Below are 142,119 nucleotides of genomic sequence, written 5' to 3'. Positions count from 1 at the left end.
TGAAGTGGGACCTGAGAGAGGGGCTGGGGGCCAGCAGAGTACGGGGACCTGAGGGAGGGGCTGGGGACCAGTAGCGGAACAGAGAACTGCAGGAGGCGCTGGGGGCCATCAGAGGTGAACAGGGACCTGAGGGAGGGGCTGGGAGTAAGCAGGGGCACAGGGACCTGAGGGAGGGGCTAGGGTCAGCCAGGAAAGGGGACCTGAGGGAGGGACCGGGGGCCAGCAGGGAACAGGGACCTGAGGGAGGGGCTGGGGCGCAGCAGGGTACTGGTTCCTGAGGGAGTTTCCAGGGGTCAACGGGGATGAACAGGGAACTGAGAGAGAGGATGGGGTCAGCAGGAAGAAGGACCTGAGGGAGGATCCGTGGGCCAGCAGGGGAACAGGGACCTGAGGGAGAAGCTGTAGGCCAGCAGGGGTGAACTCGGACCTGAGGGAGGGGCTCGGAGCCAGCAGGGGTGAACAGGGAACTGAGGGAGGGTCTGGGGGCCAGCAGGGTACGGGGACCAGAGAGAGGTGCTGGGGGATAGCAGGATACGGGGACCTGAGGGAGGGTTTGGGGGCCAGCAGGGGAATGGGGACCTGAAGGAGGGGCTGGGGGCCAGTAGGGGAAGAGTGAACTGAGGAAGGGGCTGGGGCCAGCAGGGGAACAGAGACTTGAGGGAGGGGTTGGGGTCAGAAGTGGTGAACAGGGACCTGAAGAAGGGGCTGGGGGCCAGCATGGGTGAACAGAGTCCTGAGGGATGGGTTGGGGGCCAACAGGGTAAGGTGACCTGAGGGAGGGGTTGGGGGCTAGCAGGGGAACAGGGACCTGAGGGAGGGGCTGGAGGCCAGCAGGTTACGGGGAGCTGAGGAAGGGGCTGGGGCTAGCAGGGTATGGGGACCTGAGTGTGGGGCTGGGGTAGCAGGGTACGAGGACCTGAGGGAGGGGCTGGGGGCCAGCAGGGGTACGGAAACTGAGAGATGGGAGGGGGCCAGCAGGGGAACAGGGACCTGATGGAGGGGATGGGTGCCAACAGGGGAACAGGGACCTGAGGGAGGGGCTACAGGCCAGCACGTGTGAACAGGGACCTGAGAGAGTTGCTTGGGGCCAGTTGGGTACGGGGACCTGAGATAGGTGCTGGTGGGCAGCAGGGGAACAGGGACCAGAGGGAGGGGCTGGAGCCAGCAGTGGTGAACAGGGACCTGAGGGAGGGCCTGGGGGCCAGCAGGTGTGAACAGGCAACTGAGGGAAGAGCTGGGGGCCAGCAGGGGTGAACAGGGACCTGAGAGATGTGCTTGGGCCAGCAGGGTAGGGGGACCTGAAGGAGGGGCTGGGGACCAGCAAGGAAACAGGACCTGAGGGTGGGGCCGGGGGCCAGCCAGGGTGAACAGAGACCTGATGGTGGGGCTGGGGGCCTGCAGGATGCAGTGACCTGACAGAGGGGCTGCGTGCTAGCCTGGGAATAGGGAATTGAGGGAGGTGCCAGGGCCAGCAAAGTACGGGGTCCTGAGGGAGGTCCTGGGGCCCAGCAGGGGTGAACAGGAACTTCAGGGAGGGGCTGGGGGCCATAACGGGTGAATAGGGACCTGAAGAAGGGGCTGGGGGCCAGCAGGGGGACAGGGACCAGATGGAGGGGCAGGGGCCAGCAGGGGTGAACAGGGACCCGAGGGCGGGTCTGGGTGCCAGCAGGAGAACAGTGACCTGAGAGAGGGGCCGGGGGCCAGCAGGGTACAGCGACCTGAGGGAGGGGCCGGGGGCCAGCAGGGGTGAACAGAGACCTGAGGGTGGGGCTCAGAGCCAGCAGGGGTGAACAGGGAACTGAGGGAGTGTCTGGGGGCCAGCAGGGTACGGGGACCAGAGAGAGTTGCTTGGGGTAGCAGGATACGGGACCTGAGGGAGGGTCTGGGGGCCAGCAGGGGAATGGGGACCTGCAGGAGGGGCTGGGGGCCAGTAGGGGAAGAGTGACCTGAGGAAGGGGCTGGGGCCAGCAGGGGAACAGAGACCTGTGGGAGGTGTTGGGGTCAGAAGTGGTGAACAGGGACCTGAAGAAGGGGCTGGGGTCAGAAGTGGTGAACAGGGACCTGAGGGTGGGGCTGGGGGCCAACAGGGTTAGGTGACGTGAGGGAGGGGTGGGGGCTAGCAGGGGAACAGGGACCTGAAGGAGGGGATGGGGGCCAGCAGGTTACGGGGAGCTGAGGAAGGGGCTGGGGCTAGCAGGGTACGGGGACCTGAGTGTGGGGCTGGGGCAGCAGGGTACGGAGACCTGAGAGAGGTGCTGGGGGCAGCAGGGCACGGAGACCTGAGGGAGGTGCTGAGGGCCAGCAAGGTATGGGAAACTTAGGGAGGTGCTGGTGGGCAGTAGGGTAACAGGGACCAGACGGAGGTGCTGGGGCCAGCAGGGCTGAACAGGGACCTGAGAGAGGTGCTGGGGGCCAGCAGGGTACGGGGACCTGAGGGAGGTGCTGAGGGCCAGCAAGGTATGGGCAACTGAGGGAGGTGCTGGTGGGCAGCAGGGGAACAGGGACCAGAGGGAGGTGCTGAGGGCCAGCAAGGTATGGACAACTGAGGGAGGTGCTGGTGGGCAGTAGGGTAACAGGGACCAGAGGGAGGTGCTGGGGCCAGCAGGGCTAAACAGGGACCTGAGAGAGGTGCTGTGGGCCAGCAGGGTACGGGGACCTGAGGGAGGTGCTGAGGGCCAGCAAGGTATGGGCAACTGAGGGAGGTGCTGGTGGGCAGCAGGTGAACAGGGACCTGAGGGAGGGCCTGGGGGCCAGCTGGTGTGAACAGGCACCTGAGGGAAGAGCTGGGGGCCAGCAGGGGTGAACAGGGACCTGAGAGATGTGCTGGGGCCTGCAGCGTATGGGGACCTGAATTAGGGGCTGTGGACCAGCAAGGAAACAGGACCTGAGGGAGGGGCCGGGGGCCAGCAAGGGTGAACAGAGACCTGAGGGCGAGGCTGGGGGCCAGCAGGATGCAGTGACTGGATGGAGGGGCTGGATGCTAGCCTGGGAATAGGGAAATGAGGGAGGAGCCAGAGCCAGCAGAGTATGGGGTCCTGAGGGAGGTGCTGGGGGCCAGCAGGGGTGAACAGGAACTTGAGGGAGGGGCTGGGGGCTAGAAGGGGAGAATAGGGACCTGAGGAAGGGGCTGAGGGCCAGCAGGGTGACAGGAACCTGATGGAGGGGCAGGGGGCCAGCAGGGGGGAACAGGGACTGGAGGGCGTTTCTGGGGGCCAGCAGGCGAACAGTGACCTGAGAGAGGGGCCGGGGGCCAGCATGGTACAGCGTCCTGACGGAGGGGCTGGGGGCCAGTATAGGTGAACAGGGACTTGTGGGGAGGCCATGGGCCAGCAGGGGGAACAGGATTCTGAGGGAGGGGCTGGGTGCTAGCAGGGGAATAGGGACCTGAGGGAGGTGCCGGGGGCCAGCAGGTGTGAACAGTGATGTAAGGGAGGGGCCGTGGGACAGCAGGAGAACAGGGACCTGAGGGAGGGTCCAGGGGCCAGCAGGGGTGAATAGGAACCTGACGGAGAAGCCGGGGGCCAGCAGGGAACAGGGACCTGACTGAGGGGCTGGGGGCTAGCAGGGTACGGGGTCCTGAGGGAGGGGCTGGGGGCCATCAGGTGTGAATAGGGACCTAAAGAAAGGGCTGGGGGCCAGCAGCAACAAGGACCTAAGTTAGGAGCCGTCGGTCAGCAGGGGAACAGGGACCTGAGGAAGGGGCCAGGGGCATCAGGGTACGGGGTCCCGAAGGAGGGTCCAGGGTCCAGGAGGGTTGAACAGGGACCTGAGAGAGGTGCTGGTGACAGCAGGGTACGGGGAACAGAGGGAGGTAGTGGGGCCAGCATGGTACGGGAAACTGAGAAAGGATCTGGGGGCCAGCAGGATACGGGGACCTGATAGATGGGCCGGGGACCACTAGGGTATGGGTATCTGAGGGAGGGGCCAGGGGACAACAGGGATGAACAGGAACCTGAGGGAGGGGCTGCAGGCCATGAGGGTATGGGGACCTGAGAGAGATGCTGTGGGCAGCAAAGTATGGGGACCTGAGGGAGGGGCTGGGGGCCAGCAAGGGAACAGGGAGGTGAGGGAGGGGCTCGGGGCAGCAGGGTCCAGGGTCCAGAGAGGGGCTGGGGCCCAGCAGGGATGAATAGGGGCCTGAGGGAAGGGCTGCGGGCCAGCAGGGTACTGGAATCTGAGAGAACTACTGGGGGACAGCAGGGTATGGGGACCTGAGAGAGGGGCCAGGGGCTAGCAGGGGAACAGTAAACTGAGGGAGGGGCCGGGTGCAGCAGGGAACAGGGACCTGAGGGAGTTGCTGGGGGCCAGAAGGGTACAGGTACCTGTGTGAGGTTCTGGGGGCCAGCAGTTGAACAGGGACCTGAGGGAGGACCCGGGGGCCAGTGTGGGTGAACAGGGACCCGAGAAGTGGTTGGTGGCCATCAGGGTAACAGGGACCTGAGGGAGGGCCTGGAAGCCAGCAGGGGTGAAGTGGGACCTTGGGGAGGGGCTGGGGGCCAGCAGCTACTGGGACCTGAGGGAGGGGCTGGGGACCAGTAGCGGAAGAGAGAACTCAGGGAGGCGCTGGGGGCTATCAGAGGTGAACAGGGACCTGAGGGATGGTCTGGGGGCCAGCAGGTTACGGGGACATGAATAAGGGGCTGGGGCTAGCAGGGTATGGGGACATAAGTGTGGGGCTGGGGCAGCAGGGTACGGGGTCCTGAGGGAGGTGCTGTGGACCAGCAGGGGTAACAGGAACTTCAGGGAGGTGCTGGGGGCCAGAAGGGGAGAATAGGGACCTGAGGAAGGGGCTGAGGGCCAGCAGGGGGATAGGGACCTAATGGAGGGGCAGGGGGCCAGCAGGGGTGAACAGGGACTGGAGGGCGGGTCTGGGGGCCTTCAGGAGAACAGTGAACTGAGAGAAGGGCCGGGGACCAACATGGTACAGCGTCCTGACGGAGGGGCTGGGGGCCAGCATGGGTGAACAGGGACTTGAGGGGAGGCCATGGGCCAGCAGGGGGAACAGGATTCTGAGGGAGGGGCTGGGTGCTAGCAGGGGAAGAGGGACCTGAGGGAGGTGCCGGGGGCCAGCAAGGTTGAACAGGGACCTGAGAGAGGTGCTGGGGGTCAGCACGGTACGGGGACCTGAGAGAGGTGTTGAGGGCCAGCAGGGTATGGGGATCTGAGGGAGAGGCTCAAGGCCAGCAGGGGAACGGGTTCCTGAGGGAGGGGCCGGGGTCCAGCAGGGAACAGTGACCTGAGGGAAGGGCTGGGGGCAGCAGGGGAACAGGGACCTGAGGGAGGGGCTGGGGCCAGCAGGGTGAACAGAGACCTGAGAGAGGGGCCGGGAGCCAGCATGGCACAGGGTCCTGATGGAGGGGTTGGGGGTCAGCATGGGTGAACAGGGACTTGAGGGGAGGCCATTGGCCAGCAGGGGGAACAGGATTCTGAGGGAGGGGCTGGGTGCTAGCAGGGGAAGAGGGACCTGAGGGAGGGTCTGGGGGCCAGCAGGTTATGGGGACCTGAGGAAGGGGCTGGGGCTAGCAGAGTATGGGGACCTGAGTGTGGGGCTGGGACAGCAGGGGTATGGAAACTGAGAGATGGGAGGGGGCCAGCAGGGGAACATGGAACTGAGGAAGGGGATGGGTGCCAGGAGGGGTGAACAGGGACCTGATGGAATGGCTGCAGGCCAGCACGTGTGAACAGGGACCTGAGAGAGGTGCTGGGGGCCAGCATGGCTGAACAGGGACCTGAGAGAGGTGCTGGGGGTCAGCAGGGTACGGGGGCCTTAGAGAGGTGTTGAGGGCCAGCAGGGTATGGGGATCTGAGGGAGAGGCTAAAGGCCAGCAGGGGAACGGGTTCCTGAGGGAGGGCCGGGGTCCAGCAGGGAACAGTGACCTGAGGGAAGGGCTGGGGGCAGCAGGGGAACAGGGACCTGAGGGAGGGGCTGGGGGCCAGCAGGGTATGGGGTCCTGAGGGAGGGGCCAGGGGCCATCAGAGGTGAACAGGGATCTAAAGCATGGGCTGGGGGCCAGTAGGAACAAGGACCTAAGTTACGAGCTGTAAGTCAGCAGGAAAACAGGGACCTGAGGGAAGGGCAGGGGCCAGCAGGATATGGGGACCTGAGAGAGGTGCTGGGGGCCAGCAGGGTACGGGGACCTGAGAGAGAGGCTGTGGGCCAGCAGGGTTGAACAGGGAACTGGTTAGGGGTCGGGGGCCATGAGGGTTAACAGGGACCTTCGGGAAGGGACGGGGACCAGTAGGGGAACATGGACCTGAGGGAGGGGCCTTGGGCAAGCAGGAGAACAGGGACCAGAGGGAGGGTCGGGGAACAGCAGGGTACAGGGACCTGAAGGAGGGGCTGTGCGCCAGCAGGGAAACAGGGACCTGAGGGAGAAGCTGTAGGCCAGCATGGGGGAACACGGAACTGAGGGAGGTGCTCAGAGCCAGCAGGGGTGAATAGGGAACTGAGGGAGGGTCTGGGGGCCAGCAGGGTACGGGGACTAGAGAGAGGACCCCGTACCCTGCTAGCCCACAGCCGCTCAGTCAGGTCTCTGTTCCCTGCTGGCCCCCGGCTCCTCCCAAATGTTGCTATTCACCCCTGCTGGTCCCGGACCCTCCCTCAGGTCCCTGTTCTCCTGCTGGCCCAAGGCCCCTCCCTTACTTCACTGTTCACACCTGCTGCCCCCGGCCCCTCCGTCAGGTCCCCTTTCCCCTGCTGGCCCCCAGCCCCTTCCTCAGGCCCCTGCTGACTTACGACTCCTAACTTAGTTCCTTGTTCCTGCTGGCCCCCAGCCCATTCTTTAGGTCCCAATTCACCTCTGATGCCCCCTGGCCCCTCCCTCAGGACCCCGTACACTGCTGGCCCCCAGCCCTTCCCTCAGGTCCCTGATCCCCTGCTGCCCCCAGCCCTTCCCTCAGGATCGCGTTCCCCTGCTGGCCTTCAGCCTGTCCCTCAGATACCCATACCCTGCTGGCCCTCAAACCCTCTCTCAGGTCCCCGTACCGTGCTGTGTCCAGCACCTCTCAGGTCCCTGTTCAACCTTGCGGGCCCCCGGCACCTCCCTCAGGTCCCTATTCCCCTGCTAGCACCCAGCCCCTCCCTCAGAATCCTGTTCCCCCTACTGACCCATGACCTCCCCTCAAGTCCCTGTTCACCCATGCTGGCCCCCAGCCCCTCCATCAGGACGCTGTACCATGCTGGCCCCCGGCCCCTCTCTTAGGTCACTGTTCACCCCTGCTGGCCCTCAGCCCCTTCCTCAGTTCCCTATTCTCCCCTTCTGGCCCCCAGCCTCTCCTTCAAGTTCCTGTGCACCCCTGCTGGCCCCAAGCACCTCCCTCAGGACCCCATACTCTGCTGGCTCTGGCTCCTCCCTCAATTCCCTATCCCAGGCTAGCATGCAGCCCCTCCGTCAGGTTGCTGCATCCTGCTGGCCCCCAGCCTCGCCCTCAGGTCTCTGTTCACCCTTGCTGGCCCCCAGCTCTTCCCTCAGGTGCCTGTTCACACCTGCTGGCCCCCAGGCACTCCCTCAGGTCCCTGTTCACCCCTGTTAGCCCTAGCCCCTCCCTATGGTCCCTGTTGCCCTGCTGCCCACCAGCACCTCCCTCAGTTGCCCATACCTTGCTGGCCTTCAGCACCTCCCTCAGGTTCTCATATCCTGCTGGCCCCCAGCACCTCTCTCAGGTCCCTGTTCACAAGTGCTGGCCCGAAGCCCCTCCCTCAGGTCCCTGTTCCCCTGCTGGCCCCCTCCCATCTCTCAGTTTCCATACCCTTGCTGAAAGTACGGGGTCCTGAGGGAGGGGCCGGGGGCCATCAGGGGTGAACAGGGACCTAAAGAAAGGGCTGGGGGCCAGCTGGAACAAGGACCTATGTTAGTAGCCGTCGGTCAGCAGGGGAACAGGGACCTGAGGTAGTGGGTGGGAGCCAGCAGGGTATGGGGAACTGAGGGAGGTGCTGGGGTCAGCAGGGTACAGGGAACTGAGAAAGGAGGTGGGGGCTAGCAGGATACGGGGACTTGAGAGATGGCCAGGGACCAGTAGGGTACAGGGTCCTGAGGGAGGGGCCAGGGGCCAACAGGGGTGAGCAGGGACCTGAGGGAGGGGCTGGAGGGCAGCAGTGGTGAAGTGGGACCTGAGAGAGGGGCTGGGGGCCAGCAGAGTACGGGGACCTGAGGGAAGGGCTGGGGACCAGTAGCGGAACAGAGAACTGCAGGAGGCGCTGGGGGCCATCAGAGGTGAACAGGGACCTGAGGGAGGGGCTGGGAGTAAGCAGGGGCACAGGGACCTGAGGGAGGGGCTAGGGTCAGCCAGGAAAGGGGACCTGAGGGAGGGACCGGGGGCCAGCAGGGAACAGGGACCTGAGGGAGGGGCTGGGGCGCAGCAGGGTACTGGTTCTTGAGGGAGTTTCCAGGGGTCAACGGGGATGAACAGGGAACTGAGAGAGAGGATGGGGTCAGCAGGAAGAAGGACCTGAGGGAGGATCCGTGGGCCAGCAGGGGAACAGGGACCTGAGGGAGAAGCTGTAGGCCAGCAGGGGTGAACTCGGACCTGAGGGAGGGGCTCGGAGCCAGCAGGGGTGAACAGGGAACTGAGGGAGGGTCTGGGGGCCAGCAGGGTACGGGGACCAGAGAGAGGTGCTGGGGGATAGCAGGATACGGGGACCTGAGGGAGGGTTTGGGGGCCAGCAGGGGAATGGGGACCTGAAGGAGGGGCTGGGGGCCAGTAGGGGAAGAGTGAACTGAGGAAGGGGCTGGGGCCAGCAGGGGAACAGAGACTTGAGGGAGGGGTTGGGGTCAGAAGTGGTGAACAGGGACCTGAAGAAGGGGCTGGGGGCCAGCATGGGTGAACAGAGTCCTGAGGGATGGGTTGGGGGCCAACAGGGTAAGGTGACCTGAGGGAGGGGTTGGGGGCTAGCAGGGGAACAGGGACCTGAGGGAGGGGCTGGAGGCCAGCAGGTTACGGGGAGCTGAGGAAGGGGCTGGGGCTAGCAGGGTACGGGGACCTGAGTGTGGGGCTGGGGTAGCAGGGTACGAGGACCTGAGGGAGGGGCTGGGGGCCAGCAGGGGTACGGAAACTGAGAGATGGGAGGGGGCCAGCAGGGGAACAGGGACCTGATGGAGGGGATGGGTGCCAACAGGGGAACAGGGACCTGAGGGAGGGGCTACAGGCCAGCACGTGTGAACAGGGACCTGAGAGAGTTGCTTGGGGCCAGTTGGGTACGGGGACCTGAGATAGGTGCTGGTGGGCAGCAGGGGAACAGGGACCAGAGGGAGGGGCTGGAGCCAGCAGTGGTGAACAGGGACCTGAGGGAGGGCCTGGGGGCCAGCAGGTGTGAACAGGCAACTGAGGGAAGAGCTGGGGGCCAGCAGGGGTGAACAGGGACCTGAGAGATGTGCTTGGGCCAGCAGGGTAGGGGGACCTGAAGGAGGGGCTGGGGACCAGCAAGGAAACAGGACCTGAGGGTGGGGCCGGGGGCCAGCCAGGGTGAACAGAGACCTGATGGTGGGGCTGGGGGCCTGCAGGATGCAGTGACCTGACAGAGGGGCTGCGTGCTAGCCTGGGAATAGGGAATTGAGGGAGGTGCCAGGGCCAGCAAAGTACGGGGTCCTGAGGGAGGTCCTGGGGCCCAGCAGGGGTGAACAGGAACTTCAGGGAGGGGCTGGGGGCCATAACGGGTGAATAGGGACCTGAAGAAGGGGCTGGGGGCCAGCAGGGGGACAGGGACCAGATGGAGGGGCAGGGGCCAGCAGGGGTGAACAGGGACCCGAGGGCGGGTCTGGGTGCCAGCAGGAGAACAGTGACCTGAGAGAGGGGCCGGGGGCCAGCAGGGTACAGCGACCTGAGGGAGGGGCCGGGGGCCAGCAGGGGTGAACAGAGACCTGAGGGAGGGGCTCAGAGCCAGCAGGGGTGAACAGGGAACTGAGGGAGTGTCTGGGGGCCAGCAGGGTACGGGGACCAGAGAGAGTTGCTTGGGGTAGCAGGATACGGGACCTGAGGGAGGGTCTGGGGGCCAGCAGGGGAATGGGGACCTGCAGGAGGGGCTGGGGGCCAGTAGGGGAAGAGTGACCTGAGGAAGGGGCTGGGGCCAGCAGGGGAACAGAGACCTGTGGGAGGTGTTGGGGTCAGAAGTGGTGAACAGGGACCTGAAGAAGGGGCTGGGGTCAGAAGTGGTGAACAGGGACCTGAGGGTGGGGCTGGGGGCCAACAGGGTTAGGTGACGTGAGGGAGGGGTGGGGGCTAGCAGGGGAACAGGGACCTGAAGGAGGGGATGGGGGCCAGCAGGTTACGGGGAGCTGAGGAAGGGGCTGGGGCTAGCAGGGTACGGGGACCTGAGTGTGGGGCTGGGGCAGCAGGGTACGGAGACCTGAGAGAGGTGCTGGGGGCAGCAGGGCACGGAGACCTGAGGGAGGTGCTGAGGGCCAGCAAGGTATGGGAAACTTAGGGAGGTGCTGGTGGGCAGTAGGGTAACAGGGACCAGACGGAGGTGCTGGGGCCAGCAGGGCTGAACAGGGACCTGAGAGAGGTGCTGGGGGCCAGCAGGGTACGGGGACCTGAGGGAGGTGCTGAGGGCCAGCAAGGTATGGGCAACTGAGGGAGGTGCTGGTGGGCAGCAGGGGAACAGGGACCAGAGGGAGGTGCTGAGGGCCAGCAAGGTATGGACAACTGAGGGAGGTGCTGGTGGGCAGTAGGGTAACAGGGACCAGAGGGAGGTGCTGGGGCCAGCAGGGCTAAACAGGGACCTGAGAGAGGTGCTGTGGGCCAGCAGGGTATGGGGACCTGAGGGAGGTGCTGAGGGCCAGCAAGGTATGGGCAACTGAGGGAGGTGCTGGTGGGCAGCAGGTGAACAGGGACCTGAGGGAGGGCCTGGGGGCCAGCTGGTGTGAACAGGCACCTGAGGGAAGAGCTGGGGGCCAGCAGGGGTGAACAGGGACCTGAGAGATGTGCTGGGGCCTGCAGCGTATGGGGACCTGAATTAGGGGCTGTGGACCAGCAAGGAAACAGGACCTGAGGGAGGGGCCGGGGGCCAGCAAGGGTGAACAGAGACCTGAGGGCGAGGCTGGGGGCCAGCAGGATGCAGTGACTGGATGGAGGGGCTGGATGCTAGCCTGGGAATAGGGAAATGAGGGAGGAGCCAGAGCCAGCAGAGTATGGGGTCCTGAGGGAGGTGCTGGGGGCCAGCAGGGGTGAACAGGAACTTGAGGGAGGGGCTGGGGGCTAGAAGGGGAGAATAGGGACCTGAGGAAGGGGCTGAGGGCCAGCAGGGTGACAGGAACCTGATGGAGGGGCAGGGGGCCAGCAGGGGGGAACAGGGACTGGAGGGCGTTTCTGGGGGCCAGCAGGCGAACAGTGACCTGAGAGAGGGGCCGGGGGCCAGCATGGTACAGCGTCCTGACGGAGGGGCTGGGGGCCAGTATAGGTGAACAGGGACTTGTGGGGAGGCCATGGGCCAGCAGGGGGAACAGGATTCTGAGGGAGGGGCTGGGTGCTAGCAGGGGAATAGGGACCTGAGGGAGGTGCCGGGGGCCAGCAGGTGTGAACAGTGATGTAAGGGAGGGGCCGTGGGACAGCAGGAGAACAGGGACCTGAGGGAGGGTCCAGGGGCCAGCAGGGGTGAATAGGAACCTGACGGAGAAGCCGGGGGCCAGCAGGGAACAGGGACCTGACTGAGGGGCTGGGGGCTAGCAGGGTACGGGGTCCTGAGGGAGGGGCTGGGGGCCATCAGGTGTGAATAGGGACCTAAAGAAAGGGCTGGGGGCCAGCAGCAACAAGGACCTAAGTTAGGAGCCGTCGGTCAGCAGGGGAACAGGGACCTGAGGAAGGGGCCGGGGGCAGCAGGGTACGGGGTCCCGAAGGAGGGTCCAGGGTCCAGGAGGGTTGAACAGGGACCTGAGAGAGGTGCTGGTGACAGCAGGGTACGGGGAACAGAGGGAGGTAGTGGGGCCAGCATGGTACGGGAAACTGAGAAAGGATCTGGGGGCCAGCAGGATACGGGGACCTGATAGATGGGCCGGGGACCACTAGGGTATGGGTATCTGAGGGAGGGGCCAGGGGACAACAGGGATGAACAGGAACCTGAGGGAGGGGCTGCAGGCCATGAGGGTATGGGGACCTGAGAGAGATGCTGTGGGCAGCAAAGTATGGGGACCTGAGGGAGGGGCTGGGGGCCAGCAAGGGAACAGGGAGGTGAGGGAGGGGCTCGGGGCAGCAGGGTCCAGGGTCCAGAGAGGGGCTGGGGCCCAGCAGGGATGAATAGGGGCCTGAGGGAAGGGCTGCGGGCCAGCAGGGTACTGGAATCTGAGAGAACTACTGGGGGACAGCAGGGTATGGGGACCTGAGAGAGGGGCCAGGGGCTAGCAGGGGAACAGTAAACTGAGGGAGGGGCCGGGTGCAGCAGGGAACAGGGACCTGAGGGAGTTGCTGGGGGCCAGAAGGGTACAGGTACCTGTGTGAGGTTCTGGGGGCCAGCAGTTGAACAGGGACCTGAGGGAGGACCCGGGGGCCAGTGTGGGTGAACAGGGACCCGAGAAGTGGTTGGTGGCCATCAGGGTAACAGGGACCTGAGGGAGGGCCTGGAAGCCAGCAGGGGTGAAGTGGGACCTTGGGGAGGGGCTGGGGGCCAGCAGCTACTGGGACCTGAGGGAGGGGCTGGGGACCAGTAGCGGAAGAGAGAACTCAGGGAGGCGCTGGGGGCTATCAGAGGTGAACAGGGACCTGAGGGATGGTCTGGGGGCCAGCAGGTTACGGGGACATGAATAAGGGGCTGGGGCTAGCAGGGTATGGGGACATAAGTGTGGGGCTGGGGCAGCAGGGTACGGGGTCCTGAGGGAGGTGCTGTGGACCAGCAGGGGTAACAGGAACTTCAGGGAGGTGCTGGGGGCCAGAAGGGGAGAATAGGGACCTGAGGAAGGGGCTGAGGGCCAGCAGGGGGATAGGGACCTAATGGAGGGGCAGGGGGCCAGCAGGGGTGAACAGGGACTGGAGGGCGGGTCTGGGGGCCTTCAGGAGAACAGTGAACTGAGAGAAGGGCCGGGGACCAACATGGTACAGCGTCCTGACGGAGGGGCTGGGGGCCAGCATGGGTGAACAGGGACTTGAGGGGAGGCCATGGGCCAGCAGGGGGAACAGGATTCTGAGGGAGGGGCTGGGTGCTAGCAGGGGAAGAGGGACCTGAGGGAGGTGCCGGGGGCCAGCAAGGTTGAACAGGGACCTGAGAGAGGTGCTGGGGGTCAGCACGGTACGGGGACCTGAGAGAGGTGTTGAGGGCCAGCAGGGTATGGGGATCTGAGGGAGAGGCTCAAGGCCAGCAGGGGAACGGGTTCCTGAGGGAGGGGCCGGGGTCCAGCAGGGAACAGTGACCTGAGGGAAGGGCTGGGGGCAGCAGGGGAACAGGGACCTGAGGGAGGGGCTGGGGCCAGCAGGGTGAACAGAGACCTGAGAGAGGGGCCGGGAGCCAGCATGGCACAGGGTCCTGATGGAGGGGTTGGGGGTCAGCATGGGTGAACAGGGACTTGAGGGGAGGCCATTGGCCAGCAGGGGGAACAGGATTCTGAGGGAGGGGCTGGGTGCTAGCAGGGGAAGAGGGACCTGAGGGAGGGTCTGGGGGCCAGCAGGTTATGGGGACCTGAGGAAGGGGCTGGGGCTAGCAGAGTATGGGGACCTGAGTGTGGGGCTGGGACAGCAGGGGTATGGAAACTGAGAGATGGGAGGGGGCCAGCAGGGGAACATGGAACTGAGGAAGGGGATGGGTGCCAGGAGGGGTGAACAGGGACCTGATGGAATGGCTGCAGGCCAGCACGTGTGAACAGGGACCTGAGAGAGGTGCTGGGGGCCAGCATGGCTGAACAGGGACCTGAGAGAGGTGCTGGGGGTCAGCAGGGTACGGGGGCCTTAGAGAGGTGTTGAGGGCCAGCAGGGTATGGGGATCTGAGGGAGAGGCTAAAGGCCAGCAGGGGAACGGGTTCCTGAGGGAGGGGCCGGTGGCCAGCAGGAAACAGTGACCTGAGGGATGGGCTGGGGGCAGCAGGGGAAGAGGGACCTGAGGGAGGGGCTGGGGGCCAGCAGGGTACGGGGTCCTGAGGGAGGGGCCAGGGGCCATCAGAGGTGAATTGGGACCTAAAGAATGGGCTGGGGGCCAGTAGGAACAAGGACCTAAGTTAGGAGCTGTAAGTCAGCAGGGGAACAGGGACCTGAGGGAAGGGCAGGGGCCAGAAGGATATGGGGACCTGAGAGAGGTGCTGAAGGCCAGCAGGGTACTGGGACCTGAGAGAGAGGCTGTGGGCCAGCAGGGTTGAACAGGGAACTGGTTAGGGGTCGGGGGCCATGAGGGTTAACAGGGACCTTAGGAAAGGGCCGGGGGCAAAATGGAAACCTGGACCTAAGTGAGGGGCCTTGGGCAAGCAGGAGAACAGGGACCTGAGGGAGGGTCGGGGAACAGCAGGGTACAGGGACCTGAGGGAGGGGCTGGGCGCCAGCAGGGGAACATTGACGTGAGGGAGGGTCTGGAGGCCAGCAGGGGAACAGGGACCTGAGAGAGGGTCTGGGGGCCAGTAGAGGAACAGGGACCTGAGAGAGAAGCTGTAGGCCAGCAGGGGTGAACACACAGCTGAGGGAGGGGCTCGGAGCCAGCAAGGGTGAACAGGGAACTGAGGGGTGGTCTGGGGGCCAGCAGGTTACGGAGACCAGAGAGAGGTGCTGGGTTATAGCAGGATACGGGGACCTGAGGGAGGGTCTGGGGGCCAGCAGGGGAATGGGGACCTGAAGGAGGGGCTGCGGCCAATAGGGGAACAGTGACCTGAGGAAGGGGCTGGGGCCAGCAGGGGAACAGAGACCTGAGGGAGGGGCTGGGGTCAGAAGTGGTGAACAGGGACCTGAAGAAGGGGCTGGGGGCAAGCATGGGTGAACAGGGACCTGAGGGAGGGGTTGGGGGCTAGCAGGGGAATAGGGACCTGAGGGAGGGGTTGGGGGCCAGCAGGGTACCGGGACCTGAGGGAGGGTCTGGGGGCCAGCAGTTTACGGGGAGCTGAGGAAGGGGCTGGGGCTAGCAGGGTATGGGGACCTGAGTGTGGGGCTGGAGCAGCAGGGTACAGGGACCTGAGGGAGGGCCTGGGGGACAGCAAGGGTATGGAAACTGAGAGATGGGAGGGTGCCAGCAGGGGTAAAGTCACCTGAGGGAGGGGCTGCAGGCCAGCACGTGTGAACAGGGACCTGAGAGAGGTTCTGGGGGCCAGCAAGGGATGGGGACCTGAGGGAGGTGCTGGTGGGCAGCAGGGGAACAGGGACCAGAGGGAGGGGCTGGGGCCAGCAGGGGTGAACAGGGACCTGAGGGAGGGCCTGGGGGCCAGCAGGTGTGAACAGGCACCTGAGGGAAGAGCTGGGGGCCAGCATGGGTGAACAGGGACCTGAGAGATGTGCTGGGGCCAGTAGGGTAGGGGGACCTGAATTAGAGGCTGGGGACCAGCAAGGAAACAGGACCTCAGTGAGGGGCCGAGGGCCAGCAAGGGTGAACAGAGACCTGAGGGAGGGGCTGGGGGCCAGCAATATGCAGCGACCTGACGGAGGGGCTAGGTGCTAGCCAGGGAATAGGGAATCGAGGGAGGAGCCAGAGCCAGCAGAGTATGGGGTCCTGAGGGAAGTGCTGGGGGCCAGCATGGTACGGGGTCCTGAAGGAGGGGCCAGGGGCCATCAGAGGTGAACAGGGACCTAAAGAATGGGCTGGGGCCAGCAGGAACAAGGACCTAAGTTACGAGCCGTAAGTCAGCAGGGGAACAGTGACCTGAGGGAAGGGCAGGGGCCAGCAGGATATGGGGACCTGAGAGAGGTGCTGGGGGCCAGAAGGGTATGGGGACCTGAGAGAGGCTGTGGGCCACAAGGGTTGAACAGGGAACTGGTTAGGGGTCGGGGGCCATGAGGGTTAACAGGGATCTTAGGGAAGGGCCGGGGGCAAAATGGGAACATGGACCTGAGGGAGGGGCCTTGGGCAAGCAGGAGAACAGGGAACTGAGGGAGGGTCAGGGAACAGCAGGGTACAGGGACCTGAGGGAGAAGCTGTAGGCCAGCAGGGGAACAGGGACCGGAGGGAGGGTCTGGAGGCCAGCAGGGGAACAGGGACCTGAGGGAGGGTCTGGGGGCCAGCAGGGGAATGGGGACCTGAAGGAGGGGCTGGGGGCCAATAGGGGAAGAGTGACCTGAGGAAGGGGCTGGGGCCAGCAGGGAAACAGAGACCTGAGGGAGGGGCTGGGGTCAGATGGTGAACAGGGACATGAAGAAAGGGCTGGGGGCCAGCATGGGTGAACAGGGTCCTGAGGGAGGGTCTGGGGGCCAGCAGGGGAACAGGGACCTGAGGGAGAGTCTGGGGGCCAGCAGGTTACAGGGACCTGAGGAAGGGGCTGGGGCTAGCAGGGTATGGGGACCTGAGTGTGGGGCTGGGGCAGCAGGGTACAGGGACCTGAGGGAGTAGCTGGAGGCCAACAGGGTATGGGGTCCTAAAGGAGGGGTTAGGGACCCAGAGGGGTGAACAGGGACCTGAGAGAGGTGCTGGGGGCCAGCAGGTTATGGGGAACTGAGGGAGGTGCTAGGGTCAGCAGGGTACAGGGAACTGAGAAAGGAGGTGGGGGCTAGCAGGATACGGGGACCTGAGAGATGGGCCAGGGACCAGTAGGGTACAGGGTCCTGAGGGAGGGGCCAGGGGCCAACAGGGGTGAGCAGGGACCTGAGGGAGGGGCTGCAGGACAGCAGGGTACGGGGACCTGAGAGAGATGCTGGGGGCAGGAAAGAATGGGGACCTGAGGGAGGGGCTGGGGGCCAGCAGGGGAACAGAGACCTGAGGGAAGGGCTGCAGGCCAGCAGGGTACGGGGGCCTGAGAGAGTTGCTGGGGGACAGCAGGGTACGTGGACCTGAGAGAGAGGCTGTAGGCCAGCAGGGGTGAAAAGGGATCTGAGTTAGGGGACGGTGGACATCAGGGTTATCAGGGACATTATGGAGGGGCTGGGGGCCAGCTTGGTACGGGGATCTGAGGGAGCGTCTGGGTGTCTTGAGGGGAACAGGGGCCTGAGGAAGGGGCTGGGGGCCAGCAGGGGAATGGGGCCTGATGGAGGGGCCGGGGCCAGCAGGTGTGAACAGTGAGGTAAGGGAGGGGCCGTGGGACAGCAGGGGAACAGGGACCTGAGGGAGGGTCCGGGGGCCAGCAGGGGTGAATAGGAACATGAGGGAGGAGCCGGGGGCCAGCAGGGAACAGGGACCTAACTGAGGGGCTGGGGGCTAGCAGGGTACGGGATACTGAGGGAGGGGCCGGGGGCCATCAGGGGTGAACAGGGACCTAAAGAAAGGGCTGGGGGCCAGCAGCAACAAGGACCTAAGTTAGGAGCCGTCGGTCAGCAGGGGAACAGGGACCTGAGGGAGGGGCTGGGGGCAGCAGGGTACGGGGTCTCGAAGGAGGGTCCAGGGTCCAGGAGGGTTGATCAGGGACCTGAGAGAGGTGCTGGGGACAGCAGGGTACGGGGAACTGAGGGAGGTGCTGGGGGCCAGCAGGGTACAGGGAACTGAGAAAGGATCTGGGGGCCAGCAGTATACGGGGACCTGATAGATGGGCCAGGGACTAGTAGGGTATGGGGATCTGAGGGAGGGGCCAGGGGACAACAGGGATGAACAGGAACCTGAGGGAGGGGCTGCAGGCCAGCCGGTATGGGGACCTGAGAGAGATGCTGGGGGCAGCAAAGTATGGGGACCTGAGGGAGGGGCTGGGGGCCAGCAAGGGAACAGAGAGGTGAGGGAGGGGCTCGGGGCAGCAGGGTACAGCGTCCAGAGAGGGGCTGGGGGCCAGCAGGGATGAATAGGTGCCTGAGGGAAGGGCTGCGGGCCAGCAGGGTACTGGAATCTGAGAGAACTACTGGGGGACAGCAGGGTATGGGGACCTGAGAGAGGGGCCAGGGGCTAGCAGGGGAACAGTAAACTGAGGGAGGGGCTGGGTGCAGCAGGAACAGGGACCTGAGGGAGTTGCTGGGGGCCAGAAGGGTACAGGTACCTGTGTGAGGTTCTGGGGGCCAGCAGTTGAACAGGGACCTGAGGGAGGACCCGGGGGCCAGCGTGGGTGAACAGGGAACCGAGAAGTGGTTGGTGGCCATCAGGGTAACAGGGACCTGAGGGAGTGGCTGAGGGCCAGCAGGGGTGAAGTGGGACCTGAGGGAGGGGCTGGGGGCCAGCAGAGTACGGGGACCTGAGGGAGGGGGTGGGGACCAGTAGCAGAACAGAGAACTGCAGGAGGCGCTGGGGGCCATCAGAGGTGAACAGGGACCTGAGGGAGGGGCTGGGAGTAAGCAGGGGCTCAGGGACCTGAGGGAGGGGCTAGGGTCAGCCAGGAATGGGGACCTGAGGTAGGGACCGGGGGCCAGCAGGGAACAGGGACCTGAGAGAGGGGCTGGGGGGCAGCAGGGTACTGGTTCCTGAGGGAGTTTTCAGGGGTCAACGGGGATGAACAGGGAACTGAGAGAGAGGATGGGGTCAGCAGGAAGAAGGACCTGAGGGAGGATCCGTGGGCCAGCAGGGGAACAGGGACCTGAGGGAGAAGCTGTAGGCCAGCAGGGGTGAACTCGGACCTGAGGGAGGGGCTCGGAGCCAGCAGGGGTGAACAGGGAACTGAGGGAGGGTCTGGGGGCCAGCAGGGTACGGGGACCAGAGAGAGGTGCTGGGGGATAGCATGATACGGGGACCTGAGTGAGGGTCTGGGGGCCAACAGGGGAATGGGGACCTGAAGGAGGGGCTGGGGGCCAATAGGGGAAGAGTGACCTGAGGAAGGGGCTGGGGCCAGCAGGGGAACAGAGACCTGATGGAGGGCCTGGGGTCAGAAGTGGTGAACAGGGACCTGAAGAAGGGGCTGGGGGCCAGCTTGGGTGAACAGGGTCCTGAGGGAGGGGCTGGGGGCCAAAGGGTAAGGTGACGTGAGGGAGGTGTTGGGGGCTAGCAGGGGAACAGGGACCTGAGGGAGGTTCTGGGGGTCAGCAGGTTACGGGGACCTGAGGAAGGGGCTGGGGCTAGCAGGGTATGGGGACCTGAGTGTGGGGCTGGGGCTAGCAGGGTACGGGGACCTGAGGGAGGGGCTGGGGGCCAGCAGGGGTACGTAAACTGAGAGATGGGAGGGGGTCAGCAGGGGAACAGGGACCTGAGGGAGGGGATGGGTGCCAGCAGGGGAACAGAGACCTGAGGGAGGGTCTGCAGGCCAGCACGTGTGAACAGGGACCTGAGAGAGGTGCTGGGGGCCAGCAGGGTATTGGGACCTGAGGGAGGTGCTGGTGGGCAGCAGGGGAACCGGGACCAGAGGGAGTGGCTGGCAGCAGCAGTGGTGAACATGGACCCAAGGGAGGGCCTGGGGGCCAGCAGGTGTGAACAGGCAACTGAGGGAAGGGCTGGGTGCCAGCAGGGGTGAACAGTGACCTGAGAAATGTGCTGGGCCAGCAGGGTAGGGGGACCTGAATTAGGGGCTGGGGACCAGCAAGGAAACAGGACCTGAGGGAGGGGCTGGGGGCCAGCAAGGGTGAACAGAGACCACTAAAATTAACTATGTTATGATTGTATGGCAGAAAGCCTGATAAGTTTCTTGCCTGTGTTGTTAACATCTGTGTTGGCTTGAGCTACAGCTGGTTATGTATAAAATATTGCATCAGACTTCATCACAACTTCATCAGATGAAGTCTGATGCCAGCCGGGCCCTTTTCCAGGCCCCTGAGCTCCCTGGGTTTGCTCCATGATCCTGGTTGCTTCACCTTCCCTTTGTCTGGCCTTACAGTTTTGGTAGGAGAAAGCAGGAGGCCTGGGCTTCCTCTTGGAGGGAGCTGCATGGCTCCCCCCATCACCCGGTGGCCAGAGCTGCTCCCATGCCCTTATCTCTGGGAGGTGTGTGTGTGGAGGGGCATGCAGGTGCGTTGCCTGCAGTGTTACTGTCATACCTGTTCTAGCCCATCCAAAGAGGTTTCCTTAGCAATATTCCTGATCTGATCCACCACCTTGCCAACACAATCTCCCAGGAGAGACACCCCCCACACACACCGCCATGGTTTCAGAGCCAGCATCTCTTGCTGTCATCCATGTCCAGCCATGGGATTTTGGGCTGTGTACTTATCTCTTATTTGATAATGGTTATGTGGAGATCATACTAATGGCACCCATGCTGACGGTGGATATGATGCGTCATTGAGACCACACAGATGAAGCGTGGGGTTGGTTCTGAGTGTCTGTGAGCCAACCCACTCCGGGGAATCAGGGTAAGAGTCAGTTGGCATTGACAGGAAAGCATGGCTGCTGGCCCCGAGCTCCTCCCTCAGGTCCCTGTTCCCTGCTGGCTCCTGGCACCTCCTTCAGGTCCCTGTAATCCTGCTGGCTCCCAACCCCTCACTCAGGTCACTGTTCACCCCTGCTGACCCCAGCCCCTCAGTCAGGTCCCTGTTCCCCTGCTGACACCCTCCCCTCTCTCAGTTTCCGTTCCCCTGCTGGCCCCCAGCCCCTCCCTCAGATCCCTGTTCCCCTGCTGCTCCACAGCCCCTCCCCCAGGTCCCTGTTCCCCTGCTAGCCCCCAAAACCCTCCCTCAGGTCACCTTACCCTGCTGGCCCCCAGCCCTTCCCTAAGGTCACTGTTTACCCATGCTGGCCTCCAGCCCCACCTTCAGTTCCCTGTTCACCCCTGCTGGCCTCGGTCCCTCCCTCAGATCCTTGTTCCTGCTGGCCCCCAGCCCAACCTCAGGTCCCTGTTCACCCCTGTTGGCCACCGGCCCCTCCCTCAGGACCCAGTACCCTGGTGGCACCCAGCCCCTCCCTCAGATGCCAGTTCCCCTGCTGGCCCACGGCTCCTCCCTCAGGTCCTTGTTCCTGCTGGCCCCCAGCCCCTCTCTCAGCTCCCTGTTCACCCCTGTTGACGCCCGGGACTGCCTCAGGACCCCGTACCATGCTGGCCCCCAGCCCCTCCCTCAGGTCCCTGTTCAAACCTGCTGGCCCCCGGCCCCTCCCTCAGAACCCTGTTCCCCTTTGGCCCCCAGAACCCTGTGGCTCCTAGCACCTCCCTCAGGTCCCTGTACCGTGCTAGCCCCCAGCACCTCTCTCAGGTCCCTGTTCACCCCTGCTTGCCCCAGCACCACCCTCATGTCCTTGTTCCTGCTGCCCCCAGCCTCTCTCACAGTTCCCTGTTCACTCCTGTTGGTCCCCGGCCCATCCCTCAGGTTCTTGTTCACCCCTCCTGGCTCTCAGCCCCTCCCTAAGGTCCCTGTTCCCCTGCTGGCCCCAAGCCCCTCCCTCAGGTCCCTGTTCCCACCTGCTGTCTCCTGGCACCTCCCGCAGGTCCCCTTACCTGGCTGACCCCAGCCCCTCCCTCTGGTCCCTATTCCTCTGCTGGCTCCCAGACCTCTCTCAGGTCCCTGTTCCCCTAGTGGCCCCCAGCCCCTTCCTCAGGTCCCTGTTCCCCCCTGCTGATGCCAGCACCTCCCTCAGGACCCCTTACCTGGCTGACCTTAGCCACTCCCTCTGGTCCAGGTTCCTCTGCTGGCTCCCAGCCACTCCCTCAGTTCCCTGTTCACCCCTGCTGGCCCCCAGCCCCTCCCTCAGGTCCCTGTTCACTGCTGGCACCCAGCCCCTCCCTCAGGTTGCTGTACTCTACTGGTCCCGGCTCCTCTCTGAGGTCACTGTTCCCCTAGTGGCCCCCAGCCCCTCCCTCTGGTCCCTGTTCAAACCTGCTGGGCCCCGGCCCATACCTCAGGACCCCATACCCTGCTGGCCCCCAGCATCTCCCTCAGATCCCTGTTCCCCTGCTGGCCCCCATCCCCTCTCTCAGGACCCAGTACCCTGCTGACCCTAGCCCCTTCCTGAGATCCCTGTTTCCCTGCTGGCCCACAACTCCTCCCTCAGGTCCTTGTTCCTGATGTCCCCCAGCCCCTCTCTCAGTTCCCTGTTCACCCCTGCGGGCCCCGGTCCCTCCCTTCACAACCACTACCCTGCTGGCCCTCAGCACCTCCCTCAGGTCCCTGTTCCCCTGCTGGTTCCCGCCCCTCCCTCAGGTCCCTGTTCATTGCTGGCCCCCGGCCCCACCATCAGGTCCCTGTTCACCCCTGATGGCCCATGGCCCCTCACTCAGGACCCAGTACCCTGCTGGCACCCAGCCCTTCCCTCAGTTCCCTGTTCACCCCTGCAGGCCTTGGGCACCTCCTTCAGGTCCCTGGAATCCTGCTGGCTCCCAGCCCCTCCCTCAGGTCACTGTTCACCCCTGCTGAACCCAGCCCCTCCATCAGTTCCCTGTTCCCCTGCTGCCCCCCCACACTCAGTTTCCAAACCCCTGCTAGCCCCCAGCCCCTCCCTCAGGTCCCTGTACCCTGCTGCCACAGCCCCACACTCAGGTCCCCATACCCTGCTAGCCCCAGCCCCTTCCTCAGGTCCCCGTACCCTGCTGGCCCCCAGACCCTCCCTCAGGACCCTGTTCCCCTGCTAGCCCCCAACCCCTCCCTCAGGTCACCTTACCCTGCTGGCCCCCAACCCCTACTTAGGTCCCTGTTCACCCATGCTGGCTCCCAGCTGCTCCCTCAGGACCCTGTACCCTACTAGCCCCCAGCCCATCCCTCAGGTCCCTGTTCCTCTGAGGGCCCCCAGCCCCTCGCACAGGTCCCTGTTAGCCCCTGCAGCGCCCCGGCCCCTCCCTCAGGTCCTTCTTCCCCTGCTGACCCCCCGCCCCTCCTTCAGGTCCCTGTTCACCCCTGCTGGTCCCCAACCCCTCCCTCAGGTCCCAGTACCCCGCTGGCCCCCGGGCCCTCCCTCAGGTCCCTGTTGACCTACTGGCACCCAGAAAAACGCTCAGGTCCCTGTACGCTGCTGTCCCCCAGCACCTCCTTCCAGGCCCCATACTTTGCTGACCCCCAACCTCTCCCTCAGGTCCCTGTACCCTGCTGGCCCCAAGAACCTCCATCAGGTCCCTGTTACCCTGCTGGCCCACAGCCCCTCCCTCAGGTCCCTGTTCACTGCTGGCATTCAGCCCCTCCCTCAGGTCGCTGTACCCTGCTGGCCCCCGGCCACACCCTCAGGTCCCTGTTCACCCCTGAAGGCCACCGGCCCCTCCTCAGGACCCAGTACCCTGCTGGCACCCAGCCCTCTTTCAGATGCCTGTTCCTCTGCTGGCCCACGGATCCTCCCTCAAGTCCTGTTCCTGCTGGACCCCATCTCCTCTCTCAGTTCCCTGTTCACCCCTGTTGACCCCCGGGACTGCCTCAGGACCCCTTACCCTGCTGACCCCAACCCCTCCCTCAGCTCCCTGTTACCCTGCTGGCCCACAGCCCCTCCCTCAGGTCCCTGTTCCTGCTGGACCCCATCTCCTCTCTCAGTTCCCTGTTCACCCCTGTTGACCCCCGGGACTGCCTCAGGACCCCTTACCCTGCTGACCCCAACCCCTCCCTCAGCTCCCTGTTACCCTGCTGGCCCACAGCCCCTCCCTCAGGTCCCTGTTCACCTGCTAGCCCCCAGCCCCTCACTCAGTTCCCTGTTCACTGCTGGCACCCAGCCCCTCCCTCAGGTTGCTGTTCACTGCTGGCTCCCAACCCTCCCTCAGGTCCCTGTTCCCCCCTGCTGTCTCCTGGCACCTCCCTCAGGTCCACATACCCTGCTGACCCCAGCCCCTCCCTCTGGTTCCTGTTCCTCTGCTGGCTCCCAGCACCTCCCTCAGGTCGCTGTTCACTGCTGGCACCCAGCCCCTCCCTCAGGTCCCTGTTCAAACCTGCTGGCCCCCGGCCCCTCCTTCAGAACCCTGTTCCCCTTCTGGCCCCCAGAACCTCCCTCAGTTCCCTGTACCCTGCTAGCCCCCAACACCTCTCTCAGGTCCCTGTTCACCTCTGCTGTCCCCAGCACCACCATCATGTCCTTGTTCCTGCTGCCCCCAGCCCCTCTCACAGTTCCATGTTCACCCCTTTGGTCCACGACCCCTCCCTCAGGTTCTTGTACACCCCTGCTGGCCTCCGGAGCCTCCCTCAGGTCCTGTTCCCCTGCTGGCGCCCAGCCCCTCCCTCAGTTCCCTGTTCACCCCTACTGGCCCGCGGCCCCTCCCCTCAGGTCCCTTTACCCTGCTGGCCAAAGTCCCTCCCTCAGGTCCCTGTTCCCCTGCAGGCCCACGGGGAAGGCAGTGGAGGATGGCCCAAGTGCTTGGGCCCTGCACCCACATGGGAGACCAGGAAAAGCACCTGGCTCCTGGCTTCGGATCAGCACGATGGGCTGGCTGCAGCGGCCATTGAAGGGTGAACCAACGGCAAAAAGGAAGACCTTTCTCTCAGTCTCTCTCTCTCTCACTATCCACTCTGCCTGTCAAAAAAAAATTAAAAAAATAAAAAATAAAAAATAAATTAAAAAAAGAAGATAAAGGTCAAGGTGACCCCATATGCAGACAGGGCACTGGGGGACTACCCGGAGATGAAGAGCACCCAAAAGCTGTGGCACAGCCACCATGAAAGTGCACTGGGCACAGGTAGGACTACCAAGCACCAGGAAGACCAGCAGAGAAAGCATTTCCTAAAGAAGGTGACAGAAGGAAAACGCAGGGCCCAAGGACAACACCTGGGAAACACAGAGGTCAAGGGCTGTGGGAGAATGAGGGTGAGAAGAACCCTACAGGATAAGGACTCAAGAAGGTGATGCGGGGTGGCAGCACTGTGGCAAAGTGGGCAAAGCTGCTACACACAGTGCCAGCATCCCACATGGGCACCAGTTCAAGACCCGGCTTCTCTGCTGCTAATCCAGTTCCCTGCTAATCCACCTGGAAAAGCAGTGGAAGACAGTCTGAGTGCATGGGCCCCTGCACCCATGTGGGAGACCCAGAAGAAATTCCTTGCTCCTGGCTTCAGCTTGGCCCTGCCCATTGCAGCCATTTGGGGAATGATCAAGGTAATAGAAGACTCTCTCTCTCTCTCTCTCTCTCTCTCTCTCTCTCTCTAACTCTGTCTTTTAAATAAATAAGTCTTTAAAAAAGGCAACAGTCAGGGGGTCATTCTCTGGAAAGAAGAGAAATGGGCATGAATGTGACAAAGGTGGCGTGGTCATTTGTGATCTCCAAAGCAAACAGCAGGAGCAGGACTCCATGCAACAAGAAGAGTTGGGTGGGAGCAGGATGAGCAACAGCAAGGCTCCTCAGTCCTGAGTGCTGCTTAATGGGTACCTAGACAGGACCCCATAGGATGAGTATACTACCAGGGGCTTCCCCAGCACTGCCTCACTCAATTACTACAAAATCATGCCCAGCCCCACACAAGGGACCATCCAACTAGGCTCTGAGACACCCAGTCCCTTTCCCAAGGTCACATTGCTCATGAGCAGAGCTGAGGTTCTAACCCAGCCCATCAAGCCCGTTCCAGTCCCAGCACAGAGTGTATCCCCAGGGTGTCACAGCGCCCATTTCACAGACCTGGAAAGGTGACATGGCTTTCACGGGGTTCTTGAGGTTCTTCAGACTCAGGGCCATGAGCTCCGTTTTTCATTTTGTCACACTGCCCACCCATGGTGCCCCAATTTATAAAGTGTGGAAGAAAACACAGGTATTCCGAAACAGCCAATGCACCATGGCCAGTGAGTTCAGCACCTTACATGGGCAAGAAAAATCAACTAGGCTTTCCTGGACTCTGCACATATGTCCTTGTGACGTGATGGTCCCACTACACAAAGTGAGGAAGACGCGTGCCACTTCTGTGAAGACAGGCCACAACACACCTGCACCCTCACGGAACACTGATAAACAGAGATGAACCCTGCCTTCCTCCCTCCTAGCAAAAGCAGCTCCTGTCTGCTTGTCACTTCATTTACATACGACAGGCTGGAGGCCCTGATAAGCAATCATTCAAGTAGATCAAGAGACTAAATATTTTCCTTGTTCCTTTCAAGTGCATAAGCATGTTCTACCAAAGGCAAGGCAATTATGTGAAGTTGTCAGCTTATTATATAATCATCTGTGTGAAGCACTACCTAGAAAAATTTTAAGTATTTCTATGGATCTTAACATAATATCCAGATGGAGAAATTACCTGAGTAACAAATACTTGGGGCTGGCAGTGTGGCACAGCAAATTAAACCACTGCCTGCAATGCCAACATACCGCATGAGCATGGTTGTAGTCCTGGCTGCTCCACTTCTGATCCAGCTCTCTGCTAATGCACCAGAAAAACAGTGAAAGATGGCCCAAGTACTTGGATTCCTGCCACCCACAAGGGAGACCCAGATGGAGGTCCAGGCTCTTGATTTCTGCCTGGCCTGGCTCTGGACATTGCAGCCATTCAGAGAGTGAATAAGCAGATGGAAGAGCTCTTTCTCTCTTTCTTCCTCTCTCTCTAACTCTGCCTTTCAAATAAATAATCTCTTTTTTTAAGGTTTGTTCATTTACTTACTTGAAAATCAGAATTATAGAGAGAGAGAGGGAGAAATAGACAGCTTCCATCTACTGGTTCACTTTCCATATGGCCACAAAAGCCAGAGCTGGGCTAGTATGAAGCTAGGAGGCAGGAGCTTCTTACAGGTCTCCCATGTGGATCTATGGGCCCAAGCACCTCGGGCCATCTTCCCAGGCACATTAGCAGGGAACTGGATTGGAAGTGGAGCAGCTGGGATTCCAATGGGTGTCCATAAGGGATGGTGGCATTGCAGATGTGCCACTGTGCCACAGTGCAGGCCCCAATAAATAAATCTTTAATAAAAATAATTTTAGAATAGTAATAATTAGAATATATTGACTATGAACTAGTTGTTATAAAACTTTTGGCACACAAACATTCCAAACAGATGCAGCGATTAAAAGTGACATTTAGGGGCCAGCACCATAGTGTAGCAGGTTAAGCCTCCACTTACAGTGCTATAATCCCATACAGGTACCAGTTCAAGTCCTGGCTGTTCCACTTCCAATCCAGTTACCTGCTAATGGCCTAGGAAAGCAATAGAGGATAGCCCTAGTGCTTGGGCCCCTGCATCCATGTGGGACATCTGGAGGAAGCTCCTGGCTCCTGGCTTTGGATCAACCTAGCTCCAGCTGTTGCAGCCATTTGGGGAATGAACCAGTGGATGAAAGACCTCTCTCTCTGTCTCTTCCTCTCTAACTCTGCCTCTCAAATAAATAAGCTTTAAAAATGAATAAAAATGACATTTATAAAAATAATATGGAAAAGGCTTATGCTACTTCTAAAATCAGAATACAGATTTATAAAACAAATTCAATTTTTAAAATCAATCCAATTTTTAAAAAGAATAAACAATACTAAACAGACACATAAAATGTTAAGTGTGCCTGTCTATGCACAGTTAGGATGAAAGATGAGGAATTATTTTTTCCTATCCATTTATATTTTTCAAGATTTCTAAAAGGAACATACATAATTTGTAAGCTAAAATTTATCATTAAAACACTTCAAACTGCGGCAGGCAATGTGATGCAGCAGGTTAAGCTGCAGCTTGGGACACCCACATCCCACACTGCAGAGTCTGGTTCAAGTCTTGGTTGCTCCATGCTACAGATCCAGTTTCCTGCTCATGAGCACCATGGGTGGCAGCAGGTGATGGCTCAAGTGCTTGTGTCCCCGCCACCCACATGGGAGACCTGCAAAGAACTCTGGGCTCCTAACTTTGGCCTGGCCCAGCCCTGGCTGTTGCAGGCATTTGGGGAGTGAACCACTGGATGGAAGATTTCTCTCTCTTTTTTTCTGTCACTCGGCCTCTTACATAATAAACAAGCAATTTTTAAAAAATGCTCCAACTTGAATTTTCAAAAAGCCAAAAAGCTTTTACAAAGAAAACTCAGGGTCTGCTACAACCCTCCATCCGGGTACAGAACCCAGCACCATAAAAGGTCAGAGGCGGACAGAAGCTGCAAGGTGCCTTGGTTTGAATGCCGGGCATTCCTAGACCTGAGATGACCGCGGCAGCAGCGACAGGCATCCAGGACAGTGCAAACTCGGGACACACACAGTCACTGCCATCCCTTCTACACAGATTAGGAAGCCAAGGCTCAGAGACTCACCCCACATCGGGGGTCTGCCACTCCTCCCGCACGTGCCCAGATTTCACTCCACTCCCCCCAGCACGTGGACACTGCCTAAGCAGCCATCATCCTGTGAGGAAGACCCTCCCTGACACCGCTCAGCGAGATTCCATCTCTTGAAGAGAAACATCAGTCCTCTAATTCCTGGATCTCACTCTGCCTGGGTTAGTAAACCTTCAGAAAAGACAATGTGAAGTCGTTCAGCTGCACACAGACTGCGCGACTTACAGGGAAGGAAAGACAGCAGGATCCCTGTCCCCAGGAGTGCACAACACAGGGAGAGATCAGCTAGTTAAGGGACAATAGGAGCCTAGCGAAATGCACTCCTGGAGATCTCAGCCAGGAAATCAAAAGGAGAGGAGGAAGAATCCTCTGACTTCTTAACAGCAGGGGAGCTGGGGAAAGAGCAGCCCAGAGCTTCTGCTCCGGCAGGAACAGCACCAACTACATGACCTGCTCCAAGAACCAAAAATGCCCAGTAAGCCAAATACTCACTATGTAGATGAGGAAGACTGGAAGTGGCCCTGGGGCTTCCGACGCCGGATGCAGCAGTGTGCAGATGTGTCCCTGGGCGCATGGCGACGGCCAGTGGGAAGTGCGCCTGCGCCCGGTGCTGTGACCCGGAAGGGCACCCGCACGCCTGGCCCAGACTGCCCCGCGGTGCTCAGGTGAGAGGCAGCGTCGCGTCCTCTCCTGCCGGAGAGCCTGCAAAAGCCGTGAGGAGAGGATCTGTCCTCGACGCTGCTGGCCAAGCCTGAGCCTGAGGGAACCCAGCGGCCCCAGGGTCAGACCAAGATGGGGAGAGGGTGCGGGTCCGAGGCTATCGCGCCATTTCTCAGGCGCGGTTCTCTTCTTAAGCCCCTGCCGGAAGCAACGGCCTTCGCGGACCTCTGTGCCACCAGCAGACCGGCACCCACTTTGGAGGTGAGTGACGTGCGGCTGTTGCGGTTTCCCGCTGGGGTCTTTGCTGCCGGCGTGCCTGTTGCTCTTGGGTCCCAAAGGCGCAGGTGGAGTCGCGGTCGGTCGTGCTGTGTGGACGGTCTGGAAGGGTCCCCAGGGTGCAAGCAGCTGTGTGAGAGCACTGAGTTAAATTCTTTTTCAAATTTTGTGTTAATGGTGTATGTAATGCATATAGTATCAAATTCCAGATAAACTCTAGTAGTTGGCCTTGATGTAGTATTTTCTTTACAATTAGCTAGGTTTTACTTTTTTAATTTTTTACTTTTTAAAAAAGTCTTTTTTATTTATTTGAAATTCAGAGTTACACACAGAGAGGATGAGAGGCAGAGGCAGAGTGGCAGAGTGAGAGTGAGAGAGAGAGAGAGAGAGAGAGAGGTTATCCATCTTCTGGTCCACTCCACAGTTGGCTGCAGTGGCTGGCGCGGTGAGGAGCCAGGAGCCAGGAGCCTCCCTGGGGTCTCCTGCATGGGGACAGGGTCCCCAGGACTTGGGCCATCTTCGACTGCCTTCCCAGACGATAGCTGTGAACTGCATCAGAAGTGGAGCAGCCAGGACTCGAACCGGCATCATATGGGATGCCGGCACTGTGGGTGGTGGCTTGACCCACTACCCCACAGTGCCGGCCCCTCCTGGAAGCCGTTCCCCCTGGGATCCAGCTGTCTGCTAATACGCCTGGGAAAGCAGAGGGAGATGGCCCAAGGACTTAAGCCCCTGAACCCAAAATGGAGCACCAGAAAAAAGTCCCTGGCTTCTGCTTTGGCCCGGCCCAGCCCTGGCCTTTATAGCCACCTGAGGGGTGAACCCCCAGATGGACGATCACTGAGAGAGAGAGAAAGAGTGCTGGCGATGCCCCTGCACTGCTTCTCTCTCCAAATGGCTTTGAGGCCAGCACTGGATCAGGCAGAAGTCAGGAGGCAGGAGCTCCATTCAGGACTCCCACGAGGGAGGAAGGGAGGCAGGGAGCCCAGGTCCAGAGTACCCGGGCCTCAGCGGCTGCCTCCCTGGACCACAACCTGGAGCAGGAGCAGCTGAAGCTGGCCTGGGGCTTCGGGCGCTGGATGCGGCAGCACACAGATGCATCCCGTGGCTCCATGGCAATAGCCAGTGAGGAGTGCGCCTGCACCCGGCGCTTTGACCCGAAAGTGCACCCACAGGTGCGGCTGCTTCTGCCCTCGGTGCATGGGTGGGAGTCAGCGCCGTGTCCGCTCCTGCCCAGGGCTTGAGTGAGCCTTGAGGAGCAGTCTTTGATGCTGGTGGCCGAACCTGAGGAGCCCAGGGCCCCCCAGGCTCAGGCCAGTATCAGGTGAGGCTGCGGCCCGAGGCGGCCGCATCAGTTACCTTCGGCTTCTGGAAACTTATAGGCGCAGACCTCTGCTTCGGCCCCTTCCTGAAGACTACATCTCAGGACTTGGTTCTGGTTCCTGAGGAACAGAAATGCTCTTTGTGTGGGGATTTGGCGCGGTGGACTTCCCTTCGTGGGGTAGGTGTGGTTCGGGGTGCAGAGTGCGGGGAGGGGGTGTGTGTGGGGTGTCACTGGGTAGAAGGTGGAGGAGAGGGAGAACAAAGGGGAGGCGGGAGAAGAGAGGAAGTGGAGAGAATGAAGGTGGGGAGGGGAGGAAGGGAGGGGAAGAAAGGCACGTGGGGGAGAGGAAAGGAGGGAGAGAGTGACAGGAGCCCCAGGGGGTGTGTGAGAGGGGGGTTGGGAGCTGGGTTGGTTTGGGGGATTTTCTGTGCCTGGCCAGATGTGGCCTTGGCGGCCATAGAAGAGGCCTTGACTCACAGCATCTCTGCTCTAGGTTGTTTGGCAGTGTAAGGATGTGTGTGCAGGAACACGGGGGCATGGGGAGCTCGAATTAACTGGAATGTAATCTGGTGAATTTTCACAGACTGCACACATGGAGGAGAAAGCAGAAGCTTAGAGAAACGCCAAGAATCCCTCTGTGCTCTCTTCCAGCCTGCCCCAAGATTCTGACACCTCATATAAGTACTAGATTTTTTTTTCCTATGGGACAATTGGTTTGCAAGGCAGAGTTCTAGATGAGGCAGTGCAGGAGAGATCTTCAGGGTATGGGTTCACACCCCAGGTGGCTCCAATGGCTGGAGCTGGGCCAGCTGGGAGCAGAAGCCAGATACTTTATCTAGTACTGCAGTGCAAGTTCAGGGGGCCCAAGTCCTTGGGGTGCTTCCTCTGCTTTTCTAGGCATTTGAGCAGGCAGCTGGATCTCAAGTGGGAACAGCCTGGGTTGATGGGGACTGGGGGGTGGGTGGGAGCAGCCATGGCTTAGTGGATGAAGCTGCTCCTGCATGTACCAGCATCCCACATAGGCATCAGTTCGAGTCCCAGCAGCTCCACTTCCAATCCAGCTCTCTGCTGTGGCCTGGCAAAGCAATAGAAGAGGGCCCAAGTCCTTGGGCCCCTGCACCTGAGTGGGAGTCCTGGAGGAACTGCTCCTGGCTCCTGGCTTCAAATCCACTCAGCTCCGGCTGTCGCTTCCATCAGAGGAGTAACGCATGGATGGAAGACCTTCTCTATCTCTTTCTCTCTCCCTCTGACTCTATGTAAGTCTGCTTTTCAAATGAATAAATAAAGCTTTTAAAAAAAGCATAACAGGCAGGAATCCAGTTGGCTTCTATATGGAATGACATTGTTCCAGGCAGTGTCGTAACCTACCATGCCACAAGGCAGGTCTCATAAGTACTTTTCTGCCCACTGTTTCTTTTTAGCTGAGCAGAAATGGGGTATGTGAATACAGTAGCTCATATCTAATACATTTTATGATACTTTATAATTATGTGTTACTCTAGTTATTATAAATTATAACTTCCTTAGTAATTATGGAAGCATTCCTGTTTTTCCTTTCTCATTGTATGGATTTTGGCATATTCTGCATTTCAAGGCATTCACACAGTTCATTTATCTTATATAATTTTTGGTCACAGAGTTGTTCATACTATTCCTTTATAGTTATCTTGTCCATGGAGTCATGGTGGCACCGTTTCATTAACCAACTCATTAACTTGCACCGTTTTTATTGGTTGGTGCTGAGAAGAAGTTCACGAATTTTGTGGATGTGTTCAAAGAACCAAATGTTAGTTTTGTCAACGTTTTTCTGTGATTGAGCTTTTTCTGTCCCATCGACTTGTACTTGTATCTCTCCATGATTGATTTGATTTTCCTCACCTTGCTTTAAGTGTTTAAGTTGCTGTTCTTCGTCTGATCTCCTAGGGTGAAAGTGTAGCTCATGGATCTTGGTGGTTCTTTTCTAAAATATGCATCCATTACTATAAATGGGCAGGATAGAGTTTCCATTTCGTTTGAATGATTTTTTAATTTGAGATTTATAAATGTGTCATTTTGAGGTTGGTTGATTGTTCTTCTTGCAAGTATTTGGGATTTTCCAGCCTTTTCTTTTTTTTTTAACAGTCAGAGTGGACAGTGAGAGAGGGAGACAGAGAGAAGGTCTTCTTTTGCCATTGGTTCACCCTCCAATGGCTACTGCAGCTAGCACGCTGTGGCCGGCGCACCGTGCTGATCCAAATGCAGGAGCCAGGTACTTATCCTGATCTCCCATGGGGTGCAGGGCCCAAGCACTTGGGCCATCCTCCACTGCACTCCCGGGTCATAGCAGAGAGCTTGCCTAGAAGAGGGGCAACCAGGACAGAATCTGGCGCCCAGACCGGGATTAGAACCTGATGTGTGGGTGCTGCTAGGTGGAGAATTAGCCTATTGAGTCGTGGTGCCGGGCGGATTTTCCAGCCTTTTCCTACTGACCTCTCAGTAGAGAGGTTGCATTGTGATCTGAGACCTTACATTGTGTGGCGACTCTTCCTTAGGAGTTGAGGTCTGCTGTACAGTGGCGAATGTGGTCAGAGTGGATGTGCCATGTGGGTCTGAGAAGAGTGTCGTGTTGCATTGCTGTGGACGGAGCATCCTCGAAGGATCCGTTCAATGCTTGGTTGATTCTGGTGCTGTTCTGTTCAGCTACATCCTTACTGATGGTCTGACTGCTGATCTGGTAACGAAAGAGATGTCTTGACATCTGTGAGTGTAATAGCGCCTTTGTTTATTTCTCTTTGTAGTTTTAACAATGGTTGCTTATGTGTTTTGGCATGAGGTTTACTTTTGGATTCACTATCCTACTCCATTGAAACATGTTTCTTCTGTTTTTTTTTTTTCTTCAGGAATCCGAAAGCAAGGTCTTGGTTATTGTAGGTTTATTGAAAGTCTGGAAAGACAGTTGTCATTTCACAGAGTTCCTTGTTTTTCATGGTGGAGTTGATAGTTGTCGTGAGTTTTCCTAAATACATTCAGGTTTGTTTTTTTTTTTCCTAAAAAACTTCTTGCTGGAGGTTTTTTTTGGTTATTTTTTTTTATTTAGATTGTGTTAAACCTAGAACCATTTTAGAAGAAATGTTATATTAATAATATTCAGTCTTCCAGTCCTATGCACAGTGTATTTACTTAGATCTTCTTTAGTTTCCTTCATCAGCATTTTAGTCCTCAGCCAACATACTGTGTATTTTATTCATAGGGTTTACGAGTTTTCATTTCAGTAGGCTATTTTAAATTTCAAATCAGTGTCTACCTGTTGATGATGGTAGTATACAATTGATTTTTTTAACTTTTATTTAGTAAATATAAATTTCCAAAGTACAGTTTATGGATTACAATGGCTTTCCCCCTAATAACTTCCCTCCCAACCACAACCTCCCCATCTCCCGCTCCCTCTCCCATTCCATTCACATTAAGATTCATTTTCAATTATCTTTATATACAGAAGATCAATTTAGTATATGTTAAGTAAACATTTCATCAGTTTGCACCCACACATAACATAAACTGTAAAATACTGTTTGAGTACTAGTTATAGCACTAATTCACATTGAACAACACATTAAGGACAGAAATCCTACATGAGGAGTAAGTGCACAGTGACTCCTGTTGTTGACTTAACAAATTGACACTCTTGTTTAAGGCATCAGTAAACTCCCTAGGCTCTAGTCATGAGTTGCCAAGGCTATGGAAGCCTTTTGAGTTCACCAGCTTTGATCTTATTTCAACAAGGTCATAGTCAAAGTGCAAGTTCTCTCCTCTCTTCAGAGAAAGGTACCTCCTTCTTTGATGGCCCATTCTTTCTACTGGGATCTCACTCACAGAGATCTTTCATTTAGTTCCTCTTTTTTTTGCCAGAGTGTCTTGGCTTTCCATGCCTAAAATACTCTCGTGGGCTCTTCAGCCAGATCTGAATGCCTTAAGGGCTAATTCTGAGGCCACAGTGCTGTTTAGGACATCAGCCATTCTATGAGTCTGCTGTGTATCCCGCTTCCCATGTTGGATCATTTTCTACCTTTTTTATTCTGTAGGTTAGTATTTTCAGACACTAGTCTTGTTTATGTGAGTGTGATCCCTTTGGAGTTAGTTCTTCTTTAAGTGTCTGGTAGAATTCAGCAGTGAATCCATCTGGTCCTGGGCTTTTCTTTGTTGGGAGGGCCTTTATTACTATTTCATTTTCTGTCTCAGTTATGGGTCTGTTTAGGTTTTCTGTGTCTTCCTGGTTCAAATTAGGTAGGTTGCATGTGTCCAGGAATCTATCCATTTCTGATAGATTTCCCTGTTTGCTGGCATACAAGTGCTTGTAGTACTTTCTGATGATTTCTTTTTATTTCTGTGGTGTCTGTTGTTATGCTTCCTTTTTCATCTCTGATTTTATTGATTTGAGTCTTTTCTTTTTTTAATTAGTTGTGCCAATGGGGTGTCAGTTTTGTTTATTTTTTCAAAAAACCAGTTCCTCGTTTGGCTGATTTTTTGTAATTTTTTTATTCAATCTTATTGATTTCTTCTCTGATTATAATTATTTCTCTTCTCCTACTAGATTTGGGTCTGGTTTGCTGCAGTTTTTCTAGATCCTTGAGATGCATTGAAAGCTCATTTATTGGTGCCTTTCCAATTTCTTTATGTAGGCACCTATTGCTATAAACTTTCCTCTTAACACTGCTTTTGCTGTATCCCATAAGTTTTGATTTGTTGTGCTGTTATCCTCATTTACTTCCAGAAAGTTTTTGATTTCTCTTTTGATTTCTTCTAAGACACACTGTTCACTCAGGAGCATGTTGTTCAGTCTCCATATGTTTGCATATGCTCTAGGGATTCCTGAGTTGCTAATTTCCATCTTCATTCCACTATGGTCTGAGAAGCTGCATCTTATGATTCAAATTCTTTGAATTTGCTGATACTTGCTTTATGGCCTAGTGAAGTGGTATTGGATTGGAGGGCTTATCATTTTCTTTGTTGGACAATTTATAACTGGATTCAATGTCTTGAGTAGATACAGGTGGATACTTCAGAAAGTCACAGGAAGCTGAAGTGGAAAGTTTACTGTGGAGCAGAAGTGTGTGTCAAGAGGCCAGCAGAAATGTCCTCACCTGGCTTTAATTTTTTATTTCATCTTCTTTCATAAGTGAGAGATTTGCACAGTACTTTATTCTTGGTTAACAGCTCTTTTTTTTAAGACTTGGCATACATCTCACCACTTTCTCCTAGCTTGTATAGGGTGTCTGATGAGAAGTCAGATGTGATTCTAATCGGAGATCCTCTGAAAAGGTCTGGTGTTTCTCTTGTGTGATTTTAGAGTCCTGTCTTCATGTTGGAGTGTGAAGAATTTGACTGTGGTGGGTCACGGTGAAGATCTTTCTGGTCGTGTGTATTAGGACTTCCATGTGCTTCCTGAGCTCCACCATTCCTTTCTTCAAATTAAGCAAGTTGTCTGTAATTACTTCAGTAAAAGGGCCTTCTCATCAACTGCCTTTCTATGCCTTCGCCTACTTGTTCTGATAACATCCCTTAGCTGAAGCCTAACAGTAAAAATATTCTTAGTGGGTGACATGCTAGGGAGAGAATGACGGGGCCTATTCAGAGCAGCTGTCACTCCTGCTGTAGTCCCTCGGCTCCGGCTCCCAAGCACTTGGCCTGGCCAGAGGAGGATAGGGCTGCCCATGCATTGACAGGTGCAGATCAAGTGTCCTCCCTGTTGCCACTACCACCGTGTGTCTGGCCACAGTTGAACCGTGGCCCCAAGGCTGGGAATGGCATCCAGGAGAGGTGTGATGCATACCACATTTCTATTGGCTACAGACCAGTGCAGTCCCTGCATGCTGTTTCACACCAGGAAGAGCAGGGCTCCTGCTGTGGCAGGGTGAGAAGCTCTGGGGTGCGTCCTTGCTTGGCCTAGGAGAGAAGACGACGCATTATGACAGCTGTGTCACCGGCATCTGGTGGCTGTGCCAGGGCGAGGTCTTGAATTGGTTCCCTCTGAGCAGAGGCTCACACTGTCATCACACTGCTAATGCCCCCTGTGGTTCAGACTTGCAGCCCACCTTTGGCAGAATTTGTGGCTTGTGTGGCAGTCTTTATGTCTTCAGCTGCCATGATCACAAGCCCCCCGGGATATGTAGCTACTCTGGTCGGGTTTGAGTGTGGTTTGGTTGAATCTAGGGGGACAGGCTTAACAAAGAGGATCTGCAGCTTGAGCTGTGAAGGGCAGGATTTAGGGAAAGGATGACTCTTCCCTGACTGAGCGTCCACCAGGACAGACAGGCCAGAGTGTTGGTTCATGTCTTTGCTTGGGATTTCTTCCAGCCATGCAGCTTGACCTGTATTAAGGCAGTGGGCAAGGAGAGGGTTTGGAGGGAGATACTGGCCTTGAACACAGGTGGTCCCTTGCTGAGATACTTACCGCGAGGGAACTGCAGCCGTTCTTTCTTTATCCACCACCACAGGGCCACACTGACTCATGGAAGCAAGAAGCCAGAGGCCCTTATTCATTCATTCCCACCATATCCTCCGTGTTCCTCTGTGTGCATTGCACATGTGTTCCCAAAGTGCTCCTACTACAAGGCTCTGCCTGGATGCAGAGGCCCCCCACATGGAGCCAAGAAGTCCTTGTAATTCGTTGTCTGTCAAGGTCACCTGATGGCATTGCTGGTTATACTAAGTGGCACCAGGTGTCCTACAATTTTCCCAGCCTGCCTCACTGGGCTGTTTAATGGTGAGAAGGAGGGAATGCAGAGGGCACAGTCCCACGGGGCAGCTCCCCGCACACTAGGGCCACACAGGTCATGTGCAGTGAGGGTGGCCTGGCCGGACAGGAATCCACATACCTTCATACACTCCTGTGCCCCTCAGTACAGCATGTAAGGGTGCAGCTGAGGTGATGGCCCCTTCCTGATGGGTTCAGGAGGCGCCCAGGATTAACCCTGAGCCTTCTAGTCAAGTGATGGCGACCGTATACTCTACAGTCAGGTGTTTCGGGAGGGCAGTCTTCTGTCCATGTATGTGTATTTGTGTACTCACGTGTGCCTGTATGTAAAAAACTACTTACTTACTTACTCACATCTTTAAGCATCTTTTGCAGGGCTGGATGAGTAGCGACAAATTCTTTCAATTTCTGTTTGCTATGAAAGATCTTTATTTCACCTTCATTCACAAATGAGAGCTTTGCAGGATATAATATTCTGGGCTGGCAGTTTTTCTCTCTAGTACCTGGGATATATCTTGCCATTCTCTCCTAGCTTGTAGGGTTTCTGATGAGAAGTCTGCTTTGAGTCTAATTGGAGATCCTCTGAGAGTAATCTGACCTTTCTCTCTTGCACATTTTAGAATCTTTTCTTTATGTTTCACTGTGGTGAGCTTGATTACAACGTTTTGTGGTGAGGATCTCTTTTGGTCATGTTTATTAGGGGTTCTATGAGCTTCCTGTACTAGGATGTCTCTGTCCTTCTCCAACCCTGGGAAGTTCTCTGCTAGTATCTCACTAAAAAGGCCTTCTAATCCTTTCTCTCTCTCCATGCCTTCTGGAACTCCTAGAACCCGAATGTTGGGTTTTTTAATAGTATCCTGTAGAATCCTGGTATTTTTTTTAGATTTCTAATTTCCTCTTCTTTTCTTTGGTTTGACTGTATATTTTCCTGTGCTCTGTCTTCTAAGTTCGCTATTCTCTCTTCTACTTCACTGATTCTGTTTTTAAGGTTTTCTAATTCATTTGTCATTTGATCTATTGAATTCTTCATTTCATTTTGATTTCTCTTCACTATCACACTTTCCTGTTCTACTAGTTGCTTCATTTAATTTTGATTCCTCCTTAAGATTTCATTTTCATGAGAGAGATTTTCTATCCTGTCCATTAAGGATTACTGTTGCTCAAGAATTTGTTTTTGAGAACTCCTAAATGTTCTTATAAATTTATTTGAAATCCGTATCTTGCATTTCTTCCATCTCATCATCTTCATTATCTTGAATTGGGGTGTCTTGTTCATTTGGGGGCGTCATAATGTCTTCCTTGTTCTTGTTTCCTCAGTTTCTGCATTTGTTGCTTGGCATTGTGTAGATATTCTTTGGTTTCTTCTTTTTTTTTTCCTTTGCTGTGGTGGTTTTTCTCATTATTCTGTGACTCTAGATTAAGTGGACTGTCTGCTTTTGATGGATTCTTAGAGGCTTGTGAGGGGTGTGGCCAGAGAGCTGTGTTCGGTTCTTCAGGGTTAAAGGCGTGCTAAAGGTGACACATCCAGGTTAGGTGTGGTAAATCAATCAATCAATCAATCTCTCTCTTTATTCAGAAGGGAAGTAATTCTGCACACCTGAGCAGAATTGAAGGTAGTCAATGTCTGAGCTCTGGCCCCTGTGGGTATAATATTCGTCTGCTCTGTCCCAAGGACCACACAAAGGATCTGTGTAGTCCTCAGCATAAGCTCAAATTCCCCTGCAGTCTCCCACCGGTTTGCCAAGGTTACCAAGTCTTCGTACTCTCCCGAGAGTACTCACATCTCAGGTACTCGGTGAGTTCTCTCACACAACCTCAGTTTTTTTTCCCCACAGTCTCAGTTCCTTAGCTCCACACATTCACTAGGTCCTAACCTCCTGTTATTTCTTCCCACCAGAGTCAGGTTTTTCTGCTTGGCTGATGGCGGGTGCAGCTTTTACGTATGTCCAAAATGGTGCCTGCTTTTTGTCTTGCTTGCCTTTGTAAGGTGAGTGGAAAGAGAGAATCGTGTCTGTACTGGACCCTTTTATTTATTGATTTATTTTTCTCTCCTCTAGTTAGGCTGGTGAACTTTCTCCCACAGGGCTTCAAGCCTCATTCCCTCTAGGCTCTTCCTGCCACTTTCCCGGCAGTGTCTTGGGCTACTGTGGTTTTGCCTCACCTCCCTTTCCTGTGCTGGTGCATAGACTCAGTGACTGGGGTCCCGAGCCGTGGGTGCCCATGCCCTCCTTGTAGGTCCACCATATCACACTAGTTCCAGAAGAGTTTCCTCTGTAGTTTTTCTGTAACTCTTCCCTGAAACTACAGTATCTCCACTTTTATTAAACTGTCTTTTCCTGGACTATCACTGTTCTCCCTCCCTATTCCACCATCTTGGAGGACTCTTCAGAATACATTTTTAAGAATGTAGTATGTAGCTATTTAATGTACATGATAAAATCCTTAATTTTAGAAATTCCCAACTGTCTAAATGTCCAAAGAATCCCACAATCTGGTATAAACATGAAACATTTTCTTCCATTATAACAAAATTAAAATTAACCCATATTCTAACATTGAGAAATGAGATAAAAAGTACAAACATTATAAAGTGCATGTAGAAAATATCAAGTGACCTGGGGCGGAGCCAACATGGCGGATAGTGAGGACGTGTGCCGTGGTTTGGGAAAATAAAGTTTCATAAAAGTGGAATTACTGTAGCATTAGGAAAAGATTCAAGAAAAAAACTGCAGAGGAAATGCTTCCGGATCTAGTGGATGTGACACAGAGGACCTACAGGGAGCCCACCGCGTGGAAACCCAACCGTGGGAGACCAGCCTCAGAATCTCCCCAGCGCGGGAACCAATGGGAGGTAAGACAAAGGCGTCAGAAACCCGAGACATTGGGGGGGGAAGCAGAGGCCTCTGAGCAAAACAAAGAGAAGGCACCATTTTACATATGTAAAGTGCCACCAAGGAGTTCACAAACTCAGTAACCTTGGAACTTCCGTGAAATTTGAAAACACATTGAGGGCTGCATAAACTCTTTGTGTGGTCCCAGGGGTAGATCAAACGAATACTCACAGAGGCCAGATTTCAACTACACTCAATTCCACTCACTTGTACCGAATAACTTCCCAACTGAGTAAAAAAAAGAGAGAGAGAGAGAGAGAGAGAGAGAGAGAGAGAGAGCGCAATCCAGCAAGGAGCAAGGGAGAGAACAATCTGGGTGAGTCAATTTTTGCACAGCCTTAAACCTGAAGAATCAAGCGGAGCTCTCTGGCCACACCCATCACAGCTTCTAAGGATCCATCAAAGCAGACAGCCCACTTAGAGGCATAGTATAACGAGAAAAAAACACCACAGCCAAAAAAAAAAAACATAAATTATCTCCAACATGCCAAACAACAAACATAGAAACCGAGGTAACAAGAGTAAGGAAGACACTATAATGCCCCCAAATGAAAAAAACACCCCAATCCAAGATTATGAAGATGAAGAGATAGAGGAAATGCAAGAAGCAGATCTCAAAAAATTGATAAGAACATTAAGAAGTTCTCAAAAACAAATTCTTGAACTACAGTAATCCTTAATGGACAAGATAGAAAATCTCTCTTGCGAAAATGAAATATTAAGGAGGAATCAAAATGATATGAAACAACTAGTAGAACATGAAACTGTGATAGTGACAAAAAAAAACACAATGAAATGAAGAACTCAATAGATCAAATGACAAACACATTAGAAAGCCTTAAAAACAGAATGGGTGAAGCAGAAGAGAGAATATCGGAATTAGAAGACAAAGAACAGGAAAGGAAGCAGTCAAATCAAAGAAAAGAAGAAGAAATCAGAAATCTAAAAAATACTGTCAGGAATCTACAGGATACTATTAAAAAACCCAACATTCGGGTTCTAGAAGTTCCTGAAGGCATGGAGAGGGAGAAAGGATTAGAAGGCCTTTTTAGTGAGATACTAGCAGAAAATTTCCCAGGGTTGGAGAAGGACAGAGACATCCTAGTACAGGAAGCTCATAGAACCCCTAATAAACATGATGAAAAGAGATCCTCACCACAAAACGTTGTAATCAAGCTCACCACAGTGAAACACAAAGAAAAGATCCTAAAATGTGCAAGAGAGAAATGTCAGATTACTCTCTGAGGATCTCCAATTAGACTCAAAGCAGACTTCTCATCAGAAACCCTACAAGCTAGGAGAGAATGGCGAGATATATCCCAGGTACTAGAGAGAAAAACTGCCAGCCCAGAATATTATATCCTGCAAAGCTCTCATTTGTGAATGAAGGTGAAATAAAGATCTTTCATAGCAAACAGAAATTGAAAGAATTTGTCGCTACTCATCCAGCCCTGCAAAAGATGCTTAAAGATGTGTTACACTCAGAAACACAGAAACACGGTCACCAATATGAAAGAATATAAAGGAAGGAAACCTCACAGCAAAAAATCACAGGAATCTCAAACCAGATATTAGAAAATATCTTTGGCAAATGGCAGGGCAAAGTTACTCCTTCTCGATAGTCACATTGAATGTTAATGGCTTGAACTGTCCAGTTAAAAGACACCGATTGGCAGATTGGGTTAAGGAACAAAACCCATCTTTTTGCTGCTTACAAGAAACTCATCTTTCCAACAATGATCCATACAGGCTGAAAGTGAAAGGCTGGAAAAATTATACCACGCCAACAGAAATGAAAAAAGAGTGGGCGTAGCCATCTTAATATCGGACAACATAAACTTTACCACAAAAACTGTTAGGAGAGACAAAGAGGGGCACTATTTAATGATTATGGGATCAATTCAACAGGAAGATATAACGATTATCAATGTATATGCACCTAATTACAGGGCACCAGCTTATTTAAAAGACTTGTTAAGGGACTTAAAGGGAGACTTAGACACCAATACAATAGTACTGGGGGACTTCAATACTCCACTCTCAGAGATAGACAGATCAACAGGACAGAAGATCAACAAGGAGACAACAGATTTAAATGACACTATAGCCCAAATGGATCTAACAGATATCTACAGAACATTTCATCCTACATCTAAGGACTTTACATTCTTCTCAGCAGTACATGGAACCTTCTCTAGGATTGACCACATACTAGGCCATAAAGCAAGTCTCAGAAAATTCAAAAGAACTAGAATCATACTATGTAGCTTCTCAGACCACAAAGGAATCAAATTGGAAATTAGCAACTCGGGAATCCCTAGAGCATATGCAAACATATGGAGACTGAACAACATGCTCCTGAATGAACAATGGGTCATAGAAGAAATTAAAAGAGTAATCAAAAATTTTCTGGAAGTAAATGAGGATAAAAACACAACATACGAAAACCTATGGGATACAACAAAATCAGTGTTAAGAGGAACGTTTATATCAATAGGTGCCTTCATCAAGAAATTGGAAAGGCACCAAATAGATGAGCTTTCAAGTCATCTCCAGGATCTGGAAAATCTGCAGCAAACCAAACCCAAACCCAGTAGGAGAAGAGAAATAATTAAAATCAAAGAAGAAATCAACAGGATTGAATCCAAAAAAACATTACAAAAAATCAGCCAAACGAGGAGCTGGTTTTTTGAAAAAGTAAACAAAATTGACACCCCATTGGCCCAACTAACTAAAAAAAGAAGAGAAAAGACCCAAATCAATAGGATCAGAGATCAAAATGGAAATGTAACAACAGACAGCACAGAAATAAAAAGAATCATCAGAAATTACTACAAGGACTTGTATGCCAGCAAACAGGGAAATCTATCAGAAATAGACAGATTCTTGGACACATACAACCTACCTAAATTGAGCCAGGAAGACATAGAAAACCTAAACAGACCCATAACTGACACAGAAATTGAAACAGTAATAAAGGCCCTCCCAACAAAAAAAGCCCAGGACCAGATGGATTCACTGCTGAGTTCTACCAGACATTTAGAGAAGAACTAACTCCAATTCTTCTCAAACTATTCAGAACAATCGAAAAAGAGGGAATCCTCCCAAATTCTTTCTATGAAGCCAGCATCACCTTAATTCCTAAGCCGGAAAGAGATGCAGCATTGAAAGAGAATTACAGACCAATATCCCTGATGAACATAGATGCAAAAATCCTCAATAAAATTCTGGCCAATAGAATGCAACAACACATCAGAAAGATCATCCACCCAGACCAAGTGGGATTTATCCCTGGTATGCAGGGATGGTTCAACATTTGCAAAACAATCAACGTAATACACTACATTAACAGACTGCAGAAGAAAAACCATATGATTCTCTCAATAGACACAGAGAAAGCATTTGATAAAATACAACACCCTTTCATGATGAAAACTCTAAGCAAACTGGGTATAGAAGGAACATTCCTCAATACAATCAAAGCAATATATGAAAAGCCCACAGCCAACATCCTATTGAATGGGGAAAAGTTGGAAGCATTTCTGCTGAGATCTGGTACCACACAGGGATGCCCACTCTCACCACTGCTCTTCAATATAGTTCTGGAAGTTTTAGCCAGAGCTATTAGGCAAGAAAAAGAAATTAAAGGGATACAAATTGGGAAGGAAGAACTCAAACTATCCCTCTTTGCAGATGATATGATTCTTTATTTAGGGGACCCAAAGAACTCAACTAAGAGACTACTGGAACTCATCGAAGAGTTTGGCAAAGTAGTAGGATATAAAATCAATGCACAAAAATCAACAGCCTTTGTATACACAGGCAATGCCATGGCTGAGGAAGAACTTTTAAGATCAATCCCATTCACAATAGCTACCAAAACAATCAAATACCTTGGAATAAACTTAACCAAGTACGTTAAAGATCTCTACGATGAAAAGTACAAAACCTTAAAGAAAGAAATAGAAGAGGATACCAAAAAATGGAGAAATCTTCCATGCTCATGGATTGGAAGAATCAATATCATCAAAATGTCTATTCTCCCAAAAGCAATTTATACATTCAATGCAATACCAATCAAGATACCAAAGACCTTCTTCTCAGATCTGGAAAAAATGATGCTGAAATTCATATGGGGACACAGAAGACCTCGAATAGCTAAAGCAATCTTGTACAGCAAAAACAAAGCCAGAGGCATCAAAATACCAGATTTCAGGACATACTACAGGGCAGTTGTTATCAAAACAGCATGGTACTGGTGCAGAAACAGATGGATAGACCAATGGAACAGAATAGAAACATCAGAAATCAATCCAAACATCTACAGCCAACTTAACATTTGATCAAAGATCCAAAACTAATCCCTGGAATAAGGACAGCCTATTCAATAAATAGTGCTGGGAAAATTGGATTTCCACGTGCAGAAGCCTGAAGCAAGACCCATACCTTTCACCTTACACAAAAATTCACTCAACATGGATTAAAGACTTAAATCTACGACTCGAAACCATCAAATTATTAGAGAGCATTGGAGAAACCCTGCAAGATATAGGCACAGGCAAAGACTTCTTAGAAAAGGCCCGCAGGAGCACAGGCAGTCAAAACCAAAATTAACATTTGGGATTGCATCAAATTGAGAAGTTTCTGTACTTCAAAAGAAACAGTCAGGAAAGTGAAGAGGCAACCGACAGAATGGGAAAAAATATTTGCAAACTATACTACAGATAAAGGGTGGATAACCAGAATCTAAAACAAATCAAGAAAATCCACAACAACAGAACAAACAACCCACTTAAGAGATGGGCCAAGGAGCTCAATAGACATTTTTCGAAAGAAGAAATCCAAATGGCCAACAGACACATGAAAAAATGTTCAAGATCACTAGCACAGACACTGTGCGCAGTGTGATAAGGTTTATCTGTGGAGTGAGATGATTATACAAGGATATGAGGGCTTTATTTAGGGAGAGTGGGCCAGGAATCGTAAAGAGGGACTTCCATACCCTGCTTTCCCATGGGTCCATGAGGGGACAGAGAGAGAGGGAGAGAGAGCCCCCTCCATTTATAAGGTTTTTTATGAGCTTCGGAAAGAGGAGTGGTTACATAGTACTACCCCCAGATCCTAGGTAAGAGAAGGTACATCCTGGGGTGGGGTCATTTGGTTGACAGGTGTGTTGATAGTATTGCATGGGTGTGGGGGAGGTGTGGCCTCCAACTTATGAACTGTCCACCTGACTTTTCCCACATCACATACTGCAGGATTATTTAATGAATCACTAATTATTTTAACTAAAATACTGTTTTTGTTTTAGGAATGTCACACATTCAGTGCAGAAAGTATATAAAACATTTAAACAACAAGTAAAATATTCTATAATATATATAATTGCCAGATAATGATTGTTATTTTTTGTTCTAGAGAATTCCAAACTTTATTTATATATACTAATCAGAATATTGTTTTATACCAAGAATTCTCCCTGTTAGATAATTGAATTATGTTTTTAAGGAGAAACTTTTTGAGATGTAATTTGTATATCAAAATTCATCGATTTTAAGTGTATAATTCAATGACCTTTTTGTAAATATGTGGTTGTACAGTTCTCATTACAGTCTATTTGAACTTTTTCATTCCCTATAAAGAAGACTATGTCCATTTGCAGTCATTCTCACTCCTTAACCTCTAAGTAACATGAGATGCTAAATTTAATAGCATTTGAGTTCAGTAAGATGCATTCAGGTAACTGAGAAATTAAGACTTTTAGACACACTAAACTGAACACTTGATGAACACATACTCATAATGGAACACTTTGAAATGTATGAGATCTCAATATTATAAGTGAGGCACAGAAGCTTTTTTAAAGGTAATATTATGAACCTGAGGAACTAAGAATAAAATCTGCCCATTTAAAATGTATAATTATAAGCTAAATGAATATAGAGTTTGTCAGTGTGATTTTTCCAATAATGTCTTTAGATTATCTGGATTATGAAAACATGTACTTTTCTGTTAAAACAATTATATACTAGTGAAAACTATCATAATGATATTAATATGTGGAAATTTTGAATATGAAATTTAGGGATAAATTACTACCCATGTTCTGAGTCTTCAATATTGTAAGCAGCAGACATTAATGTAATTTCGGATTAATACCATTTTGTTCCCTGGTTGATGGAGCTTAAACAGTGTATGCTGCTTTAAATTTCTACCTCTTGCAGATCCTTATTGGAGGGAGTTTTCCTTTTTTTATGATTTTTTAAATGTTTATTATTCCATTTCAAGTAGCTTGCAAAGTAGAGATGACTAATGCTTTAACCTCTTCTTGGGGAAAAAGAATAACTCTTGTTGTTGAATATTTTCAGATTATTGTGATTGCTGTAAAAGACCTCTGTAGCAATTTGGATTAGATGGACTTAATAATGTGCTTGTAGCATCAAAGACATGTCTTAATAGGAACACTTACTCGTAAATCTTTTACTTTTACTTTTTTTTTACCTTTAACTTTTTTTTACTTGTAAATCTTTAGGGCTTTGTTGTCACTTAGGGAGTTACTACTTGAGGTGGCATCTGACTAGTGGGGGTAGGGACCTGTGTCTGCATACAGTGAGGGAAGTTTTGTGATCTTTATTCCTACAATGCACAGCAGGGTTCCATGGAGTACACTTGACTTGTCAAATTAGGAAAGGTTATAACCTGAATTTTTAAAAATCTATTTCTCATCTATGTGTCCCTCTGTACATGGCAGATGTTTATGCGGTGTGAGTTCTCATTACCTGTATGAACGAACTTGAAATTGAGGGGACATTTTTTCTCTTAAATCTTAAAAGGAATGAAGTTTTGAAAAACATCCATTGAATGAAAATGATTGCATGCTGTCTTTAAGTAATTTAAAAGTGGTTTTTATTCATTGGCTAGTGGTTTTTTTTTTTTTTTTTTTTTTACACCTTGTGTCAGAACAGATGATCTTTGTTTTTCTCACACAGGAAAAACAGTTTGACACTGGTGGGTTGGTTTTATTAATTAAAACTGTTTTGCTATCAGGTGATTTCTGTAACAATGATATTTACATTTTTTAATTTTATTTATTTTTATTTTTTATTTTGACAGAGTTGTAGACAGTGAGAGAGAGAGAGAGAGAGAGACATAGAGAAAGGTCTTCCATCCATTGGTTCACTCCCCAGATGGCCTCAATGGCCAAGCTGGGTCAATCTGAAGCTCGGAGCCAGGAGATTTTTTTCAGGTCTTCCACAGGAGTGCAGGGGATTTGGGCCATCACTCTTGCTTTCCCAGAATACAACGGAAAGCTGAATCCAAATGTAGCAGCTGGGACTTGAACTGCCGCCCATATGGATGCTAGATTGTAGGCTGTAGCTTTATGCACCAGGCCCTATAGCAGGCCACCAGAGCTTATAAGTCCTCTGCCCAAGGAGCCAACCCTCATCTCTAACTTATGTCTCAGGGACTAAGATAGAATGGGAGAGTCCTCCAAGATGGCCTTGGGATTCCATGGCCCTGGCCTCCTCCCTGGGCCAGCCTGCTGGCGAGGGGTGCATGGTAGCATGCAGACTGCCAGGGAGGGGTGCTGTCGGGGAACACATAGTCTGCCCAGTGTTCAGAGCTTCTAGCCAGCAAAGCCAGGAGACCTGCTCAGCAACATGCTCTCTTGCATTTCCTCTTGGCACCTGCAGACACCAGACAGTTGCTGCAGGTACAAGTCCAGTGTCTGGTCCCCGCCTTGCCCCATCCTGTGGATGGGCTATGAGAGGTGAGTTGAGCAGTGAGGGCGAGAAGTGAGCTGAGCAGGCTGTGGTGGAGTGCTGGCAGGAGGAGGGGGCACTGCAGCCCACTTCTTTCTTGCGTGAGTCACCGTGCCCTGATCCCCATCACTGACCAAGCATGAGGGCTGCCATGTCAGCACAGGACCCAAGGCTGCCTGAGGCCTTGTGCTGAGGGCTGGGAACAATGGTGGCATGGGTGCGCAGAAGCCAGAGCAGCATTCTTCCTTCATTTTTATTTTCTCAGTTGTTTTTATTTGCTGCCAAGGAAGGGAGAGGAGGCCAGGATAGGTTAAGGGCTCTGATGTGGAGGCACCCATGCCAGGGAAGGAGGGGCTGCTCTGCTCCTTGTCCTGCCACCACCAAATCTGTTATCCAGTGGACCTCAGGGTCAAGCTCACTTTGGATGGGTGGGGGGGGTCAGTGCTCACCACAGACTGAGTGGGGACCTTCTTAACAGACCCTGCAGCTGTGTTTCAAGTCATCTCCTGGGTTCAGGTCTGGAAGCTGGAAAGGAGGTCTCCAATGTCTGACTGTTGTCCCATCCACCGCTGAGAGGGTGTTTGTGGGCCCTGGGAACAATGGGAAGTGGCCTTTCAGTGACACACAGACGTGGGCTGGGTCGTTCTGGGGACAGTGCAGCCCTGAACCCAGAATTCTCACATGTGTCCAGGGAGGTCTCACACTGTGACCGTCCTCCACTGTCACCCTCCTTGCTCCACAATGCTTGTTCTCCCACTGGCCTTTAGACCCAGCAGCCTTGGCCGTGGTCCTGTCCATGGCCTCTAGGAAGAAGCATGTTTGGGTCACAGTAGTGTTCACACTGCCTATTTCTAAAACAGAAGCAAAAGTTAGAGAAATACACATCTGCTGTGTCTGCTGGGTTCTAGTGTTTTCTCTTCTGGTATATTTGATTTTTAAATAAAATTGCTGGGGCTGGCGTTTGTGGCACAGTGTGGGTTTAAGCCACTGTTTGCATCTCTGGCACCTCCTATGTGAGGGCCAGTTCCACTTCCTCTCCCGCTTACTGCTGAAGTGCCTGGGAAGCAATCGAAGAAGACCCTATGTGTTTGGGCTCCTGCACCCATAGGAGAGCCCTGGATGCCTATGGGAGACCCAGCTGGAGTTCCAGGCTCTTGTTTTCAGCCTGGCCCAGGCTGTTGGGAGCATTTGGAGGAGTAAACAGAGAATGGAAGATTTCTCTCTCTCTGCCTTTCTCTGTCACTGTGCCTTAAGCATAAGTATATACTGTTAAAAAATACTGATCAACCCACTAACTAGATTTCACAACCTACTGCTGGGACATACAGGCCTAGGAAATGAATCTGCTAGATGGATAAACAAGTGTCTGTGTTGAGCATATGGATGAAAGGATAGATGGGTGTGTGTGAATGGGTGGATAGATGGAGGGATGGGTGAAAAGAAGGCTGGATGGGTGGATGATAGGGTGGGTGGATGGATGAATGGATGCATAGGTGTTAGTTGGATGGGTGATGAATACATATGTGGGTGGATGAATGTGTGGATGATTCTAGTGATGCCTGTTTGGTCATGAACCAGTTGGTCTCGGACCCCTTTCAGGCATCTCTGGAACTGGACAAAATTTCTCTCTCCAATGTTTGGTAAGAAGGGCTGCCACCCCCTCACTCTGCTCTCTGCTGGAAATCAGAGGCCTCCCAGGAAGCCCCAGGGCCCCTCCTCACCCTGCTGGTCTATCCATGGCACTTCCCACCAAGTGAAAGTGGCTTCCCCATCCCTCTACCCTGGCAATGTCCTCCTTCTCCAGGGCTCTAAGTACTTATAAGACCTTTGGAGGGAACAGCTCCAGTCATGTTAGGCTTTGCATGCATCTAGCAGGTGGAGTAGATAGCAGTGTTTGCTTGTACTGAACTCTGTGCTGTTAAAGTGTCTTCAGAGTCTCACCATGACCTCAGGGGTAAGCAGGCTATGCTCCCCTTGTGTAGACAGCACAGGCTTCTGGTTCTGGCCCTGGTGTCTTCACTTCTGGTCCAGCTCCCTGCTAATGCACCCCAGAAAGCAGTGGATGATGGCCCAAGTGTTTGAGCACCTGCCATCCAATGGAAGATCCAGTGGAATTCTAGGCTCATGGCTTCAGCCTGCCCAAGCCTCAGCTGCCGCAGGCAACTGGGGAGTAAAGCAGCCAATGGAAGATCTCTCTGTCTGTCCCCCCAACCCTCTCTGTTACTCTGCCTTAATAAACTAAATATATCTTTTTTGAAAAAAAAAAACAGAAACCAGATGCTCAGATAGAGCAGGGGAGAGTGCCTGAAGTCACAGGTAGCACTTCTGGGACAAGAGTTTCTTCCAATTAGTTATCTGCTTTCCCCATTGCTGGCCTAGGCAGAGAGCCTGATTGACAGCTTTGTCATCAGGCTGAGTGGCAAACAATTCTGAGAGTGTTTCCTCCTCTCTATGGGTCTCTGTTTTCTGCCCTATAATATGCAGACAATAAGACTGTAGTAGGTGCCAAATAAATGCGAAGTATGTGTTTGCTAATGGGAGTCCTGCTATTTATTACTTGGCTAAAGATTTGGGTATTTATTTCTCAGATCTCTATCCCATTCCATTGTTATATGTGTTTGCTTTTTATGCCAGAAATATGCTGTTTTCATTATGATAGTTATGTGCATTTTTGAGTTAACATTTTGAATTTACATTCTTTTTTTTTATTTTTTGACAGGCAGAGTGGACAGTGAGAGAGAGACAGAGAGAAAGGTCTTCCTTTTGCAGTTGGTTCACCCTCCAATGGCCGCCACGGCCAGCGTGCTGCGACCGGCACTGCGCTGATCCGAAGGCAGGAGCCAGGGACTTATCCTGGTCTCCCATGGGGTGCAGGGCCCAAGCACTTGGGCCATCCCCCACTGCACTCCCGGGCTATAGCAGAGAGCTGGCCTGGAAGGGGGGCAACCGGGACAGAATCCTGCACCCCGACCGGGACTAGAACCCAGTGTGCCGGTGCCGCTAGGCGGAGGATTAGCCTGTTGAGCCACCACGCAGGCTAAATTTACATTCTAATCAAAGGCTTAATACTCTACTAAATAATGAGTACATGTAATAAAAAACATAGTTCAGCAGAACCATATGCAAGTGTTTGTGTGTGTTTTTTGAAGTTACTCATTAGAAAATTAGGGATGCAGCCAGAGGTTTTCTTTTTCCTCAAGATTGCTTTGTCTATTAAGGGTCCTATGTGTTTACATATGAATTTTAGGAAATGCTTCTTCTAATTACGTAAAGAATTCTATTGTTATTTTGATAGAGATGGGATTTAATGTGTATGTCAACTCTAGGTGGTGTTAACCTTTTAATAAGATAAACTCTCCAATTCTTGAACATGGGAGACATATCTCTTTTTTCTTTGAGTTTTCATCAGCATTTTGAAATTTTCCCTGTAGAGGTTATTCATAACTTTAGTTAAATTGATTACTAAACATTTTGTTTTGTAGCAGCAATTATGGATGATACTACTTCTATGATTTCTTTATCAACAAGTTTGTTATTGGCATATAAAATGCTACTACTTTTTGTATCTTGAATTTGTGTCATGTAACTTTATTGTATTTCTTTTTTTCCATTTATTAAACTTTTATTTAATGAATATAAACTTCCAAAGCACAGCCTATGGGTTACAATGGCTTCCCCCCTCCCACAACTTCCCTCCCGCCCGCAACCCTCCCCTTTCCCGCTCCCTCTCCCCTTCCATTCACATCAAGACTCATTTTCAATTCTCTCCATATAAAGTCTTACATTCTCTGTAGGTCTTTCTGTAGACAGCAACATATCATCTGCAAACAGGGAAATTTTGAGTTATTTCTTTGCTACTTATACAGTCTTTTAACTTTTTTATTTTTTCCTAATTTCTCTGGCTAAGATTTCCACTACATTTATAAGAGCAATGAGAGTATATATTCTTCTTTTGTGCTAGATAGTTAAAAAAATCTGTAATGTTTTCCAATTTAGCATGATATCTATTGTGGTATGTCAGTACTTGTTTAGCATTTATTATATTGATCTATGATCCTCTCATACTTAATTTCTTTGAGATTTTGATAATGAATGGGGTAGAATACTATCAGATGATTTTTCTGCATCCTTTGAAATGATTATAAGAGATTTTAATCTTTCATTCTTTTATTGTGATGCATTACACTTACTGAATTTTATATGTTGAATAATCCTTGCATTCCTTGCAAAAATTTTCCATGATCATGGTGGATGAGAATTTAATATTCTGTTATACTCTATTGGCTAATATCTTGTTTAAATTTCTGCACATTTGTTTATAGTTTCCTTTTTGGTTGTTGTTTCCCTATTTGGTTTTGGTATTAAGGTAACATTACCTCTTCAGATGGATTTAGGGTGATTCTTGCTTCTTGGAAAAGTTTGAGAAGATGATTCACTAAAATATTAGTGGAATTCAGCAGCAAAACCATCTAGTCCTAGGTTTTTATTCATTAGGAAATTTCATTTACTGATTCAATTTTATTACTAGTCATTGGTGCACTCCAGTATTCCATTTGTTCATGGTACAATTTTGATATATGTGTCAATAAATGTATTTATTTATCTTTGGTTTTCCATGTTCTATAGTTATTTATGTTATAGTTGCTAATAATCCTTTGTTTTTCTGTGGTATCAGTTTTGCAAGATTCCTTTGTATCTCTGATACTATTTTTTTGCATTTTTCTTTTTTTTCAGAGAAGGGGATTATTTTAGCACAGTCTGTGGGTCTATGGGAAAACCGAACAGAAAGACAGAGCACTCCTTGTGTCTCTTCCTCCTCTGTGCCAGCATCGGGCAGTGGGGTGGTCCCCAGGGCACACAGGTCACTCTGGCACTGGGCGTTCTGTGGGCCCAGACAGAAACCATGTGTGGCCACTCTGTGGCATCACACGCTGCAGTCGCCCTCAGCCCTCGGCCCACTGACCTGCCTTTCAGGGATGCCAGGCAGCCAGGAGCCCCTGGAGCCATAGGCATTCATGGGGCTGTGCTGTTAACACTCAGGGAGGCCAGGAGACCCCCAGGAAGACTGGGCACCAGCAGCCAACTCCCAGCTGGGGTCTCCAGGGCAGAACAGGTCACCAGGAGAGGGCCAGGGGAGCCTCACCTGCTCTGGGTTTCCAGGGCCACCCTGGATCAGGCCCTCCCACTGTGGTGGCCATAGGAGCAGCTGGCCACTGGTCAGCCATGAGTGGGCAGTGGTCTCGGGCTTCCCTGTGCTGTTTCTCCCTCGCCCCAGGCTCTCCTGTGCTCGGCCACCCCATTGAGGGCCCAGGGGTTCCTGGAGGTGCCGCCAGTACTTGCGCCCTCTGTCCCCCAGGCAGGCACAGAGGCGGCCCCCGGCTAGAAAGAAGCTCCAAGTGTCCTGGGCAGGTGTTGCTGGGGAGGGTAAAGACCACGGGGCAGGAGAGACCATGTCCGAGGAGAGGAAGGCATGGCCATGGAGGGAAGGGCTTCTAGCTTGGAGCCGAGCTGGTGCAGGGTGGGGGCTAGGGTTAAGGGGTCACGAGGGGCTTCAAGCCCAGCTGGGAGACCCAAGGCCGGGTAGGGGTCAGTAGTCCAGGGAAAGTAAGGCAGAGACAGTGGCGGACCAGGAGGCCCAGAGGATCCTGGGTAGGACCCTTGGGCCATGGGCATGAAGAATTCCTGAGAGGCCACTCAGGGGGCAGGACCTGGGGCTCCATCAGCCCAGGATGTGGGAGTGGCAGCCACCACCTCCACCTCCCACTGGGCCCAAGCCAGCAGCAGGAGGAGCCACAGGTCAGGGCAGTGCCAGGCCTAGGTCACGGTCAAGGGTGCCCGTGGGGACACCAGGGGCTGGGGTCTCCACAGGGGCCTCTGTGGCCTTGAGAGCCTGCTGACATGTGCCAGCCTCCGTGCACACGGGAAAGGGCTTCAAACCCTACATTTGTTTCCCAGAAAACAAGACACAGTGCAACAGGCCCAGAGGAAGCCAAGAACATTCCTCAGTCCCCTGACGGCCAGGTCTCTGCTCCCCCGCTGTGGCTGAGTTCCTGGGCCTTTCAGGAGGGGTTGGCTGGGCCCAGCCAGGCACGTCCTCAGCCCTCGTTGCCCCGCCTCCGTCTCTGCCAAGGCCACTGATTTCACAGCTTCCTCAGGGTCCATCCAGACCTGTAAACCCTCACCCCGTCCAGGCCCCATGGGAGCAGTCCCAAGGCCTCAGGGCCGCAGTCATTCCCCTGCCTGCTGCCCTTGCTGTCCCTGGGCCCTGACCAAGAGGAGCCAGGGTGGGGGCTGCACTCATCTCTGATTTCCTCCAGCAGGGCGCAGGGTGAGGCCACGCCCAGCCAGCTGTCTGCTCTCCTGGTTTGAGACCAAGGGCCTCTGGGCAGCCGAGTATCTGCATCACATGTGGCCAGGTGATGGGTGCCCCCTCCAGGGAGGGCCTGGGAAGAGTGAGGCCCATAGCAGAGGCTGCTGCTCCCCCCTCAACACACCCCAGCCTCAGCTACACAGAGTCAGCCCTGGACCCTGGCCACCAACCTGGCCGCAGCACAAGCCACAAGCCACCGTGCCATGACTGACATGACTTCCCACCTCTACCTCGACTTCCAGCGTCCAGAAAGAGCTCCCTAAAGCAGGTGTCGGATGCCACTGGCACCCAACTAGCAGCTCTCAACAGCCGTCCCCACCCCGACTCACAGCTCTTGGCAGCCACCCCCTCACCTGGTCACCAGACCCCAGGAACGGCCCTCCCAGCCTAGCTCCTCCGTACCCACCTCAGTCTGCTGGGAGTCATGTCCCCCCACCCCCTCTCCCTTCCCAGCCTCCCCCTCAGTGGTTGGCGTCTGACCCGCGAATGCAGGGGCTGTGATGGCCTTGGTGGCTGACCCCAGGGGGCTCCAGCAAAGGACGGATGAATGATCAAATGAAGAAGTGAAGGGACCCTCACCCAGCTGCTTCCTCCCGTCCTGCTAGGAAGCCCTCGCCTGGGTCTTGTCCTCTCTCTCCCACCGGCAGGCCCCATTCATGGGTTGGATGAGGCTCAGAGAAGGTGTCAGAGTGGGTGAGGAAGGCAGGGGCGCAGCCTGGCACCGAGCAGGCCCAGACCCCACCCCCATGCTGCAGGGTTCATTTCCACCAGACCCACAGTCCCAGACACCCCATGCCTGCATTCTTCTTTTCTTATCTTGGTCATTCCAGCCACAAGTTTGTTGTGTTTCTTGATATTTTCAAGAAAACAATTCTTCATTTCACTGGACATTTGTATTTTTTAGACTCTATTTCATTTGTTATTTTTCTATCATGGATATTTCTATTCTTTTACTAATTTTTGTTTTGTTCTTACTTTTCATGGTATTTGAGATGCTTTGTTAGGTTGTTTATTTGAAAATTTTGCTTTAAAAAATCTAGTTGCTTCTTACTATACATTTGTTATTATTGCTTTTGCTGTGTTCCCAAGATTTGAGATTTTGTGTCTCCAATATTGTTTGTTTGTTTCAAGATAGTTTTAGACTTGACTTCTGATTTCTTCAATGATCTGTTGTTCATTTCACAGAGTGTTGTTTACGGGCCATGTTTTTGTGTAATTATCCAAACAGAAGAATCTTATTCCTTTGTGGTCAGACATGAATCACTGTTGCTGCTCTGCCACTGTCCCCGTGGTCTGTGGTCTGCACTTCTTTCTGGCTCTCTCAGCAGAAACCACCACCACTGCCCTGGAATCACAATGGCTTCACTTCCTCCCCCTTTTCCTCCACTTCTTGCTGAGCCACTTTCTTCCTAGCACTCTGACCTCTGTCTCTGTCCAGCAGCAGGTGCCCTTCATCCTGGGTGGCCTGCTTGCGCCGCTTGGCTTTTCTGCTAGCGGTTACTCCAGGACCCTCCTGATGGTGACCACAGCTCTGCCGCCTTTACCCTGGATCCCAGACTCCTGGGTGCTGACCCCGACCCTCTTCCTCCCTCACTTCCTAGAGGGAGACATCTCCTGTGTGATCCCCCAACCTTGCGCTCCAGTAGCTCTGCCTAACTGCAGCCCCATGATGCGGGAGGCACCCTTCAGGTGGCGCAGAAGAAGTGGTGAACAAGGTATGGGTCAGCCTGATGGGTCAGCTGTCCAGCCGCTTCCACCAGTATCGCAGCACTGACAGAGGCTGGAGCGCGGCCCATCCGGGTGGCAGGACAGAGCAGGGTGCAGGAGGCCCCAGGCCAGGCTGCTGTCTCATGCCTGGCTCCTGGGACAGCAAGCCAACTGAGGGAGTGAACTTGGTCCCTGGGCCACTGTGACCCGCAGCATCTGGCCAACTCCCGCCCAGATAAGAGGTTTTAAAATCAAAGATAGGAAAATCAGAGAAAGTTACCCTTTCCCACAGCCAGCTTGTCAATGCTATACAAGTGAGTGAACAACCAAAAATAGACAGAAAAGCAAACCTAAGTTGCCAGTGACCAAGATGACTCCTACAAAAAAAATGAAAGTAACTTATGGCAGGACTCTGATTCATCTGATAGAATTCAGAAGCAGGAAAAAAAAGACCTTTTAAAAATACAGAGAATATTAAAAACATGCATTTGAAGAAATCAGCATTTCTAACTGAAGTGAGCCAAAAGGAAAATTATGCTGGCATGAAATGTAGTAATCCACCATCTCCTACTGTTCTTCCAGAGCCTCCTAGTCACTGGATGGGAAGCCCTGTTGAAAATTCCAACCAAAATGGGGAGCTGATAGCGGTGTACTTGAAAACACTGCTGAAATGCAAACTTAAGATTTCAGATTTCAATACATATGTAAAACATAGTTTTTTCCCAACTCCCTGGACTCTTGGAAGTTGGTACAGATCTGGAAAGCTGCCTTGTTGCTTTGTAAGAGTACAAACGATGAGTTTTAAAAGCTATATATAAACAGCTTGCATTATATTTTGTATTTTGTAAATACTGTATACCATGCATTATGTGTATATTGTTCATATTTGAGAGGTGCATTATAGTTTTGTTATGAAAGTATGTATTTTGCCCTGCCCACATGGCAGGTGATTTGTGTGTATATATACATATATTTATAATATTATATGTTATAATATATATTTTCTATAGATAATGGAAAAATTTTAAGGGTACTAAAGCACATGGAAGACCAGTTTATTTGCTCAAGGTACTGAGAGTTTACCAAGAAACAGCTGTCAAATCTCAAGGTGAAGATCTAAACGTGAATAGTTTACTAATGCACTACTGAAGATTAAATCTGTAGCACAATCATTGTAAACAATGGAGTTTGTCTTTATTTAAATTGATTTCTACCTTCCAATGTATAATTACTGGAAAAATTCATCTCCCTATTTCTACCAAATTTAGTTTCTTGTTTTTGGTACATATGCATTATTCAAATTTAAGATGCCTCTAATTTTAATGCCAACAAAATCTGTTATAATTAAATTTTAAAGTAATAATAATTTGGCTTTCCCCCTTTAAACTAGTCTTGACTTTTTGTGTGTGACTGTTCTGTGTGTGACCATGAGATGATTTTGTGTGACTGCATTTTTAACTTCCCATTTTACTGGCTATGTCCTTGATCTTATACTGATGATCCTTCCTCTACAAAATTTAGAGCAACAATTTAATATTTCTATATCTCTGAGGAGGAATTGCCCATCTCACAAGTGGAAATGGTAGTGGATAAAGAAAAACTGGTTAGTTTATGACTGAGGATATATTTTACATGTAAACTTTTTCATGAAATATTATTTGAATTAATATATCATGCAGTTTTCAGTAGAAGACAATGATGCCTACTTTGTTTTATTACATTAATCTTGAATGGTGGTACTTACACTAAAAAAAGTATAGCTGATGCTGAAACAGTGGGTGGAGATTTTAGAGGCTTGCTTAAAGATCAGCATGGCAGTTCAAACTTCATTCTCAATATGTTTCCAACTCAGAAATTCTAAAATACACTTTCTATAAGGTTTCACTTATGCAAACCAAAAGTTTGTCTCAAAGGAGAAAACTTTTCTGAGTAAGTGGGCAATATTTAGTTATTAAAAGAAAAAAATTGTTAAATGGGTACATACTTGCATATGATTCTTTTTTTTTTAACTTTTATTTAATGAATAAAAATTTCCAAAGTACAGCTTATGGGTTACGATGGCTTCCCCCCTCCCGTAACTTCCCTCCCGCCCGCAACCCTCCCCTCTCCCGCTCCCTCTCCCCTTCCATTCATGTAAGGATTCATTTTCAATTCTCTTTGTACACAGAAGATCAGCTTAGTATATATTAGGTAAAGTTTTCAACATTTTGCCCATATAGCAATACAAAGTGAAAAAAACTACCATTGGATTACTAATTATAGCATCAAATAACAATGTACAGCACATTAAAGACAGAGAACCCACATGATTTTTTTTCAAATTAATTAACTTTCTATGCCATTTCCCCTTCAATATCAGGTTGTTATTTTTTTTTTTCATTTCCAATTCTCTTTATATACAGAAGATCACTTCAGTATATCATTAGTAAAGAGCTTATCAGTTTGTGCCCACACAGAAACGCAAAGTATAAGGATAAAGTATTACATTCTATATCTAGAGTCAGGACCTAAGCTGATCAGGTCATTGTTTCTTATAGTGTCCATTTCATTTCAGCAGGTTTCCCCATTGGTGCTCAGTTAGTTGTCGCCGATCAGGGAAAACAAATGATATTTGTCTCTTTGGGACTGGCTTAATTCACTCAGCATGATGTTTTCCAGATCCCTCCATCTTGTTTCAAATGACTGGGTTTCATTGTTCCTTACTGCTGTATAGTATACTATGGAGTACATGTCCCATAATTTCTTTATCCAGTCTACTGTTGATGGGCATTTGGGTTGGTTCCAGGTCTTAGCTATTGTGAATTGAGCTGCAATAAACATTAATGTGCAGATGGCTTTTTTATTAGCCAAATTAATTTCCTTTGGGTAAATTCCAAGGAGTGGGACGGCTGGGTTGTATGGTAGGGTTATGTTCAGGTTTCTGAGGAATCTCCAGACTGACTTCCATAATGGCTTAACCAGTTTGCATTCCCACCAACAGTGGGTTAGTGTCCCTTTTTCCCCACATCCTCTCCAGCATCTATTGTTGGTAGATTTCTGGATGTGAGCCATTCTCACCGGGGTGAGGTGAAACCTCATTGTGGTTTTGATTTGCATTTCTCTGATTGCTAGTGATCTTGAACATTTTTTCATGTGTCTGTTGGCCATTTGGATTTCTTCTTTTGAAAAGTGTCTATTGAGGTCCTTGGCCCATCTCTTCAGTGGGTTGTTTCTTCTGTTGTTGTGGATTTTCTTGAATTCTTTGTAGATTCTGGTTATCAACCCTTTATCTGTAGTATAGTTTGCAAATATTTTCTCCCATTCTGTCGGTTGCCTCTTCACTTTCCTGACTGTTTCTTTCGAAGTACAGAAACTTCTCAATTTGATGCAATCCCAAATGTTAATTTTGGTTTTGACTGCCTGTGCTCCTGGGGTCTTTTCCAAAAAGTCTTTGCCTGTACCTATATCTTGCAGGGTTTCTCCAATGCTCTCTAATAATTTGATGGTTTCGGGCCGTAGATTTAAGTCTTTAATCCACATTGAGTGAATTTTTGTGTAAGGAGAAAGGTATGGGTCTTGATTCAAGCTTCTGCATATGGAAATCCAGTTTTCCCAGCACCATTTATTGAATAGACTGTCCTTATTCCAGGCATTAGTTTTGGGTCTTTGATCAAATATAAGTTGGCTGTAGATGTTTGGATTGATTTCTGGTGTTTCTATTCTGTTCCATTGGTCTATCCATCTGTTTCTGTACCAGTACCATGCTGTTTTGATAATAACTGCCCTGTAGTATGCCCTGAAATCTGGGATTGTGATGCCTCCGGCTTTGTTTTTGTTGTACAAGATAGCTTTGGCTATTCGAGGTCTTCTGTGTCTCCATATGAATTTCAGTATCATTTTTTCCAGATCTGAGAAGAATGTCTTTGGTATCTTGATTGGTATTGCATTGAATGTATAAATTGCTTTTGGGAGAATAGACATTTTGATGATATTGATTCTTCCAATCCATGAGCATGGAAGATTTCTCCATTTTTTGGTATCCTCTTCTATTTCTTTCTTTAAGGTTTTGTAGTTTTCATCATAGAGTTCTTTAACGTCCTTGGTTAAGTTTATTCCAAGGTATTTGATTGTTTTTGTGGCTATTGTGAATGGGATTGATTTTAGAAGTTCTTCCTCGGCCGTGGCATTGCCTGTGTATACAAAGGCTGTTGATTTTTGTGGATTGATTTTATATCCTGCTACTTTGCCAAACTCTTCGATGAGTTCCAATAGTCTCTTAGTAGAGTTCTTTGGGTCCCCTAAATAAAGAATCATATCATCTGCAAAGAGGGATAGTTTGACTTCTTCCTTCCCGATTTGTATCCCTTTAATTTCTTTTTCTTGCCTAATAGCTCTAGCTAAAACTTCCAGAACTATATTGAATAGCAGCGGTGAGAGTGGGCATCCCTGTCTGGTGCCAGATCTCAGCGGAAATGCTTCCAACTTTTCCCCATTCAATAGGATGTTGGCTGTGGGCTTTTCATATATTGCTTTGATTGTATTGAGGAATGTTCCTTCCATACCCAGTTTGCTTAGAGTTTTCATCATGAAAGGGTGTTGTATTTTATCAAATGCTTTCTCTGCGTCTATTGAGAGAATCATATGGTTTTTCTTCTGCAGCCTGTTAATGTGGTGTGTTACGTTGATTGTTTTGCGGACGTTGAACCATCCTTGCATACCAGGGATAAATCCAACTTGGTCTGGGTGGATGATCTTTCTGATGTGTTGTTGCATTCTATTGGCCAGAATTTTATTGAGGATTTTTGCATCTATGTTCATCAGGGATATTTGTCTGTAATTCTCTTTCAATGCTGCATCTTTTTCCGGCTTAGGAATTAAGGTGATGCTGGCTTCATAGAAAGAATTTGGGAGAATTCCTTCTTTTTCGATTGCTCTGAATAGTTTGAGAAGCATTGGAGTTAGTTCTTCTCTAAATGTCTGGTAGAACTCAGCGGTGAGTCCATCTGGTCCTGGGCTTTTCTTTGTTGGGAGGGCCTTTATTACTGTTTCAATTTCTGTGTCAGTTATGGGTCTGTTTAGGTTTCCTATGTATTCCTGGCTCAATTTAGGTAGGTTGTATGTGTCCAAGAATCTGTCCATTTCTGATAGATTTCCCTGTTTGCTGGCATACAAGTCCTTGTAGTAATTTCTGATGATTCTTTTTATTTCTGTGGTGTCTGTTGTTATGTTTCCTTTTTCATCTCTGATCCTATTGATTTGGGTCTTTTCTCTTCTTTTTTTAGTGAGTTGGGCCAATGGGGTGTCAATTTTGTTTATTTTTTCAAAAAACCAGCTCCTCGTTTGGCTGATTTTTTGTAATGTTTTTTTGGATTCAATCCTGTTGATTTCTTCTTTGATTTTAATTATTTCCCTTCTTCTACTGGGTTTGGGTTTGGTTTGCTGCAGATTTTCTAGATCCTTGAGATGACTTGAAAGCTCATCTATTTGGTGCCTCTCCAATTTCTTGATGTAGGCACCTATTGATATAAACTTTCCTCTTAGCACTGCTTTTGTTGTATCCCATAGGTTTTGGTATGTTGTGTTGTTATCCTCATTTACTTCCAGAAAATTTTTGATTTCTCTTTTAATTTCTTCTATGACCCATTGTTCATTCAGGAGCATGTTGTTCAATCTCCATGTGTTTGCATGTGCTCTGGGGATTCCCGAGTTGCTAATTTCCAATTTGATTCCTTTGTGGTCTGAGAAGCTGCATGGTATGATTCTAATTCTTTTGAATTTGCTGAGACTTGCTTTATGGCCTAGTATGTGGTCAATCCTAGAGAAGGTTCCGTATACTGCTGAGAAGAATGTAAAGTCCTTAGATGTAGGATGAAATGTTCTGTAGATATCTGTTAGATCCATTTGAGCTATAGTGTCATTTAAATCTGCTGTCTCCTTGTTGATCTTCTGTCCTGTTGATCTGTCTATCTCTGAGAGTGGAGTATTGAAGTCCCCCAGTACTATTGTATTGGGGTCTAAGTCTCCCTTTAAGTCCCTTAACAAGTCCTTTAAATAAGCTGGTGCCCTGTGATTCGGTGCATATACATTGATAATTGTTATATCTTCCTGTTGAATGGATCCCTTAATCATTAAATAGTGTCCCTCTTTGTCTCTCCTGACATTTTTTATGGTAAAGTTTATGTTGTCCGATATTAAGATGGCTACGCCTGCTCTTTTTTCATTTCTGTTGGCATGGTATATCTTTTTCCAGCCTTTCACTTTCAGTCTGTATGGATCATTGTTGGAAAGATGAGTTTCTTGTAAGCAGCAAAAAGATGGGTTTTGTTCCTTAACCCAGTCCGCCAATCGGTGTCTTTTAACTGGACAGTTCAAGCCATTAACATTCAATGTTACTATTGAGAAGGAGTAACTTTGCCCTGCCATTTGCCAAAGATATTTTCTGATATCTGGTTTGAGATTCCTGTGTTCTTTTGTTGTGAGGTTTCCTTCCTTTACCTTCCTTCATATTGGCTACCGTGTTTCTGTGTTTCTGTATGTAATACATCTTTAAGCATCTTTTGCAGGGCTGGACGAGTGGCGACAAATTCTTTCAGTTTCTGTTTGCTGTGAAAGGTCTTTATTTCACCTTCATTCACAAATGAGAGCTTTGCAGGATATAATATTCTGGGCTGGCAGTTTTTCTCTCTTAGTACCTGGGCTATATCTTGCCATTCTCTCCTGGCTTGTAGGGTTTCTGATGAGAAGTCAGCTGTAAGTCTAATTGGAGATCCTCTGAGAGTAATCTGGCGTTTCTCTCTTGCACATTTTAGGATCTTTTCTTTGTGTTTCACTGTGGTGAATTTGATTATGACGTGACGTGGTGAGGTTCTCTTTTGGTCATGTTTATTAGGGGTTCTATGAGCTTCCTGTACTAGGATGCCTCTGTCTTTCTCCAACCCTGGGAAATTTTCTGCTAGTATCTCACTAAAAAGGCCTTCTAATCCTTTCTCCCTTTCCATGCCTTCAGGAACTCCTAGAACCCGAATGTTGGGTTTTTTAATAGTATCCTGTAGATTCCTGACAGTATTTTTTAGATTTCTGATTTCTTCTTCTTTTCTTTGATTTGACTGTTTCCTTTCCTGTTCTCTGTCTTCTAATTCCGATATTCTCTCTTCTGCTTCACCCATTCTGTTTTTAAGGCTCTCTAGTGTGTTTGCCATTTGATCTATTGAGTTCTTCATTTCATTGAGGTTTTTTGTCACTATCTCAATTTTATGTTCTACTAGTTTTTTCATTTCATTTTGATTTCTCCTTAATATTTCATTTTCACGGGAGAGATTTTCTACCTTGTCCATTAAGGATTTCTGTAGTTCAAGAATTTGTTTTTGAAAATTTCTTAATGTTCCTATCACTTTTTTGAGATCTGCTTCTTGCATTTCCTCTATCTCTTCATCTTCATAATCTTGCTTTGGTGTGTCTTTCTCATTTGGGGGCGTCATAGTGTCCTCCTTGCTTTTGTTACCTCGGCTTCTATGTTTATTGTTTGGCATGTTGGAGATAATTTATGGTTTTTTTTGTTTTTTTTTTTTGACTCAGTTGGGAGTGGAGTTGAGGGTAGTTGAAATCTGGCCTCTGTGAGTATTCGTTTGATCTACCTCTGGGACCACACCAAGAGTTTATTCAGCCCTCAATGTGTTCTCCAGTTTTGCTAAAGTTATTGAGTTTGGCTGCGCTTTAGATATGTAAAATCGCAGTGCTCTTTGTTTTGCTTGTTGAGTGAAGGGTGAGGCCTCTGTTTCCCTCCCCCCTCAATGTCTTGGATTTCTGAGGTCTTACCCTCCTCCGTTGGTTCCCGCGCTGGCGAGGTTCTGTGGCACGGCTCCCGCCGCACACGGCTCCCGCCGCACACGGCTCCCGCCGCACACGGCTCCCGCCGCACACGGCTCCCGCCGCACACGGCTCCCGCCGCCCGGCTGGCTCCCGCCGCACACGGCTCCCGCCGCCCGGCTGGCTCCCGCCGCACACGGCTCCGCTTCCGCCGCCCGGCTGGCTCCCGCCGCACACGGCTCCGCTTCCGCCGCCCGGCTGGCTCCCGCCGCACACGGCTCCGCTTCCGCCGCCCGGCTGGCTCCCCTGCATATGATTCTTAAGGTCGAATTCATGAGAAAGGTGCTACTGGAGGTGTTTTAGGTCTTAATTGGCTCCCAGAAGGAGAGTGAAGACTTTTTAACTTTTTGTGTGGTAGACAGTATGGGCAGAAGGTTAGAATTGCTGTTAACTTGATGAACAGTGCCAAGAGGGTAGGATGATTTGCATTATGTAGATGTACCACAAATTTGTGTAATAGCAATGTATGCTATCTTGTACTCATAGCTCAAGCCTGAAAACCAATTCTTTGTCCCTGGATATAACATGCTTGTTCTTATAGAGGGAGATTAAGCTGTACTTTAATATTATATATTAAATGATTAGGAGGTTATATTCCAATATGACAATATCCACATCCAAGGATGTCTTACTTGTAGGAGTCATGCTGTTTTCAAGTATGCACATGGTGATTCTTTTGTCGAGACTTCAGAGGAGGTCCCACCAACTGGGCAGCATGAGCCGCCTCTGCCCAGCAACCTTCCCAGAGTAAAAGGCCACCCAGACCATCCTGCTGGTGAGTGCCTTTGTGGTCACCTACCACCTTAACCTCATCATCCTGTCTATCTCAGTCCATGTGTGGTGGACATACAGCAAAGTCTGAGTATCTGGAAGTTAGTATTTAATGCTTATGCTATGGTTAGTCCTGTGGTGCTGCTCAGTTCTGATAAGAGAGTAATCAATATTCTGAAAAGCACACAATGTAAGAGCCACTAATGTTTACTAATATTGTGATGGGATATTTTTCTTGAAAAATATATTCTAATGCAATTAAGTTATTCAGTAGCATAAGATTATTTTTTATTTCTGTAAGAGGAACATTCCTTATTTCATATGTACAGTTTTAAGAGCAAAATGACACTTTATCAGATTAAAATGAAGCACAATTATTTGATAATATCTTAATAGTTTTTAAATTTGATGCCTCAAGGATTATCAATTCTTTACTTCAGTGTAAATCATAGTTTGATGCATGTCATGTATCATCTTATTTCATTTTCTTTACTGTAGAAAAATATTTCTTCTTGACAGGTAGGTTTAGAAAGCTCCTATTGGTAATCAAATCTCTGTGTTTATTTTTGATTATGTTTTATTCGTCTTGGTCCATTAACTAGATTTTACCTAAGGATCCAACTCTAGCTCAAATAATTGCTTTTGGCATGATTAATTTTATGTCTGTTTTACAGCACCATACAAGTTGTTAAAAGGATTATTTTAGTCACCTCTGTGAATGATCTCTGTATTCCTCTTATTGTTTCTAATTTTTTTCTCCCCTGATGTTATGAAGTGTGATTATGTATACTTTTGTGTCTTTTTGACACACCGCATTTTGTAGTTCAAGAGTTTGTAAGCATAGAGTCTTTTAAATCATCCATGTTTGGATATTTCAGTCTTCTTGCTAACCTTCATGTTTTTGTAACTGTGCACTTATTTGCTATAGCTTTATATCCCAGCGCTATATTTAACCGGATCCATTGTTCTCAATATGCTTGCTCACCAGCCCTCTTACCATCCCTGTGCAGTTCTCACCCATGTTTTATATTTACTTTATTCATAATATTTTCACCTCTTCACTTTCTCATCAATACTTTTCTATACATAGTTTACAATCTTGCAACTTGTTCTTTCCACATTATTTTGGTTTCCTATTTCCTCACTATATGGACTTAAATATTTTAAGGATAACTCCTATATGTAGAGTTATGTGAAAGGAAACTTTTAAAGGCCCAAATTCTGGTACCTTATTTCCAGAGTGAAAACTAAACTATATATATATTTTTTTTTCTGCTTTCCAAATATTTATTTGAGAGGTAGAGTTACAGAAAAAGTGAGGGAGAGACAGACAGGTCTTTATCTGCTGGTTCACTCCCCAGATGGCTGCAATGACCGAGCTGGGTGGATCGGAAGACAGGAGCCAGGAGCTTCTTCCAGGTCTCTTAATGTGGGTGCAGGGGCTCAAGTACTTGGGCCAACTTCCACGGCTTTCCCAGGCCATACCAGAGAGCAGTTCTTCATTAGACAAACCTCTCTCTTCCATGCTGCTTCTTCGGCAGGCTGTGTAGGAAGTGCTGGGAAAGAAGCCATAACAACTCCAGGGGCAATGGTGCTAGTGGGTGCTGTGCAGATCTGGTATGTTTGTACATCTCCAGAAGCAGCTTGAACAACAACTTGGTTGCTGGGCACTAAGATCTGTTGTCCATCCGTGGTCTGTGCATACTGTAGAATGGTAGTACCCGGCTGAGTGGCAGCTGCATTGGTCATGGTTAATGTTTGCAGGCCCTGTACCCCATCGGTACCATTGTTAGCCAGTTGTATTGCTCCTCCCTGGGTAATGGCAATATACTGTCCACTGCTAGTTTGGTAAATCAGAGTCGGCATCGTTACAGTGGTGATAGCAGGTGCTGAAGTCTCCTCTTCAGATTTCTCTTCTTCAATCCTTGGCACTCCTGGTGCATCAGAAGATAAGTCATTCAAAATTTTTCTGTAGGAAGGCCTCCTTGAAAGAATTTCCCTTCGTTTTTGGGAATCAGTTACACTATCCACTGACTCCTGTGAATCTTCACTTTCTGCAGTAGTTGAAATCTGGACTGTTTGGACTTGTGGAGACTGAATAACTGATGGCTGGGCCGCCTGAATAACTCCATGGACTTGAACTGTCTGCCCATTGGGCAGTTGTACTAATGTTACAGTGGGAGCAGATGATGTTGCATGAGCTGCTGGCAGTTACTTATTTCTGATGCATCGGTATATCAAAACTGAGATTTTCAGTCACTTCATTTCTATTGTTTATTTCACTTATCTGTGGCAATGTTGTACAAGGCACATGGGTTTAATATCTTTTTGTCACCCCTATCAAGATGGGGCATTGGCTTCTTGGTTGACTGCTTCTCTGGCTCATTCTCTGGATTCACTCTCATATCTTGGAAGTTGTAACTTGTTCCTTCCAAGCTGATTTGCCATTTTAAGAATTTTTGTTATTTTCCTGTGTTAAGCCTTTCTATATTAAATTTTTTAAAGATAATAATTTGCCCAAAAAGCACAAATATCAGCACTGCACATGTGAATAAAATATGTTACATGGTATTTTTGGCACATATATGAGAATTTTTGTAAAAAATATTTCTTCATTTGAAACACCCTAATATTCTATATTTTAAAATAATTTATAGAAAGTGCTTATTTATTATTAGTTGAATCTCATTCTATATTTGCTCATATCTTTGAAATGATAGCACTAAGGGCAGAGAATAATTGCTACACATAGACATTTCTTTTTTAAAAAACACTAAGCTAGTGATGGTATGATTATTTACCTGAGCTCAATTCTTTCCACATTCTTTTTTTATTTTTTAAAGATTTATTTTACTATTTTATTTTTTAATTTATTTGACAGGTAGAGCTAAAGACAGTGAGAGAGAGAGACAGAGAGAAAGGTCTTCCTTCTGCTAGTTCACTCCCCAAATGGCTGCTACGGCCGGCACTGCACCAATCTGAAGCCAGGAGCCAGGTGCTTCTTCCTGGTCTCTCACACGGGTGGGTGCAGGGGCCCAAGCACTTGGGCCATCCTCCACTTCCCTCCTAGGACACAGCAGAGAGCTGGACTGGAAGAGGAGCAACCGGGGCTAGAACCTGGTGCCCATATGGGATGTTGGCACTGGAGGCAGAAGATTAACCAAGTGCAGCATGGTGCCAGCCCCTGTTTTGCTATTTTAAAGACAGGGTTACAGAGAGAGGTAGAGAGGTCAGTCATCCATCCTCTGGTTCACTACTCAAATGGCTGGAGATGAGCCAATCCAAAACCACGAACAGGACCTTAGTCTGGGTTCCCATGTGGGTGCAGGGGTCATGGGTACTTGGGCCATCCTCCACTGCTTTCCTAGGCACATTAGCATGGAGCTGGAATAGAATTGGATCAGTTGGGACTTGAACTGGGACCCATATATACTATAGCACTGGCCCCTCTCCATGTTCTTTGCCAAGCTTGCTTATCAGCACTCTATTAATGGTAAAAATAATCTGATTTTTTTCATATAATTCAGCAGATAATTAAATGAAACTTAAAAGAACTTGGCCTGTGGCTACCTAGCACTCGTTTGTTATGTGTTTTTGTTGGCTTCTGTTGTCATTTTTCAGTGCCTAGAAAAAGGTGCTCTGTTCAGTTTCTGTTGTCAAACATTCAAAGGCAGACCTTTCCATTCACAATATTTTTATCTTTATTTTTATTTTTTATTGTTTAAAAGATTTATTTATTTGAAAGTCAGAGTTAGAGAGGAGAGGCAGAGAGAGAGAGAGAGAGAGAGAGAGAGAGAGAGAGAGAGAGAGAGAGAAATGAAGGTCTTCCATCCACTGGTTCACTCCCCCAAATGACCACAATGGCTGGAGCTGTGCCATACAAAGCCAGAAACTGGGGACTTCTTCCAGGTCTCCCACATAGGTGTAGAGGCACAAGAACTTGGGCCATCTTTGACTGCTTTCCCAGTCCATAGCAGAGAGCTGGATCAGAAGTGGAGGAGCCAGGACTCAAACTGGCACCCATATGGGATGCCAGCACTGCAGGTGGTGGCTTTACCTGCTATGCCGCAGTGCCAGCCCTATTACCATCATTTTTTAAAGATCTCAGAAGAATGCTGCTGGTATTTTGATTGGGTGCACATGGGTAATATGGACATTTTGATGATATTAATTCATCTAATCCACGAACATGGAAGATTTTTCCATTTTTTGTGTCTTTTTTTAATGTTTTGTAATTTTCATCTCAAAGATCTCTGGACTTTGTCTTCATTGGTTTATTTTATTCCATGGTATTTATTTTTTGGTAGCTGTTGTGAGTGGGATTGTTCTTAGAAGTTCTTTTTGTGCCAGGATATTTTTCTGTGTATTCAAATGCTACTGATTTCTTGTGTTTTAGTTTTATACCTGTCACTTTACCCAACAGATTTATGAGTTCCAATAGTCTCTTACTGGAGTATTTGTTTCTCCTTTATGTAGAATTATGTCATCTTCAAATATGGATAGTTTGTCTTCTCCTATCCAATTAGTATAATTTGATTTCTTTTTCTTGCCTAATGGTTCTGGCTAAAACATCCAGGATTATTGAATAGCAGTGATGACAGCAATGGAACCAGGCATTCTTGTCTGGTTCCAGATTTTGGTGGGAATGCTTCCAACTTTTCCCCATTGAATAAGATGATAACTGTGGGTTTGTCATAAATTGCATTGACTGAGTTGAGGAATATAATTTCCATATGCAATTTGTTTAAGGTGTTCAACGTGAAAGGATGTTTAGTTATATAAAATGTTTTCTCTGCATCTAATGAAATAATCACAAGGTTTTATTGTTCATTTTGTTAATGCGATGTACCACATTCACTAATTTGTGAATATTGCACCAACAGTGCATACCAGGGATAAATCCCACTTGGTCTGACTGAACTTCTTGATGAGATGTTGCATCCTATTAGCTAGTATTTTGTAGAGGACTTTTGCATTTATGTTCATCAAGGGTATTGGTCTATTGTTCTTTTTATCTTTTGTTTCTTTTTTTCTGATTTAGGAATTACAGTGATTCTTGCTTCATAGAATAATCTTGGAAATCTCCCTTCCCTTTCAATAGTTTTGAATAGCTTGGGAAGAAGTAGAATTAGTTCTTCTTTAAATGAGTGGTAGAATTCAGCAGAGAAACCATCCTGTCCTGCTTTCCTCAGCTCCTCTTTGTTGGGAGAGTCTTTATTACTGATTCAATACCCATCTTCGTTATTGGTCTCTTTCAGTTTTCTATGTCTTCATGACTCAATTTTGGTAAATTGTATTTGTCAGAGAATCTACTCATTTCTTCTAGATTTGTTGGCAGATTGCTCTTTTTAGTAATTCCTGATGATTCTTTTTATTTCTGTGTTATCTGTTGTTGCATTTCCTTTTTAATCTCCGATGTGTGTGTGTGTGTGTGTATTAGGAATTCTATGTGCCTTTTTCACTTAGACTCCCCAGAATTACTCTCCTTGACAGAAAGTCTTCACAAGTCTAGGGAGTCAAGGATACTGAGCTGATTCACAGTGTTCCCATTTTCTCTGTGGCAAAACATCAGCCATTTATGTGAAATTGTGATGAATCTTCTCTAGAGCAGCCCATATCCAAGGTGAATATCTTTGAGTAGTCCCAGCCAATGTCAGGAAATATAGACACATTTCCCAACAAAGCCCAACCACCATTTCTAACAAACATAATTGTGAGAGACAAAAATGGATAATGTTTTAGGGTCCAAGTTTGTCATTGTTGTACTGTGACATATAATCACTATGGAAATAACAATATATAATTTTCCACCTAATAATTCTAGTATAATTGAATGAATTTGTGAGTGTCATAGACTTGAGATACCATTTTATGCTTGATTATCATTCATAAATAGTTTATTTTCCCCAGTTTAAAATGGTTAGTTAATTAATAGTTTACAACAATCATTGTAATATTTTTATAATAATTACAAATTAGACTGAATTTAAGAAATATTTTTGGTAAAATCTATTTGATATCTTTAGATTAAAGTCATATTCGCTTTATAAAAATAATCAAGATGTATGTTCTTCCTTTTCTCTGATGTAGATAGTTTGATATCCTCTACTCTGGATGGATTTGGTTTATTTCTCCTTGGAAAATGTAAGTACCCAGTGTTTTAATATAGAAGAAATCTTCAGTTCTATTCATTCTTTCTTATCTATTCATTGGCTTTCAGTTTTCATTACAGTTAGTATTTTTCTATTAAATGATCCATTTATTGGATTTTCAAGATTCTTCGTAAAGATCAGTAAAATAGTTTCATATGAACTTACTCTATTTTCTTTTTTGCATGCTTATTTTTCCTTACAACTTCTTTTTTGTAAATATTTATTTGAAAGGCAGAGTTACAGAGAGGCAGAAACAGAGAGAGAGAGAGAGGGAGAGAGAGAGAGAGAGAGATGTCTTCCATCTGCTGGTTCACTCACCAAATGGTCACAGTGGCTGGAGCTGTGCTGATCTGAAGCCAGGAGCCAGGAGCTTCTTCTGGTTATCCTATGTGGGTGCAGAGGCCCATAGTCTTGAGCCATATTCTACTGCTTTCTCAGGCCATAGCAGAGAGATGGATCAGAAGTGGAGCAGCTGGGACTCAAACTGGTGTCCATATGGGATGTCAGCACTGCAAGCCACTGCTTTACTTGTTGCACCACAGTGCCAGCCCCTAGAATATATAATACTGTGTATTAACAATTTGTCCTCCCCTTCTTTTAAAATTAGGTTATCTATATTAATTTTTTAAGAACTGACTTTTGGATTTATTTATGATTCTAATATTTTCTTGGTTCTACCTTATTAAAATTTTATTTCATGTTTTTTCAATTTTTCCTATCTACTTTTTTGTGTTTTAATTGTTGAGTTGTTTCCCAAGTAAAATTATAGAATTTATGTATGTAGAAATTTGATGCAATGCATTATTTTTGCTAAGTGCTTTGGAACCAATTAAGAGAAGATTATAAGCCATGTTTTCAACTGGCATTCATGTGGCATGGGCATGTCCATGGACAAGCACAATGTTGAAAAAACACAAGCTGGGGGGCTGGCTCTGTGGTGTAGTGGGTAAAGCCACCACCTGCAGTACCAGCATCCCATATGGTGCCGGTTCAAGTCCCGCCTTCTCCACTTCCAATCCAGCTCTCTGCTATGGCCTGGGAAGGCAGTAGAAGGTGGCCTAAGTCCTTGGGCCCCTGCACCGCTGTGGGAGACCTGGAAGAAGCTCCTGTCTCCTGGCTTTGGGTCAGCTCTGGCTGTTGCGGCCAACTGGCAAGTGAACCAGTGGATGGAAGACCCCCACCCTACTTTTCTCTGTGTTACTCTTTCAAATAAATAAATCAATAAAGCTTTAAAAAAAGAAAAAAATACAAGTTGGGAGAACTGAATCGGCCTGGTTCTGCCTTAGGGAATGGCAGCTTACTGGGACTCAGCTCTGAAATTCTACAGGACAAAATGGGTACTGGAAGGTTTAGCATGTGAGTGGATGGTCCAGGGTCTTGTAGAGCAGCCCAGAGCTCAGAATTGGAATATTCATGCTGGTATCAGGGGAAAGACTGTGGATGGACCTCCCATGTTCTGATGACAGAGCTGGTATGGACAGTGCCAGGCAGTGAATGGGCATTTGGCTTGCTTAAGAGCAAATTCAAGTACCCAGAGTGGCTTATGGTGTTCAGTGTTATGGTATTCAGTGTAAGTCTGATCTCTGACCCTTGATTCCAGACCTGCATATGTGGGGCATCACACAGGCTTGGGTTCTATGCTCATATTGACACTCCAGGGCACCCCATGATGGCTGGAGTCCTGGCCTTACCTAACAGACCTCAGCTTCCAGTCTTAATCCTCAGGGTTGTGAGTGCAGTCCTCTATGGGGGTCACAGCTTGATGAGGAGAAGGCAAGCCTTCCAGAGCCCAGTGGATAATTTGGAGGAGACACAGTTGTAGATGAGTGGGGGATATGAGAACTGGAGGCAATTTTGGAGTAGACAGCCAACTTCTGACTTTGTGAGATAGGGTTGTGGAAAGGTGCCTAGCCACAGTGTCAGCATAGGGTATCTCTGGAAACATGCTGACAGGCTGAAAATAGAATGGCCTGGATTTTGTGGGTGGTAGATGAGAAGCCTGATAGGGAGAGTGACTCTTGGGGAGTTCTGGTACCCCAAGGGTTGTTTGAAGACCTGCGCATAAGAACAAATCTCTGCCAGCAGCTATTGGGGGCCGTGCAGGGGCCCCAAAGAAGCATCGGCAGCGGGGATTCCCAAGGAAAGAGGTGGTGGCTGCTGGAGTCCGCGTGGTGGCCCAATGATGTGGGAGCAGCAGATGTGCCTGAGCAATGAGGCAGTGGGGCTGGGGACCGTGCTGGGGGGCCCAATGACAGGTGGCTGTGGGGGATCGCGCTAGGGCACAAGAACCTGGCCATACTGGCTGTGCCCTAGGAAGGAGAAGGATGCAGCAACTGTGGGCAATGACGCAGAGGCTGGTAAGGACTGTGCCAGGGGCCCAATGACTTGGCAGCTGCTGGGGTCCACATGGGGGCCCAAAGACTCAGTGGCAATGGAGGTGCCCATAGAAGGGGTCAGTGGCTTTGGGAGCAGAGCAAGGACTTAAAGATGGGTAGGCAGTAGGCATGCCGGAGGGAAGAGGTGGAAGCCGCTCATGTCCATTGGGGGCCCAATGATGCTGTGGCAGTGGGACTGCCTGAGTTAGGAGGCCAATGGGGACCATGTGGGGGCCTAATAATGCAAAGGCACCGGAGGTGCCCAAGGCAAGAGGTGAAAGCTTCTGGGTTCCCCGTGGTCACCTAATGATGTGGTGACAGCGGGAGTGCCAAAGGAAGGAGCTGGTGGGTCCTGGGGGCTGCACGTAGGGCCCAAATAACCAGAGGCAGCAGTGGAGCCCAAGAAGTAGGAAGCATCCTCGGGCAATCATAGGGACTCCTCAGAGTGCCCAATGATACAGTGGTAGCAGGGGTGCCCGAGGACAGTGGTGGTGGCTGCTAGGGACCTTGTGGGGATGCCAATGAGGTAGCTCCTGGAGTCCACGAGGGGTGGGGGTCCCTAAGACGTGGCAGCCGCCGGGGTGGCCGAGGAAGGAGGTAGCAGCCTCTGCAGTACACCTGGGGATTTGAGGGTGTCTGAGGAAGAGGCCAGCACCTGCTAAGGGCCGTGCAGGGGCCCCAAAAACAGGCAGCAGTGGAGGTTGACCGAGGAGATGGCAACCACTGAGGACCGAGGGGGGGCCCAATGGTGCAGTGGCAGCGGGGGTGCTCTGGAAAGGAGATGGCGGCTGCTGGGGTGTGCGTGGGGGCCTAATGATGAGGTGGCAGTGGGAATGCCAGAATAAGGAGGTGGCAGCTGCAGGGGACTGGGCAGGAGGCCCAATGACAGGTGGCTCCTGGTGGTGCACTGGGGCACAAAGACATGGCTGCATGGAGAGTGACTGAGGAAGAAGGAAGCAGCCAAGGGGGGCCATGAGGTGCTGCATGCCCAATGATGCAGTAACAGCAGGGGTGCTTGGAGACGGAGGCTGTGGCTACTAGGGACCGCACGGGGACACCAATGACTTAGTAGCTGCTGGGGACATGTGTGTGTGGGGGGGTACTAAAATGTAGCAGCTGCGGAGGTGGCCGAGGAAGAATGAGGCAGGTGCTGGGGTCTGTGTGGAGTCCCAAAGATGAGGGGGCAGAGGGGGTGTCCACGGAAGGAGGTATCCGCTGCTGGGGTCCCCATGGGGACCCAATGAGGCAGTGTCAGCCAGGGTGCTTGAGGAAGGAGCCAGCAGTGCTGGGGCCCAAGAAGCAGGGACAGCAGGGTTGCCAGATAAAGGAGATGGCGGCTGCTGGGGTCCGCCTGGGGGCCCAAAGATGTGGCGCATGCAGTAGTGCCTGAGGAAAGGGCTGGCGGCTGCTGGGGGCTGCACAGGGGCCCCAAAGAAATGTTGATAGTGGAGATGCCCGAGGGAGGAGGTGGAGGGTGCCTGGGGTCCAGGTGGGGTCTCAATAACAACGTGGCAGTGGGAGTACTCCTTAAGGAGACAGTGGCAGCTGGGAGCTCAATGACGAGGCAGCAGCGAGGCTGCTGGGGACCACACAAAGTCCCAATGACAGGTGCCTACGGGTGTCCCCACTAGGGCACAAGGACGTGGTTGCACGAGGAGTGCCATAGGAAGGAGAAGGAGGCAGCCAAGGTGGGCAATAACACGGTGGCTGCAGGGGTAGGACATGCTGGGGCACAAAGGCATGTTGCACCGCAGGTGCCCAAGGAAGGAAAAGGAGGCAGCAAAGGCAGGCAATGCCGTGGAGGCTGCTGGGGACCTCACAGGGTACCCAGTGATGTAGTGACAACAAGGGTGCTGGAGGACAGAAGCCGTGGCTGTTAGGGACCACACGGGGACCCCAATGACTTAGTGGCTGCTGGGAGCATGCAGGTGGGGACCCTTAAAATGCGTCAGCTGTGGTTTGGCCAAGGAAGGAGGTGGCGGCTGCTGGGGACCGTGTAAGGGGCTCAATGACAAATGGCTGCAGGGGGGCCCACGCTGGGGCACAAAGGCATGGCAGCACCGCGGGTGCCCAAGGAAGGAGGAGGAGGCTGCAACGTCTGGCAATGACTTGATGGCTGCTGGGGATTACACGGGTCTCTGAATGATGCAGCGGCAACAGGGGTGCCCAGGGACAGAGGCGGTGGCAGCTAGGGACCACCTGGTGGTGCCAATGACTTGGTGGCTGCTGGACTCAGCGCGTGGGGGTGGGGGTGCCCTAAAATGCGGCAGCCACAGCGTTGCCCTAGGAAGGAGGTAGAGGCTGTATGGTCCCAGTTGAGACCCAATATCGTGGCCAAGCAGGGGTGCCTGAGGAAAGGGCCTGCTGCTGCTGGGTCCCTCGCGGCTTCCCCAAAAAATTGTCCGCAGTGGAGATGCAGGAGGCAGGAGGTGGAGACCCCTGGCATCCACATAGGGGCCCAATGATGAGGCGGCAGTGGGGTGCTCCTTAAGCAGGCAGTGGCAGCTGGGGGCCACACAAGGGGCCCAGTGACAGATGGCTGCTGGTGGCTGCACTGAGGCACAAATACATGCCTGTAGGGGGGGTGCCTAGGAAGGAGAAGCTGACAGCCAAATACGATGCCATGGCTCCTGGGGACTGCTCCTGGGGTTGCCACTCCTGCAAGGCCCCCAGCACTGTTGTCCCTTCCTCAGGCACCTCAGCTGCCGCCGCATCCCCACCCCTGCAAAGATAGATAGTAGCCTGCCAAGAAAAGTTGCAAAGGCTAGGGTGCAAAAATAGGAAAGTAGAAAATGGAAACTTTAGAAAATGGACGCTGTAGCCCACTGGAGCTCTGAGCTTTTTTCGAGTACGTGGTGGCTGCTGTGTTTCATTGGCTAAAAACAAGTCCCCATGTTGGCTTGGCTCCCTGCCTTCCTCCTCCTCTTCCTTGGAGGCTACAGCAGCAGAAACAGTGCTCTGGAACCTGGCTTTACCAGACTGAAGCAAGCACTCTCTGTACTCCGGCCTGGAAGTGCAAAGCCTAACATAGAAAGCAATTCTGGCCCCACAGCCAATAGCTGCCTCCACCCACCCATGGGGCCCTCGCCATGCATACAAGGGCTGGGGACATGGGCGGGGGCGGGGTCATGTCTGGGGTGCCAGGGCGGGGCACTCATGACAACTACGGGGCCTGGGGCCCTGGGCCGGGTGGAGGGCGGTGTAGCGCCTGGGATGCCCAAAGCGGGACCCTCGCAGCACTGTGGGGACTGGGGCCCCAAGCTGGGAGGGGGGGGCAGGGTAGTGCCTGAGTTGCCCAGAGTGGGATTCTTGCCACGCCTGCCCTCGCTGTGCCTGCGGGGCCCTCGCAGTACCTGCAGGATCTGTGAACCTAGGCAGGAGTGGGGTCGAATATGGGGTGCCCAGGCCGGGGTCCTCACTGTGTCTGTGGGGCCCTTGCAGTGCCCTCAGGGGCTGGGGATCCAGGCAGGCTGGGCGGAGTGGTGTCTTGCGTGCCCAGTGCGGGGCCCTTACTGTACCTGCAGTGGCGAAGGACCTGGGCAAGGGTAGGGCCGCATCTGGGGTGACCAGGGCAGGGCTCTCTCCATGACTGTAGGAGCTGGGGATCCGGGCAGGGGGTGTGGTCCCATCTGGGGTGCCCAGGGTGGGACCCTCAGCCTGCCAGAAGGGGTGAGGGCTCGGGTAGGAGACGGGGTCCCGTCTGGGGTGGCCAGGGCGGGGCTATTGGCATCCTTGCAGGGGCTTGGGACCCAGGCAGGGGTGGGTCCCATCTGGGGTACCCTATGAACTCTCTCATAGTGCCTGCAGGAGCTGAGATCGGGGCGAGGGCCGTGGTCAATGTGGGGTTCCCAGGGCGGGGCACTTGCAGTGCCTGTAGGGGCTGCGAATCTGGGCAGTGGGTGTGGTCACATCTGGGGTGCCCAGTGCAGCGCTCTCGCCATGCTGCAAGGGGTTGGAGATCCGGGTGGGGGGTGTGGATGCACCTGGGGTGCCCAGGGCGGGGCCCTCAGTGTACCTGCTGGGCCCTCGCTGTGCCACAGGGGCTGCAGATCCGGGCGGGCGAGGCAGGTTCGCAACATGGATGCCCCATGACAGGCACCCTCTGGGCCTGGCCTGGCTGTGCCTGCGGGGCTCTTGCCCTGCTGCAGTGGTGGGGACCTGGGTAGGGGGCGGGGTCTCGTGTGGGGTGCATGGGGTGGGGCTCTCACCAAGTATGCTGGGGCTTGGGGACCCGGGCAGATGTTCCAACATCATCAGGGGTTTCCAGGGCGGGGACCTCGCTGTGCCACAATGGCTGAGGACCAGGGTGGGTGAGGTGGAGTTGCGTCTGGGGTGCCCAGGGCGGGGCTCTCGCCATGCCTGCAAGGGCTGGGGATCTGGACGGGGGGCGGGGTCGCTTTTGGGGTGCCATGACAGGGCTCTTGCCCTGCCTGCAGTCTGGGGATGCAGGCGGGTGGGCTGGGTCCCATGTGCAGTGCCCACCCGGGGCCCTCAGTCTGCATACAGAGGTGGGGACCGGGGTAGGAGACTGGATCCCATCTGGGGTAGCAAAGGTGGGGCTCTTGCCATTCCTGCAGGGGACTGGGCCCCGGGCAGGGGGCGGGGTGGCGTGTCAGGTGCTCAGGGAGAGCTCTTGCAGTGCCTGCAGGGGTGGTGACCCGGGAAGGATGCGGGGTCCAGTCTAGGGTGCCCAGTACAACACTATCGCCATTCCTGCAGGTCTTGGGACCCCGGGCGGGGACGGGGTCGCATCTGGGGTGCCCAGGGTGGGCTCTTGCAGTGCCTGCAAGGGCTTGGGACCTGGGCATGGGGCAGGTCGCTTCTGGAGTGCCCAGAAGGGCTCTCGAAGTGCCTGCGGGTGCTGGGGATCTGGGTGGGGGGTTGGTCACATCTGCAAAGCTTAGGGCGGGTCCCTTGCTCTGCCTGAGGGTCTTCTCTGTGCCTGTAGGGCTGGCGACCCCAGCTTGGGGCGGGGTCTCGTCTGGGGTGCACAGGGCTGGGCCCTCACCATGCCTGCAGTCTGGGGACGTGGGTGGGTGGCTGGGTCCCATGTGCAGTGCCCAAGCCAGGGTCCTCAGTCTGCCTGCAGGGGTGGGGACGGGGGTAGGAGGCGGGCTCCCAACTGGGTGGCCAGGGTGAGGCTCACGCCATTCCTGCAGGGGATTGGGCCACGGGCAGGGGGCAGGGTCGTGTCTGCGGTGTTGAGGGAGGGCACTCACAGTGCCTACAGGGGCGGGGACATGGGAAGGATATGGGGTCCCCTCTGGAGTGCCCAGGGCGGGGCCATCAGCCTGCCTGCAGGGGTGGGGACCCGGGTAGGAGACAGGGTCCTATCTGGGGTGGCCAGTGCAGCACTATCACCATTACTGCAGGGGATTGGGCCCCGAGTGGGGGGCGGGGTCGAGTCAGGGGTGCCCAGGGCGGGGCCCTCAGCCTACCTGCAGGGGTAGGGACCTGGGTAGGAGGCGGGGTCCCATCGAGGGTGGCCAGAGCAGAGCTGTCACCATTCCTGCAGGGTTTGGGACCCGGGCAGGGTGTGGGGTCGCATCTTGGGTGCCCAGGGAGGACAATCACAGTGCCTGCAGGGGCTAGGGATCGGGGCCGGGCGCGGGTCGCGTCTGGGGTGCCCAGGGAGGGCTCTTGCAGTACCTGCAGTGGCTTGGGACCCGGGCAGGAGGCGGGGTCGCGTCTGGGGTGCCCAGGGAGGCCTCTCAGCTTGCCTACAGGGGTGGGGCCGGAGTAGTATGCAGAGTCCCGTCTGGGGTGGCCAGAGCAGTGCTATCGCCATTCCTGCAGGGTGTGGGACACGGGCGGGGTGCGGGGTCATAACTTGGGTGCCCAGGGAGGGCTCTCGCAGTGTTTGCAGTGGCTGGTTACCTGGGCGGTGGGCGGGTTGCCTCCAGGGTGCACAGGGAGGGCTCTGGCAGTGCCAGCAGGGTCTTTGGACCTGGCCTGGGGGCGGGGTCGCTTCTGGAGTGCCCCGGGGCGGGGTCCTCAGCCTGCCTGCAGGGGTGGAGACCTGGGTAGAAACTGAGGTCCCGTTTGGGGTGTCCAGAGCAGCGCTATCACCATTCCTGCAAGGGATGGGACCCGAGTGGGGGGAGGGGTCACATCTGGGGTGCCAGGGAGGGCTCTCCCAGTGCCTGCAGGGGCTTCTGACCTTGGCAGGAGGCGGTTTCGTGTCTTGGGTGCCCAGGGAGGGCTCTTGTAGTGCCTGCAGGGACTGGGACCCAGAAGGGGGCGTGTCGCCTCTCAGGTGCCCAGGGTGGGCTCTTGCAGTGCCTGCAGGGGCTGGGGACCAGGCGGGGGCGTGGTCACAAATGCAATGCCTAGGGCAGTCCCTCGCTGTGCCTGAGGGTCTTCTCTGTGCCTGTAGGGCTGGGGACCCCATCTTGCGGCGGGGTCTCGTCTTGGCTGCACAGGGCTGGGCCCTCGCCTGCATGCACGAGTGGGGGCCCGGGTAAGAGGCAGGGTCACGTGTGGGGATCCGGGTTATCGCCGTGGATGCGTCTGGGGTGCCCAAGGCGGGGCCCTTAGTGTGCCTGCGGGGCCCTCGCTGTGCCACAGGGGCTGGGGACCCAGGTGAGTGAGATGGGCTTCTGTCCTGGGTGTGTAGGGCGGGGATCCCTCTGGGCCTGCCCTCACCGTTCCTGCGGGGCCCTTCCTCTGCCTGCAGTGGTGGGGACCCTGACAGGGGTTGGGGTCTCGCATGGGGTGCTCAGGGGAGGTCTCTTGCCAAGCATGCTGGGGCTTGGGACACTGAACACAGACAGGGTGTGGAACATCATCAGGGGTTTCCAGGGCGGGGACCTCGCTGTGCCACAGTGGCTGGGGTTGCATCTGGGGTGCCCAGGGCGGGGCCCTCAGCTTGCCTACAGGGTTGGGGAGCCGGGTAGGAGGCGGGGTCCCGCCTGCAGTGGCCAGAGCAGGGCTATCGCCATTCCTAAAAGAGTTGGGACACAGGGGGGCCGGGGGGTGGGGACGCATCTGGGATGCACAGGGAGGGCTCTCGCAGTGCGTGCAGGGACTGTGATCTGGACGGGGGCGTGTCGGGTCTGGGGTGCCCAGAAGGGCTCTGGCAGTGCCTGCAGCGGCTGGGGATCTGGGCAGGGGCGGAGTCGCGTCTGGGGTGCCCAGTGAGGGCTCTCGCACTGCCTGCAGAGGCTGGGGATCTGGGCAGGGGCAGGTCGCTTCTCAGGTGCCCATGGAGGGCTCTCGCAGTGCCTGCAGGTGCTGGGGACCTGTGCAGGGGGCGGGGTCGTGTCTGGGGTGCCCAGGGAGGGCTCTCACAATGCTTGCTGGGGCTGGGGATCCTGGCGGGGGTGGGGTCCTGTATGGGGTGTTCAGTGTGGACTCTCGCAGAGCCTACAGTGGCTGGGGATCTGGGGGGGGGGGGTCGCGTCTGGAGAGCCCAAGGAGGGCTGTCGCAGTGCCTGCAGGGGCTGGAGATCTGGGCAGGAGGCGGGGAAGGGTCTTGGGTGCCCAGGGAGGGCTCTTGCAGTTCTTGAATGGACTGAGGATCTGGCCATGGACGAGTCACATCTCGGGTTCCCAGGGAGGGCTCTCGCAGTGCCTGCTGGGCCGGGGATCTGGCGGGGGCGGATCGCGTGTCGGGTGCCCAGAATGGCTCTCGCTGTGCCTGCAGTGCCTTAGGACCTGGGCAGGTGGCGGGGAAGCGTCTCTGGTGCCCAGGGAGGGCTCTCAGAGTGCCTGCAGGGCATGGGATCAGGGCACGGGGCGGGGGTCGCATCTGGGGTGCCCAATGAGGGCTCTCACAGTGCCTGCAGGGGCTGGGGATCTGGGCAGAGGTGGGGTCGCGTCTGGGTTCCCAGTGAGGACCTTCGCAGTGTCTGCAGGGGCTCGGGACCTGGGCGTGGGCGGGCCACGTCTTGGATGCCCAATGAGGGCTCTCGCAGTTCCCATAGGGCCTGGGGATCTGGGCAGGGGTGGGTCACTTCTTGGGTGCCCAGGGAGGGCTCTCAGTGCGTGCAGGGGCTTTGGACCTGGGAAGGGGGCGGGGTCACGTCTTGGGTGCCAAGGAAGGCCTTGCAGTGCCAGCTGGGACTGGGACCCGGATGGGGGCGTGTCGCCTCTCGGGTGCCCAGGAAGGCCTCTCACAGTGCCTACAGTGGCTTGGGACCTGGGCAGGAGGGGGTCGCGTCTGGGGTGCCCAATGAGGGCTCTCGCACTGCCCTCAGGGGCTGGGCATCTGAAAGGGGGGCGGGGGTAGCGTCTCGGGTACACAATGAGGGCGCTCGCTGTGCCTGCAGGTGCTGGGGACCTGTGCAGAGGGCGGGGTCACGTCTGGGATGCCCAATGAGGGCTCTCACAGTGCCTTCAGGGGCTGGGGATATGGGCCGGGGTGGGGTCGCGTATGGGGTGCCCAATGAGGGCTCTCGCAGATCCTGCTGGGGCTGGGGATCTGGGGGGTGGGCGGCATCACGTCTGGAGAGCCCAAGAAGGGCTGTCATAGTGCCTGCAGGTGCTGGGGATCTAGGCGGGGGCGGGTCACGTCTCGGGTGCCCAGGGAGGGCTCTCGAGTGCCTACATGGTCTGGGGATTTTGGGCGGGGAGTTCGGGGTCCCGTCTGGGGTGCCCAATGATGGCTCTCACAGTGCCTGCAGGGACTGGGGACCTGGGCGGGGCTGGGGTCGCGTCGGGTGCCCAGTGAAGGCTCTCGCAGTGCCTATAGGGGCTGAACATCTGGGCAGGGACGGGGTCTCGTTTGGGATGCCTAAGGAGGTCTCTCGCAGTGCCTGCAGGGACGGGGGATCTGGGCAGGGGTGGGGTCGCATCTGGGTGCCCAATGAAGGCTCTCACAGTGCCTATAGTGGCTGGGGATCTGGGCAGGGGCGGGGTCATGTCTGGGACGCCCAAGGAGGGCTCTCGCAGTGCCTGCAGAGGCTGGGGATCTGGGCAGGGGAGGGGTCTCCTCTGGGACGCCTAAGGAGGGCTCTCGCAGTGCTTGCAGGGGCTGGGGATCTGGGCGGGGCGGGTCGCGTCTCTATTGCCAAGGAGGGCTCTCACAGTTCCTGCATGGGCTGGGGATCTGGGCGGGGGTGGGTCGCATCTCGGGTGCCCAGGTATTGCTCTAGCTGTGCCTGCAGTGGCTTGGGACCTTGGCAGGTGGTGGGGTCGGGTCTGGGTTGCCCATAAGGGCTCTGGCAGTGCCTGCAGAGGCTGGGGATCTGGGCAGGGGCAGGTCGCTTCTCAGGTGCCCAAGGAGGGTTCTCGCAGTACCTGCTGGTGCTGGGGACCTGTGCAGGGGGCGGGGTTGCGTCTGGGGTGTCCCATGAGGGCTCTCACAATGCTTGCTGGGGCTGGGGATCCTGGCGCGGGTGGGGTCCTGTATGGGGTGTTCAGTGTGGGCTCTCGCAGAGTCTACAGGGGCTGTGGATCTGCGCAGAGGTGGGGGGCGGGGTCGCGTCTGGAGAGCCAAAGGAGGGCTGTTGCAGTGCCTGCAGGGGCTGGGGACCTGTGCAGGGGGCGGTGTCGCATCTTGGGGTGGCCCCATGAGGGCTCTCACAATGCCTGCTGTGGCTGGTGATCCTGGTGGGGGTGGGGTCCTGTATGGGGTGTTCAGTGTGGGCTCTCGCAGAGCCTACAGGGGCTGGGGATCTGGGGGGTGGGCGGGGTCATGTCTGGAGATCCCAAGGAGGGCTGTCACAGTGCCTGCAGGGGCTGGGGATCTGGAAAGGAGGCAGGGAAGCATCTTGAGTGCCCAGGGAGGGCTCTTGTAGTTCCTGCTGGGACTTAGGATCTGGCCGTGGATGGGTAGCGTCTTGGGTGCCCAGGGAGGGCTCTCACAGTGTCTGCAGGGGCTTGGGATCTGGGCATTGGGCAGGTCGCATCTGGGTTATCCAGAGTATCGCTAGAGCCATTTCTGCACGGTTTGGGACAGGAGCGGGGTGTGGGGTTGTACCTGGGGTGCCAGGGAGGGCTTTCCCATTGCCTGCAGGATGCGGGGATCTGGGCGGGGGCGGGTCGCCTGTCGGTTGCCCAGAAGGGCTCTCGCTGTGCCTGCAGTGGCTGGGACCTGGGCAGGGGGCGGGGAAGCGTCTCTGGTGCCCAACGAGGGCTCTTGCAGTGCCTGCAGGTGCTGGGACCCGGAGAGGGGCGGGTCACGTCTCTGGTGCCCATGGAGGCTTCTCACAGTGCTTGCAGGAGCTGGGGCCGTGGGCAGGGGGCGGGGACGTATCTGGTGTGCCCAGAGAGGGCGCTCAAAATGCCTGCAGGGGCTGGGGACCTGGGCAGGGTGCTGGGTCGCGTCTGGCGTTCCCAGGCAGGGCTCTCGCAGTGCCTGCTGGAGCTGGGGATCTGGGCGGGGCAGGTCCCATCTCTGGTGCCAGGGATGGCTCTCGAGTGTCTGCTGGGGCTTGGGCACTGGGCAGCGGGCGGGGCGGCTTCTGTGGTGCCCAGGGAGGGCGCTCGCAGTGCCTGCTAGGGCTGGGGATCTAGGTAGGGGCGGGTCGCTTCTCGAGTGCCCTTGGAGGGCTCTCGCAGTGCTTGCAGGGGCTGGGGATCTGGGCGGGGGCGGGTTGCATCTCGGGTAACCCACCTGCAGTGGGTTGGGAACTGAGCAGGGGGCGTGTTGCGTGTGGGGTGCCCAGGGAGGGCTCTCGCCATGCCTGCAGGGGCTGGGGATCTAGGCTGCGGCGGGTCGCAAATCCGCTGCCCAGGGTGGTCTCTCGCAATGCTTGCTGGGATATCCAGGTAGAGCCCTCAGCCAGCATGCAGGAGTGGGGCCCATGTAGAATTCAGAGTTCCGTCTGGGGTGGCCAGAGTAGCGCTATCGCCATTTCTGCAGGGTTTGGGACACAGGCGGGGTGCGGGGTCCTATCTAGTGTGAATGGTAGGGCTCCCCCATGCCTGCAGGGGCTGGGGATCTGGGCGGGGGCCGGGGTCACGTCTGGGGTGCCCAAGCAGGTCTCTCGTCGTGCCTACAGGGGCTGGGGGCCTGGGCAGGGGCGGGTCACGACTTGGGTGCCCAGGGAGGTCTCTTGCAGTGCCAGCAGGGACTGGGACCCGGACGGGGGCGTGTCGACTCTCGGGTGCCCAGGAAGGGCTCTCACAGTACCTACAGTGGCTTGGGACCTGGGCAGGAGAGGGTTGCGTCTGGGGTGCCCAATGAGGGCTCTCGCACTGCCTGCAGAGGCTGGGCATCTGGGAGGGGGGCGGGCTAGCATCTCGGGTACCCAATGAGGGCGCTCGCTGTGCCTGCAGGTGCTGGGGACCTGTGCAGGGGGCGGGGTCGCATCTGGGGTGCCCAATGAGGGCTCTCACAGTGCCTGCAGGGGCTGGGGATCTGGGGGGGGCGGGGTCGCGTCTGGGTTCCCAGTGAGGACCTTCGCAGTGTCTGCAGGGGCTCGGGATCTGGGCGTGGGCGAGCCACGTCTTGGCTGCCCAATGAGGGCTCTTGCAGTTCCCATAGGGCCTGGGGATCTGGGCTGGGGCGGGGTCGCGTCTGGGACGCCCAAGGAGGGCTCTCCCAGTGCCTGCAGGGCCTGGGGGTCTGGGGAGGGGCGGGTCGCGTCTCGGGTTCCCAGGGAGAGCTCTCGCAGTGCCTGCTGGGCCGGGGATCTGGCGGGGGCGGATCGCGTGTCGGGTGCCCAGAATGGCTCTCGCTGTGCCTGCAGTGCCTTAGGACCTGGGCAGGTGGCGGGGAAGCGTCTCTGGTGCCCAGGGAGGGCTCTCGCAGTGTGTGCAGGGTATGGGTCCAGGGCAGGGGACGGGGTCACGTCTGGGGTGCCCAAGGAGGGCTCTCACAGTGCCTGCAGGGGCTGGGGATCTGGGCGAGGGTGGGGTCGCGTCTGGGTGCCCAATGAGGGCTCTCGCAGTGCCGACAGGGGCTGGGGATCAAGGACGCGGCCGGTCGCAAGTCGGTTGCCCAGGAAGGTCTCTCGCAATGCCTGCTGGTTCTTGGGACCTGGGCAGGTGGCGGGGTTATATCTGGGGTGCCAGGGAGGTCTCTCGCTGTGCCTACTGGGCTGGGCATCTGGGCGCAGGCGGGTCATTTGTAGGGAGCCGAGAAGGGCACTCGCAATGCCTGCAATGGCTTGGGACCTGGGCAGTTGCGGGGTCTCGTCTGGGGTCCCTGGGGGGGGTGGGGCTCTCACAGTGCCTGCTAGGGCTGGGGACCTGGGCGGGGGCAGGTCGTGTCTCCTGTGACCATGGAGGGCTATCGCAGTGCCTGCAGGGGCTTGGATTCTGGGAGGGGGCGGGTCACATCTCGGGTGCCCAGGGAGGGCTCTCCCAGTGCCTGCAGGGTCTAGGGATCTCATCGTGGGAGAGGTCACGTCTGGGGTGCCCCAGGAGGGCTCTCGCAGTGCCTGCAGTTTCTGGGGATCTGGGCGAGGATAGGTTGCATCTCTGTTGCCCAGGGAGGACTCTGGCAGTGTGTGAAGTGGCTTGGGACCTGGGCAGAGGGCGGGGTCACGTCTGGGGTGCCCCAGGAGGGCTATCGCAGTGCCTGCATGGGCTTGGATTCTCGGAGGGGGGCGTGGTTGAGTCTGGGGGTGCCCAGGGAGGGCTATTGCAGTGCCTGCTAGGGCTTGGATTCTGAGAGGGGGCGGGGTCGTGTCTGGGGTACCCAGGGAGGGCTCTCGCAGTGCCTGCAGAGGCTGGGGATCTGGGCAGGGGGCGGGTCCGTCTCCAGTGCCAGGGAGGGCTCTCACAGTGCCTGCAGGGCTGCAGATCTGGGCGGCGGGCGGCGTCGCGTCTGGGGTGCCAGGGAGGGCTCTCGCAGTACCTACAGGGCCTGGGTATCTGGGCTGGGTGCGGAGTCGCGTCTGGGGTGCCCAAGGAGGACTCTCACAGTGTCTGCATGGGCTGGGGATCTGGGTGGGGGGCGGAGTCGCATCTGGGGTGCCCAGGGAGGGCTCTCACAGTGCCTGCAGGGGCTGGGGATCTGGGCGGGGGCCGGGGTCACGTCTGGGGTGCCCAAGCAGGTCTCTCGTCGTGCCTACAGGGGCTGGGGGCCTGGGCAGGGGCGGGTCACGACTTGGGTGCCCAGGGAGGTCTCTTGCAGTGCCAGCAGGGACTGGGACCCGGACGGGGGCGTGTCGACTCTCGGGTGCCCAGGAAGGGCTCTCACAGTGCCTACAGTGGCTTGGGACCTGGGCAGGAGAGGGTCGCGTCTGGGGTGCCCAATGAGGGCTCTCGCACTGCCTGCAGAGGCTGGGCATCTGGGAGGGGGGCGGGCTAGCATCTCGGGTACCCAATGAGGGCGCTCGCTGTGCCTGCAGGTGCTGGGGACCTGTGCAGGGGGCGGGGTCGCATCTGGGGTGCCCAATGAGGGCTCTCACAGTGCCTGCAGGGGCTGGGGTCTGGGGGGGGCGGGGGTCGCGTCTGGGTTCCCAGTGAGGACCTTCGCAGTGTCTGCAGGGGCTCGGGACCTGGGCGTGGGCGAGCCACGTCTTGGCTGCCCAATGAGGGCTCTTGCAGTTCCCATAGGGCCTGGGGATCTGGGCTGGGGCGGGGTCGCGTCTGGGACGCCCAAGGAGGGCTCTCCCAGTGCCTGCAGGGCCTGGGGGTCTGGGGAGGGGCGGGTCGCGTCTCGGGTTCCCAGGGAGAGCTCTCGCAGTGCCTGCTGGGCCGGGGATCTGGCGGGGGGCGGATCGCGTGTCGGGTGCCCAGAATGGCTCTCGCTGTGCCTGCAGTGCCTTAGGACCTGGGCAGGTGGCGGGGAAGCGTCTCTGGTGCCCAGGGAGGGCTCTCGCAGTGTGTGCAGGGTATGGGTCCAGGGCAGGGGACGGGGTCACGTCTGGGGTGCCCAAGGAGGGCTCTCACAGTGCCTGCAGGGGCTGGGGATCTGGGCGAGGGTGGGGTCGCGTCTGGGTGCCCAATGAGGGCTCTCGCAGTGCCGACAGGGGCTGGGGATCAAGGACGCGGCCGGTCGCAAGTCGGTTGCCCAGGAAGGTCTCTCGCAATGCCTGCTGGTTCTTGGGACCTGGGCAGGTGGCGGGGTTATATCTGGGGTGCCAGGGAGGTCTCTCGCTGTGCCTACTGGGCTGGGCATCTGGGCGCAGGCGGGTCATTTGTAGGGAGCCGAGAAGGGCACTCGCAATGCCTGCAATGGCTTGGGACCTGGGCAGTTGCGGGGTCTCGTCTGGGGTCCCTGGGGGGGGTGGGGCTCTCACAGTGCCTGCTAGGGCTGGGGACCTGGGCGGGGGCAGGTCGTGTCTCCTGTGACCATGGAGGGCTATCGCAGTGCCTGCAGGGGCTTGGATTCTGGAGGGGGGCGGGTCACATCTCGGGTGCCCAGGGAGGGCTCTCCCAGTGCCTGCAGGGTCTAGGGATCTCATCGTGGGAGAGGTCACGTCTGGGGTGCCCCAGGAGGGCTCTCGCAGTGCCTGCAGTTTCTGGGGATCTGGGCGAGGATAGTTGCATCTCTGTTGCCCAGGGAGGACTCTGGCAGTGTGTGAAGTGGCTTGGGACCTGGGCAGAGGGCGGGGGTCACGTCTGGGTGCCCCAGGAGGGCTATCGCAGTGCCTGCATGGGCTTGGATTCTCGGAGGGGGGCGTGGTTGAGTCTGGGGGTGCCCAGGGAGGGCTATTGCAGTGCCTGCTAGGGCTTGGATTCTGAGAGGGGGCGGGGTCGTGTCTGGGGTACCCAGGGAGGGCTCTCGCAGTGCCTGCAGAGGCTGGGGATCTGGGCAGGGGGCGGGTCCGTCTCCAGTGCCAGGGAGGGCTCTCACAGTGCCTGCAGGGCTGCAGATCTGGGCGGCGGGCGGCGTCGCGTCTGGGGTGCCAGGGAGGGCTCTCGCAGTACCTACAGGGCCTGGGTATCTGGGCTGGGTGCGGAGTCGCGTCTGGGGTGCCCAAGGAGGACTCTCACAGTGTCTGCATGGGCTGGGGATCTGGGTGGGGGGCGGAGTCGCATCTGGGGTGCCCAGGGAGGGCTCTCACAGTGCCTGCAGGGGCTGGGGATCTGGGCGGGGGCCGGGGTCACGTCTGGGGTGCCCAAGCAGGGTCTCTCGTCGTGCCTACAGGGGCTGGGGGCCTGGGCAGGGGCGGGTCACGACTTGGGTGCCCAGGGAGGTCTCTTGCAGTGCCAGCAGGGACTGGGACCCGGACGGGGGCGTGTCGACTCTCGGGTGCCCAGGAAGGGCTCTCACAGTGCCTACAGTGGCTTGGGACCTGGGCAGGAGAGGGTCGCGTCTGGGGGTGCCCAATGAGGGCTCTCGCACTGCCTGCAGAGGCTGGGCATCTGGGAGGGGGGCGGGCTAGCATCTCGGGTACCCAATGAGGGCGCTCGCTGTGCCTGCAGGTGCTGGGGACCTGTGCAGGGGGGCGGGGTCGCATCTGGGGTGCCCAATGAGGGCTCTCACAGTGCCTGCAGGGGCTGGGGTCTGGGGGGGGCGGGGTCGCGTCTGGGTTCCCAGTGAGGACCTTCGCAGTGTCTGCAGGGGCTCGGGACCTGGGCGTGGGCGAGCCACGTCTTGGCTGCCCAATGAGGGCTCTTGCAGTTCCCATAGGGCCTGGGGATCTGGGCTGGGGCGGGGTCGCGTCTGGGACGCCCAAGGAGGGCTCTCCCAGTGCCTGCAGGGCCTGGGGGTCTGGGGGAGGGGCGGGTCGCGTCTCGGGTTCCCAGGGAGAGCTCTCGCAGGTGCCTGCTGGGCCGGGGATCTGGCGGGGGCGGATCGCGTGTCGGGTGCCCAGAATGGCTCTCGCTGTGCCTGCAGTGCCTTAGGACCTGGGCAGGTGGCGGGGAAGCGTCTCTGGTGCCCAGGGAGGGCTCTCGCAGTGTGTGCAGGGTATGGGTCCAGGGCAGGGGACGGGGTCACGTCTGGGGTGCCCAAGGAGGGCTCTCACAGTGCCTGCAGGGGCTGGGGATCTGGGCGAGGGTGGGGTCGCGTCTGGGTGCCCAATGAGGGCTCTCGCAGTGCCGACAGGGGCTGGGGATCAAGGACGCGGCCGGTCGCAAGTCGGTTGCCCAGGAAGGTCTCTCGCAATGCCTGCTGGTTCTTGGGACCTGGGCAGGTGGCGGGGTTATATCTGGGGTGCCAGGGAGGTCTCTCGCTGTGCCTACTGGGCTGGGCATCTGGGCGCAGGCGGGGTCATTTGTAGGGAGCCGAGAAGGGCACTCGCAATGCCTGCAATGGCTTGGGACCTGGGCAGTTGCGGGGTCTCGTCTGGGGTCCCTGGGGGGGGGTGGGGCTCTCACAGTGCCTGCTAGGGCTGGGGACCTGGGCGGGGGCAGGTCGTGTCTCCTGTGACCATGGAGGGCTATCGCAGTGCCTGCAGGGGCTTGGATTCTGGGAGGGGGCGGGTCACATCTCGGGTGCCCAGGGAGGGCTCTCCCAGTGCCTGCAGGGTCTAGGGATCTCATCGTGGGAGAGGTCACGTCTGGGGTGCCCCAGGAGGGCTCTCGCAGTGCCTGCAGTTTCTGGGGATCTGGGCGAGGATAGGTTGCATCTCTGTTGCCCAGGGAGGACTCTGGCAGTGTGTGAAGTGGCTTGGGACCTGGGCAGAGGGCGGGGTCACGTCTGGGGTGCCCCAGGAGGGCTATCGCAGTGCCTGCATGGGCTTGGATTCTCGGAGGGGGGCGTGGTTGAGTCTGGGGTGCCCAGGGAGGGCTATTGCAGTGCCTGCTAGGGCTTGGATTCTGAGAGGGGGCGGGGGTCGTGTCTGGGGTACCCAGGGAGGGCTCTCGCAGTGCCTGCAGAGGCTGGGGATCTGGGCAGGGGGCGGGTCCATCTCCAGTGCCAGGGAGGGCTCTCACAGTGCCTGCAGGGCTGCAGATCTGGGCGGCGGGCGGCGTCGCGTCTGGGGTGCCAGGGAGGGCTCTCGCAGTACCTACAGGGCCTGGGTATCTGGGCTGGGTGCGGAGTCGCATCCGGGGTGCCCAAGGAGGACTCTCACAGTGTCTGCATGGGCTGGGGATCTGGGTGGGGGGCGGAGTCGCGTCTGGGGTGCCCAGGGAGGGCTCTCGCAGTGCCTGCAGGGGCTGGGGACCTAGGCAGGGTGCTGGGTCCTGTCTCGGGTGCCCAAGGACGGCTCTCACAGTGCCTGCAGGGCTGCAGATCTGGGCGGCGGGCGGCGTCGCGTCTGGGGTGCCAGGGAGGGCTCTCGCAGTACCTACAGGGCCTGGGTATCTGGGCTGGGTGCGGGGGTCGCGTCCGGGGTGCCCAAGGAGGACTCTCACAGTGTCTGCAGGGGCTGGGGATCTGGGTGGGGGGCGGAGTCGCGTCTGGGGTGCCCAAGGACGGCTCTCACAGTGCCTGCAGGGGCTGGGGATCTGGGAGGGGAGCGGGGTCGTGTCTGGTGTGCCCAAGGTGGGCTCTGCAGTGCCTGCAGTGTCTGGGGACCTGAGCGGGGGCTGTTCGTGTCTGGGTTGCCCAGGGAGGGCTCTCGCAATGCCTGCAGGGGCTGGGGAACTGGGCAGAGGGTGGGATCACGTCTGGAATGCCCCAGGAGGGCTCTCAAATTGCCTGCAGGCGTTAGGGATCTGGGTGATGGGCGCGGTCACTTCTGGGGTACCCATGGAGGGCTATCACAGTGCCTACAGGGGCTTGGATTCTGGGTTTGCGGTGGGTCGCATCTGGGGTGCCCAGGGAGGGCTCTCCCAGTGCCTGCAGGGACTGGGGATCTGGGCAGGAGGCCTGGGAAGCCTCTAGCATGCCCAGGGAGGGTTCACGCAGTGCTTGCAGGAGCTGGTACACGGACGGGGGCGCGTCGCGTCTCGGGTGCCTGGGAGGGCTCTGGAAGTGCCTGCATAGCCTGGGCCCCTGGGCGTGGGCGGGTCGCGTCTGGGGTGTCCAAGGAGGGCTCTCGCAGTGCCTGCAGTGGCTTGGGACCTGGACAGGGTGCGGGGTCCTGTCTCGTGTGCCAGGGAGTTCTCTCCCAGTGCCTGCATATTGGGCCCCTGGGCGGCGGCGGACCGAGTCTGGGATGCCCAAGGAGTGCCCTCCCAGTGCCTGCAAGGACTTGGGACCTTGGCAGGGGCGGGTCGTGTCTCCTGTGCCCAGGGAGGGCTCTCGCAGTGTCAGCAGTGGCTTGGGACCTGGGCAGGGGGCGGAGTCACATCTGGGGTCCACGGGGCGGTGGGGGGGGAGTGGGGCTCTCGCAGTGCCTGCTCTGGCTGGGGACCTGGGCGGCAGCAGGTCACGTCTCTGGTGCCCAGGGAGGGCTATCCGTGTGCTTACAGGGGCTGGGGATCTGGGCGGGGGTCGGGGTCGCGTCTGGGGTGCCCCAGGAGGGCTCTCACAGTGCATACAGGGGCTGGTGATCTGGGCGGGGGCGGTTCATGTCAGGGGTGCCCAGGGAGGGCTCTCGCAGTGCCTGCAGGGGCTGGGACAAGGAAGGGGGCAGTTCGCGTCTGGGGTGCCCAGGGAGGGCTCTTGCAGTGCCTGCAGGGGCTGGGGATCTCGTCGTGGGAGAGGTCGCGTCTGGGGTGCCCCAGGAGGGCTTTCGCAGTGCCTGCAGTTTCTGGGGATCTGGGCGAGGATAGGTCGCATCTCTGGTGCCCAGGGAGGACTCTGGCAGTGTGTGAAGTGGCTTGGGACCTGGGCAGAGGGCGGGGTCACGTCTGGGGTGCCCCAGGAGGGCTATCACAGTGCCTGCAGGGGCTAGGGATCTGGGCGGGGGGCGGGGTTGAGTCTGGGGTGCCCCAGGAGGGCTCTCGCAGTGCCTGCAGGGGCTGGAGATCTGGGCGGGGCCGGGTCCCATCTCTGGTGCCCAGGGAGGACTCTCGCAGTGCCTGAAGTGACTTGGGACCTGGGCAGAGGGCGGGGTCACGTCTGAGGTGCACCAGGAGGGCTCTCAAAGTGCCTGCAGGGGTTAGGCATCTGGGCGTTGGGCGCGGTCATGTCTGGGGTACCCATGGAGGCCTATCACAGTGCCTGCAGGGGCTGGGGACCTGGGCGGGGGCGGTTTGTGTCTGGGGTGCCCAGGAAGGGCTCTCCCAGTGCCTGCAGGGGCTTGGGACCTAGGCAGGGTGCGGGGTCGTGTCTCGGGTGCCCAAGGACGGCTCTCACAGTGCCTGCAGGGGCTAGGGATCTGGGCGGTGGGCAGGGTCGCGTCTGGTGTGCCCAAGGAGGGCTCTGCAGTGCCTGCAGGGCCTGGGGACCTGGGCGGGGGCAGGTTGCATCTCGGATGCCAGGACGAGCTCTCACAGTGCCTGAGGGGCTGGGGACCTGGACGGGGGGCGGTGTCCCGTCTGGCTTGCCCAAGGAGGGCTCTCGCAGTGGCTGCAGGGGCTGGGGAACTGGGCGGGGGCCCGGTTGCGTCTGGGGTGCCAGGGAGGGCTCTCCATGTGCCTGCAGGGGCTGGGGATCTGGGCGGGGGTGGGACAAGACTCCGGTGCCCAAGGATGTCTCTTGCAGTGCCTGCAAGGGCTGTGGATCTGGGAGGGGGGAGAGGTCGTGTCTGGGGTGCCCAGGGAGGGCTCTCGCAGTGCCTGCAGGGGCTGGGGATCTGGTCGTGGGAGAGGTCTCGTCTTTGGTGCCCAATGAGTGCTCTCGCAATGTCTGCAGGAGTTGGGGATCTGGATGGTGGCGGGGTCGCGTCTGGGGTGCCCATGAGGGTCTCAGAGTGCCTGCAGGGGCTTGGGATCTGGGCGGGGCGGGTCGCGTCTTGGGTGCCCAGGAAGTGCTCTTGCAGTGCCTGCAGTGGCTAGGGACTTGGGCAGGGTGCGGGGTTGCGTCTGGGGTGCCCTGGGAGGGCTCTCACAATGCCTACAGTGGCTAGGGACTTGGGCAGGGTGCGGGGTTGCGTCTGGGGTGCCCTGGGAGGGCTCTCACAATGCCTGCAGGGGCTGGGGATCTGGGCTTGGGGCGGGGTCGCATCTGGCATACCCAGGGAGGGCTCTCCCAGTTCCTGCAGGGGCTGGGGATCTGGGTGGTGGGGTGTCTCCTTTGAGATGCGGAAGGAGGGCTCTCTAAGTTCCTGCAGGGGCTGGGCATCTGGGCGTAGGGCGGGTTCCATCTCGGGTGCCCAGGGAGGGCTCTCGCAGTGCCTGCAGGTTCTGGGGTCCTGGGAAGGGGTGGGCCGCGTGTGGGTTGCCCAAGGTGGGCTCTCACAGTGCCTGCAGGGGCTGGGGATCTGGGTGGTAGCGGAGTCCCATTTAGAAGTTATCAAAAGCAAATGTATGAACTACAGAAATCCATAAAGGACAGGACAGAAAATCTCTCTAATGAAAATGGAATCTTAAGGAGGAATCAAAATCTGAAGGAATTTAGTAGTAGATGAAATTGAGATATTGAAGAGAAATCAAAATGAAATGAAGAATTCAATAGAACAAATGAAAAACACATTTTAGAGCCTTAAAATAGAATCAGTAATATAGAAGAGAGATTATCAGACTTAGAAGGAAGAGCACAGGAAAGTATACAGTCAAACCAAAGAAAAGAAGAGGAAATTGCAAACCAAAAAAATATTTTTGGGAATCTACAGGATACTATTAAAAACAACAACAACAACAACAACATTCAGGTTCTAGGAGTTCCTGAAGGCATGGAGAGGGAGAAAGGATTAGAAGGCCTTTTTAGGGAGATACTAGCAGGAATCTTCCCGCGTTTGGAGATGGAAAGAGACATCCTAGTATAGGAAGCACATAGAACCCCTAATAAACATGACCAAAAGAGATCCTCACCACGACACATTGTAATCAAACTCACCACAGTGAAACATAAAGATTCTAAAATGTGAGAGAGAAACATCAGATTACTCTCAGAGGATCTCCAATTAGACTCACAGCAGACGTCTCATCAGAAACCCTGCAGGCTAGGAGGGAATGGCGAGATATAGCCCAGGTACTAAGAGAGAAAAACTGCCAGCCCAGAATATTATATCCTGCAAAGCTCTCATTTGTGAATGAAGGTGAAATAAAGACCTTTCATAGCAAACAGAAATTGAAAGAATTTGTCACCACTCATCCAGCCCTGCAAAAGATGCTTAAAGATGTGTTACACACAGAAACACAGAAACACGGTAATCAATATGAAAGAAGGTAAAGGAAGGAAACCTCACAGTAAAAGATCACAGGAAGTTCAAAGCATATATTAGAAAATATCTTTGCGAAAACGGCAGGGCAAAGTTACTACTTATCAATAGTCACAACTCTCCAGTTAAAAGACAGACTGGCTGAATGGGTTAAGGAACAAAATCCATCCATTTGCTGCTTATAAGAAACACATCTTTCCAACAAAGATGCATGCAGACTGAAAGTGAAAGGCTGGAAAAAGATATTCCATGCCAACAGAAATGAAAACAGAGGGAGTGTAGCCATCTTAATATCAGACAAACTAAACTTTAACACAAAAACTGTTGAGAGCGACAAAGAGGAGCACTATATAATGACTAAGGGATCAATTCAACAGGGAGATATAACGATTATCAATGTATATGCACCTAATTACAGGGCACTGGTTTATTTAAAAGATATGTTAAGGGACTTAAAGGGAGACTTAGATTCCAATACAGTAGTACTGGGGGACTTCAATAGTCCACTCTCAGAAATAAACAGATCAACCTGACAGATCAACAAAGAAACAGAGTACTTAAATGACACTATAGCCCAAATGGATCTAACAGATACTTGAACTTTTCATCCTACACTTAAAGAATTTACATTCTTCTCAGCAGTATATGGAACCTACTCTAGGATTGCCCATATACTAGGCCATAAAGCAAGTCTCAGCAAATTCAAAAGAATTAGAATTATACGATGCAGATTCTCAGACCACAGTGGAATGGAGTTGGAAATTAGCAACTCAGGAATCCCTAGAGCATATGCAAACACATGGAGACTGAACAACATGCTCCTGAATGAACACTGGGTCATAGAAGAAATCAAAAGAGAAATCAAAAACTTTCTGAAAGTAAATGATAACAACACAACATATCAAAAATTATGGGACAGAGCAAAAGCAGTGTTGAGAGGAAAGTTCACAGCAATAGGTGCCTATATCAGGAAATTGGAAAGGCACCAAATAAGTTCTAATAGCAATAAATAAATAAGTAAATGAATTCTAATAATAATAAAAAATAGTTCTAATAAATGAGCTTTCAGTGCATCTCAAGGATCTAGTAAAACTGCAGCAAACCAGACCCAAATCTAGTAGGAAAAGAGAAATAATTGAAATTAAAGAAACCAACAGAATTGAATTTAAAAAAATTACAAAAAATAAGCCAAATGAAGAGCTGGTATTTTGAAAAAATAAACAAAATTGACACACCATTGGCCCAACTAACCTAAAAAAGAAAAGACCCAAATCAATAAAATCAGAGATGAAAAAGGGAATCTAACAACAGATGCCACAGAAATAAAAAGAGTCATCAAAAATTACTACAAAGAGTTGCATGCCAGCAAACAGGGATATGTATCAGAAATGGATAGATTCCTGGACACATGCAACCTACCTAAATTGAACCAGGAAGACACAGAAAACCGAAACAGACCCATAACTGAGACAGAAATTGAAACAGTAATAAAGGCCCTCCCAACAAAGAAGAAAAAAATGTCTATTGAGGTACTTGGCCTATTTCTTAAATGGGTTGTTTGTTTTGTTGTTGTAGAGTTTGTTGATCTCTTTGTAGATTCTGGATATTAATCATTTATCGGTTGCATAGTTTTCAAATATTTTTTTCCCATTCTGTTAGTTGCCTCTTCACTTTGTTGTTTCTTTTGCAGTACAGAAACTTTTCAATTTGATGTAATCCGAACTGTTAATTTTGGCTTTGACTGTCTGTGCGATGACTTCTTGAAAAAGACCCAGAGGCACAGGCAGTCAAAGCAATCAGGGAAATGCAAATCAAAACCACAATGAGGTTTCACCTCGCCCTGGTTAGAATAGCTCACATACAGAAATCTACCAACAACAAAGGCTGGCAAGGAAGTGGGGAAAAAGGAACACTAACCCACTGTTGGTGGGAATGCAAACTGGTAAAGCCACTGTGGAAGTCACTTTGGAGATTCCTCAGAAACCTGAATATAACCCTACCATACAATCCAACCATCCCACTCCTTGGAATTTACCCAAAGGAAATTAAATTGGCAAACAAAAAAGCCATCTACACATTAATGTTTATTGCAGCTCAATTCACACTAGCTAAGACCTGGAACCAACCCAAATGCCCATCAACAGTAGACTGGATAAAAAAATTAGGGGATATGTACTCTATAGAATACTATACAGCAGTAAAGAAAATGAAATCCAGTGATTTGCAACCAAATGGAGGAATCTGGAAAATATCATGCTGAGTGAATTAAGCCAGTCCCAAAAGGACAAATATCGTGTGTTCTCCCTGATCGGTGACAACTAACCAAACACCTAAAATGAAACCTGTTGAAGTGAAATGGACACTATGAGAAACAATGACTTGATCAGTCCTTGTTCTGACTCTCATGGAACAATTTACTACTTTATTCCTTTCAGTATTTTTTGTTCTATTTAAAACTATTGGTTGAATTCTTTAATTAACACACAATTATGCTTACGTGCTTACTGAAAAGTGATCCCTGTTAAATATAAGAGTTGGAATAATAGAGGGAGGAGATAGAGAGTTCTGCATATGCTCCATTAGACTTACTTCTAATGGTAGAGTTAGAAACGGGCCAGGGATTCCAATTCAATCCCATCAAGGTGGCATGTACCAATGCCACTAGTAAAAGTGATCAGTTTCAGTTCATAATTGATCATAATGATAGGATTGAGAGTCAAAGGGATCACATAAACAAGACTGGTGTCTGCTGATACTAACTGGTAGAATTAAAAAGGAGAGAACGATCCAACACGGGATGTGGGATACACAGCAGACTCATGGAATGGCAGATGTCTTAAACAGCACTCTGGCCTCAGAAATCAGCCCTAAAGGCATTCAGATCTGGCTAAAAAGACCATGACAGTATTTCAGGCATGGAAAGCCAAGACACTCTGGCAAAAAAAAAATGAACTAAATGAAAGATCTCTGTGAGTGAGATCCCAACGGAAAGAATGGGGCATCAAAGAAGGAGGTACCATTCTCTGAAGGGAGGAGAGAACTTCCACTTTGACTATGACTGTGTCTAAATAAGATAGGAGTTAGCGAACTCAAGAGGCTTCCATAGCCTTGGAAACTCAAGACAAGAGCCTCGGGTGATTACTGACGCCATAAATAAGAGTGCCAATTGTTAAATCAACAACAGGAGTCACTGTGCACTTACTCCCCATGTAGCATCTCTGTCCTTAATGTGTGGTACTAGGTAAATTAGTGGTATAACTAGTACTCAAACATTACTTTATACTTTGTGTTTCTGTGTGGGTGCAAACTGTTGAAATCTTTACTTATTATATACTAAATTGATCTTCTGTATATAAAGATAATTGAAAATGGATCTTGATGCGAATGGGATAGGAGAGGGAGTGGGGGATGGGAGGGTTGTGGGTGGGAGCAAAGTTATGGGGGGGGGAAGCCGCTATAACCCAAAAGTTGTACTTTGGAAATATATATTTATTAAATAAAAGTTAAAAAAAGATAAAAGGAAGCATTAAACCTTTGGTATAATAATAGATTGATACTTTCTCAGAACCTATCTTCCATATTTGTCATATAATCATAATTTTAAACAGAATAACATTAATTCAAACTTTATAAAATCAAGGGGCCGGCACTGTGGCACAGGGGTTAAAGCCCTGGCCTGAAGCACAGTCATTCCATATGGGCACTTCTAGTCCCATCTTCTCTTATTCCAGTCCAGCTCTCTGCTGTGGCCTGGGAAAGCAGTAGAAGATGGCCCAAGTCATTTGACACCTGCACCCATATGGGAGACCCAGAAGAAGCTCCTGGCTCCTGGCTTTGGATCGGCTCAGTTGTGGCCATCTGAGGAGTGAACCAGTGGATGGAAGACCTATCTCTCTCTGTGTCTCTACCTCTCTCTGTTAACTTTGTGTTTCAAATAAAATAATTCTTGAAAAGTTTACAAAATCATTAGGACAACATTCCCCGTGTAAACTGGCCTGTATTCCTGTAAAGAATAGGTTTTTTAAAATAGATTTTTAAAATAGATTTATTGATCTACATGAAAGTCAGAGCTCCACAGAGAATGGAGAGGCAGAGAGAGAGAGAGAGAGAGAGAGAGGTCTTCCATCTGCTGGTTCACTCCCCATTTGGCTGCAACAGCCAGAGCCACACCTATATGAAGCCAGAAGCCAGGAGCTTCTTCTGAGTCTTCCCATGTGGGTGCAGGGGTCCAAGGACTTGGGACATCCTCCACTGCTTTCCCAGGCCATAGCAGAGAGCTGGATCAAAAGTGGAGCAGCCAGGAATTGAATTGGCACCCATATGGGATACCAGCACCACAGGTGGTGGCTTCAGCCACCATGCCACAGCACCAGCCCCAGTTTCAGTTTTGTTTCTCATACTTTGGTGCTTATTTTTTGGTAACTATGAATGATGGGATCATATATACTCTTATATAACTGCCTGTGTTGTTATTTTCCTATTTCTTTTCCATTTCAATATTTTCTAACATTCCATTTTATGGGTTTTTATTTTGTGTGTATACACAGGAATTTGTAAGTGTGTGTGTGTATATATATATATATGTGTGTGTGTGTGTGTGTGTGTGTGCGTGCGCGCATTTGAGAGACAGCATAGAAAATAATATTATGAAGACCCTTAACCCTCATTTCAAACACTAAGCCCTCTTCAGACCTGGCTTTCTTTGAGGCAGAGCACTGGGACCCTCTCACTGTAATGGGTGGAACTGATTCTCCCAAAAGTTAGTATCTTGCAACCCTAACCCCCAATGTGATTATTTTTAGAGACAGAACCTTTTAAGATGTAACAGAAGAAAAATGATATCAAGTGTGAGGCCCTAATCCAGACTCACACCTGTCCTTATAAGGAGAGCGACTAGGGATTCACATGGACAGAGGAAATACCATGTGAGCACACAGCAAGTTGGTGGCTGACTAGAAGCCAGGGAGCGAGGTCACAGAAGTAACCACGCCTGAAAACACCTTGATCTTGAACTTCCAATGTGCAGGACTATGTGAAACAGCTTCTGGTGAATTAAACCATCCCATTTGTTGTAATATGTCATGATGACTTTGGCAAAGTCATATGCCCAATCTCTACCTGCTTTACCTGCACTCAGCCAGAAGCTCCACAAAAAATTTTTTTCAAAGAAATATAGAAATTAAAAACTGTGATTTTAGGTGCCTAAATGCCTAAATGAGAAAATGAGAGAAATAAGATAAATGAAAAATAAAACACTAGAAATATTTCCATTAAAATCTAGATATCACAGAAAGGGAAAGAAAATACAAAATGAATAAATTATTCTTGTGTATTTTTTTAAAAAGCCCATACTTTGATCCAACTAGAAATTAAAATATTTAATGATATAATAAACAGATTTAAAAGGATACTGGTGGACTTTGGTGTTTCCATGGCACAGTGTCTAAATTAACATTTGAGACCAGCATTGCGGCTTAATGGGTTAAGTCAGTGCCTATGATGCCATCATCCCATGTGGATGCTGGTTCAACCCCTGGCTGCTCCACTTCCCATCCAGCCCCCTGCTAATGTGCCTGGAAAACCATTAGAGGATGGCTCAAGAGCTTGGGCCCCTGCATTCATTTGGGAGACACAGATGAAGCTCCTGGTTCCTGGCTTTGGATTGGCACAGCTCCGCCTGTTGCAGCCAATTGCGGAGTGAACCATCAGATGGAAGACCTCTCTCTCTCTCTCCCCACCCTCTAACTCTGCCTTTCAAATAAATAAAATAAATATTTATTAAAATTAACTTTCACAGCTTCTAATATGCACCTATTTTCAAAACTTCATGGGTGAAATCAATAGTGTGGCCCAAATTACAATTTTACCAAGGGATAGCCCTAAATTTAAACAAAATACATCATATGATCTTAGGAAAATTACAAAAATAAAAACAGAATAAAAATAATGTATTCACTTATTATACTTCATTTTAATTATAACAATGCTTTAATTTTCTTTTTTTTTTGGTTAAACCCATTGCATCATTTCATCTTTTTTTAAAAATTTATTATTTTATTTATTTGAAAGAGTTACAGAGAGAGGTAGAGGCAGAGAGAGAGAGGTCTTCCATCTGCTAGTTCACTCCCCAGATGTTTGAGAACAAGTTTTACAGTTAATTTTCATAATACAACTCATTGAGGACATAAGCACTACATGGGAAGAAAGTGCACAGTGACTCCTGTTGTTAATTTAACAATTAACACTCTTATATATGACATCCAAGATCATCCAAGGCTCTTGACATGAGCTGCCAAGGCTATGGAAGCCTTTTGAATCCACAATCTCTATCAGTAGCAACCCAAACTTTAAAAGAAAACACTTATATGAACCAAAGGTGACAAATGGTGTGGCTCACATACCACCAGTTTTGGCATACAATCATCATAATCCAAAGATTTTGTGACAAAATATAATAACCATGGCAAGGAGACATCATAATTGACCTAATTGTCAGATCAGCTTATAAGTTAATGCTGGAGATCTAATGTCACTCACAAATATTTTCATTGACAAATAGTTGGTCACTATTAATGAATGATCAAATTTGGCAATACGCTTTAAAGCCTATTTACAACAGAACCCCTCTCATCAGATCTTTGGGCTAAAATTGTGCTAGATGGATTCTAGAGCTTTGAGCTGCATTGACAGTCCCACAGACCCCATCACTCTTTTGTCTTTGCATGCTCCTAATCACTGGGCTTAAAGGAAACTGCAAATCAATCTCCCAGATCCTATGTTGTCCTCATATTAAAATAATGGCTTATGGTCTTGGGATAGTCTTTGAACTCTCCCTAAATACACATGCTATGCCTCCAGGCCTAAAATGGAAATCTAGTAGAGGTTGTTACTATCTGTGCTATTCTAACAATTGGTGAAGGTTATTTCTATCACCAGGAGTCATCTGTTTCATATCTGTAAATTTCTCCATTCTCTGAGAAAATAAAACTTTTTGGTTCCTTTCCTCCTGTCTTGGTCTAGCTTTCCATCATTTTTTAAAAAGATTTATTTATTTGAAAGTCAAAGTTACACATAGAGAGGAGAGGGAGGGAGAGAGAGAGAGAAAGAGAGAGAGAGATATCGATCTTATATCTGATGGTTCACTCCGCAGTTGACTGCAACAGCTGGAGCTGTGCCAATCCAAAGCCAGGATCCAGGAGCTTCCTCCAGGTCTCCCACACCAGTGCAGGGACCCGAGGACTTGAGCCATCTCCCACTGCTTTCGCAGGCCGTAGCAGAGAGCTGGATCAGAAGTGGAGCAGCCGGGTCTCGAACCGGCACCCATATGGGATGCTGGCACTTCAAGCCAGGATGTTAACCTGCTGCACCACAGCCCTGGTCCCCCAGCTTTCCATCATTAACATCAAGCCTTAGCCTCCAATCATGATCACTACAAATATACCTTTCTGGTATGTTATGGACTTAATGTTTAGGTCTTCCACACTTCAATACATTTGTGGAAAATGAAACAAAGAATATGTTTATTATGCTGCACAATTTTTAAAAATTCATTCATATAAGGAGGTTGTAATAAGTCTATGGAAATGTGTATTATAGAAAACTGTAGTTTTCAATTTCTTTGTACCAAAATGAACCTATACTTTACTTTTCTACCATTTTGTAGGTTATTGTCATATATATGTTGAAGTCATTTACATTTTGAGATCAGGTCTTTGGAACATACTATAATATTGAACTGTCCAACTTTCATAACTGTGAAAAATAATTTTATTTGTTTAACAAGCATAGGCAGCAGTATTTTACTATGGCAGTCCAAGAAGATTAAGACATATGGTGGAACTAATACTGGGGTACTTTTCTAACAAATACTTATGCATGTAAAAGCAGATTTGGAGCTGGATAAGAGGGTACAGTCTGGAATAGTTTTAATGTACATACTAGAAATATGGATCATGTGGGTGATTCTGGTGTGGTTTCAAAGGGTAATGAAAAATATGCTATAAGAACCTGGAGGAAAGGCAATTTAATTTATAGAGACTTGGTTCTGAACTTTTGTTAAAGGCCAAACTTGTAGGAAGTTATATATTTAAAGGAGGAGATGTTTATTTAAAAAAAATCAGTTTTAGTTATTTGAAATACAGAATTACAGAGAGGAGAGACAGAGAGTGAAAGATATTCTAATTTATGGTTCATTCCCCAAATGGATGCAATGGATAGAGTTGGGACAGGCAAATGCCAGAAGACTGGAATTCCATCCTAGGTTTCCTGCATGTTTAGCAGGGGCCCAAGAACTTGGACTATGTTCCGTGATAAAAGGCACATTAGCAGGAAATTGGATCGGCAGTAGAGCAACCATGATTTGAATCAGTGCTCCAATACAATATATTGGCATTGCAGGTGGTAGCTCAACCTGCTGTGCCATGTCACCAGCTCTGAGATTCCTGAATAAAATATTTAAATAATGGTTTGGTTCCTCCTGCATGCTTATAGAAAAATGGAAAAAGCAATATATTGAAAGAGGAACTAATAGCAAAGCAGAATAAAAATATAAAGCTTTGGGAAATTTTTAGCCTGCCTATATTCCAAAACATGAAAATGTATGTACATAACAGCACATCATACACACACACACATATATGTGTGTGTGTGTGTATATATATATATATATATATATATATATACATATACACATATACATATATACGCAGTTTATTTCTGTGACTAGAGACATAAATTAGTTTGTGGGGAGCATGCCCTCTGCATCCTGCCACTGTGGGAGTTTGGGCCATAAGCCCCAGAGCTATGCCATTCACTCTATAAGATACAAGAGGGTTCTCCTTGTCTTACTGGGAGTAGCACAAGTAGCAGCCCTAACCTTACCTGAGGAATTTCCCTCTGCATTACTTAGCTCATGGTGCTGTAGCCCAAGACATCAACCCCAGCAAGACCCTTGTATACCTTCTGAGAACTGGGTCCAATTTCATCTGTGCCTTGTGGAACTAAGATTGTTAATATTGAGTATTATAATCTTTGGAGTAATTTCCACTCACTTATGGCACTTGGAATGCTCTATTTGTATCACTGTGTTTCAGATATACACCACTATACTCAATACTTGCCTCACACCATAGGAAATCTGAGTAATGGCTCCACTGTACCCTGCAATACCAGGGCTGTAATGATCAGTACTAATTTCTTTAAGCTGACTAGATTCTACCTGGTGGTACTTCTGGAGGAATCCATATGCATCTACCTCTCCAGATCCATACCTACTCATACAAAATCCTCTTTATAGCTGTAGTTACCCTACAGGATTGCAGCAGGGTTTAGTTCACATCCTCCAGTCCTGGGATGGGGGTTTTGGTGGTAAAAGCCCCTAGTTGAAATCTCCTAGGAAGACCTGGGACAGGGCCTGTTCATATCACACAGTCTTAGAGCCAAAACTATTGGTGCCACAAACCCCAGAATCACTCACTCAGGCTTGCTAGTGTAACAAGGACTATCCCCTTTGTGTCCCTCTACAACAATAACAAGGTCACATTTCCAAACAGAAACTGACAACAAAGTCTTTGTGAACTGAAAATACACACCCTAGGAAGTCTACACTCACATCAAAGTCACACTTCTTTTTCTTTAAGATTTATTTATTTGGAAGTCAGAGTTACAAAGAGAGAGAAGGAGAGGAGGGGGTGGTCTTCCATCCACTGGTTTACTCCCCACTTGGCCACAATGGCTGGAGCTGTGCCAATCCAAAGCCAGGGACCAGGAGCTTCCTTCAGGTCTCCAACGCGGGTATTAGGGCCCAAGGACTTGGGTCATCCTCCATTGCTTTCACAGGCCATAGCAGAGAGCTCTGTCAGAAGTGAAGCAGCCAGGACTCAAACCTGCACCCACATGGGATGCTGGCACTGCAGGCAGCAGCTTTATCCACTATGCCATAGCACGGGCCCCAAATTCGCATGTCTACCTCTATGAATTGCAGCACATACTCAACAAAAAGGAAAATTATAAAATATTTTAAAGCATTGATGAAAGAAATAATCAAAGACACAAAAAATGGAAAGATATTCCTTGTTCATGGATCTGAAGAATCAAATCATTAAAATGTCTATACCACCTAAAACAGTCTACAGATTCAATGCTATTCCTATCAAAACACCAATGACATTCTTTACAGAATTAGTGAAAATAACCACCAAATTGATATGGAATCACTACATGCAGAGTGGCTGGAGACACATGCGGTTTGGCATGGTCTCCAGCATACTAGGAGACTTGACTAGAGATGTGCTGTACCCAAAAGGGATGAGGACACTTGCAGCTGGTACATGCTGCAGACACAAGGAATAGAAAAGGAATAGAAGCTTTAAAGAGCTGGCTTGGATGACATTTTTAAAATGACAAAAATGTCAAAATGAACAAGGGTCCCAGATAAAAGAGATGTTGAAATTCCAAATAACATATGGGTTTCAGGAGCAGGATTAGAGATATGCAAAGTGAGCAGGCACATGGAACTGGAGACATTAGGAGGCAGACAGGGCATATTATTACAGGATTTGGAAACACAGCAAGAAATACAGGAGATGCAGAATAAATTGTCACAGTAGGTGGAGACCTGCTTAGAGAAAAACTAGAGCCCCAAGTGACTGAGAACCAGTCATTGTGGTTTCCTTTTTTTTCTTTTTAACATGCTTGCTTTATTTATTTATTTATTTATTTATTAGAGAGAGAGAGAGAGAGAGAGAGAGAGAGAGAATATCTTCCATCCATTTGTTCACTCCCCAAATGGTTGCAATGGCCAGAGCTGGGCCAGTTGAAAGCCAGGAGCCAGGAGCTTCCTCTGGATTCCCCATATGGGTGCAGGGGCCAAGTACTTGGGCAATCTCTTGCTGCTTTTTCCAGGCCATTAGCAGGGATCTGAACTGCAAGCGTAGCAGTCCGGACTCAAACTGGCCCAATATGGGATGCTGGGGTTGCAGGTAGCAGCTATACTCACTCTGCCACAATGCATAGTGATTTCTTTCTTAAGAACTAAAATTAACTATAGAATGGGATATACAATAGAGACAAGTAAAAAACAGAGGCAGGCATTAATGAAATACCTGTAGAAAGGTTCACAACAGAAATAAGGAAAAAATGGGTTTTAAAACATTAACAAAATTAATAAAAACTAGTATAAGTCATTAAGGAAGTGAAAGAGAAATACCATACAAATACGAATTAAGGAATCCAAACAGCATCAGCTTCAAAGATTTTCTTTTTTTTTCTTTTAAAGATTTATTTATTTATTTGAAAGTCAGAGTTATGGGGGAGGCAGTGGAGTAAAAAAAAAGAGTTAGAGAGAGAGAGAGAGAGAGAGAGAGATCTTCCATCTCCTGGGTCACTCCCCAAATGGCTACAGTGGCTGGGGAAGCAAAAGCCAGGAGTGAGGAGCTAGGAGCTTCATCTGGGTCTCCTGTGTGCGTTGCAGGGGTTCAAACACTTGGGCCATCTTCAGCTACTTTCCCAGGCCATTTAGCAGGGTGCTACGTCAGGACTTAAATTGGCGCCTTTATGGGATGCTGGCATCCTAGGCCCAGCTTCACTTGTTGCACCACAAAGCCCCCCCGCCACCTCCCTCCAATTATATCCCTTAACAAGATAGTAAAGATTTTGAGAAATAGGAGTAAAAAATTTTTAGAGAGATGCAAAAAGTCACCATATTTTAAAAACTGATATACCATAACCCAGATATTGTATAATGTAGAAACTTCTATATAAGTTAAATAAGTTGAATCAATATTTGAAAAATCAAATCAGCCAATCAACAAATTCCACAAGCAAAATTTCAGACTTAGACTTATAGAAAATTCTAGACATACAAGGAAGATTTTTCCTCATTTCCCCCAGATTCATCCAAAGTGGCAATAAACAGTGAATATATTTTAATTCCTTTTGAATTCAGTATTACGTTGGTGATACAGTCAGATCAGGTGAAAATAACTTAACGTGCTCTTTTAAAAAGAGGCACAAATATTTTTAAGCAAAATATTATTCTTAAACTAAATATGAAAACAGAAGTGATGATAACAATTATGATATACTAGAAGATGCAAAGGTGATTAGCATTCCAAAATAAATCAAGTAAATAATTCATGTGTAAGAAAAATATAAGTAAATCACATGATCATTGATTTTAAATGTTGGAAACCTTTAAATAAAATTCAGCTTTTAACCATAAATAGAATCTGTTAACAGAAGTAAAAAAATAGTAATTCCCTTACTATAATTAAGATGGCTACAATGAAGTAATAATAAACAGCATAATTAACACAGAACACTGAATGATTTTTCCCTGGGAGTAAACTTGGAAAAGGCTTTTTCCTCTCACTTTCTCTCTTCAACATTGTCCAGGATGCATAATTAGGGAAATTAAGCAAACAAAAGGAAATTTTATCCAAAGGGTCAGATTTTAAGCAAAGAACTGTCAACATATGCTAATGATACTAGTATATATAGAGATAATCCAATACTATCCAAAACTAAATACGAGCTGATAGGTGAAGTAAGCAAAATTATTGGGTATATGATCAACACAAACAAGAGGGTTACTAGGTACTCATAAAAAGCAAATAGAAAATGGTAACAAAGTACAATCTAGAAAATGAATATATAAGAATATAAGATATAACTCTTCAAATCCGTATTTAATAAAATCAAATGACCTAACAGAAAAATATGCCAAAAATACAAAGAAAAAAAGGCCCAGAATCCAATAAACAGTAAACTGTAACTCACGTGAAGATTACCACAAGCTCTGAGTTTCAAGCAGTGAACAGGATCTTGGACAGGGAAGCTGAAGCCTCAGGAGAGGGATCCTGAGGGCCCGGCCCCGGCTGTCCAGAGGTCCCAGCTGCCAAGGATGCAGCTTCAGACCTGAGGCCCAGCCCCGCCTCTCACTTCTCCAACCCGGCTCAACCCCAAGGGCCCACCCTCAGGCTAGGGACAATTCTGATTGGATACGTCCTCTGTGACGTCATGCGGCCTCTGCTTCTGGATGAACTGTTGAATCAAGCGCGCCAGGGCAACACTGCAGTCAGAATTCATCTTTCTGGTTCTGCTCCTGAGAGAGCCCCGGATGGCTCAGACGCTTCTACTCTGAAGTTCCCTCACCGCAGGGCCCTGAGGAGGACGCCCAGGGTCCCGGGAAGCCGGAAAGCGGTGAGTGTGTGAGGTTTCCTGGCCCACAGGAGGTGAGGTGGGCCGGCAGCTGGGACCGTGGTGTGCTGCCCTGTCTCGGTGTGCAGTGACTCTGCCTGAACCCTGGGCCTCTCCTTTCCAGATTGTGTGGTGAGAAGGGAGAATCTGAACTTCACGCATGACCTAATTTCCTTGAGTTGGCCAACGGGGTCTCAAGTCCATAGCTCAGTTTTCCCTAGGGGTCTGAATCAGTTTCCTTGTTGCTAGTAACAGAACAGCAGACTCGATATGGTAGAAAGGCATGGTATATTTACCGCACACTTTTGGTCCAGGGATGAGGGGCAGTGTGTGGTGATGGTCTTTTTGCTGGTGGAGGCTTAGGATGGCACAGACACCACGTGGACAGATGGAGTGTGGGAGAGGCCTATCCCAGGTGGCTTCATAGCAGACTGAGGGAGAGAGGCCATTAATCACATGAGGGGTTTATCCTAATGACTTGTTACACCTATTCTCACTGCTTAATTTCTCAGTCAGGATTACCTCAATCTTCACGAGTTTCAGAGGGGATCAACCATGTTTAATATGAGAGGAAGAGATCTTTAATCTCCAGATCTTTTCCCACATTACCAAATGCCAACTTCCACTCTGCAGTTCAGAATACTACCCAGTGTTTTTCCCCATGAAAAATTCCATTCAGAGTCAGTACTTTGTCTTTTTTTCCCCACAAAACAATCAGTAGCTCTTTAAAAGGCTGTTTTCTGTCTGTGAACATTATATGTTAGAGAAAACTAGACAATGCCTACATTACATTGTGCTATAAGAAATCATTGTCCTGGAGTGGGTGCATTAGCAGTGGTGAAAGTGACACTTGGGTCCCACATGCCTCTCAGAGTGCTGGGTTTAAGTCCTGGTTCTGTTTCTGACCTAGTTTGCAGTTAGGGCACATCCTAGGAGGCAGCAGACAGTGGCTTGTGTTCTGGCTACCAATATCCAAAACCCAGATTAAGTTCCTGTCTCATGGCTTAAGCCTGGCCCATTGCTGGCTGTTGCTGGCATGTGGGGTAAGCATGGTAGGTGAAAGATATCTATCTGTCTTCATTTATTTGCATATCAAGTAAATATAAATGAAGTTAAAAAATCTTTGCAGTCTCCTTTTACTGATATTAAGTGCAGAGATTTTTTTTCAGAATGTCATCATCAGTGTGAGATTCTTAGTAGAAACTTTACAGAGTATTGTCTTGTCGATACACCTTGCTCTCTCTCTTTTTTTGAGATTTATTTTATTTATTTGAAGCACAGAATTGCACAGAGAGGTAGAGACTGAGAGAGGGAGAGGTCATCCATCTGCTGGTTCACTCCTCAAATGGCTGGAATGACTGGAGCTGAACTGATCCAAAGCCCAGAGCTGGGAGCTTCCCCCCTGGGTCTCCCAAGTGGGTGCAGGGACCCAAGGACTTGGTCCACCTTCCACTGCTTTCCCAGGCACATTAGCAGAGAGCTGATTTGGAAGTAGAACAGCTGGGACTCGAACTGGTGCCCACATGGGATGCTGGTGCTGCAGGCTGGGGCTTTAGCCTGCTGCACCACACTGCTGATCCCTACACCCTTCTCTTCCTCTTCCTGGGTTTCAGAACTATTTGTGAGTGATGGTCACAGATGTCCACATTTGTATGAATGCAGAGTGAATGTTATTCTTGATAGGTTTTAGGATTTTAGGGTTCAAAACAGACAAGGAGGCCCATTAAATTGATAAGACTTTGCTTTAATTGGGGGCTGAACCCGAGGTGGGGGATAAAGACTGTGGGGGTTAAGCCTGCCCATACAGAGGGCAAGGGTTTTTTAGCCAGACTTCATTCCATTTGCGCAGCAGCAGTGTCCCTTCTCAAGCGGCCTATTGGGGGAGGTGCAGAGCACCACATTGACTCTGATAAGATGGGTGGGGGGCATGCAGAAAGGCTCCTTTGTGAAATTTACAGTGCATTGTCTAGCAGTTTGGAATATCCCAGGTGCAGGGCTTTCCCAAGCAATAAATATTTCACCAAACTTTAAATTATCTATCTGTGCCCACTTTCATCGGGCCTAAAGGTGCAGTGCAGGCCCAGTGGCCTAACAGGGCCTCAATGCCACAACAGAGTCTAACAAATCCCCTTGCTCATCTTCCTGAAGAACAACAGTAAGTTGAGGGAGAATCCAGGGTGGTAATTGGTGCCCTAAAACTAGGGAATCTATTAAATACCCTCCATCAAGATAGCTCACTCTTTGGGACATTAAGATTTTCTCTCAACTACAGTTCTCATTCCTTGGAGACATATTAATATCAGCTAGCTAGATGCTGGTACTGAAGGGACAAGACAAAAATGACTGATGCATGCTCTTTTCTCTCAACCTTCTGTAGGGAGTAGAACATTTGTAAATGCCAAGGGAAGCGCATCCTAGTTAACTGGTATAAGACCTGAAAAGCAAATGCACTTTCGGCACACAGCAGCTTTATTTTGTGTCATGGAGTTGGTTTAGTCAGACGATGGTTTGTATAAAATCAGAATATCTGTGAAGATCAAATTTTGAAGGGTGAGAACAGGTTTATGAAGTTGAGAGTTTAGTTATGATTTGTATAATAAAAATATATTTTCTTTTCTCCTCAATTTCTGGCCCATGTATATTTAAGACCCTTGCAGTTTCCTGATTAGAGTGGCTCTGATTCTTCATAACCACCATTTTCCTATAATAGCTAAGCTTATGCTAATGAAGACTCTGAGTGAGATCCACAGAAAACTTCAGAAAAGAGATGGGGACCAGAAATAGAAGACACATGTCTTGCACTGGCTTCTGCCTAGAGGTGCCTGGTGGGAGTGAGCCCTGAATCTGAAGCCTCTGCTAATTCTAGATAAAAAGTGTGAAGCCCTCAGAATTAAAATTTCTGACTCTTTTAGGCATCCCTCAGTAGCTAGGAATGAGCTCCCATGGTATGCATCTCTTCAGTGAGATGTGATCACCAAGACTTGAAACCTGGGGAACCTTCTGAGTGTAGGTTCCCTGTGAACTGTGGGTTCAGCAGGCTGCTTCCCAGAGCTCATTCCATTTCATGTATTTTGTGGAAATTTGCTTCCATTTATTTACAATTTCCCCACTTATGTAGGAATTATGTGCCATTATTTGAATGTTACATTGCTATTTTCTTTCATGGAATCTGTTTATTCAATAATAAGACCTGAAAAAGGAAAGAGGATGTTTTTACTTTCTGGTAAGTTTGAATAATAATGTAAACACTCATGGAATGACTACCCATTCAAATAAATGGGCCTTGTTCAGTTCATGGGTTGTCTTTTAAAATTTTTTTTAGATTTATTTAATTATTTGAAAGGCAGAGGTGTGTGTGGGGGGGGGTCAGTTTCCATCCACTGGTTCAATTCCCAGTTGGCCACAATGACTGAAGTTGTGCCCATCTGAAGCTAGGAGCTGGGAGCTTCTTTCTGGTCTCACATGGGCATGCAGGGGCCCCGGGACTTGGATCATATTCTGCTGATTTCTTAGGCCATAGCAGAGAGCTGGATTGGAAGTGGAGCAGTCCAGACAGGAACAGGCACCCATTTGGGATGGCTGCTCTGCAAGCAGCAGCTTTATCTGCTATGCCACGATGTTGGCCCCCAGAGGTCTTCTTGATCTCTTCAACCTCTGCCCTCAGTGGTGAATGAGTCTAGGTTCTTTTTAATGTTTGTTGTAGCTTAGAATATATTATGCTCAACAGTGAGTTTTTCTTGGTTTATTTTTTGATATTTGTGATAATATTTTTCTTAATTTATTTCTTCATGTTAATTCATGATAGTTTTTTAAAATAATGGAAAATGTTAGGTTATAGATTGTGAATCAATTCGAATTCTGTAGGAAGTGTTAGTGGAGTAGAAGGATTAAGTATCTAACTTTTCATGCATATACTCTTATTTAGTTTTTGATTTCTCAGCACTTGAAGTGACCTTATTTATTTATTTACTCCAGCTAGTGTTAACTGACATTTCTGTATGGTAACATATTGCTAGTTACTAGTGACCATTGGTTGAATATTTACACTGTTCATTTATGTACTGATTACCAATGGTGGATTTATATTTTTGTGTTTAGTTCTATAAGTTGTTTCCTATTGTCCTATGTAGGAAAACTGGTAAAAGCATTATAATTTCTTGGAGAACTGCCTATTGTCTCACTGTATAACCCATGTAGTATTCTGACCTAAATCCTGATTAGTCAGAAATGAATGTTTTGTTTTCTAGGTTTCATTGGACTGGTATTGTAATGGACTATATTTCTGCTTATTTTTAAAAGATTTATTTATTAATTTGAAAGGCAGATTTACACAGAGAGTGAAGGACAGTCAGAGAGAGAGAGAGAGAGAGAGAGAGAGAGAGAGGTCTTCCATCTGCTGGTTCACTTCCCAGTTGGCAGCAATAGCTGTGCCAATTTGAAGGCAGGAGCCAGGAGCTTCTTCTGGGTCTCTCATGAATGCGGAGGCCCAAGGACTTGGGCCATCTTCTACTGCTTTCCCAGGCCATAGCAGAGAGCTGGATTAGAACTGGAGCAACTGGGTCTCAAACCAGCAACCATATTGGATGCTGGCACTGCAGGCGGTGGCTTTACCCACTATGCCACAGCTCCAGGAGCATATTTTTACTTTTATTTTTATTTTCTTTAAAGATTTATTTATTTACTTGAAAGTCAGAGTTACACAGAGAGAGGAGAGAAAGAGAGAGAGGTCTTCCATCTGCTGGTTCACTCCCCAGATGGCTGCAATGGCTGGAGTTGTGCCAGCCTGAAGCCAGGAGCCAGGAACTTCTTCCTGGTCTCCAATTTGGGTGCAAGGACCCAAGAACTTGGTCCATGTACTGCTTCCCCAGGCCATAGCACAGAGCTGGATCAGAAGTGGAGCAGCCAAGTCTCCAACTGGTGCCCATATAGGATGCTGGCTCTTTAGGCCAGGGCATTAACCCACTGTGCCACAGCACTGGCCCCTAGTTTTATTTTTAATCAGTTGTGTCTTTTATTTATTTATGTATTTGATAGGTAGAGTTATAGACAGTGAGAGAGAGACAGAGAGAAAGGTCTTCCTTCCATTGACTCACTCCGCCATGGCCAATACTGCGTAGATCCAAATCCAGGAGCCAGGTGCTTCTTCCTGTTCTCCCATGCAGGTGCAGGGGCCCAAGCACCTGGGACATTCTCCACTGCCTTCACGGGCCACAGCAGAGAGCTGGACTGGAAAAGAAGCAACTGGGACTAGAAACCAGTGCCCACGTGGGATGCCGGCACCGCAGGAAGAGGATTATCCAAGTGATCCATGGCGCTGGCCCCTATATGTGTCTTAAGCTGATAAGAATGAAATGTCTTTAGCACATAGTCATGTTTGGAAATATTTATATGATTTTAATGAACAAATTAGGCATTAACATATCCATTCATTATATACCTATTTTTCATGATGAGAATACTTAAAATTTTAAACTGTTATTCATTTTCTATAGTAGAACACATTGTTATTAACTATTCTCACCATTTTGCACAACATACATCTTTTATTATTTTTTTCTTTATTTATTTTTGAAAATTTTTGACAGGCAGAGTGGACAGTGAAAGAGAGACAGAGAGAAAGGTCTTCCTTTTGCCGTTGGTTCACCCTTCAATGGCCGCCGCAGCCAGCACACTGCGGCCGGCGCACCACGCTGATCCAAAGGCAGGAGCTAGGTGCTTCTCCTGGTCTCCCATGGGGTGCAGGGCCCAAGCACTTTGGTCATCCTCCACTGCACTCCCTGGCCACAGCAGAGAGCTGGCCTGGAAGAGGGGCAACCGTGACAGAATCCGGCACCCCGACCAGGACTAGAACCTGGTCGCAAGGTGGAGGATTAGCCTATTGAGCCGCGGTGCCAGCCAACAACATACATCTTGAATACATTCCTACTATGCAAAGGAAATGTGTTCGACCCAGATGACTTCCAATCCCCTCCATGTGTCTGTATATTTAAATGATTTTCCTATAGACAGCGTGAAGTTGGATCTTGGTTTTATTTTCTCCATATCAACCTCTATCCTCGATGTATTTAGATAATGCACATTTAAAGTGATTATTGATGTAAGTGGGTTAGTATGTAATATAATTACAATTGTTTTCTCTGTCATCCTTTTTTAAATGGTCTTATTTATTGATTTTTTTAATTGAAAGGCAGAGAGAGACAGAGGGAGGGAGATCTTGCATCAGCTGTTTCACCCCCTCCAAAAACAAAAACAAACAAACAAAACCCTACAGCAGCTGCAACTCAACCAGGTTGGACACAGGAGCCAGGAAGTCCATCCTGGCCTCCCACATGTGTGGCAAGGACCCAATAACTTGAACCACTACCTACTGCCCAGGGGTGCATTCACAGGAAGTTTTATCACAAGTGGGGTGTTGAACTCAAAGCTAGCACTCTGACAAAATTGGAGTGTTTAGCTACTGCACCAAATGCTCATGCTAATACTTGTTTTTAAACATTTTCCGTGATCTTATTTTGTATTTAAAATTTTTAAATTCATTTATTTAATTCATTAAAGGCAGAGATACAGAGAGATCTATCTTGTGCTGATTCACTCCTTAAATTTCTGCAAGAGGGGGCTGTCGCTGCAGCATAGCCAATAAAGCTGCTGCTGGCAGTGCCTGCATTCTGTATTGGTACTGCTTTGAGTCCTGGCTGCTCCACTTCTGATACTGCTCTCTGCTATGGCCTGGGAAAGTGGTAGGGGATGGCCCAAGTCCTTCAGCCCCTGCACCAATGTGGGAGACCCAGAAGAAGCTCCTGGATCCTGGCTTTGGATCAGTGCAGCCTGACTGTTGCAACCATCTGGGGATTAAAGCAGTGCATGGAAGACCTCTCTCTCTACTTCTGCCTCTCTGTAACTCTACCTTTCAAATAAATGCATAAATCTTAAAAAAAATTCTGCAGGGATGGGACTAGGCTTAGCCAAGGACAGAATCCAAGAGCTCAATCTGTGTCCAGTTGGCAGGGACTCAAGTACTTGAATAATCTCCTGCTTCCTTCTATGGTATGCATTAGCAGGAAGTTGGAATTGGGAGTGGAGACAGAATAGATACAGGCTCTCCAACGTAAAATGAATGTAGCCTCTTAACCACTATGCCAAATGCTTATTGCCTCTCATTTTAAGAAAGAATGATGTTAGCTTTTTTTTTTTTTTTGGATTTTTTCTCTCAGGCTAGGCTTACTTTTTTTTAACTTTTATTTAATGAATATAAATTTCCAGTGTACAGCTTATGGATTACAATGGCTTCCCCCTCCCATAACTTCCCTCCCACCCACAACCCTCCCCTCTCCCGCTCCCTCTCCCCTTCCATTCACATCAAGATTCATTTTCAATTCTCTTTATATACAGAAGATCAATTTAGTATAAAGATTTCAACAGTTTGCACCCACATAGAAACACAAAGTGAAACATACTGTTTGAGTACTAGTTATAGCATTAAATCACAATGTACAGCACATTAAGGACAGAGATCCCACATGAGGAGCAAGTGCACAGTGGCTCTTGTTGTTGACCCAACAAATTGACACTCTAGTTTATGGCGCCAGTAACCACCCTAGGCTGTCGTCATGAGTTGCCAAGGCTATGGAAGCCTTCCAAGTTTGCCGACTCTGATCATATTTAGACAAGGTCATTAAAGACAGAGTGAGGATAGTAACCAATGATCCTAAGAGTGGCATTTACCAGGTTTGAACAATTATACAGCATTAAGTGGGGAAGAGGACCATCAGTACACACAGGTTGGAAGTAGAGCCATTGGTGGTAGAGTAGAGGTTATGATTAAAAAGGAATGAGGCCCAAGTGTGCTAGACAGGGTCTAGAACAAAGGACAGAGTCATCATTAGATGTGCTAAGAAAGGTGCTGTCTAAGCTACAATTAAGTTTTCTGATTGAGAGGCAAATAGAACCTGATAGAAGGGGCTTGATAATAATCTGGTGGGCTTTAGGTCTTGTAAGTTAAGAGGCCCAGACCTATCTATCTCTTCACATGGGGTATATCCTAAGGGAGGTGTGAACCTCCTAGGGGAAGGCACTCTGTTGACTTTCATTACTTAGCTGGCCTGGGAGGAGAGCTGTCCAGGTAAAGGCAGGTGGCATCTCTAACAAGAAATTTACAGTTCTGCCTGGAATGTTGCTGACCCTACTTGACCATCCCCTCAACTGCAGTGGTCACTTTGGAAGTTGGGCTGAGTGAAGGGATTTTCAGCTTAGAGCCAATAAGATCTGTGGCTCTGACCTGGGCATCCTTCGACTCCAGGGCAGGTCCATTTCCAGTGATCCAACTCTTGGCAGAGCTGCCAGGGCTCTTCACAAGCTGACTTCTGCTGAAGCCCAGGCTTACCACATTGAAAGCCACTGCAGTGGACTGGCCTGTTGGGTCTCCTTGAGGGCAGATCACTGTACAGATCAGCCATTAATAGGCCTGCCACCCATTGCTTCTGATGCCTAGCTTTCTTTTCCTCCTGGTTTGTGTTCAAGCAGACCAGACGATGCAAGTCAAGGGAGTGCCCGTATCCCATCTCTAATCTTCGGTGGCCTGAACTACAAGTCTATAGTCACAGGCATGTTCTGTAGTAGTTTTTCTAAGGTAGACAATGCCCATGAGGAAAATTATATTCTCACTTTAAAACTTTCTTTCCCTTTTGTCTGAAAGGGAGGTTTTTTCTACTTACTGTATACTTCGCTGATGGCGAATTGAATCTAGCTATGAGATTATTATTTAAATTCTTATTTTGGCTATGCTATTACAGAAAATTGTTAGCCATCTCTTTTATAAGGTCTAAAGATTAATTTGTGCGTCCTACAGATTCCTTCATAATAGAATTAGTTTCCTACCTTGAAGAGACTAGAGAAATGAAAGAATAAGTTGGGTTTAGAATAGAGAAATGAGGGAGCAAGTCCTAGATCGCTTGCTGACAATAGCCATATTACATGAATACTTAGCAAACAGTTTCAAGCATTAGATAACAACTTAAGAAAACATTTACCAGAAGGTCCAATGCCTTCTATAAATTTTAAGAATTATGTATTTGAAAACACCTCTTGAATATCTAACATGGTGTAGTTTGTTTAGCCAGTAAACTTAAGCACAACCATATAAAATGTTTTTAGTTTCTTTCTACTAACACGTTTAAAACATATGATACACAGATTCAGGTCACACAAGTTAAAATGTATCTTTGATTGATTTTAGCAGCTTAAATTTATGGACAATCTTATCTATAAGCCATTTAAAATAAAACTCTTAATAAAATTTCCTATGTGGACATACAATATGTACACACATATAACATAGCATAATAGACCAATATAGCAATTTTAATAATAGCTTTTAAAATCTTTAACTCTTTTTGTAGATTGCCAATTGATTTGAATTGCTTTTTGTTTTTAGATTACTTTAACACATTGCTTTAACAGAGCATCAGAGTTTAATTCTATGTCAAAGAGAAATTGAGCTTCCTATGATCTTTTGCTGTGAGGTTTCCTTCCTTTACCTTCTTTCATATTGGTGACCATGTTTCTGTGTTTCTGTGTGTAACACATCTTTAAGCATCTTTTGCAGGGCAGGATGAGTGGCAACAAATTCTTTCAGTTTCTGTTTGCTATGAAAAGTCTTAATTTCACCTTCATTCACAAATGAGAGCTTTGCAGGATATAATATTCTGGGCTGGCAGTTTTTCTCTCTTAGTACCTGGGCTATATCTCGCCATTCCCTTCCAGCTTGTAGGGTTTCTGATGAGAAGTCTGCTGTGAGTCTAATTGGAGATCCTCTAAGAGTAATCTGACATTTCTCTCTTGCACCTTTTAGAATCTTTTCTTTATGTTTCACTGTGGTGAGTTTGATTACAATGTGTCGTGGTGAGGATCTCTTTTGGTCATGTTTATTAGGGGTTCTATAAGCTTCCTGTACTAAGATGCCTCTGTCCTTCTCCAAACCTGGGAAATTTTCTGCTAGTATCTCACTGAAAATGCCTTCTAATCCTTTCTTCCTCTCCATGCCTTCAGGAACTCCTAGAACCCGCATATTAGGTTTTTTAATAGTGTCCTGTAGATTCCCGACAATATTTTTTAGATTTCTAATTTCTTCTTCTTTTCTTTGGTTTGCCTGTTTCCTTTCCTGTTCTCTGTCTTCTAAGTCTGATATTCTCTCTTCTGCTTCGCCCATTCTGTTTTTAAGGCTCTCTAATGTGTTTGTCATTTGATCTATTGAATTCTTCATTTCATTATGATTTCTCGTCACTATCAGAGTTTCTTGTTCCACTAGTTGTTTCATTTCATTTTGATTCCTGCTTAATATTTCACTTTCACGAGAGAGATTTTCTATCTTGTCCATTAAGGATTTCTGTAGTTCAAGAATTTTTTTTGAGAAGTTCTTAATGTTCTTATCAATTTTTTAAGATCCGCTTCTTGCATTTCTTCAATCTCATCATCTTCATAATCTTGAATTGGGGTGTCTTTTTCATTTGGGGGCATCATAGTGTCTTCCTTGTTCTTGTTAGCTTGGTTTTTGCATTTGTTGTTTGGCATGTTGGAGATATTTGGTTTCTTCACTGTGGTGTTTTTTCTTGTTACACTATGGCTCTATATTAAGTGGACTGTCTGCTTTCAGTGGAGCCTTAGAGGCTTGAGATGAGTGTGGACTGAGAGCTGTGTTTGGTTCCTCAGGGTTGAGGGTGTGTCAAAGATGACACTCCCAGGTTAGGCGGGGTAAATCTCTCTTTCTTTTTTTTTTTTTTTTTTTGATTCAAAAGGGAAGTAATTCCGCACAGCTGAACGTAATTGGAGGTAGTTAGCAGGCAAATGATATACCCACAGGAGCCAGAGATCGGAAGCTCTTTCCCAAGGATCACACAGGGAATCTCTGCTGCCCTTGGTGTGGGCTCCAATTCTCCTGCAGTCTCCCACTGGGTTGCCAAGTTAGATGCTAATCTCCTGTTATTTCACCCCTCCCCCCAGAGTCAGGTTTTTCTGCTAGGCTCAGGGCCGGTGCAGACCTGAGGTCGCCCTGCTTATGATGTATGTCCAAAATGGCGCCTGCTCTTTGTCTTGCTCGCCTTTGAGGGGTGAGCGGAGAGAGAGAAACTCGTGTCTGTATCGGTCACTTTTTTTTTTCCTCTCTCTCTTCTAGTTAGCCTGGTGAGCTTTTCCCCACGGAGTTTCAAGCCTCGTTCCCTCTAGTCTCCTCTTTCCGCTTGCCCGCTGGTGTCTCAGGCTATTGAGGTTCGGCTCACCTGGCGTTCCAGCGCTGGTGCGTTGAGTCTGCCGCTGGTGTCCCGAACTTGGGCTTCCACGCTCTCCACGCAGGTCCACTGTGAATCACTAGTTCCGGAAGAGTTTCCTCTGCTGTTTCTTCCCCTACTCTTCCTTGACCCTGCAGTATCTCCACTTTTATTAACCTGTGTGTCTTGCTGAACTATCAATGTGCTCCCTTCCTATTCCACCATCTTGCCACTCCCCCAGCTTTTTTTTTTTTAACTGGATAAAATTTAGTAGTGAAACCATCTGGTGCTGACTTTTTATTTGGAGACTTTTTGTTCCTAATTCAATGTTGTTACTTATTTTTGGTTTATTCAGGTTTTCTATTTATTCCAGGTTCAGTTTTGGTAGGTTGTATTTATCCATAAATTAGCCTTTTCTTCAAATTTGTTGATTTATTAGTTGCTGTTAACAGCCCTAGTCATCTATTATATTTCTGTGATATGAATTGTAATATCTCTTTTTTTAAGATTTTATTTATTTATTTGAGAGGCAGTTACAGACAGAAAGGGAGAGACAGAGAGAGAGAAAGGTCTTCCTTCCGCTGGTTCATTCCCTAAATGGCCACAAAGGCTGGAATGTGGTCTGATCCAAACCAGGAGCCCAGAGTTCCTCCAGGTCTCCCACGTGGGTGCAGGAGCCCAAGGACTTGAGCCATCTTCCACTGCTTTCCCAGGCCATAAACAGAGATATGGATTGGAAGTGAAGCAGCAGGACACAAACCAGTTTCCATATGAGATGCTGGTGCTGCAGGAGGCCATCCCACAGTGCTGGCCCCCAGCCATGGTTTTTAATTTCTGTAAAGTTGGTTGTAGATCCATGAATTTATTTCTGGAGTTTCTGTTCTTTTTTTTTTTTTTTTTGACAGGCCGAGTGGACAGTGAGAGAGAGAGACAGAGAGAAAGGTCTTCCTTAGCCGTTGGTTCACCCTCCAATGGCCGCTGCGGTAGGCATGCTGCGGCCGGCACACCACGCTGATCCGATGGCAGGAGCCAGGTGCTTCTCCTGGTCTCCCATGGGGTGCAGGGCCCAAGTACTTGGGCCATCCTCCACTGCACTCCCTGGCCACAGCAGAGAGCTGGCCTGGAAGAGGGGCATCCGGGACAGGACCGGTGCCCCGACCGGGACTAGAACCCGGTGTGCCGGCGCTGCAAGGTGGAGGATTAGCCTAGTGAGCCGCGGCGCCGGCCTGGAGTTTCTGTTCTATCCCATTTGTCTACATGTGTGTTTTTGTGCCAGAGCCAGGCTGTTTCAATTAAAACTGCCCTGTATTATGTCTTGAAAGCAGGTATTGTGATGACTGTAGTTTTGTTTTTCTTATATAAGATTGCTTTAGCTATTCAATGTCTCTTGTGTTTCTATATGAATTTTAGCATCATTTTTCTATATCTGTGAAGAATCTTATTGGTATTTTCTTTGGGATCATTTTGAATCTGTAAATTGCTTTTGGTAGTATGGACATTTTGATGTTGATTCTCCTAATCCCTGAACATGGAAAATTTTTACACTTTTTAATGTAATACTTTAATGTAACACTTTACTGATTTGTGATTTTCTTTTTTTAAAATTTTATTTAATAAATATAAATTTCCAAAGTAGAGCTTTTGGATTACAGTGGTTTTTTCCCCCCATAACCTCCCTCCCACCTGCAACCATCCCATCTCCCACACCCTCTCCCATCCCATTCACATCAAGATTCACTTTCAATTATCTTTATATACAGAAGATCAATTTAGTATAAACTAAGTAAAGATTTCAACAATTTGCACCCACACTGAAACACAAAGTGTAAAGTACTGTTTGAGTACTAGTTATACTGTTAATTCACCTAGTACCACACATTAAGTACAGAGATGCTACATGGGGAGTAAGTACACAGTGACTCCTGTTGTTGATTGCCACTCTTATTTATGGTGTCAGTAATCACCCTAGGCTCTTGCCATGAGCTGCCAAGGCTATGGAAGCCTTTTGAGCTCACCAACTCCAATCTTATTTAGACAAGGTCATAGTCAAAGTGGAAGTTCTCTTAGAGGAGGTGGTTTTAAAAGAAGACTTGAGAGTCAAGAGTAAAATAAAATCATTAAAAACAGCAAAAATATATTTTCACTCAAATTTACTAACAGGCTACTGTTAAAGTTTATTTCAGGTTACTGATCAGAAAATAATGTTATATTCTGTCTTAGAGATTATGTATATATACATATATATCAATATATATATATGTATATATATATATATATATATATATATATATATATATATATACCTTCACACTATACTTTTAGTAAGTATTTGCTTTTCATTTGAAATTTTATCTCGATTTTACAGGACCTCAAATTTTAAGAAATAAATATGCACTCAAATTTAATAAAATCAGTTTTCCCATTTAAGCCACTACTACTAAAGATTGAAATTATAAATGTTAATATATGAAATAATTTTGTCTGGTCTTTGTTGTAAATATTAAGGACAAGTTCGCTTTTTAAAGATTTATTTATTTATTTGAAAGGCAGAGTTAGAGAGAGGCAGAGGCAGAGAGACAGAGAGAGAAGTCTTCCATCTGCTGGTTCACTCCCCAAATGACTACAACTGCAGAAGTTGTGCCAATCTGAAGACAGGAGCCAGGATCTTCTTCTGGGTCTCCCACATGGGTGCAGGGACCCAAGGACATCTTCTCTGCTTTCCCAGGCCGTAGCAGAAAGCTGGGTCAAAATTGGAGCCTCTGGGACTCAAACCAGTGCCCATATGGGATGCCAGCACTGCAGGCAGTGGCTTTACCTGCTACACCATAGTGCTGGTCCCTGAGGACATACATTTTTAAACAGGGAAATAACATGAAGGTTAGTTTGTTTACAGAGAAGCAGATACATTGTATCTTTTATTAATCTGGATTGTGTGATTACACTGTAAACTGGTATAGCCATTATATAAGACAGTATAGTGATTTCTCACAAATCTAAAAATAATCTACCATATGACATAACCATCCCACTTTTGGGAATGTACCCAAATGAAATTAAATCAACATAGGAAAAAGTTATCTGTACCCTCCATATTTGTAGCAGCTCAATTCAGAATAGATAAGATATGTAATCAACCCAGATGTCCATCAATTCATGACTGGATAAAGAATATGTGCTTGGGCCCCTGCCATCCACATGGGAGACCTGGATGAAGTTACTGGCTCCTGGCTTCTTCCTGACCTAGTCCTGGCCATCATGGTCATCTGGGGAATGAACCAGTGGATGGAAGATCTCTGTTTCTCTCTGTCTGCTTCTTTCTTTCAAATACATAAATAAGTCTTTAAAAAAGAAGACACTTGGCTTGCTATATGTGCCCAAGCACATTTGCACCTTATCAGGGAGCTGAATCAGAAGTGGTGCAGCTGGGAGATGAACGAATACTCATATGGGATTTTGGTGTCACAAGCCACAGCTTAACCTATTATGCTACAAGGCTGACCCCTCCAACTGATTTTATGCAATGAAGAAAAATGTGTACAATAAAACAGTACTTTCAGGTTTCCACACAAGAGGAGTTCCTTCACTATTCTGGAAACCAATCCACCAAAATCAGAGGAAAGGACATAAGGTGAAATTTGTATTCCTTAAAAAAATAATTAGTTAAAAAAACTACTAAAAAAAAAGAAAATGTTAACATTTTTAGGCTAAAGATTTTTACCTACTAAAGAAAAAGTATAATGTCTAGGATATCTACCATGAAGGCTATACAGAGTGTTGGACCTGTCATCATGTACTTATTTGTGGGAAAGTTGAATAAAATTTGACACCTAAATTTTTCATTTCTATTGGAATCCTAAATGAAAAAAAGGGCTGGCCATTGTGGCACAGTAAGCTAAGCTGCCTCCTCCAATGCCAGCACCTCATATTGGAGTGTTAGTTCTATTCCTAACTGCTTGCTTCTGATTCAGTTCTCTGCCACTGTGCATGGGAATGCAGTGGAGCATGGCCCAAGTACTTGGGCCCTTGTCACCCACTTGAGAGTTTCAGGTTCATGGCTTTGGCCTGCACCAGCCCCAGGCACTGCAGACATAAGTGGAGTAAATCAGTAGATAGAAGATCTGTCTCTTTCTTTCTTTGTCGATTTGTTTTTCAAGTAAATAAAATATTTCAAAATAAATAAGCAGAAAATATAGGCAGCTATGGTATATGTAATAATGTCATTACAAAATATTTAACTAATTTCACAATAATCTCAGAACTATTGAGCATTAATTTTAACATAAAAATATGTAAATTAACTATTAAATTCAACTTAGTTTCCATTGTTTTACTAATAAGACATATGCTAAGCTTTATCTGTGCCAAGATTTAAAATAATCTCTGCTATAACTATCTTTTTTTTTTTCGACAGGCAGAGTGGACAGTGAGAGAGAGACAGAGAGAAAGGTCTTCCTTTTGCCATTGGTTCACCCTCCAATGGCCGCCGCGGTAGGCGCACTGCAGCCGGCGCACTGCGCTGATCCAATGGCAGGAGCCAGGTGCTTCTCCTGGTCTCCCATGGGGTGCAGGGCCCAAGCACTTGGGCCATCCTCCACTGCCTTCCCGGGCCATAGCACAGAGCTGGCCTGGAAGAGGGGCAACCGGGATAGAATCCGGCGCCCCAACTGGGACTAGAACCTGGTGTGCTGGCGCTGCAAGGCGGATGATTAGCCTGTTAAGCCACAGCACTGGCCCAACTTTCTTTTCTCTTTCATTCTTTCCCAATTTTTCACACAATATATCAGCATTTCTTCTCTTTGTCTTTCTTTAAATCTGCCGTTAAATATGGTTATCTTACAAATCATCTTGTTAGAAAAGTGTGTTTCTATTCGTAAATTGTTATATTCCCTAATTTAATTTCTATGTTCTCAAATATTTTCCTTTATAATTTGCACATTTTGCAATTCTTATTTCACTTTCTTCCAAAGGGCAAATATTCTTGAAAATTAGTAATTTCACTAACTGATCAGTTTCTTTTAATAGTATCTGCAGTGCATATTAAAAAATAATTTTAGAGTTATCTGTATCCCCATGGTTTTTGCAGCTCAATTCACAATAGCTAAAATAATAGAATCAACCCAGATGTACGTCTACTCATGACTGGCTAAAAAAAATTTATGGAACATGGAATACTGCTCAGCAATAAAAAAGAATGAAATTCTGTCTTTTTGCAACTAAATGGAAGTGACTGAAAAACATTGTACTTAGTGATATAAGGCTGCACCAAAAGGACAAATACCATATATTTTCCTTGATCTGTGGTAAGAGAGTATCAAAAACATAATGTATAAAAATGAAATTGACATTTTGAGATTTGGTGATTATTTACAGCCCTTAACTCCACTGTTGAGGAATATATTTTTTGTTATTCTTACCAGTTGTTGAACCCTTTACTAGTAATGAGTTAATCTTGTGAGTGTAGGTAAATAGAAAGTAGACTTTTCAGTAAGTTTCAGTATCATAAGCTGATACTTAAATATTGAAGAATTTACACAAGATTATTAGAAAATTAAAGGAAAATTTATATAAAAGGTATTCCTTGTGGCATTAATTATATTAACATAAAATGAAAGCAATAAAAATTCAGTTGTTAAAAATAATGAACATTTTATATGTGGACTTCTATACTGCCATTAAAATTATGATTTTGAAAACTATTCAATTTTCAGAATTATTCAGTTATGAAATTAAAATATTATTTTCCAAGAATTTCTTATCCCACAAGACTAAGAAGGTTTTCCTCCAGTAAAAATCTCTGAAAGTGTGCCAGCACCCCAAATTCTCCTGTTCATTGTCAGTGTAAATTAAATAGCTCAGAGATGAGCATTTGATCCAGCAGTTATGAGGCCTGTGCCCCATACTGAATTACCTGCATGCAATTCTTGGCTCTGGTTTCTGATTCTGGCTTCCTGCCAGAGCAGATTCTGGAAGACAGTGGCTATGGGTCAAGTAAATGTGGTTCTTGCCACTCAGGTACAAGACTCAGCTTCTAGCACTGGCGCTTGTCCTGCCCCAGGACATTACAGGCTTTTGATGAGTTTACTAGCCCATGCAATCTCTCACTGTTGCTCAAATTAATATTTTTTAGAAAAATATATAGTTTAAACATTTCCTTAAAAGTAGGATGTCATTCCTCAAACTTCAGCATCCCTATTCCCATTCTACTGTTTGATGCTCCAGTTATGATTTCATTTCTTTTACTACCAAGAGCTTTTTTTGTACTATACTAATCTTATTTTCCACATTTCTAATTTTTTTTATCAGCAGCCAAAATAGTTTTTTGATTGTATTAATCTTTCATAGAAAAGTATTGCATCCTGTATTTTTAGTAAATTTACAGAATCTGTTATAAGGGAGAAAAGAAGAGGTATAAATCATGAAATTTTTTGTATATAATCAATTTTCACATACACATATTCATATGTCCTCACTGTTAAAAATCATACTAAGCTCTTCAGATAAGATAGATAAGATCCTTATTCTTACTTAGCTTAAAGTCTAATGCAGAAGAAAAAATAAAATTACAACTCTAAATTAAGACATGCTGTAAGAAAACAGAATTGTATAACCACATAATACAATTTGACCTACACTGATCCCAAGGAAGAGTTCCCTGAAGAATGGAATGCTACACTGAGAAATGAAAAATCAAGAGAGAGCTGCTAAGCAAAGGGAGAAGACAATCCAGCCAGAATACAGTATATGCAGGCATTCAACTGTAGTTTGCCACTGATCAAAATGGTTTACCTTCTTACATGAAACAGTAAAAACCAAAATAGGCGAATAACATTAAGTAACACTATTCATAGAATAAAGCAATAATCCGTAAAAAGACAAAAAGTGAACAAATCAACTCTCAGAAATATTCCAGCTACCAACATGAAGGAAATCTAGAACATGAAACAGGGAGATGGATCAGAGGCAGACACCATGAACCTGAGAGTCTGGTAACATTGAGGCAGTTGGATATCACAGGATACCAGCAAGGAAAGAACAGCACTGGGAAGGAACTCTGGAGGTCTGCAGAGGTCCCACTTGGGTATTGAGCAGAGCCATGAGCAGTGCTTGACCATCAGAAAACTACCTAAAACCAAGGGTATATGCTGGAAAATGTTACAGGAAATCCTTCCTGGTGCACATGGAATTTCACAGCAAAGCACCCACTCCCATCAGCTAGGCTGACAAACTTCTAAGTCATGTAATGATTAATGAATTCATGAGAATGATTTTGCCTTAGGAGTGGGGAATTGACCCTATGCTGAAAATTTTTCTTACCCATCCATCGCAGCATAAAAACAAGACTGGAAAGGAACTAGCTGTTTATAAAGAATTTAATTATATAATAAAATAAAGCTCAAGAAATAAGTAGATGCATAGAAAGTATTTTATTAAAACAAAATTAGAGTTGTAGAGATTGAAGTTGCATTGTCATTGATTGTCATGGTACCAGATGGAAACAAACACAAATTACATAGTAAATAAAAAGAAAACAGCTCTGAAGCATTGTGAACTGTGAGAAAACTTCAAGTGTCTAATATAAACCCCAAAAGAAAGAAAGGCAGAAAAAAACTGAAGGAGAAATGGAAAAAAATATTTTCTCAACTTAATAAAAACTATAATCCTACAGACCCAAGAAGGATGAAGGTGGCAGAAAAGAAAATGGAAGTAGAATATTACTATTTTTAGACTATTACTATCATATGATGTTGTGTTACTTGGTGGAAAACTATGGTAATCTTATACTATAAGTGCTAAAGCAATTATTAATGTTGCAAAACCAAGTATTATAGTTAATAATCCTTCCCAAAGAAGAAGAAAGACAAAATCATAAAAAGTGCTTGATTAATCTAAAAAGAAACAAACAAAAAGGAAGAAACAAATCAAAGCTGGAAGTAAGATAAATCAAACAGCATAAAGTCAGAAAGACCTAACTGTACCTAATAAGAGCATCAATTTGTCTTATGAATAATGTTATATTATTATAGACTCTACACATATTAAAAGAATAACAATGTGATGATGATATTTATGTGAATAAGCATCACAACTGTTATAAAATAAGAAAATTTCTTATAAGACAGAGACTACCACATCTCAGTCAAGAAGGAATAGATAACTGAATTGCTCTGCATGTCTAAATGTAAATAATGCCATAGTTACAAACCTTTCCACAAAGAAAATGTCAGATTCACCAGATCTACACTGGTGAATACCCCCAAAATTTTAAAAATAAGGAAACTATATAAAACCATTTCCAAAAGAATAATGAGGAGGATTTAATTTGACCTCATTCTATAATATAAGGATTACCCTGAACCAAAATTAGAGGTAGCTAATTCAAGAAACAGAACTTCTTCATAATTATACAAATTCAACCATTTTTCAAACAGACAAGATAACTCCCAAAAGGTGAATGAATGAATAAACCGCATCATATCATAAACAGAATAGTATTTAGTGCTAAAAAGAAATGAGCTAGCAAACCATGAAAAGACGTGGAGGAACTGTGAGGCATATCATCAAGTAAAGGAAACCAATCTGAAAAGGTGTAAACTATATGATTCTAAGTATGTGACATTCTCAATGAGGCAAAATCCATGCAGACAGTATAAAGATCAGTTGTTGACAGGGTTTGATGGGGAAGGAAGGGATGAACCATCAGACCGAGAGGATTTTTAGGGCAGTGAAAATACTCTGTAAAAGAGTATAATGGGAATAGTATAAATTGGAAAATAGTATAAATGGAAGATCCCTCTCTCTCTCTCCCCTCCCCCAACTTGGTAATTCTCTTTTTCCTCTCTGCAATTCTGCTTTTGAAATAAATAAATAAAATTTCCATCAAACTTAACAGCAAATAAAATTGAACAGGCCGGCGCCATGGCTCAACAGGCTAATCCTCCACCTAGTGGTGCCGGCACACCGGGTTCTAGTCCTGGTCGGGGCGCCGGACTCTGTCCCAGTTGCCCCTCTTCCAGGCCAGCTCTCTGCTGTGGCCAGGAAGTGCAGTGGAGGATAGCCCAAGTGCTTGGGCCCTGCACCCCATGGGAGACCAGGAGAAGCACCTGGCTCCTGCCTTTGGATCAGCGCGGTGCGCTTGCCGCAGCACGCCGGCTGTGGCGGCCATTGGAGGGTGAACCAATGGCAAAGGAAGACCTTTCTGTCTCTCTCACTGTCCACTCTGTCCAAAATAATAAAAATTTTAAAAAAAGAAAAACATTGAACAGTACATGGAAAATAAAATAATGTTCAAACGAATGAAGTTTATACTTGAATGTTATTAATGTTATTCATATCAATGCTATTTACAACATTAAAAAACTGAAAGAGAAGAACTATGTGATCACTATAGTGGGTAGTGGCATTTGGCACACTCTTAACATTCGTTCATGACTAAAGATCTCAGGAAACTAAGCATACAAGGAAACTTTTTCAACATGATAAACAGCATCTATTATAAACCTACAGCTAATATATATATTAATGAAAACTGAATACTCTGCCTGTAATATTGGAAACAAGACCATTTATGTTTTCACTACTTTATTGAAGATTTAAAAGGCTTCTAATTTCTATTCACAAGCCTTATCAAAAATCATGGTGGGAAAACCCTAACCTCAAACTCTAACTTGAAGGACAGCTTGTTATTTTAGTAATAAAGTTTTATTGTTTTATTGGAGCTGATTTACAGATTAACCATGGCTTCTCTCACATTAGAATTGCAGACAAGTTGTCACAAAAATCCCACAAATGCAGGGGCCAGTGCCGTGGCTCACTTGGTTAATCCTCCCCCTATAGTGCCGGCATCCCATATGGGCACCGGGTTCTAGTCCTGGTTGCTCCTCTTGCAGTCCAGCTCTCTGCTGGGAGGGCAGTGGAGGATGGCCCAAGTGCTTGGGCCTCTGCACCCACATGGGAGACTAGGAAGAGGCACCTGGCTACTGGCTTTGGATCGGTCCAGTGCCAGCTGTTGCGGCCATTTGGGGAATGAACCAACAGAAGGAAGACCTTTCTCTCTGGCTCTCTTTCTCACTGTCTATATCTCTACCTGTTAAATAAAAAATCCCAGAAATGTGAAATATGGACTGTCTTTAGTAAGATATTAATTTGAGAAATAGAATAATTGATACTCCACATTAAAAATATGATGGAACAGGGCTGGCGCCGTGGCTTAACAGGCTAATCCTCCGCCTTGTGGCACCAGCACACCAGGTTCTAGTCCCGGTTGGGGTGCCAGATTCTATCCAGGTTGCCCCTCTTCCAGGCCAGCTCTCTGCTGTGGCCAGGGAGTGCAGTGGAGGATGACCAAAGTGCTTGGGCCCTGCACCCACATGGGAGACCACGAGAAGGACCTGGCTCCTGGCTTCGGATCAGCGAGATGCGCCGGCCACAGCGGCCATTGGAGGGTGAACCAACAGCAAAGGAAGACCTTTCTCTCTGTCTCTCTCTCTCACTATCCACTCTGCCTGTCAAAAAAAATAAATATGATGGAATGTGCCAAAAAACTCATAGAATGAATAGGTACTTTTAGCAAGATTGGAGAATGCATACTCAAGGTTAAAAAATCATCTGCATTAACTGCATACCAGAAAAAAAACAAATCAGAATTTTACTATTATCTCAACTTTATTGAGAAATATGAAATATAGATCTATGAAATAACAGTTGCAAAGATTATTGCCTAAATATTCTCTATAAATGAGGAGAACTTTGCTCATTACTATTCTCAAATAATTATTTATTTTTGTGTATTTACGTATTTATTATAAAAGGCAGAGTGATACAGAGAGAAGGAGACAGAGAGAGAGAGACTCCATTTGCTTGGTCAGTCACAAAAGGAGCCAAGGACTCAATCCTGATATTCCAAATGGGTGGCAGGGTTCCCGGTATTTGAGCCATCCTCTGTTACTCTCCTAGGTGCATTAGGAAAAAAAATGGATTATAAGTGGAGCAGCTGGGACTCAAATCAGCAGTCCAATACAAGATGCCAGTGTCACAAGCAGCAACTTTACATAAAGTGTCACAACATGAGACCCAAGATTCACTATTATTAAATCATTCCTCTCCCCACCTTAACCTTTAGAATCAATCAGTTTCTAATTCAAAGAAGGGCAGTAGGTTTTTTGTTAACTGACAAATTAATTTTGAATTCATAAGGAAGTGAAAAGGATTTAGGTGAGCCAAATAATTCTGAAAGAAGAATAGAATCAGACTGATTTCAAAAATTATTATAAATATATACTAATTTAAAAAACAAAAATATAAAAAATAGATAAATACATACTAATTGCAACAGAGTGGTAATGATATAAAGAACATGACATATATCAATGGAACACAATAGAAAATTCAGAAATGTATGCACACATGAACAAGCAGTTATTTTTGACTAATGCACAATAACAATGCAATGAAGACATGCAGTATTAAAATGTATGTATTGACATGCAGTATTAAAATGTAGTATTGACATGCAGTATTAAAATGTAGTATTGACATGCAGTAATAAATGATTACATATTTATATTCAAGCAATGAAATTGCATTCATACAAAACATCTTTTACAACAGTGAATGCCAAATGTATAATAAATCCAAATTTTTAGCTGAGAACAATAATAAAACTGCTAGAACAAAGCATGGAATAAGATATTTTGACTTCCCTCTAGGAAAAGATCCATTAGATATGACAGAAAAATAAAAATCTATAATTGAACAGAGACAAATTAAGCATAATGAAAATTTAAAACCTGATCAAAAGATATTATTTTTCAATTAATTTTCATTTAAGTTTCTTTATTTTCTCCTTGTTGCTTTGTAATTATTTTTAAACATAGAAATATTTTATGTAAGATGTACAAACTTCATGAATTTCATATACACAAGTTTAGTAACATAGTGATTTTTCCCACACTCTAACCCTTCTTCCTCCAAGTCAAGTTAAAATATCCTTGCAAAAATACTTGGTATCTATCTATCTATTTATGGGTATCTATAACATAAAGAACTCTTAAAGCACAACACATTAGCAGCAATCTAATTCTAAAATGATTAAACATTTTTTGAAAATGGTTCACGACAGAAGATGTACAAATGACAAGTGAGCACATGGGAAGGTGCTCAAAATCACTAGTTATTTTGGAAATGAATATTAACCACATAATGTTATTTCTAACATAATGACTAGCAGAATGGCTAATGTTTTTAAAACAGACAATACTACGTATTTGTGAAGATACTTAGAAAGTGAAATTCTCATATGATGTTGGTGAGAATTGGTAATGGCTCCAGTATTTTGGAAAATTATTGGCAGTTTCTTGATTAGAGAATATGAGGAGGTACAAGGACACGTTTTCTGGATGATGGATATGTCATGTAACTTGCTCATGATGTTGGTTTCACATGTGTTGACATATCATAAAAGGTACCAAATTGTGCATTTTATAAATATGACTTTTATTAGATAGAAATCATACTTACATAAAGATAAGGGGGAAAACTATGATGTGGCAACAAACATCTAAGGCTGTGGCTGGAATATAGGAAGAAGGATATAAAATGGTATAAGAGAAAGGCTAAAGGGTCAAGATTCTTAACTTTATTGATGTGACAAGTGATAGCTGAGTTTCAAAAAAGAAGACAACATAACCAGATCAGAGTGTTTGAATGGATGTAATTATTTAAAACATTGATTTATAAGGAATCCACTGGCAAAACAATCCATTTATTAATTAAAAACATTTAGGATGTACTAACAATATATAAGGAAATGCACATGAGGATTTCAATAATTTGTGGGAAATTGGCATTAACAACTTATTTGTTACAAAACACATTTGACCCCCATGCATGATATTTCACAATATTAATTTCCTTGAAGGATCCACATGTATACTCTCCTTCAGAAACATGTAAATATACAATTTTGATACTATGTGATATATGAGTTGATATTGAGATGAGTGTTTTTCAAAGTGGTTAAGATTTCAGTTAATATGCTCCCATATCATACTGGGATCCCTAATTTTAGTTCTCAGCTTGGACTGTCAATCTAGCTTCATGCTAGTGCAGAACTCAGAGACAGCAGTAGATGGATTAAGTAGTTTAATTGTTGCCACCAATGCAGCAGTCCTGGATTGACTTTGTGACTTCCAGGTTTTTCCCTATACAATCCTGGCCATTGTGGACATTTCAGATAAACAAGAGGATAAAAGTGCTCCCTCTCTCTTTCTCTTTCTCTTTCTTGTTCTCATTCCCTTTCTCTCTCTCTCTCTCTCTATCTCCCACTCCATCTATCTCTATCTCTATCTCTATCTCTATCTCTATCTCTATCTCTTTCTCCCTGTCTCCTTATCAGTGCCACGTGAAAATATTTATAAAAAAATTATAACCAACCACAAGGAAAACTTTGAAGTGGAGATAATATATAAAAAAAGAGTTTACAAGGAAATGAATTGAAGAAAATAATTTTACTTATGATACAAATGTGAGCACACATACTAGGCACATTACATCTGCTTGTTTCCAGCAAAGTTGAAAAGAAAAGTATAAAATACATGAAAACAAATTATGAGATGAAAGATAAAATAACTGTGAATGCTACATTAAATTGCTGGCACTCAGTGATTAAAACACTGACTTAGAGATAGGAGTAATAACTATATAAGCACTTTGTTTTGAGTTTAGTTTTTAAATAGTAATGTTTAATTGAAACAAGGTTTTTAAAATAAATTGAGGCATGTATGACAAGAAAGAAGGAACTAAGATATATCTTGGGGGGGGGGTCCATTACTCAAAATATCCACATATCTTTATATATAGGCTGCAGGTGAGAGTATTCAGTTCTTAATTATTTTGATTGAAAATTAAAATTAACATTTTATAATAATTTACCCTAGTATCCAATTCTAGCATAAAACCTGTATTTACCAACAGGAAATTATAGTTAAATTTTTGTGAAGTGAACACATGCAGAAGAATACCACTGTCATCTACCTACATACATTTTTAAAAGCTGAAATTTTTAATAAAGTTTATTGTGTTGGGAGTTGATCATGAGCCCCTAAAAGTACTGAGAATAAAAACAATGTTAATGATTAATTACAAAAATATGGAGATAACTCTTCTAGTTTGGACTAAACATCTAAAAAAGGAGCTATTGTGGAAAGCCATTATTAAACAACTAGTCTTCACTGGGCCTTCCAAAATAGATCTAAAATTTAAAAATTTTGGATAATTGAAGGCAAGTTTTTATTTTTAAGATGCAGAGATAGAAAGAGAAAGAGATGCTGAGACAGAAGGAGACAGGAAGAGAAAGGGAGCTCCCATTTGCTGATTCACTCCCAAATAGCCCCAACACTCAGGCTGCGCTAGGACTGCTGGCACTGAAGCCTGATGCCATACCAAAGTCTCAATCAATGTCTTTCACATGGTGCCAGGAGCCCAGTTACTTCAGAAGTCACTGCTGCCTCCCAGATATTGGAATTAAGCTGGAATTGGGAACCTGGGCTGGACATGATCTTAGGTATTCTAGTGTGAGAATCAGGTATATTAACCAGCATTTTAACTGATAATCAAAGTGCCCACCCAAAGAGGCAACTTTTAAACAGAAAACAACTGATTAATGCTGCCTCAAACTTATGAAAGAACTGACCTGTAGCCATGATAAGAAGTAGGCTTCCAGAACCAGATTTAAATGTGTTCAACCAGTGACTTTGGGCTTCTGTCATCAACCATAGCAAATCAGACACTAGCTCATACCATAAACACAACTTGAGTGCCAACCAATTAAAAACAGTCTCACTTTAATCAGCAGGCTGCTATGATAGACAATCACAAAACTTTTATGACTTTGAAAGTCTACCAATTGTAAAATTCCACTCTTTTCCAAAGACTACATATGACCCATAGCTTATCTGTTAAGGAAAACTATGCCTAAACAGCATAGGTCTCTACTACTATACGAGGTAGTAAACCACAGTATTATCTTTTTATTTGAAATATTGATGATTTATCACACCTTAGCAATAATTTTCTAAGTCCATTATATCTACTACCCATTTTTTGATAGGCAGAGTTAGACAGTGAGAGAGAGAAAGGTCTTCCTTCCATTGGTTCACCCCACAAATGGCTGCTACAGCCAGTGCACTGTGCTGATCCGAAGCCAGGAGCCAGGTGCTTCCTCCTGGTCTCCAGTGAGGGTGCAGGGCCAAGCACTTGCGCCATTCTCCACTGCCTTCCTGGGCCACAGCAGAGAGCTGGACTGGAAGAGGAGCAACTGGGACAGACTCCAGCACTCTGACCAGGACTAGAACCTGGGGTGCGGGTGCCACAGGCAGAGGATTAGCCTAGTGGGCCATGGTGCCGGCCTACTACCCATTTTTAAAAAACCTTTTTTAGTAAAATACAAATGACAGAAGATGGCTGAAAATAGGATCTGCATCCATCTCAGCCAGGAAAAGTTTCAGAACAATGAGAGAAAAAACACATTTCCCAATATTGTCTGAGGAAAAGCATTGGTAAAGAAGTGATGGGAACTACAAATTGCACAGAGACTGAAAAAGAAATAAACAGCAGAGAGGGAGAAACAGAGCATGCTTCTGCTCCTGCCCAGGGCACTGGCCAGGGAACACCATATCTCTGGGAAAAGACTTCTAACTAATAAGACTGACTAAAGGAACACTTCACTAAAGAAGTGATGAGAACTGAAAATGGCAGACTCCAAAAACCAGCAGGAAAACAAAGCCCAGCAGTACTGCTGCTGCTTCCTGCATCTACTGCCCTCCACTCCTACCAAAGCCATCTAATTGGGGAATATTAGCTTTGTGGGAATTGATTCTGAATATCAGAAATGAGGAGACAGCTAAGGGAAAAACTTCTGTTAGGAAATGGCAAGATCTGAAAACAGTATGGAGACTCTGAAGGCAAACGATGCGAGGGATGGAGGGAAAGAGAGAAAGAGAGAGGGAGATAACAACTGCTGTTACCATCCAGGGCTCTGTAGCTTCCCTTTTAGGGCACAAAATCTTGTCAGAAGATGCAAGCAGAAAACATCATAACCCCCATCAATAACTCTGTTGCAGAGTGGGGGGATTACACAGCCTCACTGATTTTTTACAGTCTTGAGGGCTGAGTTGTGTCCACAAGAATACCTTGCTCAAAATAAGAAACCCACACTGCTTCCGTTCATCCCCAAAGTAGCAGACTTGAGTTGCTAAACTCCACCTGCCTTAGGAGGACCAAGAAACCCCTCTTCTGTACCTCTTCTGTACCAGAGGCCCCAAGAGACAGCAAGGGCAATTTACAGAAAAGAGATCAGGCCCCTGTGAATCCTGCACTCCTGGGAGTTCTGGGTCAAAGCCCTAGAGCTAAACCTACTCGTTCTGTCTCATCCAGGAAGTTCCTTGTGATTTTTTTGGAACTAATTCTCAGGAGCAGCTGGGATTCACCCAAGAGGACCAAATCTGAGAAAGCACATCCCAGAGTTATTACCATAGGGTGCTAGGGGGCCAGAGAAAAACTACAAGCATCACTTCTGCATGTCCTGTGGGAACTGAACCCATCTGCTGTTACCCTGAAACTCTGGGACTGTTGCTGCTGGTGCTACAACTCCTTGAGTAGTTTGCCTTACACTTTCATCAAAGAGAAATAGCAAATTTCAGAGATGAAAACTTCAATAAAAATAATCAGCTGGGAGCTTGAAAAACAGAAAAGGTCAAGTAGAGGAAATAATTTCTAATCTGGAAATACTTTAAAATAATCCAGTCCAATAAAAATAAAGAGAAAAGATGAAAAAATAATAAAGGAAGACTGCATGACATGTATGAAACCATTAAATAAATAATCAGTAGAGGAAAAGAAGAAAAGCATTGAGAACATACTCTTTGAAATAATCAAATAAATGATCTAATAATGTAATTCAAGGACTTATGAAAACAAGAACAAACCAAATCAAAAATTAGCAGGATGTAGGAAATGAATTAGAGTAAAAGTAAATGAAATTAAAACTAAAACAAATACAGTATTCAGAAAGGAAAGCTATTTATTAATATGAACAAAATAAACCTTTAGCCAGACTAACAAAGAAAAGCAAGAGTGGAAAATCAAATAAAGTTAGAGATATAAAGCAAAATATTAATTGATAGAATCATAAGAAACTACTGTAAACAGCTATTGGCTAACCAATCGGACAACCTAAAAGAAACAGACAAATGCTTGAATACATATAATCTATCATGTTTAGATAAACAACCTAGGGCCTGGTTATGGTATGGTAGTTTAAACTGTCTTCTGTGATGCAGGCATCCCTTATGGACACTGTTCTCAAACCCTGGCTTTTCAAATGTTCTCAAGTCCTGGCTTCTGATGCAAATTTCTGCTAATGCTCCTGGGAAAGCAGGATAAGATGGCCAACATCCTTGGGTGCCTACCACCCATGAGGAGACCCAATTCCTGGCTCCTGGCTTTGACGTGGCCCAGCCCCAGCTGTTGAGGATATTTGGGGAACGAAAAGCAGATGGATAATACTTTTCTCTGTCTCCCCCTCTCTCTGTAGCTCTACCTTTCAAATAAATAAACAAATAAATGCTTTAAAAAGAAAAAAAAAGTTATCTTTCTATCAGCTAACCATTGACACTCTATGACTAAGTTGCTTGTATAATCCTATCTATACCATAACACACACATCACATGTACATCAGAACATCAGAAAACTGAGAAAAGAGGGAGAGGTGAGGGTTCACCTGCCCTACACCAGAGTTCAGTGTAGCTCAGCAACTTCCAGTCCCTGAGTAATCAAGAGGTGCTTTATCACCTAATACAAATTAGGGGTGAAAGTACAATATATCACTTTATGATATGCTCCACAGACTTCTCTCAATGGTTCGAAATGCTTGAACACCCTTCAACAGAAACTTTGAAGTTTATTAGTTCCTCCAAAAATATGAATATATTTTCCAAATTCCATCGACTATATTACCATTTAAAATGTAGTTATTTTAAAGGCAGAGTAGCAACACAAACACACGCTCATGCACACACACATACACACACAGAGTGATGGGAGAGAGAGAGAGAGAGAGAGAGAGAGACAGAGACAGAGACAGAGAAAGCAGTTCCATCTGCTCATTTACTCCCCCCAAATAACTGCAATAGCCAGGGCTGACCCACACTAAAGCCAGGAACCATGAATTATAACTGGATCTCCATGTGGGTGGCAGAGACTCAAATACTTGACCTGCTGCTCCCTAGATATATTGGCAGGAATATGCATTGGAACCAGAGTAGTCAGGACTCAAACCAACACTGATATGGAATGGGAGAATCCTTAGCAGAATCTTGATCAGCCACACTATATCATTCCTGCCCCTGGAATTTTTACCTAAATAATATACCTATCTAGAAAATTCCCCAAATCCTGTATCTTTTGTTCTTCTAATTAACCTTTATCAAACTTGTCAGAAAACCCCAATTCTTATGATTTGCCAAAACCCTTATTCCTAACCATACCAGTATTATTCTTCTGAAAACCTGGTTCTCATTTCTTATTCTTAGATCTATTCTTATCTTTCTCCACTGTACATTCTCTCATTCTTATCTTTGTACTGAGTACTGTAGACCTGCTTCCTCTCCAAAAAACAAAAACAAAAACAGAAAAACTCACGTACACAATGACAAATAATATGGAGTCCTGGGATTGAAATTAAAAAACTTGAGTTCACATCTCATTCCTGCTAATTACTATATCCAAATAAATCACTATAGACCCTGAATTCTAAGGTTCCCAACCATCTACAATCATATGAACTGGATGTTAAATGCAGGATGGAGTAATACATGTGTTTCATTAGTTCCCAAGATTCATTAAAATTCTGAAATTATCTATGTGCCTTCAATTATGTCTACAGAAAAGTGGTAAATATTCATTGAAAGAAAAAAAACAGAACAAAAGAAACAAGAAAATCAGAAAGAAAGTGAAAAATAAAGAAAAGATGATGAAGAAAATCATGTAAGATAATAAGCATTAGAAAAAGAGATAAAAGACACTTCAGAAGAGTAAGCCAGGGGTAGTATCTTTATTACCAAATTAGAAAGTCAGGAAGTAGATAAATCATCAAGAAATGTTATATAACTATATGCTATTTAAAAAGAACTTAGTGTACATGTAAATATTCCTTAAATTATTTCCTCTCTATTGTTTATGATCTATGGTCCTACAGTTATAAATAAGTGAGATCTATCCCAAAGGTTTCATGGTGAAAAGATAGTGGTTGCCATTAAAGAAGTCAATTATATAGACAAACACTTGGACTATCTTGGCTAATTAGGAAATTTCTAAAGCAAAATTAACACATAACTGGCTTTTAGAATTTACCTGACATGGATCTGTTATTTTAAGATTTATTTATTCCTTTAAAAGGCAGAGCTACACAGAGAGGAGAGGCTGTGTGTGTGTGTGTGTGTGTGTGAGAGAGAGAGAGAGAGAGAGAGAGAGAAAGAAAGAGAGAGAGAGAGGTCCTGCATCCCCTGGTTTACTTCCCAATGGGCCTCAATGGCTAGAGAGGAGCTGCTCTGAAGTCAGGAGCCAGGAGCCTCCTCCAGGTCTCCCACGCAGGTGCAGGGGCCCAATGACTTTGGCCATCTCCTACTGCTTTCATAGGCCTCAGCAGGAGCTGGATCAGAAGTGGAGCAGCTGGGACTTGAACCGGCACCCCTATGGATGCTGGCACTGCAGGCAGCGGCTTTACCTGCTATGCTACAGCACCGGCCCCAGATCTGTTTCTTATCTCTGTGCTGCACATGTCAATAGAAATTAGGCCAAGGAGTAAGAAAATGGATTTGGGATCCAGACAAGGTGACAAGAAAATCATGGGTCAGATACTTTTAACTACAGAATCATGGACTAATAATCCATGTTTCTGATCCACAGTTGCCTAATAGTAAAAAGTAATTACAATAACATCCTAGGCCAGTGCAGTGGCTCAATAGGCTAATTCTCCGCCTTGCAGCACCAGCACACCAGGTTCTAGTCCTGGTTGGGGCACCGGATTCTGTCCTGGTTGCCCCTCTTACAGGGCAGCTCTCTGCTGTGGCCAGGTAGTGCAGTGGAGGATGGCCCAAGTGCTTGGGCCCTGCACCTCATGGGAGACCAGGAGAAGCACCTGGCTCCTGCCATTGGATCAGTGCAGTGCGCCGGCCATATCACACCAGCCGTGGCGGCCATTGGAGGGTGAACCAATGGCAAAAAGGAAGACCTTTATCTGTCTCTCTCACTGTCCACTCTGCCTGTCCAAAAAAAAAAAAAAAAAAAGAAGAAGAAAAGAAAAGAAAATGGATTTGGGATCCAGGCAAGGTGACAACAAAATCATGGGTCAGATACTTTTAACTACAGAATCATGGACAAAAAATCCATGTTTCTGAACCACAGTTGCCTAATAGTAAAAAAGTAATTACAATAACATCCTTTCCAAACAGTTGTGATGACCATGAGAAATTACAAGTTACAAATGTTAAACACATAGTAAGTTGTGTGAGACTATAACAATCAGCAAATACTAGTTTCTTATCTCTGCTTTCTCTTATAAGGTAGAATACAAAAATATTCTGAAAACGTGAGGTGGTGATTGCTCACAACTTGGAAGAATTCGTTACTGAAAACAGTTAATTTATTGGACCACATTATGGTGTCACTTTGGAAAAGAGTGGCATGAAACAGTTCACAATCCTAGAGATGGTGCTAATACGAGATATAAAGGGGTCTTTGGGTAAACATCTGGTATCAGAGAAGGAAAACTTATTTCTCCTCACAACATTATTTGAACTTTTCTGACAGTTTAGAATGTGCCTTAATAATATTTCCCAGCAGAAAAAAACAAGAACCTCAAATGATATCATTCAGGTCTAGGCTAAGGTGCGGACTCCACATGGGATTTATTTTATTTATGTTTTTACATTTTATTGAAAGGGAAAGGAGTGATCTTCCATCTGTGGGTTCGTTCCCCAAGCACCTCCAACAGCCGAGACCCACCCAGGTCAATGTCAGGAGCATAGATCCCAGTCTGGATATCCCTCATATATGCTCCATCTCAGCTCACAAGCACTATTGCCAAGGCACAACGTTAACGCATGCGACCTCCTGTGCCTCTCAAGGTCCGTGCTCTGCACATGCATGCCAAATCCCAGTGACCAGGAGTGGTAAGCACCTATTGGCAGGGCCCTCCAGCTCTGATTGATTGGTTTACTTTCAAAGGGCAGTGGGTATTTGCTGACTGTTGTGAAAGGACCTTCAAGGAGGCTCCCTGCACCTGAGATGGAGGAACAGTGCCCAGGCCGCCTCTCTGAGCAGTGACGGGGGAGGAACAGCTGTTTCTAAATCCCCATATAGAGTACATGGCTGACAAAGTGATTTAACAAAATTCTGTCTGTACCATGGCTTATTCTTAATGTGCACATCCTACTGGGTATACTGTGTACATAATAAAAAATGGATCTGTAATGAAATATTTTCCATACTTTATCATCTTGTGGGACCGCATCATTCTTTTGATAATATCCAATACCTGACTCCTGTAAGTTCAGAATTATGTATGCAAATTCATTAATGGGGCCGGCACTGTGGCATAGCAGGTAAAGCCGCTGCCTGTGGTGCTGGCATCCCACATGGGTGCCAGTTCAAGACTCAGCTGCTCCACTTCCAATCCAGCTCTCTGTTTTGTCCTGGGAAAGCAGTAGAAGATGGCCCAAGGCTTCAGGCCCCTGCACCAACATCGGAGACCCAGAGGAAACTCCTGGCTCCTGGCTTCAGATCAGTGCAGCTCCAGACATTGCAAACATCTGGGGAGTGAACCTACAGATGAAAGACCTCTCTCCCTCGATCCCTGCCTCTCCTTCTCTCTGTGTAACTCTGACTTTCAAATAAAATAAATAAATCTTAAAAAATAATCCATTAATGGGGGGGCCTCAGATGAGAATGTGAAGCTGGTTCTGGCCAGCCCCATGGGAGACCCAGATTACAATCTAACCTTTCAGTGCCTCTCTGATCCAGCTGGATCAGATCTTTTGAGAATGAACCATAAAATGGGAAATCTTTCTGCACCTTTCAAGGAAACAAATCAATATCTTCAAAACCTGGATAATATTATACTAGATGAAGTAGTTTCATGTAGAATATATGGTTGTCAACTTATCCAATGTGTATCTCATGATATCCAGTTGTGCATATTCTATTTTGTTACAAGTGGGATTTTTATAATTATAGTATCTTCACTTCTTTTAGCTATATATTGTTATATATTAAAACTGATTTGCCAGCCAGTGCCGTGGCTTAACAGTCTAATCCTCCACCTTGTGGCGCCAGCACATGGGGTTCTAGTCCCGGTCAGGGCGCCGGATTCTCTCCCGGTTGCCCCTCTTCCAGGCCAGCTCTCTGCTATGGCCTGGGAAGGCAGTGGAGGATGGCCCAAGTCCTTGGGCCCTGCACCCGCATGGAAGACCAGGAGAAGCACCTGGCTCCTGGCTTCGGATCAGTGAGATGCGCTGGCCGCAGCGGCCATTGGAGGGTGAACCAACAGCAAAAAGGAAGACCTTTCTCTCTGCCTCTCTCTCTCACTATCCACTCTGCCTGTCAAAAAAAAAAACTGATTTGCAAGGCAACACATACCAGTTGCTGACATGACCAAGATAAGAGAGTTCCTGTCATTGTGAAATTTAGTTTATAGCAGCTCAGTTAGTGAAACAACATAGGAGACAGTAAGTCCATGAATGGTGCATAAGTTGGGAGCATTTGTTTGAATAGAGCATAATTTTGAAGTCTTAAGAATGCTTTCACATACATTCTGATTTGTATCTTTGACACTTTATTAGTCACCCAACAGTTTTTAAAAGCAACAGTGTTAGTAGTAGCAATATTTACATCATTCTGTTGCAGATAGAATTGTATTACATATCTATAAAATATTATGTTACACAGATATGTTATAGGCAGCGATGTGAAAGCATGATTTACCTAAAACTTTAGCCTTTTTACATTAAAATTTTTTTCTTAATAATGTAAAATATTCATCAATTATGTGACAATAGTTTTAACTCCAGTATTATATGTATACGTTTATGTACAATATAATGCATACAAAATATATATATACATATAATAGTATACAAATACTATATAATATGTAAACATTATTGTATATGTATATGGATTTGAAGCAGAGTTTCCAGGTCATGTCATTTGCATGTGTGTTTGTAGTGTTACAAGTGGTAGGTGGTACCCTAACTCACTGTGCCATAAGGCTGGCCCTAAATTAATTACTTCTGCTGTGGAACTCCACTAAGCATCTCTTATGGAGCTCATGTAGTTGGGATACATTCCGTTAGTTTTTGTTTGTGTGGTAAACAATTATTACTCTGTCAATTCTAGAGGATCAATTTGGTTGGTATTTTATCCCTGTTTAATGGTTTTGATTGTTTCTTTTTGTCTTTGTCTTCAATTTTTTAAATATATGACCCAATGCTTTTCTGGCCTGTAAGTTTTATGGGAGTATATCTGCTGTTACCTTAATGGGTTTTCTGCAGGCTGTTCTATCACTGTTTTTAGGATTCTCCACAAGATTCCAGATTTTGAGAGTTTGTTTATAATATGCTTTGGAGACTGCTGTTTTGGGGTTGAGTCTGGTTGGATACCACTGAGCTTCCTGTGTGGATATGTATATAAGGATTTAGGTAGAGAGATTTCTAAATGAATTTCTAGCAAAAGAGTAGTAAATGTTAACTATCCTAGCTGGGACTATAAAAGATGTGTGTGTATATATACATATATATA

General features: G+C 48.8%; 3 protein-coding genes and 1 pseudogene across 3 annotated transcripts; 1 reads left to right on the top strand and 3 right to left on the bottom strand.

Moving 5' to 3' along the window:
* The first annotated feature begins 28,793 nt into the window (after window positions 1-28,793).
* On the top strand, window positions 28,794-57,121 carry LOC133750523 (proline-rich nuclear receptor coactivator 1-like; annotated as a pseudogene).
* A 58-nt stretch (window positions 57,122-57,179) lies between these two features.
* On the bottom strand, window positions 57,180-76,638 carry LOC133750522 (cyclic AMP-responsive element-binding protein 1-like). The gene is made up of 3 exons (XM_062180100.1): window positions 76,387-76,638; window positions 65,827-66,549; window positions 57,180-57,233 (listed from the first exon to the last, which is right to left on the bottom strand). The coding sequence occupies exons 1-3, from the start codon at window positions 76,636-76,638 to the stop codon at window positions 57,180-57,182; spliced, it is 1,029 nt and encodes a 342-aa protein (XP_062036084.1).
* A 1,304-nt stretch (window positions 76,639-77,942) lies between these two features.
* LOC133750521 (uncharacterized) lies at window positions 77,943-81,339 on the bottom strand. The gene is made up of 8 exons (XM_062180099.1): window positions 80,996-81,339; window positions 80,159-80,796; window positions 79,745-80,040; window positions 79,514-79,627; window positions 79,029-79,304; window positions 78,746-78,867; window positions 78,307-78,626; window positions 77,943-78,061 (listed from the first exon to the last, which is right to left on the bottom strand). The coding sequence occupies exons 1-8, from the start codon at window positions 81,337-81,339 to the stop codon at window positions 77,943-77,945; spliced, it is 2,229 nt and encodes a 742-aa protein (XP_062036083.1).
* Window positions 81,340-82,739: 1,400 nt separating this feature from the next.
* On the bottom strand, window positions 82,740-87,171 carry LOC133750520 (basic proline-rich protein-like). Its single transcript, XM_062180098.1, has 7 exons — window positions 86,657-87,171; window positions 86,235-86,469; window positions 85,834-86,123; window positions 84,635-85,006; window positions 84,152-84,448; window positions 83,813-84,031; window positions 82,740-83,322 (listed from the first exon to the last, which is right to left on the bottom strand). Exons 1-7 carry the CDS (start codon window positions 87,169-87,171, stop codon window positions 82,740-82,742), a joined length of 2,511 nt encoding a protein of 836 aa, XP_062036082.1.
* Between the last annotated feature and the right edge of the window lie 54,948 nt (window positions 87,172-142,119).

The sequence above is a fragment of the Lepus europaeus genome, chromosome 21 (genome assembly GCF_033115175.1).
Source record: "Lepus europaeus isolate LE1 chromosome 21, mLepTim1.pri, whole genome shotgun sequence".
Classification (NCBI taxonomy): domain Eukaryota; kingdom Metazoa; phylum Chordata; class Mammalia; order Lagomorpha; family Leporidae; genus Lepus; species Lepus europaeus.
Note: the sequence above shows the minus strand (reverse complement) of the source record. Positions and strands in the feature narration are given on the sequence as shown.

Bases quoted from the DNA above. Each gene is read 5' to 3' on its own strand.
- LOC133750520 (XM_062180098.1), bottom strand. From the start codon at position 87,171: ATGAGATCCCTAGACCCTGCAGGCACTGGGAGAGCCCTCCCTGGGCAC. The intron at 84,032-84,151 runs GTGAGAGCCCTC...CCCCCCTCCCAG, and splicing joins CCCCAGCCCCTGCAGGCACT to ATGCCCAGCCTCTGCAGGCA. The intron at 83,323-83,812 runs GTAGGCACGACG...GCCCCTACCTAG, and splicing joins TGCCCAGGCCCCCAGCCCCT to ATCCCCAGCCCTAGCAGGCA.
- LOC133750522 (XM_062180100.1), bottom strand. From the start codon at position 76,638: ATGGGACCCACCCCTGCCTGGGTCCCAAGCCCCTGCAAGGATGCCAAT. The intron at 66,550-76,386 runs GTACAGTAAGGG...AATAAGTAACTG, and splicing joins CAGGTCCTTCGCCACTGCAG to CCAGCAGCTCATGCAACATC. The intron at 57,234-65,826 runs GTATGGCCTGGG...TAAATTTTGTAG, and splicing joins TAATGAAGAACTGCTCTCTG to AGGAAGGATCATCAGTATAA.
- LOC133750521 (XM_062180099.1), bottom strand. From the start codon at position 81,339: ATGACAGCCCTTCTTGGGCTCTCCAGACGTGATGCCGCCCACCCCCCA. The intron at 80,797-80,995 runs GTAGGCACTGTG...CCAGATCCCCAG, and splicing joins TGCCCAGGTCCCAAGCCACT to GCCCTATGGGAACTGCGAGA. The intron at 78,627-78,745 runs GTAACCAGCCAC...TGGCCACCCCAG, and splicing joins GCAACCCGCCCACCGCCCAG to ACGGGACTCTGCATACTACT.